A 121,896-nucleotide genomic window follows, 5' to 3' on the forward strand; every position below is an offset into this window, starting at 1 on the left:
AATTCCTAAGTGTTTTATACTTTTTTCAGGGGTGAACTTGTTAATCAGAGTACCTTTCCTTGCCGGCTTTAGAGAATATAGGAAGAGCTTTCAGAGCTGTAGAGGAAGTCTGTCCCTCTTATTTCCTGCACCAGTGGGACAATGTCTTTCTACTATTTTCTGAGTTTGGCTTTTGATTCTGTCTTTAGAGAATCAAGCCGAACATTTTGTGAGACGTGGATTCCAGTAAATGCATGCTTGTCACATGCTGTACATATGCCCATGATCAGCACCTTGATGAGGACACTGGTTAATATCAAGCAGTATTCTGAGTGGAAACTTAATTTTCTAAATTTTAATAACAATTATTAATATTAAGTAAAACTTCAAAACAGACACAATTCTTAAAAGTGGTTGCAGATTTTTTTAAAAGTGTTTGTTAATAAATGACTTTAATTAAAACAGAAAATGTGAGTTTCCTGGTGGCTCAATGGGTCACTGTCAGTGCTATGGCTTGGGTCATTGCTGTGACATGGGTTTGATCCCTGGCCTAGGACGTTCCACATGCCATGGGTGAAGCTGAAAAAAAAAACAAAAAACAAGGCCCAATTTCCCATGAGAGGTCCCTCTCCATCCTTACCTTCCAAGATGTCTCAAAATAATTGAAGTAAATGATTACTATGGAAATTTTCTTAGAATTTCTCACTAGATGTAAGCTGTGTGAGAACAGGAATATTATTGTCTGTCTTGTTCAAGACTGTGCTCTGGCATGTAGAGCCATAAGAAGCACATAGTAAGTGCTCAGTAATAAATATTTCTTGAATGAATGACTGCAAAAGAAATTGATAAGAAAAAACAAGTCCCCAAGGAAAGGGGCCTTTTGCAAAATATTTTTGTAAATTATAAGATGGGGGAGTTCCCACTGTGGCGCAGCAGAAACTAATCTGCCTAGGAACCATGAAGTTGCAGGTTTGATCCCTGGCCTCACTCAGTGGGTTAAGGATCCGGCGTTGCCATGATCTGTGGTGTAGGTGGAAGACGTGACTTGGATCCTGCATTGCTGTGGCTCTAGTGTAGGCCAGCAGCTGTAGCTCCAATTGGACCCGTAGCCTGGGAACCTCCATGTGCCACAGGTGCGGCCTTACAAAGTAAAAAAATTTAAAAAATGAAAAAAACAAACAAACAAACAAACAATGCACACTCTCACAAACATTTAGAAAATTAAGTAGAAAAATCAACTTTGTTTGCTCCAATTTAAACCTATCATGATTTCGTTGCATTGCTTTCGGTTTTTTTTTCCATGTGCATAATGTTTAATGTAAGGTAACCATGTATACATACAATTGTATTCCTTTTAAAATTAAACTTACACTAAGAATTTTCCACGTAATTTCAAGATCTTTGTAAGTATTTGTTTTAATGATTGTATAGTAAATTGACTGGAATTGCATCTTTTAGTTAATAATTCCCAGTTTCATTTCTTTTGCAATTATAAATAATGCTGCAATATATAACAAAAAAAACTTTGTGCTTTTAGCCATTTTTTGAAGAAAGTACTTGACAGGTGGTATACTAGTCCAGAGAGTCTAGGTTATGCTGAAGTAACAAAAATCCCCCAGACCTCTGTACTTACAACAATAGGGGTTTCTCATTTGTGCTGTTTGGCCACTAACAAAATGGGAATTTAAAAAAAATTCTATAAATATGGTTCTCTTCAATTCAATTCACCAAATATTTGTTGAGTGCCTGTTATTAAAAGGCCCACTGCTTGCCCTGAATGTAGTTGAAAAGATTTTCTGATGAGTCACAGGTAAATGAAAGCTGAGAACTCTATTTTCATAACATGCTGCACAACAGCAGAAAGCAAAAATCGATGAAGGCAAAAGATCATTTTTCTGGTCTAGTCATTTGTATGCCATGTCTGTATTGTTTTAGATGTAAGTCTCTTTTTCTGTCTGCCTCTTAAAAATCCTCCAAAATGTGTAAAGGTCAGCCTGGTATGTCCCTATGCCACAAGAGTGGATGCAATGCCAAACACTAGGATTATCAGCCTTGGTTTTGCAACACCCTCATGCTCCCATGACCTCAAAAGCTGTTGTGAAATTTTCTGAACAAAGCAAATTTAGATTTACCAAAAATAATAAGATAAAATAAAAATGCCCTTTAGACTAATAATCCTAATCCTAGAAATTTTCCTAAGGAAATACTCCACCCAAAGACAAAGTGATATACACATGAAGATCTTTCTTATACATTGTAACAGCAAATAATGGTAGGTAAATTATGGTATATTTACCAGATCGAACATCATGAAACAGTAAACACTTATAAGTATAAAACTTATATAGATGTTTATGATTTAAGCTAAAAATGGGAAATTTGTGATTTATGCTTATGATTTAAGCTAAAAATGGGGAAACAATAAAATTTCAGCTATGTTGTGCAATTATGTATAAAATATGAATACATTAAAAAAGACTACTAGGAAATACGGCAAATGAAATTGTTGGTTAGGGAAAATTGGGGGAATTTTGTATTATTTTTAAAGATTTAATATTTTTGTTATTTTTATTTGAATAAAACATTTAAAAATACATGAAATCCATTCCTGGGAGGAACTTTGTATTAAATTAATATTTTAGAAATTGGAATAGATAACTAACATTGCGCTGGGATGCTGGTTTCCTAGCTCCTCTGGGAGCATCTTGTCAATTCCTCCTTTGTCTGATATGCCTTTATTGCTCATTACTCAGGAATTGAAACATTCAGATAAATTTTTTTTCTTTTTTTTGGCTGCATCTGTGGCATGCAGAAGTCCCCAGGTCAGGGATCCAACCTGTGCCACAGCAGCACCCCAAGCTGCTGCAGTGACAATGCCAGATCCTTAACCCACTGTGCCACAAAGGAACTCCTGGATAAAGTCTTTTTGAAACAGAGTAGTTTGGATAAAGAACACCTCTTGCTATCTGAATACCTCTTGCTATCTGATTTCTTTTTTATAACTTTCAAAAACTCAGAAAGGGTATGATTTGCATACTAAGGGATGCTTCTAGACAAAATGCATGGGCCAACATAACATTAGACATTTTCCAGAACTGAGTATGCCCAAGTCTTTTATTCTGCTTTGGACTGGACACACAGTAGACACTCAACAAATTGCTGACAGAATACAAAGGAGAAGAAAGTCTTTCTGCACCCAAAACCTGAATGAAGTGGGGAGAGGCTGTGTCCTCCAGAGCAGCAGGCATCCCAAAGTGGGAGGCAGGAAGGACAATGATGAGGCACATGAGCCCCTTGGAGAGAACAGCTGGTCACATGCCATCTCCACAGAAATCTTCAGGAGGCGCCAGTGAGCAAGAGCGGCCCCAGCATTAACGGAGGTGAAACATCATGCTCTGGGGCCTACCTGTCAATTTTCACACCCTCTTGACTGCAAGGGGAAGGAGTTGGCCAATGAAAGACACCAAAGTGCTCTGGATACATGTAATTAATGTTAGCATGTTACACTCTTTATTGGAAACTCTCTTGAACCCAGATGCTGAAAGGACAGACTTTGGAACCACTGTTTATCCTTGAGTTAAAAACCCTTTGGAAACATTCCTGTGCTTTGCCATTTGAATCCGTCATATACCAACAAGGCCAGAGACTTTTTCTTTCAGTGGATTTCACAGCTCCCTTTATTGTTTGTGTGTTAGTTTTGGGTGTTCTAGGTTTACTTGGAGCAGATCCAATTTCCTCACTTGGTGTGCTGGTGACTCACACTTCATAACAGGAGGGGCCTTCCAAATAATACCAGTGGCATCAATCTTGGCAGCCAGTGGCCGCTTGCCAAAATGTCACCCTGGCTGTGCTACTGCAGAAAATGTGGTGGCTGTTGACATTGGCATGTGTTGGGCTGTTTCTCTGCGCTGAGCCTTAGCAGTGCAAAGACTGGCATGGGTTTGTCAGGGGCTGGGACGACCCTTAAAGAGACAATTAGCATATTCTTGGGGTGTTGATACTTGATATACTTGCATTGAGTAACTACGGAGTGATGGCTCAGGCCGAGCTGGCGTGGGAAGGCCCTGGATCCAGAGTCCAGCCAATCTGGATGGTCCAACTGGCTGCACTGGCCCTGTGTCCATATGTTTTTTGCCCTACTTCATTGCAAATAGAACTGAAATATGTCTATCACTTGGGTCATTGTGAAGTTTCAATTCCCTCTGCAAAATATTTTGAGGTCCTCAGAAGAGAGGAGAGACAGTTTGTTAAATGTGGGTAATAAATTAGACTTGGGCCTTCTCTTCCAGGGAGCCAGTAATTTACTCTCTTTTCACACTGCAATGAGATCCCCGTTGCAAGTATGAAAAGAGGGTAAATTATACTTTGCAGAGTGACCACCTCACCTGCATTATTTTCAGTTTGTTTCTTAGGATCTTTGATGAGGAAGCATTAAAACAAAAAAAAAAAAAAAAAAAAAACAGACCAAAGAAACAAAAAAACTTTGTTATTTAAATTATCCGATGTTTCCTTTGCCAAAGATTTAAAAGATGCAAAGATTTCAGAAAACTGTGGGAAACGAACCTTCTGCTTGCCAAGTTTCAGGAAGAAGAGAACATTCTTTCTGAGTGGTTTTCAATTGTCTGCTGTAATAAATGATTAATTTCCACATTACATTACATTAAAGGGATTAAAAATGATACCACCCTCCTTTTATATCCCGTTTTTATAAGTCACTTGTGTGATGGTGTGTCATGACTAATAAAAATGGACCAGATAGTTAAATGAACTATGCCCCAGCAAAAGGCTGAGAGTACAGTGTGTTTCTGTTAACCCTTCTTGTCCACTGGGGGTGGGGGGGGTGGAGGGGTGTGGGTTCCCTTCTGAACTGGTGGCCACCAGCACTATGATGGAATCAGAGGTCAGTGCCCATGGGTATTCAGGCAGCCAGGGATCCTGTTCTGTACCTTTCCTTGGGCGTGGGGCTTGATGACCAAGACAGATCTCCTACAGGCTCACTGCATTGGTTTCCTTGAGCTGCCCAAAATTACTGCCAAGCAGGTGGCTGAAAACAACAGAACTGTATTCTCTCACAGTTCGAGAGCCAGAAGTCTGAAAAAAAGAGGCTGGCAGGGCTGCGTTCTCTCTGAAGCGTCCAGAGAAGCATCTGCTCTCACTCTTCTAGATTCTGATAGTTCCACGGCTTGGGGTGACATAACTTTAATCTCCTCATGGCATGCTTCCTCTGTGTCTGTCTCCAAATGTCCTCTGTTTATAAAGACACTAATTATATTAGGTTAGGGGCCCACCCTAATGCAGAACCCCATCTTAACTCATTACATCCTTAATGACCCTATTTCCAAATTGGGTCACATTCTGAGGTTCCAGGGGGTTAGGACTTCAACATATGGAATTTGGGGAGACAAAATTCAATCCATAATGCTCATCCAGGTGGGCCTTTCCCTAACACTTGTCTTGTAGCTTCAGACTGTCCTTCCTGAAGCTTCAGGTAAGTTGCCATGTCTGTTGGGTTTTCTTTTTTGTTTTTTTCTTTTAAGGGCTGCACCTGTGGCATATGGAAGTTCTCAGGGTAGGGGTTGAATTAGAGCCTATACCACAGCCACAGCAACGCCAGATCTGAGCCACATCTGCAACCTATACCACTGTCGGGCTTTTCAGTTCAGATCATGAGACTGAACCTCCTCACCTGTCCTCATACCCCTTGGAGAGAAAAGTCAGCTTGTGGGGAAGCCTGGGCAGTGGTGAGGAACCCCATATATGGTTTATGTCCTCCTTCTTTTCATTCCTCCTTCCTCAGATGTAATACAAGTGCCTCCTTTTCTCAAAAATTTCCAAGAACTGATCTGTAATGTATTCACACGAAGGGAACGAAGCATAGGCTCCCAGAATCTTTGTGTTGGATCTCACAGCTCCCCTAGTCTAAAAACCCTCCACAAACAACCTTGACATGTCAGACACCAAAGCTTCAGGCCCAGTGAATAAATGTCCATTGTAGAGTTCTGGGCCCTGGTGATCAAGAAGGACAGTTTTCTGGTTTTGTTTGTTTTGGCGGGACAGAGGAGGAGGGCTGATTCTGAGAATTCTGAAATCACATCCATGAGACCAACTCATCCTGCCTTGGTTAGTATATGTGGGTTTTTCATGCCTTGGATTCAAATAGCATCATCCTTGGAGGCTGAGATTCTGAAGGAGGGTGGGTAGGTGGGGATGCTCCCCTTGAATGGGAGAACCCTAGAATCATCTGGAAGGCTGACCTGCCTGTGCCCTCACCACCACACACAGTAATGTTAATACTCCCTGTTTTGAGGTGAATGAGTGTATGGGATTCTCAGCTGTGCTGGAAGGGGACATGCACTGAAATCCCACTCAGGGAGTGCAGAATGCTGGGGACATTTAGCTCCTCCTCCACCTTGATCAGGAAGGAAAATCCAAAGTGACCCCTGATGTGGAGGGATTCACGTATACCCTATTTGTTACTGTTTTCCATTTATTTTTGTCATCTACTCTTTTCCTTTTGTGTGGTTTTAATTGATCATTTTATATGATTTCATTCTCTCTGCTTTCTTAGCATATCAATTATATTTCTCTTTTAACTTTATTTAGTGATTGCCCTAGAATTTGAAATAAACTTTTACAACACATCCACGTTCACTTTCAAATAGCAATATACCACCTCACAGGTATCGTAACTTACAATAACAAAATAATCCAAATTCCTTCCCTGTCTCTTGTATTTTCTGTGTTATTCATTTCACTTATATATGACAATATATGTTTAGAAATGTACACAGATGCATATGTAATTAAATACATTATGGTTATTATTATTATTATTTTGCTTTTTAGGGCCACACATGCAGCATATGGAAGTTCCCAGGCTAGGAGTCGAATCAGAACTACAGCTGCCAGCCTACACCACAGCCACAGCAACTCAGAATCTGAGCCACATCTGTGACCTACACCACAGCTCATGGCAACACCAGATCCTTAACCAACTGAGCGAAGCCAGGGATGGAACCCGCTCCCTCATGGATACTAATCTGGCTCATTACCACTGAGCCACAATGGGAACTTCCTGTGGCTTATTATTTAACAAAATGTTAACTGTTAGAGCAATTAAATCAAGAAAAATAAAAGTTCGTTATCTTCACTTATTCTTCTTTCAGTGTTCTTCCTTTCTTTATGTAGATTCGAGTTTCTGACCTGGATTATTTTCCTTCTCTCTGAAGAACTTCTTTTAACACTTCTTGCATGGTAGGTTCACTAGAAACAAATCTCAATTTTTGTTTGTCTGAGAAAGTCTTTGTTTCTCCTTCACTTTTGGTAGATAATTTGGCAGGTTACAGAATTCTAGGTTGGTGGTTTTCTTCTCTCAATCCTTGAAATATTTCACTTCACTTTCTTCTTGCTTGAGGGATTCCCAAAAAGTTAAATGGTTGTTTTGTTTGTTTGTTTGTTTTGTCTTTTTAGGGCCATACCAGTGGCATATGAAAGTTCCCAGGCTAGGGGTTAAATCGGAGCTGTAGCTGCTGACCACAGCCATAGCCACAGCAACATGGTATACAAGCCACATCTGCAACCTACACCACAGCTCATGGCAATACTGGATCCTTAACCCACTGAGCAAGTCCAGGGATCAAACCTGCATCCTCATGAATACTAGTCGGGTTTGTTAACAACTGAGCCATGACAGGAACTCCTGTAATCCTTATTTTTGTTCCTCTATAGGTAAGGTTTTTTTTCCCTCTGCTTTCTATAAGGATTTTTTTTTGGGGGGGTCTTTCTCTATTTTGAAAATGATATGCCTAGGTGTAGTTTTAGGGTAGCATTTATCCTGTTTGGTGTTTTCTGATTTGAGCTTCCTGAATCTGTGGTTTATATCTGACATTAATTTGAGGAACTTTCCCATCATTTTTGTTATGGTATAATGATGTCGATAAATCCACAGTAACAGCTCACCACCCCTCACCCTTTTATTCAAATGCTTTATTTTTTCCACTGCTGCTGGAGAAGGCTAGTGAGCATAAGACCAAGTACTCAGAAGAAAGCATTGCCAAAAATCAGTCACCTTTCCCTCCTGGGGAAAAAAAAAAAAAAAACCCAAGTCCAATTCATAACAGGAAGGAGATGGGAAAGGAGGAGATTTAAATGAACCAAAGCGATTGTTAGCTTCTCACATTTCCTCTCAACAAATCATGTAATATAAGCTGCCGGAGGCAGATTTAGTAACAACAGAATCATTAGTTCATGAACCAGGAAATGGGGTGATGTTGGTGGAAATGTTGGCCAAATCAGTGCCAGATTGGTCCCAAGGCCACTTCTAGAAAAATCTCTCTTTGCAGAATCTCTATCTGCTCCCAAGTGACCTGGGAAACGCTTTCTGGCTGACCCCTCCTTCCTAGTCCCTTTGTTTCACTAAGTTTTTACTGTGAAATATTTTAGATACGTGAAGAGTTGTACCCACAACCCAGCTTGTTAAACACAGTAGAGCCTTTTGTTCACATACCCTCCTCTTCATACCTTCATACCCCTGTGCCCAGAAATAATTATTCATAATTTAGTGTCCATCAATTCCCATGCATTTCTTTATACTTTGCTAGTATGTTTGTATCCCTAAACAAAAACATAACACTTCTTCCCATGGTTTCTAAACTTTTATAAGGATCCTGAATGCTTCTTTCTGCAACTTGTATGTTCCACGTGATGTCCATGAAACTTATTCATGCTGAACAAGTACCTGGACATTCATTTTCACTGATGTTTAATACTCCTTGGTATGTACATACCATTTCTCCATTCTCTAGGGGTGAGTGTTTAGGTGGTTTCTAGTTTTTCATCATTAAAAACAATGACACTACGTATATTCTTGTTCATAATCTTGTGCAAGCTCCTTTGGGTTTCTATATAGCTATGGTCAAAACATCTGCATGGCAATAACTTTTCTAGAAATTGCCCATTTGCGCTTCAAGAGAGCTCTGTCTTCTAGTTCCCACTGCCCCACAGCCTCACCAGCTCAGCAGTACCAGACTTAGTTTTGCTAATCTGATGGGTTTTAACATGCATGTCCCTAGTTACTAATTTTAGTATCTTCATATGTGTTTATTGGCTATTGGTGCTGGCTTCTATGAACACCTTCCTGTGTGTTTTAATTTTTTAATTTTTAGGTGGTTTGCCTCATTTTTTGAGTGGCCAAATCTAACAGAATGGGCATCATGGTCAACCCTGAAATGGGGAAGAGAGGCCAACTTGTCTGGATGGTGGTAAAAGGCCATTCTCCAGCTATCAGAAGCTGTAATCACAAAATATTCCACCCCTCCCAGTGGTGTGGAACCCAAGTTAATCTCCCAAATCATTATATTCTAGGAACAACTCCACAGAAACAAGTAAGTCCACTAGCTCCCCCAATTAATCAGTTCAGGGCTCTTTACTACAAGGATCAGAAACCAGCTCTCGATAATTTAACATAAAATGGAATTAATTAATTAATAATTAATTTTCCCTTTTATGGCTGTACCTGCAATATATGGAAGTTCCCTGGTTAGGGGTCAAATTGGAGCTGCAGCTGCCACCTATGCCACAGCCACAGCAACACGGGTTTCTAGCCACATCTGTGACCTACACCACAGCTCGTGGCAATGCCAGATCCTCAATCCAGGGAGCAAGGCCAGGGATCAAACCCAAGTCCTCACGGATACTAGCTGGATTTGTTTCTGCTGCACCACAATGGGAACTCACTCAGGAGGGTGTTTTTAAACAGGAAATATGACAGCATGTTTGTCTGTTCATGGGAAGGATCCAGTGCTGAAAAGAAAGCAGAGTCAGAGAAGCTAAGTTTTTGAGTGGGTAGGAGAGGGTGGGATATCTTGTATGGGGAGGAAGTACAGGTCACTAGAGTAATGGAAAGAAACTGAAATAAAAGGAACAGATGCAGACAAACTGACTGACTAGGGGAGGCGGACACAGGAGGAATCAGAAAAGAACTTCTATTTCCTAGGTGAGGTACGAATAAGATCAGCCAGTAATTAAGAGGGGAAGCAGAGTGTTGCAGGTTTGAGAACAGGAGAAAAATAGATATAATGTTAATCCCATTTTAAAGTTTTTGGGGTTTTAGTCCTGATTTTTTCATATTCTATGATTAAAACAATCCCTTCAAATGGTTCACCAATGGGCAGAAATGATGTATCTTGTTTTATCTTAGGAATGAACTGAACTGCTGGTCCACAAGAACAGTTTTTCTATCAAAGGATACCATCAAATTCTGGCGAAGTTCTACAAATCATAATCTATTTCCCTTTTTCCAGAAAGGTAAGTGAAAATCTGCTTGTTCTAAGGTTAAAGTCCAGTTTGTACTATTTATTCTGACTAACCTTCTGAGAATGAGAAGGGCATGTTTTTAGAGCAAAGGGAAAATTTTGACCAATGGCCATGCACTGTGACAAGTGCTGCATTGAAAAGAAAACAAGGAGCCAGATCGGCTCTTCTAGAACTGGAATTGGTCTTCTCAAACTGGGAGAAACAAAGCAACCTTCCATGGATGTGTAAACAGCACCCATGATCCTGCCTGCCACGGAACCTGTGATGCTAGGCACTGTGGGTGTTGCAAACCCGATGTTTTGAAACTTGCCACCCACACTTGCCACCTCCCTGTACCCACTGCATTTCAACACTGGTCTAGTGAAGCAATGTTGATATTCCCCTGGCAGAAACTCCTTCCCAGAGGCTAGAGCATGAAGGCCGCCCTCCTTGTAGCAGCTCCCCTGCATAGTGATTTGCTGGTGTGGGGCGGACTTGCAAATTAATTTGATTTGAAAATTTATTTTCAGTACAGGATTTTGCCAGGCCATACAGGCTCTCTATATTGGCCCTTTCTCCCAATGTCATGCCTCTGATGCTGCTGGCTGAGAGCACCAATAGGAATATGGATTTGACTGTCAATGGTCTGTTCAGCCCGACTTCTTTCAGAGCTGATCTAATTTCTTTAGCGATCTGTGCCTGCAGAGGAATTGTGTTAATTTGTTAATTGAGTTAGAGCACTGCCAGAGCAGCAGTAGACCTTCCTTGGCTCTACCCTGGGTCTAATGGGGAAACGCTAACTGTAATGAAGCTGTACTGGTTGGGGAACAAATGAGAGCTGATGAATTACAGCCAGAACGTGACACTGATGAGAGGTGATCATTCCCAGCAGAGATGTACGTGGATCTCAGATCCGCAGTGCTCACAGAGTGGATCTGGGAGGGGGGAGATGGGTGGTCTCCCAGTGGTGCCTCCTGGAAGCTTTGACACACAGCAGGTAAGGTCCGGCTGAGAGGTGTGACTCAGCGCTCTGGCTCCAACCCTGGGACACACTTTCTTTTGCCCAGGAGAGCGGCTTAAATGCTATTCTCCATGACTCAGCGGTCAAGACCTCCTTGGGCAAGTTCCACTGTGGACCAGTGCTCTTAATCTAAATGCACAGGCCCCATTGGCCAGGCAGATGGAGAGGGCAGCTGTCACTTCCCAGGGAAGCCAGGCGATCCCCCTGGGTCAGCGGGGCAGGGTTTCCTGTGAGGAGACCACGTGTGAAATCCTTGGGAAGGCAAGGCATTCTGAGGATGTGAGTTATCACGGCAGAGCTCACCGAGGCTTCCCTGATTTGATATAAATAACTCTGCACTGGCAGCGAATGGGAAGACAGCCAAGTAGTAATGAATACTAGGACAAACAAACAGGCCTCCGGGATGCTGGCCCAACCACTCCAAACCACGCTTGGCAACAGGCTCAGAGGTGGTGGTGGGCGAAATCGCACCAACCACATGGCATTAATCCTCCTCAGTGGAGAGAGGCAGCTCTCTGGAGTAAGTCAAGCTCAGATAATTAGGAAAGGCTGTACCACATGGAACTGGAGCATTGACGTCAAGGAGCCCATCTGAAGCCTGCTAGTTCCCCTGATACGATATTCAAATATTAACCGACACATCGGGAGTTGTAAATTGGACACTTTCTATTTAGGAAGCCCTGGATTGAGAGGTAACAATGTGACAAGAGACAATTTCAGTGCCACCTCCTGACAACTAGAGCTTATAATTAAATGGAAATGCATGGAAAAAGGAGAAATAGGATGTAGTCTAGCAGCATTATATACTACCCAACAACTAACTCCTTTATACAATAGACTTTTAATTTTTGGCTGTGCCCATGGCATGTGGAAGTTTCTAGGCCAGACATAGAAACCTGCACCACAGCAGTGACAATGCTGGATCCTTAACCTGCTAGGCCACCAGGGAACTCTAACAAGACTTTCTATTGCATTGATGGGCTCACGTTAAGTAAGAAAAAAGGTTAGATGAACCCAGAGTGGGAACACTGGGGAACAAACCAATAAGGAAGGCAGAGCTGCCTGGAGCTTGGCTGCCAGGGTCAGTACTATAATGGTCAATCTAAGCTAAAGCCACAGTAAGAGGGGAAGGGGAGGGGAAATGGAGATTCTCAGGTTAGTCTGGATAGTGCCTTTGGCCCTCGGCAGAAACAAACCTGACTTCTCTTTTCATAAAAGCTTCCCCATCACAGGCTCTCAGGAGTTCCTCAAATTAAGATCAACCAAGGAGTTCAGAATCAAACAACATGAAAAATACAAGCAAAGAGGCCACCATGAGTGAAAATCAGCAGAAACTATGGATCACAGAATTAAATTGCCTATTCCTTTAGGTAATGAAATTAATCAGACACAAAATATATAAAATGATAATGTATCAAGTGCTTAAAGACTGAAAAAAGGAATCACAAAATAAGCAATAAGAGACTATAAAATGACCAGGAAGATTTTAGAAAAAAGAATTTGAAAAATTATGAATTATAAAAGTTAATAAAACACACCTTGATGAATAGGTAAAACAGAAAATTAGCATAGCTTAAGGGATCACTTTTATTTAATCCTTGAATATTTATTGAATATTTACCACAAGTCAATTACTGTTCTAGGCCAGGGAGGTATGTATAGCAGTGAACAAAATAGACAAAAGTCCTTGCACACCCACAGGTTACAAAATAGATAAAAGGAGTTCTCATTGTGGTACAGTGGAAATGAATCCAACTAGTATCATGAGGATGCGGGTTCAATCCCTGGCCTTGCTCAGTGGGTCAGGGTTCCAGCATTGCCATGAGCTATGATGTAGTAGCAGACGTGGCTCAGATCCCGCGTTGCTGTGGCTGTGATATAGGCCAGCAACTGCAGCTCCAATTCGAACCCTAGCCTCTGAAATTCCATATGCTGGGGGTGGGGGGGTTGCCCTAAAAAGGAAAAAAAAAAAAAGATAACATAGCATAATCTTTTGAAAACCATAAATCAGGGGAAAAGGATAGAGAATGCCAGTTGTAGAGGAGTTTTTATTTTATGCCTTTTTTCTTTTTTTTTAAGGGCCACACCCATGGCATATGGAGATTCCCAGGCTAGGGGTCAAATCGGAGCTGCAGCTGTTGGCCTACACCACAGCTCACAGCAACACTGGATCCTTAACCCACTGAGTGAGGCCAGGGATCAAACCTGAGTCTTCATGGATACTAGTCAGATTCGTTTCCACTGAGCCACGCGGCGAACTCCTAGAACTGTATTTTAAATAGGAAGGACAGAAAAGTAAGGATTTGGGTAAAGATTTGAAAGAGATGAAGGAACAACCTATGAAAATACTGGGGGAATAGCATTTCAGGCAAAGGGAACAGTATGATGGCCCAGAGGTAGTCTGTACTTATAGAACTGCCATTGTATCACAGTTACTGTTTCATGCCTTCAACCAGGCATAAAGGACAAGGATGAGCCACAATCATCAAATGCAAAGCTGAATATATTGGTATATTTGACCTCCTGGAAAAGAGGTCAGTGTGGGTGGAAAGTGAGGTGGGGGTCTAAGAAGGGCAGGGCCTGGGGCTTTGCAGGACAGTAAAGCATCATGCTAGGTGGCAATGATACCTTAAAGGCCCGCATGAAGTCCATGGTTATGAATTTAAATTTGAATTTAACTGTAAAATGCAGCTCACAAGTAACCCTGAAGCTCCTTCCACCCCAGTTTGTCTGGCATTCTCTCTCTTGTGTCTGGAATCCTCTCCTCCCCCTAGTTCTTTGTCTTTGATGTTTTCCCTGACCTTTTCTGTCTGATTTATTTGCACACCTATCCTTCTTCCTATCTCAGTCTGTGCTTACAGAACTGCCATTGTATCACAGTTACTGTTTCATGCCTTCAACCAGGACATGGCTTAAGGACAAGGATGAGCCACAATCATCAAATGCAAAGTGCAATATATTGAAGTGCCCTCTATAAAATCCAAGATTATTGCAGGAAAGGGCTAAATGGTGACTGTTTGCAATAAGATTCTTTTGGCCCTGTTACCAGATTTGGCTTGCCTTTAATTTAAGTGCACTGCTGAATGTGCAATCAATATTTTAGTAATTACGTACAAATAGTTCTTGTTATAAATCAAAGTTGTTATTACTGCCTTAAGCTCTGGCTTTGGTAGCAAGTCTGTTCTCCTGGTGTCAGCTGCCTTGGTTGGCTCCCAGGACCCTTCTACGAAGCTGCATGTTGGGGTGGCTGGTTACGCAAGGCAGATACTGCTTCCCCAGCACAGCTAGAGAAAATCTTTAAGCAGCTCTGTCACCAGTGGGAGAATTAGGCTTCCACTCCTGAATGTAAGATTCTTGCCAGAAGGCTGGGGTGTTTTGTTCAGGCCACCATGACCTGCTACACAAAGCTCTCTAGGGAATTATGGGGACCTAAGGTCATTCGACTCACGAAAGCTCTGGCACACAAACTGCGGGGCAGAGCAGTCCCATCTTGACCTAAGAGGACTGGCCTTTTGTACCTATCATTGTACCCTGGTAGTTAGTCACACTGCTGCCAGTTCGGGAGATGGGGGGTAACCCCTGAGGCTGGGCAGCTCCCTGGTGCTCTAAGCACTTGGGGGACAGGTGTGTTGGCTGGTGAGGGGGGTCACCCACAGTCACCAATTCACACATCCAGGAGATTCAAACTGGAAGATGGCTTAGCCAATAAAGGTAAGAAAGCATAAAAGTCTATCTGCCCCCCCCCCCGCCTTTTCCTATGGGAACTAGGCTTAGTACAAACCAAGACAAAGGATTCTTTAAGGAGTGATGTCCTACCTATGCCAAGGAAATCTACATGGAGTCCGGGATTTCCATGAAAGTTCTTCCCAGTCAGATGGCTCAGCTTTATCTGAACTCATCCAAAGCATGACAATGCATACTTTTCCATCTTCATCAGGGGACCCTGATTCTGCCTTCCCAAGCATCTCTCTGAAGAGTATCCACAGCCCCCCATGGGGTTAGGAAAAGGGTCTAGGGTTTAGCCCCAAGTCCCCATAATCACCCCCATTTCCAGCCATGGTGATTTAAATTCCCTAACCTGTACCAGGTGAGCAAGAGGACACAGATAGAGCCGTGACCAAGAGTGACACCAGAGTAGGAAAGCTTATATCACCCCAGCACCCCCAGAACATGACCCAGTACTTCGTTGTTTAAGCAGGAAGCGCTGTTCTTCGACTCAACAGCTGAATCCATATCAGAAACACACACATACACAGAGGCTTTGATTTGACTTACAATCAAAAGGGAAAAATATTGCTCACCCCACCACTTACTCTGCATATTGCATCTGCCCTTACTGTCCACGAAGCCTTCGTTTTCAGCCCAGCACAGACATTCTAAGAGGGCTTATAACTACTCTTTCAAAGACCCATCAGTGTGTCCACAGCTCTACCATCTGCCTTCCTTCTTGTTCCAAAGCACATTCATGTACCTCCCCGGTTCCTTGTGACCTGGATCCGGGAAACCCCACTGGGCTTGCATCTCTTCTACACCTCATCACCTAGGTCACAGTGAGAAACTCTATTCCTGACTTAGGTTCAAAATAAATGAAAAACCCCAAACAGAAATTCTAATAAGAGATGAAAAGAGTTTATCAAAAGAACTAGTCATTTACCCCCTGGAGGTGTGAAAAGCTCAGTCTTGCTCTGAATCAGGGCACTGAATTTAAAAAAAAAAAAAAAAGGATGTGTTAAATACATATTTAAGTCTTACCTCAGACAGATGACTAATGAGTGTTAGACTGGGTTGTGTTTTTTTTTAAACCCACAGAGATAATTATTTACTCAATAAAATTTAAGCAGTTATCACTGCATTGGAGGCCGAGGGGAGTATTTTTCTCTCCCCACCCCTTCCCAGCTGTAGCTGACAAGAGTCAAGCCCTAGACAACATGATTATGAGTTTGCTCCCATAGTTTTGTGACAATTTATGCAGAGGAAATCCACGGGCCTCATCTCCTTTAACAGCTCTCTGAAGTTGTCCTTTACAAATGCTTTCCCCACTAGAACTATCATCCCTTATTTCTAACCGATTTGTTTTTTCCACTCCTCGGGAAGGGGGCTGTTCTTCAAGCTCACTATTTGGGAAGGGGCAACCAGCCAGCTATAAAATCCTTTTTCTTTTTCACTTGTGAGCTTTTCGGGGCTAGGAAGGTTCTGAACCATCCAAGAGAACCACTGGGCATCTGTCCAGTGGTCTGGGGGTGATCTGGATGCATCATGGGTTTTGAGGTCAGGAAATAGTAGGCGGACCCTGGCTTCTGCGGAATTGCAGCACACAGCTTGCCCATCCAGCAGGTAAGCTAACTAGAGCCCAAGGGAGGGGTGTTTCTGAAGCTGAGAGCTAGTTAGCAGTTCATAGCCAGTTAGTGGAAGAGCTGTCTAGATCCAGACCAGGTCATGGTCACTCCCTCGTGGGGCTCCCTACCGCTCTCCCCACCCCTGCACAATTGCAGTTTCCTGGGGAAGCTCCTGCTTTTCATGTGTTTCTATTGATGTTGCGCTTTCCAATGCCTTCAGACACCAGCCCCGACAGGTGGGAGCACAAGGAGGCCAGGTGATTGTCTCCTCTAGAATCGACCATCCACCAGAGGGATAGAAACAGTGCCATGGATATTGAAAGCATCATCAATGGGGACACTGCTTTATTGGAAAAGGTGTTTTTCTTTTCCAAAGGGGATAAAGGAGTATTGGCCGGCTGGTTATTTAAGTTTAGGGAAACATACAGCATAGGTTGCTGATGCTTTTCTGTTATTCTCCGTGATAATTGTAAATTAAGGATAAGGCATGGAGATTTGAGGATTTTTCTCCCTAAAGACAAAATATGGGTTGCAGCCAGGAGCTTGCGAGAAAAAAAAAAAAAAAAAAAAAAAAAAGCTCCAGAGCTAGGGACTGAATCTGAGCTGAAGCTGCTGCTACTGCAGCAATACTGGATCTTTTAACCCACTACACCACAGTGGGAATTCCCCATTTTTATGTTTCGATGATTCTATTTCCAGCACCCTGTACCTACCATCTTTTTCAAGTCATTTGCTGAGCTCCTAAAGCTGCTGTGGGCTTTCAGCTTATATCCCACATCCCCGAGTCTCTGGAGCAGGCTGCTTAGGGCTGGGCTATACCTAGGGCAGCCTGCAACACGGATAGGTGCTGGCATCCACAGCTGCTTCATGAGCAAAACTGTGCCCCAGTCTGTAATCTCAGGATATTTATACCACTGTCTTGGTTTGGATTTCCTCTCTCCCAAGAGCAGAGCCTGAGTAAAGAACTGGGAACGGATATATCATTTGGCAAGTGGAATCATTCCTAAGGTTGCTGCAACAAATTACTACAAACTGAGTGGCTTAAAATAACTGAAATGTACTTTCTCACAGTTTTAGAGGCCACATGTCCAAACTCAAGGTGTTAGCAGAGCCATGCTCCCTCCGAAGGTTCTAGGGGAAAACCCTTCCTTGCCTCTTCCTGGCTCCTGGCAGCTGCGCACAATCCTTGGCGTCCCTGACTTGTGACTGCATCATGTGATCACCTTCTGCGCAGTTCTCTTAACAGGATACGCTCATTGGCTTTGGGGCCCACCTGAATTTAATCCTCTCCAGCTTACCTTAATTGCATCTGAGGTTCTGGGGGCACATGAAATTTCAACCTAGCACAGGGCTCAGGGATCCTTAATTCTGGAATTTCCTCATGTTGACAGGGACGCTAAGTTGAAGGGGTAGGGAGAATGGACCATGTGGACGAGGATAAAGAGCATAGCTGGTGCTCAGAGCACCTCGCTACTTACACCTACGGCTGAGAATTTCCCATGAACAATTTCTAATCAATCTGACTCAATCTTCAAGACTCAGTCCTCTGAGAAATGACAAATACTCTGAGAATTAATTTCTCAAGCTGTTATTCTCTAGCGGATTGAGTAGCACATTGGAATCATCTAACAGGGAATCTTACAAAGAACACCTGGCCCAAGAATCCTGCCCAGGGTGTGCAGTTGAGGGAAGGAGTACCCTGAAGATGAATCATTTCTTAGTACCACACTAGAGCTCCCGCAAATGTTTTCTCCATCTCAAGTGTGTAACTTCTGTTTCAAGCTGTGACTACCCACTTCCTGGCAATTCGTTGACCTTGGCACTTGTTTGGGGCCTGGGAGGAGGGGTGGGTGCAGAAGAGAGAGGAGGGAGGTAGACAGGGAGCAGCTGCCTGAAAGGGCAACCACCCACATTTCACTCACTTCGTATTGTCTAGAATAATGAGCCTAAAATCTGAAGCCAGGGATGGCAGATACAGTTGCAATTTTGTGAGAAAAGGTGTGACTGAGCAGAGTGCTGTGTTAGGAAAGATTCTGAGGTTGCATCTGCGTGCTCAGTGGGAAGAGAGCCGTGATAAAGTCATCGCCTGCCACAAACATCCCCAGGGACTCTCAGGCCACGTGCAGAGAATCTGTCATCCCTGGTATATAGCTTCATTCGGAGCATTTCCTAAATATGCTGTTGCCAGACATAGGTAACAGATTTTTATGTCCTGATATAAAAATATACAAAGTTATGGAAACAAGCTATTTCTGTGCTAGCACTACTTTTTCATATTTCTAAAGACATCTTGATAATCAACACATAAGTCTTGTGATTTTTGAACCTAAATTCTCAGAGGCCAGGAGTTCCTGTCATGGCGCAGTGGTTAACGAATCCGACTGGGAACCATGGGGTTGCGGGTTCGATCCCTGGCCTTGCTCAGTGGGTTAACGATCCAGTGTTGCCGTGAGCTGTGGTGTAGGTTGCAGATGCGGCTTGGATCCCGCGTTGCTGTGGCTCTGGCGTAGGCTGGCAGCTACAGCTCCAATTCAACCCCTAGCCTGGGAACCTCCATATGCTGCGGGAGCAGCCCAAGAAATGGCAAAAAAGACAAAAAAAAAAAAAAATTCTCAGAGGCCAGGTCCTGCATCTGTTTATACTCCAGCCTTGAGTGCAGGCCAGGTATCCATTGTGTAAAGTGGATTACTGGCCTTAGGCCAGGCCTGGGCTAAGGTTGTTTGAGGGGTGGGTAGAGGAGTGAATAGGAAATTGAGGGTGGGAGTGTTGTCATCCCAGTTCTGCCCCTGAGGGCAGTTGCATGCACCATCAAAGGTAATTTCAACCCTTGGCATCTCAGTTTGCCCATCTCTAAAATGGGAATAAAGACTCCACCTCAATCTCGTGGCATGGGTTGGTGTGAGGCATACATGGAGCAGATGTGTAGGCTGGGAACAGAGCCGGAGCTATTGTTTAGAGATCATTCCTGCACAATGTGAGGGCAGTGCCATGACAAATAAAAACGTTTGCAGGAGAAGGGCACTGCCAAGGAAATCTGTCTTGGATTGTTAAAGAAAGACACCTGGAAGTCTCCAGGGCCCAACCGCTCTGAAGATGCCAAAGAAAGAAAGATGATAGTTTTAAAAGTCAGCAGTGCCTCCAAGACAGGGTACAAGGAACACTCTGATCGAGGTGGGACCAGGAGCTGACCTTTCCCCACATCAGAATCGTCTGCAGTGCCCAGGATGGGTGGCCATCTGACCTCATGGCCCACCCGGAGGACACTAAAAGGGACCTTAGAAATTACTCAGTCACTACTTGCAGAAACATGGATGGACCTAGAGATTATCATACTAAGTAAAGCAGAGTGAGAAAGACAAATCTCACTTATATGTGAAATCTAAAAAAATTACACAAATGAGGGGGGGCAGATAAATTAGGAGTTTGGGATTAATGGATATATACTACTATATTTAAAACAGATAAACAGCAAGGACCTACTGTATAGCACAGGGGCTTATATTTAATATCATTTTTTAGATTTGTTTTTTTCCATTTTTTAAAGTTTTATTGATAGTTTATTAAAGTTTTGATAGTTTATTGACAGTTGATTTACAATGTTGTGATAATTTCTGCCATACAACAAAGTGACATTTAAACACATACACAGGGAGTTCCCATTGTGGCACAGGGGAAATGAATCCTACTAGTATCCTTGAGGATGTGTGTTCAATCCCTGGCCTTCCTCAGTGGGTTAAAGGATCTGGCATTGCCGTGATCTGTGGTGTAGGTTGCAGATGTGGCTCAGATCCTGCATTGCTGTGGCTATGGCATAGGCCTGCAGTTGTAGCTCTGATTCAACCCCTAGCCTGAGAATGTCCATATGCTGGGGTGTGGCCCTAAAAAGCAAAAAAAAATAATAAATAAACAAATAAATAAATGTACACATATTTAATATCTTATAATAACCTATAACAGAAAAGAATCTAAAAATATATGATATGTAAAAATATACATGTGTGTGTATATATATAGGTATAACTGAATCACTTTGCTGTGATTATAAACTAACCTGAAACTAAAGTATCGTAAACTAATTATACTTCCATTTAAAAAATATATAATAAAAACAGAAAATGAATTAATTAAATGTTTGCTTGTGAGGAAGCATGAGGAAAAGCTGTTTTTGTCAGGATCCCAAATTAGTGGCTAAAAGGGGACAAGAACCCCACTTTCCAGATGCCAGGAAAAAGAGAATGTCCAGCAGACTGGAGGGAAGGCCATGTTCCCTGTGAAGTGCTGGCTTCGGGAGCCAGACCTTGAGGCTGAAGGAAGCAGCTGGACTCTGGCACCTGTGGGTCCTTTGCCAGGTAAAGGGGCAGTAACTTGAGCAGGAGAAAACCCACCTGTGGGACTTCCTTTTTAAATCTCTTTAATCCTGTGTAATGAGGCTAGCTTGGCAGTAAGAAGTCACGGGGTCGTGGGAGCAAAAGGGGCTGTTCCTGAGATCTACACCCCAGGGTTGAGCCCAGTGAATTTTCTGGTTCAAGGTTGTGAGTTAAAAGGAAGGCAGGTAGGAGCAGTCTGCCTGGTACCAGGAGGAGAGGAGGAAGCACTGCTTTCGGAGAACCGTAAAACGCCAGTAAAACCAGCTCAAAGTTGGTCTGTCTTTCATTATCACCACACACTGACAAGTCTAAATGTTAATAAGACATTCATATTCTTTTGCTGGTCTGAGTTCTAAACAATCGTGGTTACTGTGAAGTTTAATATTATATACTTGGGCCAAAATTAGCACATTCATGTTGTTTATACTTTAATAAATATTGCATGTGGAAGTTAATTTGGCTGTCAGGTGGAAAGGACTCACCACAGGCGTTTGTTTCCAAATAGGGCATGAGAAGTTACCAATGGGGGAGACTGTAGACAGGCACGAACCTGAGGGACTTCTATTTTCTGCTATTCTATGAACCACACAAAAATATTTGCAAACCGTTAGACTCTACTTTGAATAAGGCACGCAATGTTTTAAAATTGTTTCTTGAAAATCAGTGGCAAGAAAATGAGAGGAGCACTACTACCCACCCTCCCCACACCCCCCAAAAAAGTGAGGAAGTGGACAATTGCATAGAAAAGAGAATCAAATTCAAAGGAGAAATGTTCGGAGAAATGACCGAAGAGATCAATCTTACATTTGCCAGAGGAAATGAAAAGGGCAGTGTTTGACTCAAGAGGCACTTTGACCCCCTGCTGGACAAGTACTACTCAGTCACTTGAGACATCATTCCACCACTTTCTCTGACTTTTGCAGAAGAATATCTTAAAAGCCAAATACAGTAGAAATTTGTGATAAATTTCCTGGTGACAGGTTTCAGGGAACAATTTTCAACTGTGGAAACGTTTGAAAGCTGCTGCGACAAAAAAAAAAAAAAAAAAAAAAAACAACAAAAAAAAAACAACAAAAAAAAAACCCCTGCAATGTTTTATTTGTTGCCAGCATGGAGAAAAAGGTTTTCGCCTTTTCTTTTTTTTTTTTTTTTGCTTTTTAGGGACACACCCCGTGACATATGGAAGTTCCAGGCTACGGGTCAAATCAGAGCTGCCACTGCTAGCCTATGCCACAGCCACAGCAATGCAGGATCCAAGCCACGTCCAGGAACTACACCACAGCTCACAGCAACACTGGATCCTGAGCGAGGTTAGGGATCGAACCTACATCCTCATGGATTCTAATCAGGTTTGTTACTGCTGAGCCACGACGGGAACTCCCACTTTTTCTTTAAAAAAAACACCAACAAAAAACTACTAATTTAAAGCATTTTCTTTTTTCCTTTTTTTTTGGATAATGTACTATTTATTTACTTATTTATTTAACTGTCATGTCTATATATGTTAAGTTTAACAAAAGAAAAATGGCATTGTCTTCATTTCTTTCTCTGCCATTATAGATCTTTTTTTTTTTTTTTTTTTGGGTCTTTTTGCCTTTTCTAGGGCTGCTCCCGCGGCATATGGAGATTCCCAGGCTAGGGGATGAGTTGGAGCTGCAGCCGCCGGCCTACACCAGAGCCACAGCAAAGCTGGGATCTGAGCCGCGTCTGCGACCTACACCACAGCTCATGGCAATGCGGGATCCTTAACCCACTGAGCAAGGCCAGGGATCAAATCCACAACCTCATGGTTCCTAGTCAGATTCGTTAACCACTGTGCCACGAGGGGAACTCCTATAGATACTTCTTTAATTTCATGATTATTACTAAAACTAACTATTTTGTATGGCAGGGGAATTTTTTTTCTTTTTTTTTTTTTTAACCCCAAGCTCCTGATCCCTCCAACTCCCTCCCTCTCCTCCCAGGTGGCCACAAGTCTATTCTCCAAGTCCATGGTTTTCTTTTCTGTGGAAAGGTTCATTTGTGCTGTATGTTGGATTCCAGTTACAAGTGATATCATATGGTATTTGTCTTTGTCTTTCTGGCTTATTTCACTCAGTATGAGAGTCTCTAGTTCCATCCATGTTGCTGCAAATGGCATTATGTTGTTCTTTTTATGGCTGAGTAGTATTCCATTGTGTATATATACTACATCTTCCTAATCCATCTGTCATGGACATTTAGGTTGTTTCCATGTCTTGGCTATTGTGAATAGTGCTGCAGTGAACATGCAGGTGCATGTGTCTTTGTCAAGGAAAGTTTTGTCTGGATATATGCCCAAGAGTGGAATTGCAGGGTCATATGGAAGTTCTATATATAGATTTCTAAGGTATCTCGAAACTGTTCTCCATAGTGGCTGTACCAGCTTACATTCCCATCAACAGTGGAGGAGGGTTCCCTTTTCTCCACAGCCCCTCCAGCACTTGTTATTTGTGGACTTATGAATGATGGCCATTCTGACTGGTGTGAGGTGGTATCTCATGGTAGTTTTGATTTGCATTTCTCTTATAACCAGGGATGTTGAGCATTTTTTCATGTGTTTGCTGGCCATCTGTATATCTTCCTTGGAGAACAGTCTATTTAGGTCTTTTGCCCATTTTTCTCTTGGGTGGTTGGCTTTTTTGCTGTTGAGTTGTATAAGTTGCTTGTATATCCTAGAGATTAAGCCCTTGTCCATTGCATCATTTGAAACTATTTTCTCCCATTCTGTAAGTTGTCTGTTTTCTTTTTGGTTTCCTTTGCTGTGCAAAAGCTTTTCAGTTTGATGAGGTCCCATTGGTTTATTTTTGGTCTTATTTCTGTTGCCTTGGGAGCCTGACCTGAGGAAATGTTCATGAAGTTGATGTCAGAGAGTGTTTTGCCTATGTTCTCTTTGAGGAGTTTGATGGTGTCTTGTGTTATATTTAAGTCTTTCAGCCATTTTGAGTTTATTTTTGTGCATGGCGTGAGGGTGTGTTCTAATTTCATTGCTTTGCATGCAGCTGTCCAGGTTTCCCAGCAATGCTTGCTGAACAGACTTTCTTTTTCCCATTTTATGCTCTTGCCTCCTTTGTCAAAGTTTAATTGACCGTAGGTGTCAGGGTTTATTTCTGGGTTCTCTGTTCTGTTCCATTGGTCTTTCTGTCTGTTTTGATACCAGTACCACACTGTTTTGATGACTGTGGCTTTGTAGTATTGCTTGAAGTCTGGGAGAGTTATGCCCCCTGCCTGGTTTTTGTTTCTCAGGATTGCTTTGGCAATTCTGGGTCTTTTGTGGTTCCATATAAATGTTTGGATTGTTTGTTCTAGTTCTGTGGAAACTGTCCTGGGTAATTGGATAGGGATTGCATTGACTCTGTAGATTGCTTTGGGTAGCATGGCCATTTTTACAATGTTGATTTTTCCAATCCATGAACATGGAATATCTTTCCATTTCTTCACATCTTCTTTAACTTCTTTGATTAATGTTTTCTAGTTCTCTGCATATAAGTCCTTTACCTCCTTGGTCAGGCGTATTCCGAGGTATTTGATTTTGTGAGGTGCAATTTTAAAAGGTATTGTATTTCTGTATTCCTTTCCTAATATTTCATTGTTGGTATACAGAAATGTGACTGATTTCTGAATGTTAATCCTATATCCTGCTACTTTGCTGAATTTATTAATTAGTTCAAGTAGTTTTGGGTTGAATCCTTAGGGTTTTCTATGTATAGTATCATGTCGTCTGCATACAGTGACAGTTTCATCTCTTCTCTTCCTATTTGGATGCCTGTATTTCTTTTGTTTGTCTAATTGCTCTGGCTAAGGACTTCCAAAACTATGTCGAATAGCAGTGGTGAGAGTGGGCATCCCTGTCTTGTTCCAGATTTGAGTGAGAAGGCTCTCAGTTTTTCTCCACTGAGTATTATATTTGCTGTGGGTTTATCATAAATGGCTTTGGTTATGTTCAGGAATGTTCCCTCTATACCCTCTTTGGCGAGAGTCTTGATCATGAATGGATGTTGGACTTTGTCAAATGCTTTTTCTGCATCTATTGAGATGGTCATATGGTTTTTGACTTTTCTTTTGTTAACGTGGTGTGTGACATTGATTGATTTGCATATGTTGAACCATCCTTGTGAACCTGGGACGAACCCTATCTGGTCATGTTGTATGATCTTTTTGATATGTTGTTGGATTTGGTTGGCTAAAATTTTGTTGGGAATTTTTGCGTCTATATTCATCAAAGATATTGGCCGATAGTTTTCTTTTTTGATTTTTTCTTTTTTGGCTGCATCTGTGGCATATGAAAGATCCCAGGCTAGGGGGTCAAATTGGAGCTGCAGTCATGGCAACACCAGATTTGAGCTGCATCTGTGACCTACACCAGATCCTTAATCCACTGATTGAGGCCAGAGATTGAACCCACATCCTCACAGAGACAATGTTGGGTCCTTAACATGTTGAGCCACAGTTGGAACTCCATAGTAGGGGAGTTTTAAAAAGAATCCATTCCAGGTAAGCAATACATGAGGTCCACTCCCTGGAGCAGGTATAATATTTCCGGAGTTTCTGCCCAAAAAATGTGACCCTCATTCATATCAGGAGAATAATGACAGTATATAATTTTATAATAACAACAGCACCGACCCTGATTTTTACATTTCGATGGTTAACCTTTATCACACAATGGATATTTGTCATTTGCTTCTCCTCTTGGCTGCCCAATCTGCTGAATCCTGTTGGATGAAGGCAACTTGATTCGGGGGGATATGGCAGCTTCCACTCTGAGGTGCCCTTACTTCAAATCAGGCCCAGCCCAAGGTAGGACTGAGATCGGGAGATTTATCTCTGGCCCTGCAGCCTACCTCCTGTTCTCTTTTCTCTCCGCAATTTAATTTCTCTGCCTCCCTTGCCCTCTTCACCTGTCTCCTCAAATCCTCACCCACTGAAGGCTGTGTGACGTAACAGTGGAGGAAATAAGGGTCTTGAGGAATAAAATAGACCTAGTTTTGATAACTCTGCCTGCCCCTTTCTGGCTGTAGGATCTCGGGTAATTCATTCTCTGAGCCTCGATCTTTTTCATCTGTAAAATAGTAATAATAGTGGATTGTGAAAATCAAATGAGTAAGCATATGCAGAAGACTTAGTATTCTGTCTGTCTTGTAGGCTCCAAAGCTATGGACTCCAGGGAGGGATGTTCTAATGATAGGATTTTAGGTATCAGACAACATGGAGTTGGCAGTAATTTTAGGGGCAACCAGTAGTTTCTTTTGAAAGACCTGCTCTGCACTGTCTTAGAGAACTGAACTATTGAAATTTGGCCTTGGCCCTCCCACTGGGGACCCACTTGAAGCTCTAAGGGAGTATGTCCCAACACCCACTCTCAAACAGTTGCACTGAGGATTGCGTCCTTGCTCCATGAGAGCAAAGGATTAGCAATCCCTGCTTTGGAAGAGGGAGCAGAAAATGCTGACAAGCAGAGCTTCATACCTGCTGTTCCTGTCCTGGCTTCTCAACTGTCAAAGCCAAGCACGTGCCCTTCATCCTAAGGCTACCTTTTCCTTCCGGGCTTAACGTGGGGATGGAATAAAATCTAGAGATTTGAGCAGGCACAAATTTACATTTGGCTTGTTTGCATTCAGATCGTGTTTTCCCTAAGCTGGGCTCATCATCAGAGAGGTGGGGGCCGGGCCAAATCTTAAAGAGCCACTTGGCGACTCTAACGACTGGCAAAGAGGAAAGAAATTGGTAAACAATATTTTAAAAATATGTTAAATGCCAAACAGTCTGTATTTCATCTCTAATGTTTATTTATGGATCTTTGCTGCTATTTTTCAGGAATTCTAGTAGCATGTATCCAACTGTTTCAAACCTCCACCTGCTACATGGGCGTGGCTTCTGAGATCGACATGCTTCCAACAGCTTATACAGAGTGAACGGCAGATGCGTCCTTTGGGGGTGATCTCAGGGACGTCAGAAAGTCCCTGCCTTCCAAAACACCTCCACCACCTTCTTGGTGGTGAATAAATGAGGGAAATCCCATCTAGAGAAGAGCAGTGTACAAATGTCCATTGATGTAAAGCTACTGATAATCAGTTTTTTTTTCCCTGTGATCAAGTGTTACTAAAGGAGAAAAGGGAAGAAAGATGGGGGCCTGCAACTTCACTGACAGAGGAGGGAAGAAAGAAAGGGAGACAGAAGAAGAAATTGAAGGCATTCTTATCAGATTTGTCTATCTCACAGTATCCCTGGGATAATGCAGAATGTGCATCTGTCAGGAGGCTCTAGTGCCCAGATTATTCTAGGGAAGTCAGCACACCTGGCTCTGTTTTTGGTTCCTTTCCTAGAGTCATTCGGCCAGCAAATTGGAAGGCAGCAGGGAGCCTCATGTGTCCTTCCCCACTGTTCATAAGGCAATAACCAACCTCCAAACTGAAGGTGGGGATGAGGGGATTTGCTCTAGCTATACGTACAGGAAAAAAAATCTGTACCAGGAGTGCCCCTCATGGCTCAGCGGAAATGAATCTGACCAGTATCCATGAGGATGCAGTTTCAATCCCTGGCCTCAGGTTAAGGATCTAGTGTTGCCATGAAGTGAGCTGTGGTGTAGGTCACAGATGAGGCTCAGATCTATTCGACCCCTAGCCTGGGAACCTCCATATGCCACAGGTATGGCCCTACAAAAAAAGACCAAAAAAAAAAAAAAAATCTGTACCAAAGTTTCAGCAGCTTAGCTTTGGTGATTGGTCTGTAATAATTCTGTCAACCTCTTGTGTTTATAAAGCCCTCCTCCAAACTTCTTAGAAGAGCTGTAGGATAAGAAGGAACGAGTTATTTCTTGAGGACCTGCTAGGGCCGTTCATATTTTACTTGTAAGCCTCATCGCAGCACCACCAGGAAAGAACTACTTTTTCCACCTTACAGCAGAGGAAATTGAGGATCAGGAGGATGTCAAAAGGCTGGTGTCCAACAGAACCTTTGTCATTTAGGAAAAGCAAACTCTTCCACAGCCACTACAAAGGGCATGCCTCTTTCAAAGTGTAGAGTAGTGGCAGCCAGACAGCTATTCTTAGAGGGTTTTTTCTTCACTCTTTAGCCCTCCCCCCCCCCTTTTTAGCCTGACTACCTCTGATGCCCATGGTTAAATATATTTATAAGTGATCTTGATGCAAGAAGTTGGCTCAGTTCCAATTGGAAATGCACTTAATCCTGTCATCTCAAACCATCCCATCCTTCTTAGCAGGTCACTCTCGGAGTGATCCAGAGGGTGTTAGTGGGAGCAAAGTGTCCTCTCCATTTTGCCGGTACCATGATGAGACGCTGACAATGCCTTTTCTGCCAGCCAAGCACCTCTATGCCAGGCAGGATGCTAACGGTAATGGAGAGCGGCCCTCTACGTCGAGCCCTGAAGGACTGCTTTCACTTGTGTCCGTTTGATTTTGTGGTTTGGTTGTGGGTTGATCCCAACCGAGCCCAAGGGACGGAGGTAGGAGAACCTTGATCACAGAGGAGGCTGTTAATGAGGGAAGCAGTCGGAGGTTCGGTCTAATCTGAAAATCAAGGATATATCATCTCCTAAATCTGTCAGAGCAATTTAGGACTGCCTTCTAGACAACCTCATTCATTCCGGGATTGCTCCCATTACCTGCTGTGACTGAGGGAAGCGCCTGGACCCTGGCCCCAACCTTCAATGGAGCGCCACCTAGCGGAATTGTTTTCAAATACAAACATTATGCTGCCAAGGAAGTCCTTTTGCGTAAGGCTCTTGGCATTTGATTTTTTCTTTCAGGCGCTGTGTCAACAGGATGATGGAGCATTTCCTAAGTCCAAATAAGCCGAGTTAACATATTACGGATTTAAATAGTGTGGCAGTTAATTGACCGAGGATATTTCGCCGCTTAATAGCCTGAGTTCCCTTTACCCTTGACTAGAGAAGCAGAATGGACCTGTTACACTGGGGTGGAGTCCCTGACAGCAGGGCAAGTAGCAAGGAAGGAAAAAACAAGCCAATGTCCTGAAAAATCTCCATAAAAGGTCAGGCATGGGCAGATTAAATGAACATCATCCTCATGAAAACAGAGGCAGCTAGGTGGCCTGGCATCCCAAGCTTCTGAAGATGGCTCTCAGCCGCCAGGGGAGGAAAATCCCCATCTCTTCCTCACCCAGGCAGGAAGAGATCTGTGCAAAGACCCTAAATGTTTAGATTCTTTCCACATCACCTCTTGCTCAATGTGGTCAGAACACAAATGATTTCAATCCCCTCATCCCTCTTGTTTAGAGGTAGCTCGCTATGATTTTAAAAGGTTAGAATTTCAGGTGATTAAAAACTGCTCAGATAAACACCTACCACCCAGCCACTCTGGGGCTTCTCTTTGATAGAAGTAGTGTGTTTGAGTCCTAGGACTGCCTTAATTAAGTACCACAAACATGGTTTGAAACAACAGAAATTTATTCTCTCCCAATTCTGGAGGCTCCAAGTCCAAGATCAAGGTGTCAGCAGAGCCATGCTCTCTCTGAAGGCGCTAAGGGAAGATATGTGCCTTTCTCCCAGCTTCTGGTGTTGCTGACCATCCCTGGCATTCCTTAGCTTGTAGACACATCACCCCAGTCTCTCTCTCAGCATCACATGGTGCTCACTCTGTGTCCTCACACCATCTTCCCTGTGTGCATGCCATTGTCTTCACATGACATTTGGCTCTGCGTCTCTTCCACTCTCCTAATGAGAACACCAGTCCTATTAGCTTGGGTGCTCACCCTCCCCCAGTGTGACCTCATCTTCACCTCCATCTTGATCACATTTGCAAAAATCCTACTTCCAGATAAGGTCACATTCACAGCTTCCAAGGGTTAGGACCTCAACATATCTTTTTAAGGACATATTCAACCCATAAGAAATAGGAAGGGTCAACAGCAGGCAGAAAACCACAAGACCAACACCAGTTATAAGGGTGAGGGAGAGAAGGGCATGGAGATGCCCCAGTGCTGCTGGTTGTTTTTTTCCCCTGAATTCCCACATTCTCATCCATCCAAACCTCTGTAATATGAGGCTAAGACAAGATCATGATATTAAATACTATTATATCAGTAGGATGAGAAATATATTTTAAAGACATGCCATTTCCTTAGAAAGAAAATAATTGTCCATTATCTATTTGGAACATCCTTCCAAATAGCTGTCTCTAATTTACCGCCCTTTATTTTTAGTGGGTGTAAAGGAAATAAATATGACTCATTTAACACCATCTGTGCATTTCCACTGAAATGGAGAGTCAACCTGAAATATGTAGAAACTTTCAGTCTTTTAATGTAGGATTCTTTTTATTTAATGCATTAGCTATTTGATAGATAATTCAATAGATCCTACTGCACTAAACTATACAGCATTCTTATTCTTCATATTTTTTATAGTCCATATTGTCTTATTATTGATAACGCATGCATGTATGCTACATGTAGGTGCTGTCTTTGTAGGAAATACTTTCTCCTTTCAAACAGATGTAACAATGTTATCTGTCTTTACTGACTCTCTTCTGTGTTCCAGACACAGTGCTAATTGGTTTATATGCATTATTTTATTTAATTATTAAAGTAAACATGCTGTACGTGTTGTCATTCCCATTTTACAGATGGAGAAGCTGAGACTTGATCTTGCCCCAAATTACATAGTTCTTTAGCGGTGGAGCTGGAATTTAGATTCGAATTTACGATTCCAAAGCTCATAATGGACTACCTTCATATTTTTTACAGTAATCCTGGTGGATTTTCCTTAACGCATTTGGTTTTTTCCCCTCTCCCCAGCCTTTGATTCACAAGAAAAGCAGCCCAGGTTTAGGCGCACAGACCGACACCTAATGGATAAACCCATCTCAAGGTTCCCACATTTTGCTTTTGACCACTAGGTGGAGATGTGCCTATTTTCTCTCCTCCAAAAGATCTTGCACTTCCTTATGAGCACCCCCGCCCCCTTTAGGGCCCAGAAACCCAAATGGCTGTAGTACCAGAACCAGATTACTAAGGGGTTAAGACACATGACACTGGGCCTCTGGACAACCTTGTTCACTACAAGGTTTCTCTGGATTTTTTTTCCTCTTTCTTTCTTTCTTTCTTTATGGAGGTTCCCAGGCTAGGGGTCTAATTGGAGCTGTAGCTGCTGGCCTTCGCCAGAGCCACAGCAACACAGGATCCAAGCCATGTCTGCAACCTACACCACAGCTCACGGCAACACTGGATCCTTAACCCACTGACTGAGGCCAGGGATCGAACCTGGAACCTCATGGTTACTAGTCAGATTCGTTAACCACTGCACCATGACGGGAACTCCTCTCTGGACTTTAAAAGTGAAAAAAAACCCACAGCATTGCCACAAGATGGTTGAATAGACAATCCATTTACATATAAATAGACACCATAGGCTTGGAAACTACATGAATGTGTTTTCTTGATCCAAGAAGAGCTACATCAGTGTAAAAACTATAACAGTAAAAATTATGTATCAGATGAAGCTGAGGATGTGATGAGTAACTTTAAAATCACATTGGTAGCTTTTACAAAATTACGTCTAACCTTTATGGACCTCAAGTAGATGGTAGATGGAGGGTAGTCTCTGTATGGGTGTGTGATTGACCTTACTGGACAACGTGCCAGGCCCCAAGCAAGGTATGGTGTATATACTGGTGACCTGATGTTAGAACTCCTGGCTCAGATCATGACTCATGCAACACAGACAGATGGTATCTGCCCTCAGAGTTATAGTTGTATGTGTATGAGTGTATATACGTGTGTGTGTATATGAATGTGTAGGAGTGTGTACATATGTGTACGTGCATGTGTGTGTAGAATTGAACCTCATTATTAATGGATTCTGTACAGTCATCCCTCAGTATTTGCCAGGGGATTGGTTCCAGGACCCTGGGGATTTATCAAAATCCATGGATGCTCAAGTCCTTTACATAAAATGTCTTAGGACATCTGGCTCTTCGTGTCTACAGGTTCTGCATCTGTGGATGAAACTGTATATCTGCTTTTTGTTGACTTCATGGTTTAAAATGCCCCCAAATGTAGTGCTGGAATGCTGTCTGGGGTCCTAAGTGCAAGGAATCTGTGACTTGCCTCATGGAGAAAATACGTGGGCTGGATAAACTTCCTTTAGGCATGAGTGTCAGTGTTGCTGTCATAGTTCAAGGGGATTTATTAGCAATGTATATTATGGAAGGTGTCTTCAAACAGAAATGCACATAAAGCAAGGTTATGTATTGACCCATTGCTGGAAAAAAAATGTTGGGGCCAAAAGCTTGAAGGAAACTCACCTTGTATTTTCTCTAGAGAGGTTTTACCAAGTTAGCATATGTAGTGACTTAGCTACCATAAGTACTGTAAGAAGAATTATATATAGATATACATCACACACACACACACACACACACACACACACACACACACACACAATTTTATATGGAGTATTGATAGAATTCCACATGATGAGGGGCGGCATCTACAAAAATCTATACAGTTGCTCAACCAGCACTCAGGTGCATCATGTGCACACAGATGGGAGGGGAATGTGTTAAGATAACTATACCAGGTGGGAAAAAAGCTAAAAAGCTATTTGATTTGGAGAGGACTTCTGATTTGTAGACCAAAGAGCCTAACATCTGCATCTTTCATTTAAGGCAGGAAGGTATAGAGAAGAGGAAGGAGAGGGAAAACAGGAAAACTCACAGGGATCCCTACCAGTGACACAGGGATAGAGGGCTGGGAAGACCTGACTTGCTGATCCTGTGGGGGGCTGAGAAAGAGCAGATCTAGATTTAATCACAACACAGTGGGTTCCAAGGATGACTATTAGAGATGTTAAAGCTTTCCTATAATTTTCCTGTTATTTTTAATCCCCATCCTCTGGCTGTTTTCCTGCTCTCACCAGCACTAAATTGCCTTGGATGGCTTCAAAAATGTTTCCTAAGCTTATTTAGAGTTGGAGGGGAGCCAGAGAGACGTATAGCTGGGCTCCTTTTTTTTTTTCAGCTGTACCCGAAGTGTGCAAAAGTTCCCGGACCAGAGATTGACCCTGAGCCACAGCAGTGACAATGCCGGATCTTTAACCACTAGGTCCCCAGAGAACTCCCAGGCCCCTTCTTACAGTGCTCAAGTGGGAGAAGGAAGCCTGGGAAAAGCAGATGGTGACAGCTAAGGAGAGTAGTGTTAGGACCCACTGAGAAGAGAAACAAGGGGGTATTCCCACCACGCAGACATTGTTCTAAGACAGTACCCACAGGGAGATAGTCCCTGGTGACTTTCTAACGGCCAGCCATCCAATAGGAGTCTGGACCTTTAAGAACCAATTCAGGAAGTTCTAAGGACTCCAGGGATCAGGACTTGAAACAGCTTGTGACCAGTCCCAAGGGCTTTGTTGACCAGGGAACAAGGAAGGTCACTCCCTGGCCTGAGGGGCAGTGTCATTTCCCACCTGAAGGAATACCAAATTACTCTGAAATTTAACTCAACTACTCAACAATGCTTTTGTTTCTGTATCCAGGGGAAAAGGATCTTTCTACTGGGAAGTAGAAAATAAAAATAACCTTCAAGATTGAAACCCAGAGAGGGAGGGTCCCTCTGGCTTGAACATCCTGAGTCAAGAGACAGTGAGAGCAGACTGGCCTTCAAGCTCAGATGGACCACATTAAGGGAGGGGGCTGGGAGCTAATTCGGGGATGGGTGTCTGAAGAACCAGCTCAATGAGAGGGAAATGACAAATCTCCATGACAAGTGTGACATCATCATTTAAGAAAAAGAGGAAAGGTGGAATCTGGCTTGGATAGACAAGGAAGTGCTAATTCCTGGCTAGAGTCTATCATTAAGCAGTTTTTGGCCCCAGTCATGGGTTCTAAGAACAGGTGGTACCAAACTAATCACAGTTCCCATTTTATAGGATGACTAGCAGATTAACAAATCAAGGGCAGGCTTAGAGCTCAGAGATGTGGATTTTGCCAAAGGCTCTCATGGTACCATGTTAATAAGATGGAGACACGTGAACTGGATGATATCACGTCATACCCGGGTGATCATGGATTATGACCATGGATGATCACCTGACCCAGAGCATGGTCCCTCCAAACTCCAAAACACAGGAAAATCAATGGGATTTTGAGCAAGGAGTTGAAAATTTACTACCTTTCTACCATGGCGCCTGAAGATGCATTCCTTCCCTAAATGAGCTTGTTTCATTTTTTAGATGAAATAATTTTATTGCCTGGGATTTTCTTTAAAGTAATGCATTGAGGATGGGGAGAAAGTGGATTGAAGTATGAACAGGACTGGCCATGTGTTGATCATTATTGAATTTGTTGAATAGCTACACAGACCTTCATTATGTTATTTTTACTCCTCTATGTTTGAAAAGTTTCTAAATAAATTAATACTTGTCATGACCCCTAGTTTTCCTCTTTCTTGATTTCTAGCAATTTTCCTAGAACATTATTTAATACTTCTGGACCGATGCATGTCCCTTGAACTAAATTAAATGAGCCAATGATCAAACCAGCTTTCTGTGCTGTTTCCTCTAAACTGTTTTACACACTTGAAAGGAAATCATGTCTTTGTTAAAATGATTACCAACTCAGAGGCAGAATAGTTTGTGGCTTGCCATGGGCTTCCATCAGTTAGTTTCTTTGCGGTTGAAAACTGTGCTCACAACTTAATGGAAAAATTCCATCTGGGAACTTCTCCCTGTGGGTCCATTTCTGACTCCCATATCCAGGTGAGGATAAGCACCACCACCCTTTTTTGGCTTTTTAGGGCCACACCCACCTCAGCATGTGGAAGTTCCTGGGCTAGGGGTCAAATCAGAGCTGCAGCTGCTGACCTACACCACAGCTCATAGCAACGCCAGATCCTTAACCCACTGATCGGGGCCAGGGATTGAACGGGCATCCTCATGTATACTAGTCGGGTTCATTACTGCTGAGCCACCACAGGAACTCCAAGGATAAGCCCTTTTGCTGCCTACCGTGATGCCCAGAGATGTCTGAGGCTGACATTTGTTCAAGTCCTCAGCATTGAGTTTAGAAATATCTCTGGAAAAGTCTGTGAATCTGAGAATGCTGAGTGAAAATTCTGTTCACATCTGAGAGAACTATTTCTGTATCCTGTATAACTGAGATGGAGCAGGTAAACCAGGCACAGGTAAGACAGTCTCTGGTATATATGCAAATTAGGCTACATGCAAGCCCATGTATCAATGATTAGGTTTTCAGAAGATCTCATCTGATCCTCATTCACTCAGAGCAGATGTCCCCGTGAGGACTTAATGATCTAGATTTGTGCTGTGGCTATTTAAATCTAAATGATTAAAACTTAAATAAAATTTAAAATTCATTTGCTTCATAGCACTAGCCACACATGAAGTGCTCCATAGTGTGGCTGGTGGCTACCTATTTGACAGCACAGATTCACATTTCCATCATCTCAGAAAGTTTTGCAGGACAGCTCTGATTTAGATGGTTTCACCTCTGTCTTTGATAGCATTTCTGATTTTCCACAGGTATCCTAGCTAAGCTGACCTCCTTGATCCTTTGGAGATGAATCCTGGTGACATCATACAAACCATCTCTGTATCTGCTCTTGTCAGAAGTCTAAGAGACAATGTTAACATTTGTCATCACAATGTAGAATGTCATGCTTCAATTCTTACATGCTAGCTTTTCTGACTTTTTGCTGATTCTAGGTTTTATGCATATTTTCCTTTCTCAGTCACAGTGATGAATGAAAACTGTCAACATTTGGAAGAAAATGTACAAAAACTAAGGAGAGTTCCAAGAGAGGCGCATTAGCTCGAGGCATGGGTGCTGACTGGGTGTCTTCTGGCCATTAGGCAGATGTGGATATGAGTTTGGTTATTAATGAGGCTATCATTTATAATAAGGGGGTTGTGATAGCAAGTATTACAAGTAGTCATTATATGCCAGCTTTTGACTTGACACACTTTAAATGCTACAGCCAACATAATTGACTTCAGTGTCTTCCTAGCTTGATAGTCAAATTAATTGGTAGTTGATGAAGATTTCAATCTGCAGTGAAAAATCCATAGTCCTAGTAAAATGTGATCACAGTGATGATTTTCTCCCCATTACTATGTATGCTGGAGGACTCCAATCAAAGCATCTCAGACTATAAAAATTGCCTTCTCCAAGTGATCTTCAGGGGAGTGAACCCTGTTCTCCTAAAATACTGCCTTTGAGGAGTTCCCTTGGGGCACAGTGGGTTAAGGATCTGGCACTGTTGCTGCTGTGGTTCATGTCACTGGTGTGGCACGGGTTTGATCCCTGGCCCAGGAACTTCCACATGCCATGGATGTGGCTGAAAAAACCCAAAAAGCAAAAAACTACTTTTGACTATTCAATTAAATCCTCCTTGAGGAGTTCCCGTCGTGGCGCAGTGGTTAACAAATCCGACTAGGAATCATGAGGTTGCGGGTTCGGTCCCTGCCCTTGCTCAGTGGGTTAACGATCCGGCGTTGCCGTGAGCTGTGGTGTAGGTTGCAGACGTGGCTCGGATCCCGCGTTGCTGTGGCTCTGGCGTAGGCCGGTGGCTACAGCTCCGATTCGACCCCTAGCCTGGGAACCTCCATATGCCGCGGGAGCAGCCCAAGAAATAGCAACAACAACAACAACAAAATTAAAAATAAATAAATAAATAAATCCTCCTTGAAATATAGTTTGCCTCATCAAACAGAGGCATCCTAACTGCCTAGGCAACTCCCAGAGGATCCCCACTGAAGATATTTCTGGGGCTTTTTTTTCCTTGAAGAGGTAACTCTTTAAATGTTTTGCTCAGATACCTAGAATTTCCCTGAAAGATCACAGTAGAATATTCCTGGCAGGGGTCTGATCTTACAGCATGTGCTAACCTGGCTAACTAATAGCTATTACCCATCATCTTATGCAGGAAGGTGCTAGCATGCTGTATGAACCTAAATTGAAATTCAGAAATATGGCCGGTGTGGTAATGAAAAGATTTTGGCAGAAGCGATGTGAGCCCTTGACAATTACAGTTGAGAAAATATACTGACATGGCTGGAACATCAATTATGAAATAACCTTCCAACTTGACTTTTTTGGAATTTCATTTTTCCAGCATTCCAAAAAGGAAGACAGACTGCTCTAGCAGTCAAACGTACCTCTCAGCATATTCAGTATATTGAGAAGCCAAAGTTAAGGCAAAAAGGTGGTACATACTGGATAGGGGAGAAAGAAGTGAGCAGATGTGGGTGCTGGTTGATCTCTACAGTAAAGGCAAATTCTTTGGTCCAAAGTTTCCAGTCTTTTATGAGGTCTGAGATCATAGGAGGTTAAAGACATTGGATTGATCATTTCTTTGTGCATTCATTCAATTATTTTATTTACTTAATTGATTTTCTGTTTGGAGGGAGAATGGAATCCCCCCCCCCCCACCCCTTACAGCCTGTCTTTCTTTTGTTCCAATCCCAGTGAAGAGAGTGTTTTGGAAAGATAGTCAAGGTAGGCAGACATGTCAAATATGATAATATATATGCAGTGGTCAGTTTTTGTGAGAAAGGCTTGTCTTGTTTATGTGTTGCTCTGAGGAACCAGAAAGTCTTAGAATAAGGAACCAGTTTATGCTAAGCTGGGCAGCAGGAAGGGGTGGCCTCTTCCTTTCAGGAGAGTGGAGGATGAATGGTTCCCATGCCCCTGTGGGCTGCTATAGGATCGAGCCAGGATCCTGGGGAAGAGGTGGGGAAGGAAAGAGAAAAGGAAGAAGAGAGAGCAGGGACCCTCTGGGGAGCCCAGTGAGGAATATACTATAGTGGATGCCAGTGGAAAAGCCAAGAAGTGTCTGGCCCTGTCTTCTGGAATTGGTGCATATTTCTGACCAGCTAGAGAGAAGAAAGTCTTCTTTCTGGTATTGTCAAATTGGCTGGCCCCCAGGCCCTGGGGGAGATAGGGTGGAGGCTGGCCCATCACTGGCCCATCCTTAGGCTCTTAGAGGCCATTCATGAGGAGCCTTAGAAACTGAACAGTGGGATCAGCTGCAGCAGAAGCAGCTACTTTTAAAAGTTATTTTAAAAAAATGATAGTTGATTCACAACCCTTAGATGGTCAACAGATCTCTTCAGGAAGAACAGGAGCCCAAGTGACTGAGGCTCCCCCAGCCACAGAGGATTATGCAAGTGTTGGTACAGACCCATGTGGCCCCAAGCTTTATGGGGCCAGTGATGCATCCTTCCAGTTTCAGCAGCTTCTTGGAGGTTCCCCACCCCATGATGAAGACTCCAAACAATCCTGAGTGATGGGGTAACATGAATGAGAAATCAACTGTGTCTTACTTTCTCTGTGACCTCATCATGAAGGAAAGATACTTCCTCTTCTCCTAAGAAAGCAGCCCAGTCTTTCCATCCTCAAGAGTGGGTTTGTCTTACCTTATTCAAACTTTGATTTTCAAAAGTCTAGGCCAATGAGCTCAATTGTCCATGGGAGACAGGAGCTGTATTAGTTTCTGGCTGCCACTGTAACAAATCACCATGAACTTGAAGGCTTAACACAACATAAATGTGTTATTTTACAGTTCTGCAGGTCCCAGGTCTAAAGTGGATCTCAGTGGGCTGAGATCAAGGTGTCGGCAGAGCTGCATTCCTTCTGGAGCCTCCTGGAGAATGTGTCCTCGCCTCTTCCTGCTTTAGGGGGCTGCCAGGCTCCCTGGCTGTGGCTTCTTTCTAAGCACATCACTGCAGGGGCGGCTTTCATCAGCAGGTAGGCTTCTCCTCTTCTGTAGTCACATCTCCCTCTGCCTCATCATACAAAGACCCCTGTGATTACACTCAGACTGTGCCTGGACGTCCTCCCCATTTCACAATCCTTGACTTAATCTGTGTGGTCATGTCCCAGGCTCTGGGAATAGAATGTGGGCATCTGAAGTTCCCATTGTGGTGCAGTGGAAATGAATCTGACCAGGAACTATGAGATTTCAGGTTTGCTCTCTGGCCTTGCTCAGTGGGTTAAGGATCTGGCGTTGCTATGGCTATGGCATAGACTGGCGGCTGTAGCTCCAATTAGACCCCCAGCCTGGGAACCTCCATGTGTCATGGGTGCAGCCCTAAAAATAAAAAAAAAAAAGAATGTGGGCATCTTAGGGACCACTACTCACCTCCCAAGGGGCTGAGGGGGCTGAGGAGGTGAGGAGTGGTGTGACCCCCGAAAGAGGGGTTGGATTTCCCAAGCCTGAGTGGGGTGGATTTCTCCCCTACCCACTTCCCATGGTTGTACCCAGTTGGATATCCCAAGGGGACCAGTGGAAGGCCAGTTCTTCAGCCAAGAGGCTGAAGACTGCCGTGGCAAGATCTGCCTGGGAAGAACATGGCGGTCCTCCTTCAAAGGCCACAGGAGCTGGGACAGTAAGCGTGTGAGGATCCAGAGCATCAAGGAGAGACTGAAAACCAAAGGCCTTTCCCCACATTTTCTGGACAGACTCATAGCCCCACTCCCAAGGAAGCAGAGCCGCCCCCCCCCCGCCCCCCGCCCCACAACCTGGCTGGCAGTGAATTTCTCATGACCAGTGGTGGTGGCTCAGGGACATGTTTAATTTGATTTAGGGAAAAATGTAGTAACAGGACATGTTTTGCTCCTGAATGTGGAACAAATTCAGACCTGCTTGGAGATGAGGCAGGGCCACTTCTAAAGCAAATCTGATATGTCAACTTTCCTATCACGTCATGATTATCTGCACCAAGAGCCTGCTTTTTACAAAATGAGTTTTCTTATCTCCAAGGCTTGAGGTCCCTTTCTTTTCTGGTTTACAGGGTGGGAAAAAAATACAAAAAACAACCGGCAGAGACATGCCTTGTGGTTTGGCCATTTTCATCTCCGTATCAAGTGGGCCAGATCGGAGCTCCCAGGCTCCTGTAATAAGAACCCTTTGCTCTTCCCCTAATTTTAATTTCCCTTCTGAGAAGAGGGATGTGGGTTCAGGGCAGCTCGCTTTCCAGCCTGAACAGTTTTGGGCCTCACAGACTGGAGTCTGCTCACCTCTGTGGGGAGTTGTTTAGCTGAGCAAAGAGTGGATGCAAATCAAACAGAGACCTGAACTGGTTTATTTATAAGCAAGTGTGAAAATTTTGTTATTTAAAACCTGAAGTGACTGCAGCGACTTCTCCATTTGAAGGGCAGTGGCATCATTCATTTCCGTGGGAAAATAAATTCCCTGCTCCTCGGTCCCCTTAGAGGGATGGGAAGTGGGGGATGGAGAGCCAGGGAGACTGAACTGTCTCAGCCTTAGCTGTTTGTTGTTGCTCAGAGTGGATGGATGGCCTTGTGTGTATAGGTACCGCTGGCTGTGCAGAGGCAGGCTGGGAGCTGAGTAGGGGGCTACGCTGCTCTGAGAAATGACAACTGAGGCAGAGGCTAGTGGCAAAGCAAGTCCAGAAATAGAAAAGCACAGCCTCAGCCAAGAATCAGCTGTGGGTAGGAGCGGCCACCCATGTGACACAAAAGGTATTATTAGAGGCTGTGGAGAAGTTCACTCCGTCAGAAATCCCCAGCATGGGAGGCCTGGATAACATTCATGTATGGTCTTTGTACTCCTGCAGGTGCTGATAATATTGTATATTTATTAGGCTCACAGGCTGTGCCAGGCACCCTAGGTGCTTTACCTTATTTCTTTTTCACAATGGCCAGTATGAAGTGGGTTCTGTTAATATGCTTGTTTTGGGGGTGACAATGGAAGTGCAAAGGGTTAAGTGACTGGCTCAAAATCACAAAGCCTTTAGTTGATGGTGCCAGGACCCCAAGTTGGAGCCCAGGGCCCTGCCCGCTCAGCAACATGGCTCAGGCCTGCTGTACCTGTGTGCATGTACCCATACGTGCTTTTGGAGAGGTTTTTATTTGGGGGGTTGGGCAGCAAAAGCCCCCCTGTTCTCCCACCTCAGGTGGTGTAGCTGAGAAATGAAAAGAGCTCTGAGAGGCAGCTGGGAGGCAGAGGGCCAGGGCATCTCTTGAGATCAAGGATTCACAGAGACCCTGGGACAGGTCGGTCCATGGGACATAACTTGCAGCTTAGGCTCCAGATATTTCCTTGAAGGACTTCTGGATTGTGTGTTTTGCTCAGCTAAATAAAATAATCAGAATACTTTTCAACTCTTACAGGATGTTTTAACGGATTCTATAAATGGCATCATATTGTACTTTTGTGTGTCTTGGTTCCTTTGTTCAACTTTTTCTGCTGTTCATCCATATTACTGTATGAAGCATATATTAATTTCCACTGTCACAAAATACCCTGCTGAAGGACTATGCCAGAACATGTCTTTTCTATTGTTAATGGGCTTTGGAGTTGTTCACACTTCAGGGCTTTTCTCAGGAATGATGATCAGAGCCTCTCTGTGGCTGTATCCCAGTGCATGTCTGCAAAGTCTTCTCTAGGGTGTACGCCTGGTTGTAAATTCTGAGTCACAGGGGATGCATACCTTGAGCTTTGTCATAACATCAAACTATCCTCCTTGGTGGCTGTCCCTGACTCTCACTCTCACCAGCAGTGTAAGAAGTGCCTGTGCCTTCATTTCCTCAACGACAATGAGTACTCTTAGAACTTGAAAATTTGCCAAAGTGTTAGGTGTGTGATGATCTCAAGTCTTTATGATGCATTTTCTTGATGAAAAATAACATTAGGTAGCTTTTCACGTGTTTATCAGCTGTTTGGATTTTCTCTTTTGTGAAGCATAGTTTATTCTTTATTGTTGTCTTTTTAGGGACGCACGTATGACACACGGAAGTTCCCACGCTAGGGGTCAAATTGGAGCTGCAGCTGCCAGCCTACACCACAGCCACAGCAATGTGGGATCCAAGCCACAAGTGGGACCTACACCACAGCTCGTGGCAACACCGGATCTTTAACCCACTGAGTGAGGCCAGGGATTGAACCTGTGTCCTCATGATACTAGTTAGATTCATTACCACTGAGCCACAGCAGGAACTCCCAGGAGCACTTATTTAAATGTTTTAAAAATGGCTGAAGCACGTGGAAGTTCCCTGGCCAGGGATGGAACCTGTGCCAGAGCAGTAACCACAGTAACCACAACAGTGACAATGCCAGCTCTTTAACCCACTGAGCCACCAGGGACTTCTTGTCTTATTTAAAAAAAATTTTTTTTTCCTCTCACCAGGAATCCTTTATGTATTTTGAATAATTGTCCTTTTGTTAGTTATATGTATTTCAATTTTTTTGCCACTTTGGTTTTCATTTGTACTCTATGATTTTTTTGATAAGTTCTTTCAGCATGGTTGAATTTACCAGTTTTTTTTTAATGGTTAGTGCCTTTTGTGTCTACTTTATAAAATCCTTCCTTATTCTAAAATTATGACAATATAGTCTTCCCTCAAATCCTTAGGGTTTCAGAGCCCCAAGAGATACCAAAATCCTTGTATGCTCAAGTCCCTTATATAAAAAAACCCATAATATTTGCATACCACTGACACATATCTTCCTGTATACTTTAAATCATCTCTATATTACTTACAAAACCTAATACAATGTCAAATGCTATGTAAATAGTTGCTGGTGCACAGCGAATTCAAGTTTTGCTTTTGGGAACTTTCTGGAATATTTCCCCCCTGATTATTTGAATCCACAGGTACAGAACCCACAGATACAGAGTGCTGACTATATTCTGCTTTATTATAATTTAACAGTTTTATTGCCTCAGATATTTTAAACCCAGCCTCACCTGCATCCTTTCTTTCAGAGGCTCCAGGTACCTGAGTTTTTCTGAGACTCTGAAATACCAAAAGACCTGCTTCTTGGTTTCATCTGCTATCAACGGAGGTTTCAACTTTTTCTAATCTGCTACCAGGCACCAGCCACCTTCACTCCATCATCTGCTTTTCAGATTCCAAGTGGTGGTGTTTTCATCTACTTTTCCTGTTTCCTCTGTCTGTGGTGTGCACACTTGTGTGCATACATGCACATACACTTTTATTGTCACAGTGGTGGGTTTCAGGGGGAGAGGCAGTGCATTCAAGTTCAAATCTCCATGTTTACATGGAAATCACAGCAGCATTGCTTATAATAGCAAGACTGGAAAGAAAGTAAACATCCACCCATAGAATTAAAGCACAGTAGGTCCTCACAACAGAATACCACACAGCTGTACAGCATTGTGTTACACAGAGGCAGGCTAGTGTGGTGGCTGAGAACACAGACTCTGACACCAATTGTGTAACTTCAGGTGAGTTACTTTACCTCTCTATCCCCTAGTTTACCCATCTGTAAAATGGGATAATAGTACCTACCTTGAAGAGCTGTTGTGAGGATTAAAAGAATTACTATATGTAAAGAAAGATGAACAATTGCAGGTTCATAGTCAGGAGTACGTAAGAGTGATGACTATTAAAAGAATGAAGTGGGTTTACACATGAAGATATGTCACTCTCTCTAAGGTATATTACTCATTTAAAAAAGGTAAAAAAACCAATATGTATAAAAGAAAAATGCATATAAAACAGTATGAGCACCTTTAAAAGTAGAAATATGCATACATATATGCTCTGAACATTTCTGAAAGGATACTCAAGGAATTGGAAAAGTATTATCAGGGTAAAAGGTAGAGGTGACAAGTTTAATGTCTTTGTATATTCTTTGATTTTTTTCTTTTTTTTTCTTTTTTTTGGGGGGGGGCCCACCTGTGGCATATGGAAATTCCAGGCTAGGGGTCAAGTCAGAGCTGCAACTGCCACCCTACAGCACAGCCACAGCAATGTGGGATCAAAGCCACGTCTGCGATCTGCGTCACAGCTCATGGCAATGCCAGGTCTTTAACCCACTGAGCAAGGCCAGGGATTGAACCCACATCCCCAAGGATACTAGTTGGATTCATTTCCACTGAGCCACAATGGGAATTCCCCTTTGTTTGTTTGTTTTTTATTATATGTGCTTAGTACTGCTATAATTTAAAACAAGAAAATTAAAATGTAAATAACTGTTGAAGCTGGGGGGCTGTTACATTATCTCTACTTTTGTGTATTTTGAAATATTTTCGAATAAAAATTTTTTAAATAAAGTAAATCATTGTTTTTGTCAGATACTGTCTAAAATCCAGTGGTGAAAGCTGGATGACATAAAATAAGTCCTTAAAGAAAGCCTCCTCATCCAGCCACATGGGGACATTCCCACGGAGGCAGGTAAGAGCCAGATTGCAGAGAACCAGTCTTTCTAGAAGAGTACTACTGAGGTCTTAGTATTCTTGCAGGAATTTTTTTTTTTTAATTTCTGAAAATTTTCTAGCCCCTAAAATGCTTTTTTCCTAGAGATCCTTGTGTTCGATATTAGGAATCAATCAAGAACTGCCTTTGTAGTGAACTTTTTGTTTTCTGGACAGCTACCTACAGGCAGAATGACCCACCATTTGAAACAGAATTAACTTCTCAACTCCCATAGCAGGTTATCAACCCTACCATCTACTTACTTGCTTTCCAAATTATACGCACCTACCCTCCTGTAGGAGACAAGCATTCCAAACTCTCACCAATAGGTTCAATTTAAACTAGCATTCACTCAGCTCTTATCACTGGATGGGAGAGGTGGTAATCAGAGCTGATTGCCTACATAGCTTGTGCATTACACATATTTCTTTAAGTATTCTGAGTTCTAACCTTTGATCAGATTAGAACATCAGAAACCTCGATATTTGAGCTATATTAGATTAGCCCATCATAGGAGGATCTTAAATTGCCTTAGCCTTTATCTAATGTTGCCTTAAAGAAGTGGCCATATGAAATTTGCTTCCACAGCTGCTATAAAATGTTCATTACACCACCCATACAAAGCCACCTGAAAAGTCTGTTTCAGAAATTAGGGCCAAGAAAACTTTAACACCATAGAATTGAAGCGATTTCTTCCAATAATGAAAATCACATAATTTAATCATTTTCTTTTTCTCAAGCTATTGGGAAGCTCAGAAATAGATTCACAGCCCAGTCACGTCATTCTCTTCACCAGAATAGTATGGTATGCTTGTATCTTCTTTATTTCTTCATCTTTAGTCACGTCATTCTCTTCACCAGAATAGTATGGTATGCTTGTATCTTCTTTATTTCTTCATCTTTAGTTTCTATCTCATTAAGTTTTATGTATGTCTGTTATTGCCTCTTTGAATCTTTTTTTTAAACTTAGTTGATCCTCTTCAAAAGCTTAATAGACTCTATCCCAAAGAGGTACATACTTCTTGGGGCACTTGGGTCAGGATCTTTTTCTGCTGGCAGGATCACCAGGAATAGTTACATGAACACATGGCATTTGAACCGAGCCTTTGGGGACAGGTAGGGTTGACAAACACTAGGGAGAATGTTACTGGTGGAAGAAGGTTTAAATAAAAGAGTGATGCAAAGAATGCACAGGCCATTTGGGGGGACTAATAGGGTTATTTCTGGCCAAGGTTTGAGGTATAAGATGACACAAAGGGAAGCCAAGCTGGAGGGACAGGTAGGCCCAGGTCAGAAGGAACCCACGTGCCAGGCTGCCGTATTTAGCACTACAGCATAAGGGAAGGATTTGTTTTCTCTGTTTAGGCAAAGGCTTTCTAAAAACTATCAAGACAGAGAATTTAAAGATAAAATCAAATGATGCAATTGCTACATCAAGGACCGAGGTGATGTGGCATGAAATGCAATTAAAAGGACTAACCGAGGGCTTAACCTTGGAAAGAACAATGAAGAAGAGAATAACATCAACATACAGGCACAGAGGCCAGGCTATTCCCCAAACTCTGCTACTATGGCTGCTTAAATCATGCTTTTCTTTAGGGGTACCTGGGTAAACATTAATCAAATAATGTCACACACTGAACCACAGCACTAAAATAGATTCCTGCCCAGGAGTTGATGAAGGGAGCTGTTTTGTTTCAACAGAAGACTTCAAGCCAGTAACTTCAGAGGGTATAGTAGAATTTAATGCTTTCCATTTTGTCTTTTTGACATAATAGAACAAAACAGCACTCAGTGGTAGATGCTGCAACCATCAGGTGAGCCCTTGAGGGCAGGAAGGGATGACAGTCCTTCCAAAGAACATCATAAAGGCTTTCTAAAAGAAACAAAAACACTAATTCAAAAAAATACATGCATCCCAATGCTCAGAGAAGCATTATTTACAATTGCCAAGGTATGGAAGCAACCCAAGTGCCCGTCAATAAATGAGTGGGTAAAGAAGATATGGTATATGTCTACACAATGGAATACTACTCAGCCATAAAAGAGAGCAAGATTTTGCTATTTACAGCAACATGGATGGACCTGGAGGGCAGTATGCCAAGGGAAATAAGTCAGACAAAGAAAGACAAGTACTGTATGATATCGCTTATTTGTGGAATCCAAAAAATGAAACAAACTAGTGAATATAACAAAAAAGTAGACTCAGACATAGAGAAGAAACTAGCAGTTACCAGTGGGGAGAAGAGAGGTGGAAGGGGAAATACAGAGGCAGGGATTTAAGAGATACAAACTCTTAGGTATAAAACAAGCAACAAGGGAGTTCCCATAGTGACGCAGTAGTTACAAATCCGACTAGGAACCATGAGGATGCAGGTTCGATCCCTGGCCTTGCTCAGTGGGTTAAGGATCTCGCATTGCTGTGAGCTGTGGTGTGGGTTGCAGACACAGCTCGGCTCCTGCGTTGCTGTGGCCGAGGTGTAGGCCGGTGGCCACAGCTCTGATTGGACCCCTAGCCTGGGAACCTCGATATGCCACAGGAGCAGCCCTAGAAAAGGCAAAAAAGACAAAAAGCAAACAAACAAACAAAAAAACCCAAAAAACAAAAAACAAAAACCAAGCAATAAGGATATATTGTACAACATGGGAATTATAGCCAACATTTTATAATAACAGCAAATGTCCTATAACCTTTAAAAATGGTGAATCACTATACTGTCCACCTGGAACTTATATTGTACAGTAACTATACTTCAGTAGAAAAATAGTAAATACAAGGAAAAAATTCACAGAATACTTAGAGTTGCCTCATGCAGATTTCTTTCTTTGAGGTATTTATCTCCTTTGGAATATTTGTTACTGACAAGAATGAAGAGATAATAAAACAATTCCCATAAAAAATAAAATAAAGCCTTTCTAATGGATCAGAGCAGCTGAATCTTCTGATCTATCTAGGACACAGGCATTGGAAAAAGTGAGATTGTGAGACACAATATACCTCATGATGAGACTGATAAATAGGACATGCCACCACCTTGGAAGTCTTCTTGTCTAAAATAATTAAACCTGAGTCTAATCATGACTTTATATGTAATTTTTTTTTTTGGCTGTGCCCGCAACATACAAAAGTTCCAACACCAGGGATCAAACCTACGCCACAGCAGCAACAACAGTGGACCCCAAACCTGCTGAACCACCAGGGAACTCATAGATGTAAATATTATTTTATGAGAGAAACAGCAGGAAGAACTAGTGACATGACACCCTGAAGAAGGAGTTAGATAAACCCAGAATGTGCAACATTCTACATGATGTGGCCCATTTTCAAACAAATCAGTGGCATTATTTTTATTTTTTAAGTCTATAAGAGAGTAAAATAAAAAGGAGTTCAAACATAATAATCAAATGTAATATGTGGATCATATTTGGGTCCTGATTTGAATAAATTAACCTTAAGAAAAGTCATTTTATTTTATTATTATTTTTTTATTTCTAGGGCCATACCTGTGGCATATGGAAGTTCCCAGGCTAGGGGTTGAATCAGAGCTGCTTAATCTCCAAAAATTTATAAACAACTTCTGCAGTTCCATACCAAAAAAACAAACAACCCCATCAAAAAATGGGCAGAAGATCTAAACAGACAATTCTCCAAAGAAGACATACAGATGGCCAAGAAACACAAGAAAAGATGTTCAACATCACTCATTATTAGAGAGATGCAAATCAAACCACGATGAGGTACCACCTTCTACCAGCCAGAATGGCCATCATCCAAAAGTCTACAAACAATAAGTGCTGGAGAGGGTGTGGAGAAAAAGGAATACTAGTACACTGTTGGTGGGATTGTAAATTGGTGCAACCACTGTGGAAAGCAGTATGGAGATGCCTCAGAAAACTAAACATAGAACTACCATTTGATCCGGCAATCCCACTCCTGGGCATCTATCCAGAGAAAACCATGACTCACAAAGACACATGTACTCCTATGTTCATTGCAGCACTATTTACAATAGCCAAGACATGGAAACAACCTAAATGTCCATCGACAGAGGAGTGAATCCAGAAGATGTGGTACGTATACACAATGGAATATTACTCAGCCATTAAAAAGAAAGAAATACCAGCATTTTTTGCAACATGGATGGACCTAGAAATGATCATGCTAAGTGAAGTCAGCCATACAATGAGACACCAACATCAAATGCTTTCACTGACATGTGGAATCTGAAAAAAGGACAGACTGAACTTCTTTGCAGAACAGATGCTGACTCACAGACATTGAAAAACTTATGGTCTCCAGAGGAGACACTTTGGGGGGTGGGGAGATGTGCCTGGGCTGTGGGATGGAAATCCTGTGAAATCAGATTGTTATGATCATTATACAACTACAGATGTGATAAATTCATTTGAGTAATCAAAAAAAAAAAAAAAAAAAAAGAGCTGCAGCTGTGGCCTACGCCACAGCCACAGCAACAGCCATGCCAGATCCAATCCACATCTGCAATCTTTGCTGAAGCTCACAGCAACGCCGGATCCCTAACCCACTGAGTGAGGCCAGGGATCAAACCCACATCCTCAAGGATGCTAGTCAGATTCTTAACCTGCTGAGCCATGATGGGAACTCCAAAAAAGACATTTTAAAGACAAAGAAATTTGAATATGGGCTGGTTACTAGCAGATATCAAGGAATCACTGCAATTGTTCAAATAGGATAATGTCATGTTGGTTATGTAAAAAAAAAAAGTGTCCTCATCAGGTAGAGAGGCATACTGAAATTTTTACTAGAGAAATAACATGGTGTTGAGAATTTGCTTTAAAAAACCTCCAGAAAAAAAATTAAGGGAATAGGTGAAGACTTGCAAAATAATTATAACTACTGAAGATAGATAGATGATGGGTACAAGCTGGGTTTCACTGTATTATTTCTTCTGATTTTGCACATGTTTGAAAATTTGTCATAAAGAGATATTTATGTATTTATTTATTATTTTGTCTTTTGTCTTTTTAGGGCTGCACCCACAGCATATGGAGATTCCCAGGCTAGGGTCTAGTTGGAGGTGCAGCTGCCAGCCTATACCACAGCCATAGCAATGCCAGATCTAAGCATGCATCTGCAATCTATACCATTGCTCACGGCAACACTGGATTCTTAACCCACTGAGCAAGGACAGGATCGTCATAGATACTAGTCTGGTTTGTTAAACACTGAGTCACGACTGGAACTCTGAGATATTTATTTTAATGGATTCTTTACCATGACTAGTTTGAAAAGTTTCTATTTGTTTTTGTATTTGATGAGATAAAGGGGTTGTTTAGTGCACAGTGTGTGAATTTGACATAGACTAGGCCCAGTAGATTCTTGAGAAACTAAATGTGTTATTTTACCAAGTTTGAAATGACACTGCTCTGTAGTTGTGGTTTATGGAGACCAGAGATAGGAAAAATCTTTCCTGACTCTCACAAAGAAAATTTCCTTGCACTAAATCATATTCTGGCTTTTCTTGCATAGATCCCTGGAAGTAACAGTCCCTTCCATGGGCCACCAGAGACTGGCTTCTTATTCCCGGGTTATCCAGGCCACAGCTAAGCCACAAGGCCAGGACCTGGCATGGTAACCAGCCTCAGGTTGCCAGTGTGGGTACCCTGAGCTGAAATTGGGTCTGCTACAGTACACCTGCTTATGTACTGATCATATTGAAAAAAACTGTGTTCACCTGTTCTGATGCTTGGCCAGCAAGTATACTTGAGCATTGATCATGTGCAGATTAAGAATGTAGGTCTTGGTGTTCTTGCTGTGCCTCAGCAAGTTAAGAACCCAGCTAGCATCCATGAGGATTTGGGTTGTATCCCTGGCCTCGTGGGTTAAGGATCCGGCATTGCTGCAAGCTGTGGTGTAGGTCGCATCAGATCTGTGTGGCTGTGGCTGCAGCTGGCAGCTGCAGCTCTGATTTGACCCCCAGCCTGGAAACCTCCATATGCTACAGATATGGCCTGAAAAAAAACAAAATGAAAACAGACAAATAAAAAAAAAAGCAAAAAATAAAAAAGGTAGGTCTTTTGAAATGTATGGCTGAACTTTATCTCTTAAGTCAGATCTCCTCTACCTTCATCATCACCTCCACCATCACTGTCACCACCATGTCTAACCTGAGAGGGTCAAATGGAAGAGTGCTCCAAGACATAAAGCCAGTGACTAATTATACTTGGGCGAATTGGACACCCACCCCTCCCCAAAAGGAATGGTAGGCAGTTTAGCAACAACACATGATGTTCCTGTTTTCTTGAGGTCACATCCTGTTCATTCTTGGTGGCGGATGTTGGGAGGCACCACCCAGCTCCCCTCTGGGAATAAAAGATCTAGTTATTCAGCTGCAGGCAGTGTTGCCAGCAGGTGGCTCTCAACTGTCATCTCTCTTCAGGAATCACTTTGGCTGGAGGCAGCCACTGTGCCCCAGGTCACCCCACTTCATGGGCAGCTGATGCATGGTTGACCCCGGGGGTACAGAGGCTCTCCTATCAGTGAGACTTGAGACGGCTCTGAAGGTCCACGCTGGCTCCTGAGCTCCCTGCAGGATTAGTTGAAGCCTTTGGCGAGGCTGCATCATAGCCCAACTTCTCCCTCTGCCTAGTCCTGCTTCTTTCCTTTCTCTTCTACACATGTTGATCCTGTGGACACTCCCCAACAGCCTTCCTACAGCTCATCTCCATCTTAGTGTGTGCTTCCCACAGAGCCCAGCCTGGATTCCTCCCCAGAGAGTAAGCTAGATGCCCTCAAATGAGCTGTCCTGCCGTCTGCAGCTGAAAGAGATGACGGGTAGAGCCGAGCCTAACTCCCGCATCAACCTGCCTCCTCAGGGGATTGAGAGGATGAAGGTGCATGTCAGGTGCCCACAGACAACCCACCCATCCCACAGAAAGGTCCACAGGTGCCACTGTTGCCAATACCTCCACTTCCAACTTCTCTGCTTAAACTACTTGGATACAAAGAATACTAAAAATTGCCTTGCTTAAAAGCAATTCTTGTTGAGTTATTAATGTTATTATAATATTATATCATTATCACGTGTTGGGGCAATTCAGGCAGGGACTAAGACAAGCGTAGGAACAGATGTGTCTACTCTGAATGCCAGTAGTTCCATGAATCTGTCTGTGGAGTTGACTGCTGTGCCTGACACAGAACCTAGCTTTCGGGAGAAGCATGCTAAGTATTCGCTTAACGTAAGAAAGAGAGAAGAGAGGGAGGGAGGAGAAAGAAAGGAAATTCCACCTTCATCATGAACCTCTTGTTGGTGTCCCAACCAGGATAACATATATTCTGTCCCGGAACCTTGAGCTACTTGAGGGATGGGTCCATCTATGTTCATCTGTTTATCCCTAGTGTCTGTTGCTGATTGTGGCACACAGTAGGTGCTCAGGAAGCTAGGTCTTGAATGAAAGAAAGGAAAGAGGCTCTATAAATAAAGGGCAGTGTTTAATCATCTCTTGCTGAGTAACAAAACATAGGAAATCTTAAAAAAAATTAAAAAATTAAAAATTAAAAAAAATTTTAAAAGATAAAAAAAATCCACTGGGAACTATATCTAGTCACTTATGATGGAGCATGATAATGTGAGAAAAAAGAAGGTATACATGTATGTGTAACTGGGTCACCATGCTTTACAGTAGGAAAAAAAATAATGTATTGGGAAATTAAAAAAAAAAAAAAGATCAACAAAACATCTGAAATCTTACCAGTTTAAAATGACCACCATGGGAGTTCCCGTCATGGCTCAGCAGAAATGAATCTGACTAGTATCCATGAGGACAAAGGTTTGATCCCTGGCCTTGCTCAGTGGGTTGAGGATCTGGCATTGCCCTGAGCTGTGGTGTAGGCTCCAGACGAATCTTAGATCTGGCATTCCTGTGGCTAGGGCACAGGCCAGCAGCTACAGCTCCGATTGGACCCCTAGCCTGGGAACCTCCATGTGTCATGGGTGTGGTCCTAAAATTTTAAAAAAATAAAAAAATAAAATGGCCACCATGATCTGCCTACCACTCTGGGCTCAGCTGGTCAGTGTCCTGTGGGGTCACTCATAGGTCGAAGGAGGCCTCACTTGCACATCCAGGCTACCAGCCAGAGAGTCTCAGGTCTTTTCCACGTGAGCTCTCCAGCAGGAGAGTCCTAGTTTTCCCTTGGTGATGGCAGCTTCCCCTAGGGCAGGCCCCCATATAACTATGTTGTCAAACCTCTGGTTGGGTCACATGAGTTGGTGCACATTGGCCAAGACAAGTCACGTAGTCCAGCCCAGCATCAGTGGTCCAGCCCTACATGCTATGCGGAGGGTTCATTAGAGGCCGTGTATCATGTAACCACCTACTACGGGCACAATGACCCAGATTTAGCCACTTAGGACCAGAATTCTGGAAGAATTCTTCTATTAGTGGTTTCTAGGTAACTAGAGCTTGGGTTTAGGAATTTGGGAGGCAGTAAAAAAGAACTGGCCAGGCAAATCCCTACAAAGGAGCTGAGTGTGGCAAACACCTGGGCCACCATCCACACTGTGACAGGTACGGGTGGCCAAGGGTGGGAATTGTCACGTGGCTTCTGGCAACTATCTCCTCTGAGCTTAGGTCAGCTTAGGAGTCCCATCTTCTCCTAGAATTCTAGGGTAGTGGGCTTGGCCACCTGGCTTGGGGGTAGGGGGGCGACTGTGTAAACAAGGAAGCTGAGGATGAAGGGATCAGAAGCAGAGATGCAGGGACGGGCCTGGGAGCTAGGGCCAGGAAGGTCTCAGCCATGCCACTGCTTCTGAATTTGTCATTGAAGAATCCTGGCTGGTCCCCCACATCATGCACCCCATGCTTGGTCCCCTATGCACCCTGGATCCTTCACGTTCAGTGCTCAGGGCCTCTCTCCACTCTTTTGAAACCACTGGTTATTCCACACTCTGAGTAATTAGTAAAATTAGTCTGCAGCAATTATGTCATTTCTCTTCTCATTTCCTTTAACATGGTATAAACATTTATGCAAATTGAGAATATCTTCAATAATCAAATATTTATATAACATCGGCTGTGAGACAAAAATCAACAGAGTTAAAAAATTTCCAGGGTAAACTGTTTCAAATCCTGAGACTTCTGGACCTCTGAGGCTCTGTCTGGGAAGTGATTTATTTGGGAGGCATGGGAGGAGGGGAAGAGGGCAGTCTGTAGCTAGTGATAAGCCTTTGCGGTAGAGGTGAATTCACAAATGACTGTGCTCAGATGGACCTCTCCTTTAGAGCCCTTCTTCTTCACACCACTACCCAAAATAGACAAAGGGAAAACATCTTTTTGCAATGATTTAATACAGAAGAGTGACCTGCAGAATACTGGCATCTCCATTATGGCCAACACATTAATGAGGGCCACAGTTGCTACATTTAGCAAATAGAAATGTAGGCTGCCTAGATAAATTTGCATTTCAGACAAACAAGGAATAATTTTTAGGATCTTAATATTGCATGGGAACCATGCAATATTTGGGACATACAAATACTGAAAACGTGTTTGTTGTTTATCTGAAAATTTAACTGGGAATCCTGCATATTCCTGGGACCCCAAGTGAGGGCAGGATTTTTAAGGGATACTCTTAGGTCTTTCAAGGAGGCAGCTGTGGGGTGGTGGGAAAAGAACAAGCTTTGGAGTCAGATCTGGTGGGACTGGGTTTGATCACTTGATTAGGAACATGAGCAAGTTAATTCACCTGAGCCTCCATTTCCCAGCTGTAAGTACTTATGAGGCGATAATACTTCCCTCATGAGGTGGTTGATAGAATTAGAATTGAAAATTCATGAAACACTGTAGCACAAATTATCAGCACACGGTCATTGCTTCATCATTGTTCGTTCCCCTCTCTCCTCACACTGCCCTCTCTTATTTGGGGTCGGTCACTGAAGAAGAATTGTGCTGGGACTCTGAGAGATACAGTGAGCCCTCCAGCCACTTGTGAAACTTTCACCTTCCAGCTTTTATGGGGCTTCAGTAGTTCCGAGTCAGAGCCTGATTGACAATTTGTGGGACAGCCCTTCATCCCTGAGACAAGGGGCCCATCTGGGGCCATTCCAGCGACACTAAACCAGGAGCCCCTCGTCTACCTAGTAACTCAAACATTCAACAATTCTACCAGAGACCATTAGTGCAGCTCTTCACAGAAGGGGCTGATTTTACAAATCAAGTTCCCTTGGCTTGTGAACTGCTGCCAGGGAGGGCAGGAGAGTCCTGCCAGGTAGCTCCCCACGTGTTTCCCTGACACCCCATGGCTGATCCATCTTCACGTTACTCTCAATTTCCCTGCTTAATGAAGACCTGCCCAATCCGTGCACCAAAGATGATGATTCGTTCAAGCTGTGTCTTTGTCTTGATACTAGGTTAATTTAATTATTTTGATTAGAGTGTTGATTCTCTAATTATGTTCCCTTTGGACTAATGCTAATTATTTAAAATCTGTTTGTAGCATGCCTGGGTTGAGGGAAGGAATTAGAGGCAAATTGGGAACACAGTATATACTCTAACCCAGTTGTGCCGAATTCTAGAAGTAAATAATTCATATGTACCATGTAGACAGCTAACAACAACAACAACAAAAAAAGCCATTTCCTGCAAGAGAAATGAGAACAGTCCAAGGTTACCATTGTTCTAATTATGGTTTCGGTTTTCCCCAGAGCACAGGAATCTTCACATTCTTTTCAAAACAGCATTAAGGAAGTTGAAAGCGTCCCTTTAATGAAAATATAACCTCATTTGAATGGGTTTAAAAATACCCCTTGAGCACAGGATCAATTGCTACACGTGTACTGCCTGTGTATCAAGGATGTTGGTTTTAAAAGTTTTAATTACATAATAAGAGGGAAAAAGCCATAATTTAAGAGTGCAGTTACCCAGAAGAATACTTTATCTCATTATTAACTTCTTCAGATAGATCGAAAGCCCACAGAAGCCTTGCTTTTAGGAAATAAAAGAAAGTGCTCATCATTAGAAACTATTTTAAACTGGTTTCAAGTCAGTTTGTGGACAATACCAAGTGCTGATGAGGAGGCAACTGGATCTCATCCACTGCCACATTGCAAACCTACACTTAGACTGTCCAGCAATCCCATCCCTAGGTATTTACTCAAGAAAAATGAAAATGATGTTCACATAAAAACCTGTATGTGAAGATTTACAGCAGCTTTATTCATAATTACCTCAAACTGGAAATAACCCAAATGTCCCTCAACTGGTGAATGAATAAACAAACTATATCCAGGCTCAAGAATACTACTCAGCAATAAAAAGGAACAGACTATTGACACATGCAAAAACGAGCATTGTGCTCAGTGAAGGAGGCCAGACTCAAATAACTGCACGCCGTGTGACTCTATTTGCTGTGGAAAAGGCAGAGCCCTAGGGACAGAGAACAGATTTGTGGGTGCCAGGGGCTGGGGGTGGGATGGGGTGGTGGGGTGGTTTGCCACAAAGGAGCAGGAGGAAATTTTTGCAAAGATGGAAGTGTTCTGCCTTGATTATGGTGGTGGTTACACGACTACCCGCGCTTGTAGAATTCATAGAACTGCAGTCCTTGAATAGGTGAATTTTACTGCATGTACTAAATTATATTGACTCAATAAAAGTGATTTAAAAACAAGTCATTTGGTGACTTGCTAAGTATCATGCTGATGTTCAACAAGATTTCATTAACACCTGACTCAAATGACTATGGGGAAGGTAGGCGGGTCCTTTGCTCTTCAAATAACTAGGTCAGATGTTCTGCTAGAGTTTCGTTGTTCCACCTAAGCAGACACACAGGTTGACATGGCCCATGACTGACTGTAGTGCTCTTAGAGAACAGTGGCCACCATCTGTCCCTCCTGGAAGATGTCCTCCATCCCATGGACATCTGCTCAGCATCCACACCACCCATGGATAACCAGACATGAAGTGTCAAGTAACTGTATCTATTTGCATGGTTTTAAAGATCTCTCAACCATGCAGAGGAGTGGGGGGCATGGGGGAAGAGGGGGCAGTTTCATTATTTATCATAAATTTGTAGTGAACACATAGTCATTAACACAGATCTATAGGGCCCTGCAGCATGTACCCAATGCATGTAATAAGAGACAAGTGGCCATGAGCTATGGAGAGTGGAGCTGCTTATCCTTCTGATGTTGTCTGCGAATATATATTTGCTCTAGGTGCTAAAATAGGATAGCTAGTATCATCTTATTCACAGAGCTAGAATCTCTTTGTGGGCATAGAGCCAAGAGACTGTATGCTTAGCATATAAAGTGTCTAATGCAAAGTTTTAGGCCTCACTATTGAATTTGGGAAACTAAGTCTGATTATAATAAGAGGGTTGGGGATTTTTATTTTTTTAATTTTTAAATTAAAAAAATCTTTTTCTTTTTAGGGCCACACCCAGAGCATACAGAAATTCCCAGGCTAGAGGTCAAATTAGAGTTGCAGCTGCCAGCCTACACCACAGCCACTGCCACTTGGGATCCAAGCTGCATCTGTGATCTACACCACAGCTCCGGACCCTTTACCCACTGAGCAAGGCCAGGGATCGAACCCACATCCTCATGAATACTAGTTGGGTTCTTAACCTACTGAGCCACAATGGGAACTCTGGGTTTAGATTTTTTAAAAAAATAGTCCCATCACTGACTTCTTCCACTCACATCCGTTCAACTGTAGTGTACATCATTTGCCATAGCTGAAAACACAACACTTTAGAGGAAGCAAAACAGAGTGTATATAAACATGACCACAATCCACAAAGTCATGTAACAGTGGGCAGGAATGTAAGCCCTGGGGCTTGGGTGCCAAACCCACACACCAGCTTTGTGACCTTGTGGAAGTCCATTAACCTCACTGACTCTATTCCCTCTTCTGTACAGATGACAATGGTCATTTCGTGGATTTGCTGTGGTGATTAAAGGGGATAATATATATCTGAAGAACTCTTCAGGCTGCATCAACAAACAGCTGTCATTTGCCCCAGTATTACCTGCAACCCATGTGAGTGAAGCTCCCTCTTTATCTTGAGTCAAACTCACATTCTTGTCTCCTATGACAGGACTGGCAGTGATCACTGCTGTTACTCCTGCCCCAGAGGCAGCCACAAGAGGATTTATTTACAGCAGGAATTGAAGGTCAAGAGCAGAGGCTGCTGTCAGTGGGAGAGGCCTGGGCCCAGGGACAAATGACAACTCAGCATTGGGCAAGGACCCTGGTCAGAGTTTCGGGCCCCTGGCTCTGCTGCCGCATCACACCTCAGTCCTGACAAGTGAACTCTTGTTGGGCCTAAGGTTTGTTTCTTTTATCTTCAGGTATTATTTTTTTCCCAGATTTATTGATGTAGAAGTGATACACAACATTGTGTGAATTTAAGGTATATAAAGCGCTAATGTGATTCATGTATCAAACATGATACATGAACTGATCACTACAATAAGCTTAGATAAACCTCCATCACCTCACATTACTTTTTTTTTTTTTGTGGTGAGACCATTTCAGATTTACTTTCCTAGCAACTTTCAAGTATTTAATATGGTATTGTTAACTATTGACACCACGCTGTTCATTAGGTCTAAAGAATTTATTTCTCTTGTAACTAAGAGTTTGTACCTTTGACCAGCATCTCCCCATCTTCCCATCTCCAGACCCTGGCAATCGCCATTATGCTCTCTGTATTGATAAATTGGGCTTTTTTAGATTCTGCATGCCAGTAAGATCACACAGTATTTGTCTTCCTGTGTCTGACTTATTTCACTTAGCCCAGTGCCCTCAAGGTCCATCCATGTTGTTGCAAATGGCAGAATTTCCCTCTTTTTTATGGCTGTCAGGAATTGCTGCTCTATCCTTCCTTTACCTTCTGAACCATAGCCAGCTCTGACTTAATAAAAATGCCTATTTTAAAAAGGAAGGCACACAAGAACTCTTATCTAAAAAGTTCCACTTTTCCATCACCTTAAAGAGCAAAACCTTAAATTGCGTCTTCCATCTAGAAAGATGTATCTTTTCTTGAGTCATTACCCATAGAACAGAAATTGGAAGTGGAAACAAAAGTCCTGTAATGATCTTGTCCTCACTGTGTTCTCACTTGGTATCAGAGTTCAGCAGTCTGGGGCCACTCATGGCTCAGAGGTCTGGCCTCCTCCATCCTCCTCTGGACACATTTCTGCCCACAGGTCTCACTGTCCCAAGTGGCCTTGTTTTATGTCTTATGTCAGCGGCCCTATGAATGGTATTCTAGTTGGAAAGTTATGTTGAGATAACCAGTCTATCTCTTGGGATTTGGAATTGTCTTATACATAAACTGGGTAGGGTTCATATCCATAAAGTTTATCTATAGCTGTATACCTATACATATATGCGCCAGGGCATATGGCCAGTAGGTAGTGGAAATGAAAGGATTTGACAGATGAAGATTTGGGAAGAGAGCAGCCCTCATATGTAACATGCACAGCAAAGGTCGAGGGGAGATGGAGAAACTGAGCCTGAGGAGGGTCACGAGGGAGCAAGATCAGAGGGCAGCCTCCGGAGCTGCCACGTTCTACCCGTCCTACATCTGAGGTTCACTTTCCTCTGTTTTTCTGAGATTTCTCCCTGAACTAACCTAGTTTCACCAGGGTGGGTTCCTTGGTGCAGGCTTGACTTCGAGGCAGCAGTCAGAAAGAGCTGATGGTTTTAATGACCTAGCAACTTTCAAGTATTTAATACAATATTGTTAACTGTGGAGAGCACGCTGTACATTAGATATCTAGAATTTATTCCTCTTATAACTGAGCAGGGTTGAGGGGGTTAAAAAGCCTTCTGAATCACAATGCTACAGATGCGTTCACACGCCAGAGGCTGAAATGGTGAGATTTGAGTCCAAACCCCAGCTTTGTATCTGAGGGGTCCTTCCTAAGATGGGCTCTAAACTTTGCTGTGACAGGAAAGCAATAGGCCTACTGGAGCAGGAGAAATTAATGGTAATTTCCAAGAAAAAGCCAAGCTCCAGCAAGAAGACCTCACCATAGCACCCTCTGCAGCCCGGGCCCTTGGGAGGGGTAGGGAAATGGATGACCTGGCAGAGGGGACCAGAGCTGGGACTGGACACAGGACATGAGGAGACTGGGCAGGGAGGCTCTGAGGGCCTGGGAGGCTGGGAGGGACAGAGGAGGTGCTGAGGGAACAATAAAGAATGTAGGACCCACATGGAAGCGTGGGAAGGGGAAGTAGACCAAGTGCCTGACAGAAGAGGCAGGGCTGCGGAGGACGGCTTGAGCAACAGGAAAAGAGAGAGAAAGGGACCCAGAATTAGGGAACAGAGAAGAGGTCAAGGAAGCCAGAGAGGAAGAGTGGAGGAGGATGGGGGGTGGGGGGCAGACATACAGAGAGACAAGACTTCTTGGTTCTGACATGTCCTCCTCATCAGTGACTCCTGCTACGTGTCATGGCCTCTCCTCATCTAGACTGTCCTTGTTTTCTGCTTGGTTAAAAGAAGAGCTACCAGGAGTTCCTGTCATGGCGCAGTGGTTAACGAATCCGACTAGGAACCATGAGGTTGTGGATTTGATCCCTGGCCTTGCTCAGTGGGTTAAGGATCCCACATTGCTGTGAGCTGTGGTGTAGGTTGCAGATGTGGCTTGGATCTGGAGTTGCTGTGGCTCTGGCATAGGCTGGCGGGTACAGCTCTGATTAGACCCCTAGCCTGGGAACCTCCATATGCTGTGGGAGTGGCCCAAGAAATGGCAAAAAGACAAAAAAAAAAAAAGAAGAAAAGCTACCAATACCACCCCAATCTATCTCAGAGGGAAAAAAAAAGCCAGGACCAGGGGAAACACACATCCAACCTCAGGGCCTTTGCATATGCTGCTTCTTCTGACTGCAGCAAACTGCAGTGCATGCATTGGGGAGACAAGTGCAGCTGGAATGGAGGGTAGGTGGTGTGAGATGAGCCTAGAGGGCTGGGGGCACTGGAATCTATGTGAGAGACTTTAGTCTTTTGGGGAGGATAGTTGTGGTCAAATTCATAATGCCCTGATTCCTCCTTTCCATCTTCTGTCCATCTCTGGCCAGGTCTGTTTCACCAACTACAAGTATAAATACAGCTGTACCTCTTTTCTTATATGCTGGAGCTCTTATATGTCAAATAGCTCACCTGAAAAGCCTCCCCCTCAGGCATCCTGGAACCCCAAGGGCTTATTAGGTCCAAAGAGGAAATGTTTTCCTTCCAAATACCCCAGAGAGGATGAGAAAGGCTAGCGAGCTCAGTCATGGCCTGTCACAGCCTCTTGGTCACTGTGAAGCACTGTCCCACACATACAGATGTTTGTGTGCAATGACTTGGAATTGGCTGAGGGGCAGGAGCCTCCACCTGTCCAGCCCCAACTCTTCACCACCAGCCCAGTGCCTGTTGGAACCCTTGGTGTCTGTTCCCCCAGAGGACCTCACTTGGATGCCCCTGATTCTTTTCGAGGCTGCTGAGTGTGGACTATTTCAGGAGGCTGCCAGGCCTTGTCCCCTAGCACTAGCTCTGCAGACCAAGAGCAACTGTGCAGCACTTGCGTCAGGGCATGACAGACATCCCCTGGTCTCATATCCATGAGACCAAACAACCTTGCCCAGGGTAACAAACTCTATCCCAAGGCCACCAATTCCCTCATTTCCACACAGAGAAGATGCTGGCATTTGGAGTCTGTTTTTATATTTTTCCCTCTCCCGGCATCTCCTCATTACATTATTAGTAATATATAAAATAATGGAGTTACCGTTGTGGTTCAGTGGAAATGAATCTGACCAGTATACATGCAGATGCAGGTTCAATCGCTGGCCTCGCTCAGTGGGTTAAGAATCTGGCATTGCCATGCCATGAGCTGTGATATAGGTCACAGACTCAGTTCAGATCTGACATTTCTGTGGCTGTGGTGTTGGCCAGCGGCTACAGCTCCAATTCGACCCCTAGCCTGGGAAACTCCATATGTGTGGGTATGGCCCTAAAAAGAGAAATAATAATAATGACACCAGAAAATATCAACAGAAAAGCATTCCATGTCTCTAACCAAATAAAGACATTCATACCAGCATGTAAAACACAAAACTCACAGTTTCCATGGATGAGCGTGCTCCCTACAAGCATGACTGCTGTGTTCCATGAAGACTTATAGACAGAGCATCCCCCTGGGCAAGCGGCCCTGACATTGGGAGTCCCACTGTGAAAAGAGGTTTTATTGTGGAAACATTTACTCTGAATACATATTACTGGTATACAGATCCTGAAACTTAATTTTTTTAAAAAATGAAAATTTTGACAGCTTTATTTTTTTACTAGTAGAATTAAATAAGAATGCTCTAAAACTTTACATATGTATTTTTCCATGGTTTCTTCATTGTTGAAATAAAAGGCCCTAAAAATCTATATTCTCACATCCAGGAAACACAAAGAACTTTGAAAACACAATAAGTAAATAAATAACTCAGTTAAAAAATAGGCAAAAGATTTTAATACACATTTCACCAAATAAGAGACAAATGTGGTCAAATAAGCATATGAAAAGATGCTCAGTCAGGGACTGCAAATGTAAATGAAATGAAAGCCAAAGTGATATCTAGTAGAATGGCTGAAATTAAAACAAACAAACAAACAACTGACACTGTCAAATGCTGGTAAGTATGTGGAGCAACTGGAACTCTCCTCCATGCTGATGAAAATGCAAAATTGTACGGGTACTTTGGAAAACAATTTCAGTTTCTTATAGAGTTAAATATACATTTACCATATGATCCCACAATCCTACACCTGGTATTTACACAAGAGAAATGAAAACACATGTACACACAGATTATTATAGTAGCTTTATTTGTAATTGCCCCTAGTTGGAAAGAATCCAAGTGTGGGTGAATAAACGGTGCTACATCCCTATGATAGAATACTACTCAGCAATAAAAAAGGAACTAACTGCTGATGTACCCAATAACTTAGATGGATCTCAAGGGTATGATGCTGAAAGAAGACTCAAATGGCTCCCTATTGTATGATTCCATTTATATGACATTCTGGAAAAGACAAAACTCTAGAAACATAGAACAGATATGTTTACCATTTCCCTTTGTAGCCAGTTTCCTCCAGGGTATGGGGGTAGTGAGGAAGGAACTGGCTACAAAGGGAAATGGGAAACTGGGGGGTACTAAATATAGTATAGATCTTGATTGCGGTGGTGGTTACGCAACTATATATTTTTGTCAAAACTCATACAACTGTATATCTAAAGAATGAATTGTAGTGTATACAAATCACAAACTCAATAAAACTGATGTCAAAAGACTTTTTCATTTTTTCACTAATACAGTAAGTATTTTTAAAAAATTTTCCTAAGAGCTTTAAATATGTGTCTCTTTTCATGGTTCCTTTGCCATTGAAATAGAGAGGCCATAAAAGCCAATAAAAAATGAATTTGCTTTTCTCTTTTAGTGTAGGATGTTTTACTGCCTCTGCTAAATTAAGGCAACTCATAAGAGTCTTATAAGAATGTCATTTTTTCTCATGATGTTACAGTCTATGTGGTCTTGTTTCCAGGGCTACAGCTGTTCATGAGAAATCAAGAACCTGGGTCACAGTGAAAGATTTTCCTGGGCTCCAGCCCCTTCCCAAAGGGGTTTAGGCCAATACCACCACCTCTTCTGAGTTGGTGGCCAATTTATTATCCTCTCCAAACTAGGAGAGACATCCAGGACACTAGGAGAAAAGGAAACACAGCATTTCAACCTACACATCCCAAATGTCAGGGGCTATGGGTGAAAGTCTTACACATTCTACTTATACTGTCCCATTGTGGCAGTCAGTGTATTTTGAAGGCATAAGCCTACTTCCCCCAGTGTGTGATGTCAGATGGCGACAACTTTGGATCAACCATGGGCTTGTCAACGGACTGAAAAAGTCACACCCTTCAGACCTAGTTTCAAAGAGTGGGAAGGTTTCCAGGGTGGGTGGCAGTTAGCTTATAGCTATGTGATCTGACTCAGGGAGAGAACATGAGATCTGAGACTGCTTCCGTGTCCAGGAAGGGATGGATGTCAGAGACAGAGGAGGAGAGTGACAAACAACAGTGGGGTCTCTGCTACTGGGACCTTCCGGGAACTCTGCCAGTGCTTGGCTGCACCTCATCCCTCTTCATCTTTACACCAGTCCTACAAACTAACATCATCTTCAGGTTACCCACGTGGAACCTGAAGATAAAGCCGGGCAATGAAGCAGCTGCACGAGGTAGGTCAGTATTTGGTAGGGCGGAGTTTTGACTCCAGGTCTGACTGCAAACCTTGTTTGTTCCATCACGTTGGGGTGGGGTTGAGGGTGGGGGGAGGGTAACTTCACCAGCCCCTTGTGGTAAAATGAAGTTTCTGGAACAGACCTGGAATGTGGCATTTTAACATTTATTCTATTGGTCAGTTTCATTTTAAATGAAGATTCTTTGCAAAGTATTCATGCATGCCTGTTTTATTAGAAGGAATGGAGGAGAGAGATGCTGTCTAAGCACGAGGTTAGGAAACCCTCCTCTCCTGCTCCCAGACACAATCTGCCCTGCACCATTTATTATCAACAGTGTCCCTGTGCTAAAGGGATGGCAAAGGGCCCCATTCTCCCCTCCTCATATATCTCACTCTCTCCAGTGTCACCCTGCCACTCTGTGTCCCCACCCTGAATCTGGGCTGTCCCGTGTCTTGCCTTGGCCAATAGAGTGTGGCAGAGTGACAGCACGCCAGACTAAGCCTGGACTCAAAAAGCATGGTACGGTTTTGCTTGCTTTCTGGGAATCCAGCCACTACCATGAGAAGGATATCAGGCCAGTCTGCTGGGGGGATGAGGGACCGCGTGGAGACTGCTCAGCCTAGACAGCCAAGCTCCAGCCTGCAGGCTGCAGGCGGGTCAGCATGCCCAGCTGGGCTCGTCCAGCCTAAAGAACCAACCAAGCTGAGCCAACCCTCAAGGCTGGGAGCTAAATAAATGGTGGTCATTTTAAACCACAAAGTTTTGGGGTAGCTTGTTACACAGATGAAGCTTCCAATACCTCACAAACTGCTCTTTGTGCTTATGGGTAGGAAATTACTCTTCCTTCTCCTGATAGTTGAATTAAATGAGTAGAAAACATACCCTTTCAACTTTCATTGCCTAGCCAACCTGTATTTCAAAGAATTTTCTTATGAGATCAACAGGAGATATATCATTCAAACAAAGCACTTGCTGTCCCAACTCTTGTTGGGGTTTCACCAATGTCACAATATAATTGACATTTGATACCACAGCACACCCCAGAGATCAAAAAGAAGTCAGATTATTACTTCACAAAAAGCTTAGTTTAAGCAGGCCATGAAAACATTTTTTATCATCAAATATGTTTAATAACCTCTTCATCACATACCCCAGTTTTCCACTATTGTCTTCATTTCATTCTGTTTACATTTGTCATATACATCTTAATAATACACACACGGACCTGTATTTGCTATATATTTCCTATCATTTGATTGTCTGTGGATCAATATGGAATTAGTAGGGATCAGTGTGGGAAAGAAACACTACCTTTTTCAAAAAGGAGATTCTTATGTATTCAATTTAGCACCTTTTATTTAAGGAGCTGAAGGTATTTTAACAATCACTGTAGTATCTTTTTTTATCTCTAGGTAGGGAAAGTGTCAAAAATGGTCATTAGTGCTTTTTTATAGAAAAAAGAAAGCATAGAAAGGTACAGTAATATCAGTGAGATGATGACAGTCAAAGTAGAAATGTGGGTCTTTAGCTCAGCCTTCCCCTTTATGAACTATACTTTAATATATTCCATATTAAAAGGTATAATGGTTTCTTCCATTTTTATAACATCTCTCTTTGGATGGATGTGAACTAAAAGGGCAGCACAGACAGTAAATTCCTACCAATGAATAGTCCTCACAATGCGGTTATTTCCTGCAGTTTTTCATGTCAACTAAGGCTCTATAAATTATACAGGCACTTCTGCTTCTCCATTAAAACTCATAATTGACTGCTACTATTTTAGCATTTCTAAGAGACCGGCAACCAAAAGAGAGAAACCAGTGATCAACAATCATTCCCTTCAGCTGATTTGTGGCCATTAAAGTCTGGAGAGTGACCACTTTCAGCACTCTAAAAACCCACCGGGTCGGCAACATTAATTTTAATATGCTTAGGCATGGTAACTTTTCTCTAGTATTTGAGAACAAATGCTCACTGACCACAATAGATAGAACATCCCAGGTAATTCCTTTCAACCTGACTCACATTGTATGTTTCCTCATAAGAACACTGATGCTAAGAGAAAAGCACCTCTAGGACAAATGCTAAGTTCACAAAATAAGGATTTGGTTTTTAATTTAAATACATGGAAAACAGGAATGCGTTCCACTTCTGCAAGGTTAAATTACAGATGCACAATTATTTAGAAAGAAAATGGGGCCTACTGCTTAAACACATTAATGCTATTCCTACCCAGAAAGATACACACGTATCTTAACATTTCAGCTTTGTTCTTTCTTTTTTGAACTTCCCTGGCATCTTCTTTTCACTGCATGTGCAGGCTATCCCCATGTCCTATTCATTTTCCACATCTTTTCCAGGAAGACATCAAGAATAAAGAATGTCGGGTGCAGCAACGTGGATTTTTAGAGATTTAGTGACTCAGGTACCTGACTGCCTCTACATACATTCACCTGGGCGGGGGGTGGGGTGGGGGGTGAGCTATTCTGAGCGGCATTGAGGAGGACGACATAAATCTCCACTTAGTGCTGCCTAGAGATTGACACAAACTTAAAAACATTTGGGGGAGAGGGGGAAGGGGTTTTCCCTTTTTCTCCCTTTAGAAAAATGAGAACTCAGAAAATGTTTGAAAGCTAAAAGTCCCTCCTCTTGTTCCCAGAGCCTCCCTCCAGACGTGCATTTCTAGCCTTTTTCCAAAAGTGCTTAGTAAGACTCCTTGCTTCCCCCACTCCAAGCCATCACCAAAACATAGGATTCTCACTACTTGTGAGAAGGGGTGCAAAAGAAAATATGAGAAGACCGTCACCCTTAAAAGAATTTTCAAGAAAGGCATTAAATGGTAAAAAGAAAAGGGGGGCAGTATCAATAAAACATTGAGAGACAGTGAAAAACAAATATCAAATATGGGGGCGGGAAATACAAACAGAACCGGACAGGCATAAAACAGATGTCATAGAAACACACTGCTGATGAAACAGTAATAGGTGAAAGGCGAAGGAGAAAAACTATAAAAAGAGGTTAGAAAGTGGAGCAACCAAAGAGAGAAACGTGTACCTGTGCAATTAGTTGATACGTGACTGTGGATGTAAGTAGTAGTAACACATGTACGCTTTTTAAAAGTCCTCGATTCTATTTAGAGCAAAGTGGATTGAGACTGCAGGTCATTTGACTCAGGTGTACCGAATGGAGGGGCCTAAAGGTGCAGATCGGCCGCCGCCCCACCCCCAGCCAGGCTCCGCCCCCAGCCACACCCAGGAGCAGGTGCGCGGACAGTGCAGCCAGGTAGGGATGCGGCTTCCAACGTGTGCGGCGCAGAAGGCCCCCAGGTCGGCGCCCGCCCCGCAGCATCGCCGCTGCGAGGGGCGCAGTGAATCGCAGCGGGTCCCTGACCGCTCAGCGCCGCGTCTCGGAAGCGCGGGCCTTGGCCTCCCCCTGCTCCTGCACCGGCCGAGAGGCCTTGTGTCCTGGGGTGCCGCGCTTCTGCAGCGCCGGCCCCACTTCGAGGCCGGCGCACGTGTCCGGGAAGCGCGGCCCGAGGCCGGCGAACGAGTCGCAGCACGGCGGGCTCTCTTCCTGTACCGGGCGGCCCACTGGCTCCCCGGCGCCACCGCCTGTCCCCGCCGGGCCCTCCTGCGAGTTCTGACTGACGTAGACCACGATGATGTCACCCTTGAAATTCATCACCTGCCCGCTGGAAATAAACGTGGAGTTACTGTTTCCAGTCACATTTCCTACAAGGGAGAGGAAGAGAGAACACGCAGGGGGTGAGTCATCAATTCTGGGCGAGAACTTGGTCTTGTGAGAGGAAAGTTTCCCAGTGAATGGAGGGGCGCTGGCGCCCCAGTCCTCTCAACAGGCTCCCCTTCCTCACCCACAGTGTCCTAAAGGTCTCAGTAGTTCCTTCCCTTGTCATCTCCCCGAGAAAGAACACCAAGGAAGAGAAGCAAGACAGTGCGCTATTCTCAAGTTTTGTTGTTGGCTACATGGACCAGAAGAGCACATCGGATTGCAGAATCACAGATGAGATGCAGATGTGCAAAAGGCTGTGCCGGCAGTGATGAATACACAGTAAACAGCTAATGGCGCAGCAATGATCAAACGTGTCAGGAAGGGAAGTGAAGGCTGGAGGGAAAGCTGTTGCTTGATAAGACTCTGGAGCCCACCTCAGTCCAGCCTCCTCTCTGACCTGACTCTTGTATATCTTTTCACCCTCCCTGGAGAGGTCCCTAAGCTCTGCCCTGGGGGGCCATGACGCCCCCTGGGCTCAGTATTTAGCAAAACTCAATCAATTAACTTAATATTTAAAAACAAACAAAAAACTCCCAGAAAAAGATTAAGAAGACTAAAATAGGTTAAGCAAGCAAACAAACAAACAAAAAAAACCCAACCAAACAAAAGCAATCTTACAGTTCACTCTTTCCTGCTGAACCCTGAAGGGTATTTTGCATCTAGGGAGTTCTGTCATTACATTTTGTGGATGACTAGGTTTAGTGTATTTAATTAGTGGTCCTTTTGAAAAACAAAGTTGAACAAACATTAGGAAACCTATTCCCTCTTATTCTTCTGTTTTAAAGACATGCTCTAGAAATGACCCAGGCAAAAATGAGTGCCACAAACCAAGCAGATGCAGAAAAGCCCAACACTCAGCATCCCAAACAGAATCTTTCAATCTGACAAGGGAAGGTGAATATCAAAAGAGTTCCTCACTATTAACTTTCTCATCTTTCTTGTTCTCTCTTGTGACAAAGCTTAGTAATATTTACACAAAATTGTTTCTGTCACTACTCTCCATGAAGAGATTTCTCCCAAATGTAGAAGGCATATTTTGGGTCTTCTAAAATACCAACAGCATCCAGGAAATTCCAGATGACTTGCCTCCATCCTCAACATACCTGTGGAGATGCTAAGACAGGCACAATGGCCCACGAAAATACAAGGATATCAAAGAAAATAGATTTCAAATACAAGCAACAAACTGGAAGTCACAAAGGAAGATTTGTGAATCGCACTGTTTCTCCCGCAGACAGTAGTATTGAGTATATTCCTAGATTGGTATTGGTGGGGATTAATCTATTAACTCCCCAAGCAACTTGGGCAAGACCAGGTAGTATTCCATTCACCAACTAGCCAGACTGACCCATGTTCTCCATTCCCTCTAAAATATACAGGTGCTTGGAGCTCCTGTCGTGGCGCAGTGGAAACAAATCCGACTAGGAACCGTGAGGTTTCGCATTCGAGCCCTGGCCTTGCTCAGTGGGTTAAGGATCTGGTGTTGCCGTGAGCTGTGGTGTAGGTTGCAGACGAGGCTTGGATCTGATGTGACTGTGGTGTGGGCTGGCAGCTGTAGCTCTGATTTGACCCCTAACCTGGGAACCTCCACATGCCCCAGGTGCGGCCCTAAAAAGCAAAAAATAAAATAGACAGGTGCTCATAACATCCACTGTATTTTAAGCTAGGGGTCTATTCTTTCATATGCCTATGTCTTTCTGTTCCCACCAGTTACCCGCTTAGTTCTCGAGTCTGGTTTGTTTGTTTGTTTGTTTTTTAGCCATGCACACATGGCATGCAGAAGTTCCCTGGTCAGGGATCCTTAACATGCTAGGCCAACTCCTCCAGTCTGCTTTTAACTAACCGTACTCATTAGGAACTCTAGATACAGGCATACTTGTGCTTGGGTTTATTGCACTTTGAAAATACTGCTTTTTTTTTTTTTTTACAAGTTGCAGGTTTGTGGCAATCCTGCATTGTCCCATGATAGTTAGCATTTTTTAGCAATAAAGTATTTTAAAATGAAAGTATGTACATTTAGACATGATTTGCACACCTAATAGACTACAGTATAGTGTAAATATAACTTTATAAGCACTGGAAAAACAAAAAATTCATGTGACTCACTTTATTGTGATGTTCAATTTATTGCAGTGGTCTGCAACCGAACTTGCAGTATCTCCAAGATCTTTCAGTATCTTTATGTACAGTTGTGAAATGTAAGTGGGGGAAAAAGGAAACTATTTCCAAGAAAACTAAAGTGAATGCTTTCAAGGACACCCAAATATATGTGAGCCAAATATATGTGAAGGCAAGACAAAAGATATCAACAAGCTGCTGAAATGGTTTGTGGTGGTATGGGCAAAGCCACTGTTGAAAGAAAAAAGAAAAGAAAAAGAGACTTTAAAACTGTAGGAGTTTGCACTCACATTTGTTCTGCAAAGGTCTATAACTTCTCATTCCACACTAAAGAAACAGAAACTGGAAATTAAGATAGTGTGGTTAATGTGAAAAAGGCTCAGGAACCTATAATTGGCCATCACATATGTCCCTATGCTAAAAAAATAATCAATGTGTGAAGTTATGTTTTAAGCTTAAAAATATGTTTAAGCTATGAACTTGTAAATGACTTTTTCAAGTAACTCAACAACTACTAACCAAGAACTGATACAAGGGCTTCTATCATAGCAGCAGCAGAAAGAGTGAGCCTAGTAATACAGCAGGAGTCCTCCTAGTTGAGGGATCACTAGTTAACAAAATAAATCAGTGTGAAATCAAAATAATACATGTATATTGCAATTCTATTCCAATTTAAAATATGCCATGTTTAATAAAAGCAGAAATTGTAATTTGCTTTAAAGTATGATTTTCTTCTTGGTATAATTCCTCTTCCTTTTTAACATTATAACATCAACTGCTAGTTCTTTTTGTTTTTCAGTGTCATGTGAGTGATTGACTTATGGTATTGAATTTAATATCTTCTTCCTCCTCTTCACATTCATTTTTTTTTTTGGCCATACACACAGTATGTGGAAGCTCCTGGGCCAGGGATCAAACCCAAGCCACAGCAGTGACAACACTGGATCCCTTTAACCTGCTGCACAACTAGGGAACTCCCATCCTCTTCATACTAATTTACCTGTTTATGTCATAGTGCATATAATTTCTCCATCATTTAAAATTTTATTTTACATCAAATTATCATCATGTATCCATTGTTTAGCTTCTTCCTTGTCAGAATCTTCAATTTGTTTGAACTTGGGTAAAAACCCATAGTTTTTTTTTTAACCACTGTCTCACACATCAAGATTCTGTGTTAAATTTGTCTTAAGAATTTTATTCCATGCCTTTGCCTCATAGCCAACAATATATCTTTGAAATATCCTATAGGATCTATATACTTATTCCCTATTTTGTGTGTGTGTGTGTGAAATGGAACTCAAACACTTTTGCCTAAAGAGATATATTTAAACATTTCAGAATTCTTTGATCAATAGACTGAATCAAGAATATTATTTGGGGGGGAGAGGAGAAAAAGAAGGGCTTTAATTTTCTGATGATTAGGATGTAAAGAAAAGTTACCTATAAAGGGTATGAGATTTTCAGTTTTATTCATCACGTTTCTTCATCAAAAGTGCAATTAATGACAAGAACCATCTTCGATCAATCCAAGTCTCTTTCATTCACACTGACTTTTATGAGTAGAAAACTGGTACAGACCAGTTCTTCTTCTTTAGGAAGCTCTACCTAACTTGCCAATAACAGTAAGCAGCAGCAGAGCTGTCTTCATGTTCATGTGACCTATGTTCAGAAGGCCCCAAGCTTTTTTAATGTTCCATGTCATCATCTTGAAATTTTTATTAATTTTTACACAGGGGGTCTTCATAATTTCACTTTGCACTGGGCTCTGGAAGCTCTGTAGCCAGTAGCAGGCAGCTCTGTGTTTCCTTCCTCACTGATGCTATAATTTAGTGTCACTCTTTTAGAAGGGAAGGTAAAAGTTCTGTGTTTCCTTCCTCACTGATGCTATAATTTAGTGTCACTCTTTTAGAAGGGAAGGTAAAAGTTAGACATGTTTCAATATTGCAGATGAGTTTACCGATCTAATTTTCTCTATTGATTAAAAAAAAAAAAACCTCAATGTTGGGGAAAACCCTAAGTTGCAGAGGTTACCCACTGGTGCTCCTTAAATATGGATGGACTCTATGCTTCCCTGGTATTCAAGCCAATTGTCACTTACTGAAAAACTTTGAATACCCACTTTCTGATAGAAAATGGAGGCTTATCCCTTTGAGAAAAGGTCTGCTGATCAATTACACCTGTAAAGCTTTGCCTCCAATCTCGTTTTGGTTTCTTTAAAGTGAAATGAGAATTAAGTCAGCTGCCAGGCAATCTAGGTGCAGAATCCTTCTAGAGTTTTATTCCCTCAATCTTTCATAGTCTCGCCCATCCCAACTTCAATGGCAAAATAAATTTTTAGCAGATCATTCTCTGAATTGCCCTGAAGCACTTAATAATTTTTATACAAATAATTCTCACGCTCATCAACTTCTTCCCCCCTCCCCCAGTTAATGTAACAGTTAAAGTTTTAAGTTACAGTGGGATCAGCTCATACTCAGGGGACCAGAAACCCCTGCGGATTTTAGTAAGTGTGGCCATTCACAGGGCGGGAGCAGAAGGTCCTAGGTGTTCTTGGGTGACCCCTTAGTTGTGAGTAATCAGTGTGCCATAGACTTCCGTCAGCTCCCTCTACAGAGCCCAGAGCAGGCTAATCTGTAGTTCAGTAAAGGGAGATTAAGAGAGCATCCATTACAATAGTAATAGTGTTAGCCCCATTCCAGAACTCACACTGAACTCAGCACTGGAAGCTCTGCTCCTGGCCTGGCTTGGGCCCTACTAGCTCTGGAAGTTGGACAAACCATCTAACAACTCAGGCTGCTCATTTATGAAATGAGCATCCATTTTCCAGTCCTGCCAGCCTGGCAGGGTGCAGTTGCCCTGAACATTTGCAGCTGTGACAAATGTTAAATGAATGAAAAAAGGGATTCGTGAATACCTAGCAGGATGGCCCCATATAGAGGTCAAATGAGATGATGGATTTGAAAACACTTGGAAAACAGCAAAGAATTTCTCACAGGTGCAATGATGGCATTACTACTCCCAGAATGTAGTATCTGCGCTCTCAGAATTCCCAAGGAAACCAGAGATTTGGGAAAGACTGGGAGCAGTAAAGTTCTCTTTCCATCCCTGTCTGGTTGAAGAATTTCAAAGTATCTCGAAGACTGAAGGGGCACTTATCTCTAGAAATCTAACCAACTTTTGTTGTCTTTGCTGGAATAACCCATCACTCTGCCTGTCTCTGGTTGGAACTCTCACCTATGTAATTCTACACAAAACAGCCACTGTCTCATTTCTCATCATGCAAGTCTCCTGTGAGTTGAAGGCAGCACTAGGGTAGGTCCAGGTTTTGAATGAGCTGGTACTATCCTTATCCTATTATACACCTCAGCCTTGCATCGTCCTGGCTTACAAACAACCATTCCTTACAATTTGCTTCCTATCCTTGAGAGGGTTTGACATGGTTGTGTGAACAGACCTGAGGGGGCAAGGCCCTGGGCTGGCGAGTCAGTAAGACCCCATGTCAGTAAGCTTGGTGCTTCAGGGCCCCCTTATCTGCATCGTTGCTGTGATTTCTACCCCTGAAAGAGTAGCTCTTTCCTCTGAGAGCCAAGGGAGCCTCAGGATGCTCTGATGTCAGGGAGACCTCTCCCTTGCTGGTGGCTGGTAAAAGGGGAATGTGAAACAGGGAGGGATGGGGGTGCAGGAGAATTGTCCAAGATGCCTTAAGAAGACTCGAGGCTTTTACAGGTCTCATTAGTCCACAGACTTCTGGCCCATCACTCTCTTCCTTTCCCTCCCAACCTGTCTTTCTACCAGCTTTCTCCAGCAAAGCTGCTCCTGGCTTTTTTTTTTTTTTCTTTTTATGGCCACACCTGCAAATCAGAGCTACAGCTGCCAGCCCACACCACAGCACAGCAACATGGGATCTGAACCATGTCTATGACCTCTGCCACAGCTCACGGCAACACTGGATCCTGAACCCACTGAACGAGGCCAGGGATTGAACCTGTATTCTCATGGATACTAGTTGGATTCGTTTCCACTGAGCCACAACGAGAACTCCCCCCGCCCCAGCATTTATTTTAACTTTATTTTACTTAGAAAAAAAGAGATGGAGTTGGAAGTATGCAGAAGAAAGAGCTTTCCTCACAAAAGAATAAGGGATGATGAAAACAGTACTGTCCTGAGATAACTGGTAGCAGAGAGGAAACTCAGAGGCCAAGGTAACCATCACCTCCTGCACAGATGCTAGCATCCCTTCCCATGGAACCTTCTGGGCCTGGCCTGGCCACTGCCCTGCACTCAGCCAGAGTAGCCAATGTTTACAGCCTGAGTTTGCCCTTATTTTATGCTGTACTGAGGAGTCTCCAGTGTATGGTAAACGAATGAAATCAGTATCATTGGTACCTACTGGTGAGGAGACAGTGCCATGCTTTAAGGCCCAGCCTTCATAATCAGATATTTGAGTCAGATATTTGATATTTGCATCAGATATTGAGTAGCTGACAAGCTCTGTGGTCTTGGGCAAGGAACCTGCCCACAGGATTTCCGTGCAGAAGCAGGAAGATAATTCATACATGAAGCACTTGGCCAGCACCTGATAACTAATACCTATGATGTTGCTGATAGAAATGCACCCTTTAGGATAGCAGAACAGTTTTTCTTTTGTTTTTATCTTTTGTCCTTTTAGGGCTGCACCAGCGGCATATGGAGGTTCCCAGGCTAGGGGTCTAATCGGAGCTGTAGCTGCTGGCCTAGCCACAGCCACAGCAATGTGGGATCCGAGCCGTGTCTGTGACCTACACCACAGTTCACAACAACGCCAGATCCTTAACCCACTGAGTGAGGCCAGGGATCAAACCCTCAACCTCATGGTTCCTAGTCGGATGCATTTCTGTTGAGCCACGACAGGAACTCCCAGAACAGTTTTAATGCATCTCTCAACACAAGGCTATTGACAGACTTCTCTTTGAAAGCTTACTCCAAAGTATGATTTGAGAACCAGCATGACATGAGTATTTTTATTAAATGAGAAAATCTGCAGAGTTTCTCACATTTAAAATGGGTTTGTTGGCTTAACATTAATATTTAATGTGGCTTAGCTAGAAAAATTTTCAGGTCACTTGAGAGAGTTAAAAATAGCATTTTAGGTCAACAGAAACAATGAACAAATGAAATGTCCCTTCATGACAGGAAAGATGTTTATACTTTGCTAAGTCCCTGCTTTGCATAGCAGGCTCTGTGGAATTGCAATTTCTCAGTCAGAGAGAACAAGCTTCCTTTTAAGAACTCAATCCCTGACAGAATTTACATTTTTAAGCAAGGTAATGCACACTTCTCTTCTCAAAGGCTTATTATGTTGTTTAAAATGCATAATGTATGAATATTAAATCACAAGAGCTATAGCAAATAATATCATCCAATTGTCATGTAGATTTTCTTCCAAGGAAAAGAACTAAAAATATACACAAATACACTCAAATTATCCAGGCTATATTGGGTTCTTTTGGAATTTTTTAAAAATTTATTTTATATTTAACCCATATGCTCCTCATGTGATTTTCCTTTTTATGGAAATGCAAGCTCTGTTTTAGGCATTTGGAAGAAATTGGGTCTATGATGATACGGGAAGGGAAGCAGTATTTAATAGTTCCATTCTGATTCATGCTTGAAAAGTACTTAGAATGGCTTACGAATGAAACCCTTCAAAAATGAGCCCCGTGAGAACAGCAAGAAGGCAAGTAGGGTTAAATTAAAGCATATAGTGAACACATTTTTCATACATTCTGAAATAATGCATTGACTTTTAGTAGCAACAAATGCTGAATGTTTTTACCAAAGAACTGAATTATAAAATAATTTTTAACCTAGAGAATCAGTGAGCTAATTAATGCCTGCCCTTACAAGACTTAACTGAAAGTCAAACACAAGTGAATGGATGGTATTTCAACAGGAGAGAGAAGAAAGTTAGAACAGAGGAGTGTCCATGGCTTGAGGGCAGGGGAAGAAGACTGGGGTAAGAAAACCTTTATCTGTCTTTCAGGATGGAAATGGATTGTCAAGAAGAGTCAGCTCAGGATGGGTGGCACCCAGGGCTGGGAGTCTGAGGATGGGACAATGAGGGAGTCAAGCCCATGACCTCCTCTTCAGGTACCCTCGGCTCCCAGTCACTGGCCAGGGTGTGTCTGTGCCACTTGGATGTGACAGCTCATCCTGACTTCTGCCATCTCTGCCTCCTCTACTCTGGACCCCTGTGTCTGTTGGACAGCTAGGGGAGTGCTTCCTTCTGCTGCTTGGCCTCCTGCTCCCAGGAGAGACAGGAGAGATGGGAGGACGAGAGTGAGTTGGGGGACAAACAGGAAGCTGTGGTTCTTATGCCTCTAGTTATTTACAACTGGATGAATGAATGAGCTTATAATAACGCTGCCTTGGTTTCAGAAACATCAGATGTGGCGAAGTTCATAGGAATTCCTACCAGCTGGCCATGGCTGCCTAGAGACGGTTGTTGCTAAAGGTGTGAGTGTGCTGGGCTTGATGAGAAAGAGACCAAGACAAATCCCCAGGGGCTGCTAAGGGTGTGGAAGGGGACAGTGGCCACATAGGCAGCCGACCTGCATCCCTGGTTTGGGAAGTAGCATTTGACTGGGACTGGAAGGTCAGGAGGGACTGGGCACTCTGGAAAAGAGGACAGTGTGGGGACAAGGTGGCCCACACTAAGGGAAGCCCATTACAGTGCAGAAGCAGGAAAGTGAGAGCTGGGGCTGGTGTTGGCCAAACTTAAGTGGGTGAGCAGGTGAAGGGGACCAACAGGGTGCAGTTTAGAGGGGGCAGGTGGGGCCATGGAAGGCCTTCCTTTCTCAAATTATTGATTCTTTTTGTGTTGTCCATTCCTTGGCACCAATCCCTGCTTGTTTCCCAGGCTCTTCCAAGTCTCCATGTCTCAGCGGACTCTCAAAGATTTGATAGAAACATATGTAGCTGATGCTTGTTAAGAACTGTCATGGGGAGTTCCCGTCATGGCGCAGTGGTTAACGAATCCGACTAGGAACCATGAGGTTGCGAGTTCGATCTCCGACCTCGCTCAGTGGGTTAAGGATCCGGCGTTGCCGTGGTCTGTGGTGTAGGTCGCAGTCACGGCTAGGATCCCGAGTTGCTTCGGCTCTGGCATAGGCCGGTGGCTACAGCTCTGATTAGACCCCTAGCCTGGGAACCTCCATATGCTGCGGGAGCAGCCCAAGAAATGGCAAAAAGCCAAAAAAAAAAAAAAAAAAAAAAACCAAAAAACTGTCATGGGCCCTGTAAATAAACGACTCTCTCCAGCTCAGACGTGTCTGAATCAATTAAGTGATCTCAGGAGCAGAAGCAAGATAGTGGCCAGCCAGTGACATATTCATCATCATAAGTTGTTCTTTCTTTCCCATGAAATAACTTTCTAGACATAGAATTCTCCAAACTCCAGGTGAAAGCGCTTGTAACCGCAGTAAGCAGCAGCATGTCACCAGGATAACTTAAAACTTAAATTAAGAAGACATGGTTACGCAAGACAAAACCACAAGTATGTCTTCCCCTGCTGTTGGTTTTTGCTAAGAATCCTCCCTGTTCTTTGAGAGCTGTAACACTGCTAAAATAGACTTACCATCAGCTTTTATTTTTGAAAGATACACTTGTGGTGCTGTTTGAAGAACTAGCATTCTCTTCAAAAGGAAGTCAAGGGCAAAGGAGATACTTTTCCCCACCGAGGAAGTGCCCAACCCTGTCATTTCTGCAGAAACCGCTGATTTGCTTGGAAGCATTTTCCTTTTTAAATACTCCCACGTAAAAATCCCAAAGCCGATGAAAAGGCCACCTCCCTCAAGTCCTGAGAGCGCAGTGGCTTTTAGGAGATCACAGAGGATTAGCCTCACCCTTAACTTTCACCCAGGCTCCGTCCTCTTTCACACATTTTGTAGAACATAAATTATGGCAATTTAAAAAAGAAAGCAATAATGAGAAAGTGCTATTTTGATCAGGAACCAGAAGGCCTGTTCGTGTAGCAGTAATTATGGAGAGAACAGCATAGCCTCACAAATCAATCCGGTTGCTGCTTCTCCCCAGGCAAAAAGGAATTTGGCCCACTTGCTGGCATCCGTCCACAGGCCCGACTCTCGACGGATGTTTTCTGTGGCTGAGCTCCAGATGAAGACAGAAAAAGCAGTGTAAACTTTTTGCAAATTAACACCATTTAGTTGATGATATGCTTTTTTTTTTTTTTTCTTTTCTCCATGCCTACATGTTTAATGCTGGAGAAATGAAAGATAAAGAAAAGCAGAGATGGGCACTGTTTTAACTCCTCTGAGGAGAGCTCAGATCAGCCTCTTTGGCTTCATGACACTAAGAACAAAAATTATCTCTTTCAATTTGGCCAAAGCTGTTCTTCCAAGAACTACTGCTGATTTTTACACAGTGGTAAGTGTCACCTTCCTGATGTCAGCAACTGAACCAGTCTGTCCCCTGGCAGTATCACAAAGTGTGGCAACTGCCACACTGAGCTTCCTCATCTCCACTCCCCACAGCCCCAAACACTAGTGTTCTTTGCGTGTCTGTGATCGATGGGAAGAAAAGGACCTCTAGAAAAGAAATAGAGCAATACAAACAAACAACAGAGCCAAACTTTCAGATATAGAAATTCCTTAAAATCGAAAAAAAAAAAAATGAGGTCTTCTGAATGAAAAACACAAATGTTTCATCAAAAAATATCCCCAAGCCTCTCTCCTCCTTTCAATTGATAGAGAATTTACACATCAGTGAATCTGTGGAGTTGCAGCAAAACCACAAAGCTTGGAAAACAAATTCAAATTCATTGTTCTACCAAATAAGCCAGAAGCCATCAGCAACAGAGGACAAAACGGTCTCCATTTAGGGCTCGATCCAGCTACCTCAGATTACAAACTAGTTCAAAGCCAGCTGCTAGACCCACCTGCAGTCTAAGTAAAGAGGAGGGAGAGAAAAAGAAGCAGCATCACAGGATAAAGGTGGTCCATAAATAGGCTTTGTGTTTTTGGAGAGCAGGCAGGATTCTTTGAAGCCCCTTAAATACTATATATGCATATATTCATTTTTCTGGAGAGAATGTTTATACCTTTCAGAAAATTCTCGAAAAGATCCCCGACCCTCAGGCTTCTCACAATATAGCAAACAAATAATCCCCAGAGCCAGAAGAAGCCCTCAGTCAGCAGCAAAGCTCCTTGTAACTACATAATAAAACAGAGTGTGTTTTACCTTCACAGAAAAAAGTTATAATATTACAACCAGGGGGTTATTCATGCTCAAGCAGTGGTACAGCGATAAATCTCTATAATGATTTTAAATTGTAAAATTATCCTCCTGGTTCCATAAATACATCATATGCAGTGGTTATAAAAGGGGCTTCTCAGATAAAGCATCAAAGGATAGCTACTGTATCATTAATTTAGATTCAAAAAGCTCCTCTCAATAACTAGTCATTAATCAAGGATTAACTGAACAACTCTGTTCTTCTGAAATTTATAAGAGATTCTGGGGTGGGGGGAGATTTGAGGCCTAGATTGCTTCCAAACAAAAAACAAAACCCAGAAATCTGAGGGAACACCTTGACACCAGCCAGTCCAGTGGTCAGTGTTGATGCTGTCAATATTAGGGGTCAGTGCTGGTAAGGTCTAACCCTATTGTGAGAAGCCCAAATGCAAAAGGGCCTGGGACATGTATCAATGAGGAGAGAGCCCCAGGGGTACAATCCATAAACCCAACATGTGGACTGAATCAAAAACCATCCATAGGAGTTCCTACTGTGGCTCAGTGGGTTAAGAACCCAACTAGTATCCATGAGGATGTGGGTTGGATCCCTGGCCTCACTCAGTGGGTTAAGGATCCGGCATTGCCATAAGCTGTGGTGTAGGTCATAGATGCAACTGATTCAACCCCTAACCTGGGAACTTACATGCCGCACAGATGCAACCCTAAAAAGAAACAAACAAACAAACAAAAACTCCATCCCATAAAGAGGGTTATGAGGAGAAAATGCTCAAGCTGAATTTTTCCCATGTCAGCTTCCCTTTCCCTGAATGGCATGTGACACCTGCCCCAGACATTGCACAAAGACCAGGCCTCTTTGTTCAGAAGGGAGAGACCACTTACCTGACGCAGGTGGCTGGTCATTGGAGGGGCCTCCGGACCCAGGGCCTCCCCTCATGGAGCTGGGCAGCTTTACCTCAGCCCCATCCAAGGGCTGGCCTCCTGCCTCGGCCCTGTCAGCTGCTTCAGGTGGAAGGCCCATGCCATAGGCGCACTGGGGCAAGGGTCCGCTTTGAGGGGAATCCACTGGGGGTTCCCAGTCCTCCCCAGCAGGGCTTCTGCAGCCTGCACAGCCATCTGTGGAGCTAGGGCTGGCTGCCAAGTGGGGGCCGTTGCCACCCTCCATTTCTTCTAGCAAGTACTTTTCAGAGGACGTGGGAACCCAATCAGTCCTGAACGCGGGCTCCGCGAAGTGGCAGCTTTCGGAGTCCACCAAGCTCTCTGTCCCAGTGAAGCACTGGCTTAAACTGTCATTCTCCCCCACCTCCAGGGGTTCAGGGAAAGGGGGTGTAGATGTGCTGCCAGGCTGAGTGAGGAATAGTATAGAGTCTGGGGTCTGGGGGGCCCTGTCCACATATTCGTCTTCTGTGGGGATCTGCCTGAAGGGATCCCCCGTGATCTCGCTGACCAAGGTGAGCACCCTGGCGTCTTGTCCCTGGGCGCTGAGACCACCACCTGCACATGCACCCCCACAGGCACCACCACCGTCTGGACAGCACATATCTTCAGAAAACACCTTCTCTTCCAGAGTCAGCAGTAAGACACCCTCACCAACTTCACGCTGACTAGACGCTTCCATCCGAGTGCAGCTAAAATTATTGCCTGAGGACTCCTGCTGATTTAAATCCAGAAGGCACAGCATTAGCACCAGCGTTGCTAGAACATGGTTCTGCTAGACATGCCTGAAAATGGTATGTAAAGTAATTATTTCCACCATATCAAGTACAGATGGAATATCCACTCTGGCACTTTATTTGGGTTATTTAAGATTGAGGGGGTAGAACCCTCAAATAGAGTACAACCAGAAACAGATGACTCTAACTGCATTTCAAATGAATAGTGTGTTGATGCCAAAGCAAAGGGGAGTGCCAACCCAAATAACTTCAGGACACAGGATTCTGACTCCATACTCAACCCAAATTAATAATAATGATGAAAAAACCAACAATCCATGAACAAATGTTGAACTCTAGTTAGTAGCTTTGTTTTCTGCTATGGGATGGCTTAGTGATTCTGAAACCACTTTCTGCATATTCTGGAATTGAGTAAATGAGTAAATGTATTGAGAATAACAGGAGCCAGCTTTCTTGCTGTGGGAGTAGGGAAGATTCATATACAGATAAGGAAAAACTAGAAGGAATCCTGTAGTTTTGGGACTGCATCTGGAGAAATCATTACGAGTTCAGGGTTTAAAATGTATATATCTTTATGCCTGAGAAAATAGATCTAAAGGATATAACAGGATAATTAATGAAATTTTATTATCAAATACAGACATGCATATTATACACATACACAGAGAGCAAATAATAAAGCAATGTGAAAATATAAACAATTGGTGGATCTGGGTATAGGGCATGTGGGAGTTTCTGGTACTATTCCCACTGCTTTCCTACAATTTTGAGATTATACCAAAATTAAAAGCTAGCAACATAACTACAGAGAACTGTGGCAACTCTTTCCTCCTAGGAATCTGTCCTAGGCAATTGAGATTGGCACTAAAACAATAATATAAATAATACATGGACACAAGGATCACAGAGATGGAATGAAATACAAAGAAAACAGCACTGACTTGGGCTTTGAGGTACTCTGGAGAGATTGACCCTGGAATTTGAGGTTCCACCCCGCCAAGGAAGGACCCATTCACAATGGAGCTCAATATTTGACTAATACTAGCTACATCAGCCGAACTGTTAACAACACTTAAAGGAGGCACATAAGACTTTAAAATTTACCTTATTTCCACTTAGGCGGCCGCAAGCTTCATTGACCCAGTGCCACAAGTTAGCTAGAAAAACAAAGGATAAGGGCTTCACATTATTATGTCCTATTTTGGATTCAGTATTATTGACCACTATGTCAGTTTGAGATTATCTTTAACCACAATCATCTGCAAACCCCTAAGTGAAAGTTCCTGAGGGGAAAACATTTAAAAGAAAATCAACTAGGAGTTCCCACTGTGGCTCAGCACGTTAAGAACCCGACTAGTACCCATGAGGACTTAGGTTCCATCCCTCACCTTTCTCAGTGGTTTAAGGATCTGGCATTGCCAGGAGGTGAGGCATAGGTTGTAGATGCAGCTCGGATCTGGTGTTGCTGTGGCTGTGGCATAAGCCAGCAGTTGCAGCTCCAATTCAACCCCTAGCCTGGGAACTTCCATAAAGCAATGTGAAAATATAAACAATTGCAGCTGGTTAAAAAAAAGAAAAGAAAAAAGAAAATCAACCAATTTAAAGAGGATGAAAGCATCTTCCTCCTCCAATCAAAACCAGAACTTTCAGATCTATGTAAAGCCATGTAAGATCCCCTAGTGTTCCATCGAATATCTTGGGACCCATTGGAAGCTGTCAGCGCTGCTGTTTTGACCACAGACATTCTCATTCCCTTAGCAATTTTTCTCTGATCATGAGGGACTTGGCTGGGTGTTGTGGGGGAACAAAAGTGACATAGGTCTAGGAGACCACCTTTCTGGAAGTAAACTAGGACATATACATGTGCAATAAAAGGAAAAGCTATGTTAGACTCCACTGAGTTCCAGCAGGCTCCAAATCCTTTTCCATTCTACCTGGTGCTTCTCAGAAGAATATGTTTGGTGGCATATGCAAAGGGTATCTTCATTAACTTTTTAAAACAGAAGTGGTGAAACTTAAAAGGTCAAATGCATGAATTTTAAAAAATCTATGAAAGTCTATAATACAAAGAGACAAAACTATATCCCACCTCTGTTGAATATTTGATGTTGAATTTACTATAAAAACTAAAGCCAAGAGGTTGTCCATTCTCCATTGGAAGATAATCAGGTCATAATAAAAGTAATGATACCTATTACATGACTTGGTTTGGTCTGTTTAACTTCTCTGAGCCTCAGTTTCTGCATCATAAAGTGGGGTAATTAATACTGCCTCAGTCATAGTGCTGTTGTGGAGACTTAGTACGTGTAAAAGGCATATTATAGCAGTGTTGGCACATTATAAATATTTAATATATGTCGGTTACTATCATCATTATTAGTCATGCTTATATTCTATAATTTTAAAATTATATAAAAATAAAGATACTTCAAATTAGAGGGAAAGTTGCAGCTCTTTCCTTATAGGGATCAGGACTAAACAATTGCACATGGTACTAAAAATGACATTTGTATACAGAGGTCATACCTACTATGATAATGTCTCTCCTGTTTGATGGCAAAAACCTTCCTTACCAGTGGGTTTGTGTCCACTCTTACTGCCCAAATTTATTTTAATTACTAAAATACCCAAATACTAAAACCAGAGGGCCATTTGTGCTTCCTTCTGCTAAGGCTGGGAGCACCTTCCTTAGCAAAGCCAGCAGGACTGCACTGCCTGGCCGTGCCCCCCTTTCCAGTTCCGTCCTACACTGGTTCTGACTTTCTGCTCCAGCTGCACTTGACCTTTCAATCCCCCTGCTTGCCCTGCTCCCACCAATCACTCAGTTTTCCCCACAAGGAGTGCTTTTGGTTCTCCTTGGCTCCGCTTGGGCTAGTTGACTCCAACTTGTCCTTCAGATCTCATCCCTCCTGCCTCTACCCAGGGAGGCCCTCGCTGACCCCAGGCTGGGCGGACAACTTGGTCACCTGGAGCTCTGCTCCTCCCTTTCCACACTCAGCTTCACTCTGCGGGCCCAGCACCTGCCCTGCTCACAGAGACACTTCCTCCAGGGGGGCAATGGCTCTGTTTGTGCGTAGTGTCCTAGGGCCTGTCCGGTCCCTGGTGGCCAAGAAACACACGTTGAAGGAAGGGATAAAGCCAATAGTCTCACATCCCAACTCAGTGACTGGCAGGCCCATTGCCTTTGACATTGGTAAAATGTGGCCTAAGAGATAATTACACAGACAAAAGCTGAAGAACAAAACATCTGAAGTCTGTTTTCTCATGTAAACATGACTATGCAAGCAATCCATCCACATCTCTGAACACACCTTACTCCAATCCCCAGGTATGATGTCGGGAAAGAGAAGCTGCATTAAATAATAATATTCAATAATGAATAGACTTTTAAATAAAGTTAATTCCAACTTTTCCTCTTCAAATACTCTCTGCTTAACAATCTTCCTTCTTTTGACTGTCCAGTGCTACATTAGATCATGGAATGTTTTTTGTTTGTTTGTTTGTTTTTGTCTTTTTGTCTTTTCTAGGGCCACACCCACAGCATATGGAGGTTCATTAGAGGCCAGGGGGTCTCATTAGAGCTGTAGCTGCGGCCTACACCACAGACAGAGCAACGCCAGATCCGAGCCACGTCTGCGATCTACACCACAGCTCAAGGCAACACCGGGTCCTTAACCCACTGAGCAAGGCCAGGGATCGAACCTGCAACCTCATGGCTCCTAGTCAGATTTGTTAGCCATTGAGCCACTACGGGAACTCCTAGGTAATAGAATGTTAGTGGAAATAGAAAGTCTGCAGGGATTTGTGAAGTCCATGGATGCCATGGCTGGAGAACTGATGGAATCACAGCAAAGCAGAGGTGGACAAGATAAACAAGTGAGCAACTGAAAGTGGGAAAGGATGGGGAAGACCACACATGCTTCAAAAGAGAATGATGTGTACTAAGAAACAACTTTAGGGAACCTCATGAAGTCTTGAACTCTTTCTTTAAAATTACACCTTTTTAGCTTTGTAGTATAAAAGTCAAACAGGATATGATGTTAAAAGACACTATCAAACAATTTTTGTGTGTGTGGAAAAACTATTCCCAACAAACAAGAGGACACTTGACTATTCATGCTAAGAAGGATCACCTAAATGTTACTGAATATAAGACAACTTATTTTCAGAATTTAGAAGTCACATATTAAGGCAACACCCCAGTAAAAACTTTCCATCTGCCATTTCCCTGAGCATTTTGTCTAAGCAATTAATTTAAGTAATAAGTAATTAATGAATGTTTGTATTCTAGGATAAATGCGACTCCGTATATCTGACACCACATAATCTATACAACAGCCACTGGATGCCTGCACCTAAAATATTTCCAATCATACATAAACAGGCACAACGGATTTTCTTTTTTGTCTTTTTAGGGCTGCACCTGCAGCATAGGGAGGTTCCCAGACTAGATGTCAAATCAGAACTATAGCTGCCAGCCTACGCCATAGCCACAGCAACGTGGGATCAGGATTGGAGCTGCATCTGCAACCTACACCACAGCTCACGGCAATGCTGGATCCTTAACCCACTGAGCAAGGCCAGTGATAGAACCTGTGTCCTCATGGATGCAAGTCAGATTCGTTTCTGCTGAGCCACAACCGGAACTCCCACAATGGATTTTTGTTTGTTTTGCCAGAGAACAATGAATTAGGCATAAAGCGGGCATAAAACTTCATCTTAGTTTAAACAGATCACCGGGGGCAGTCAGAGGGCAATATAGGCATCTTCAAAGCATACACTTTCTTTGAGATTCATTTTCAAAAACAACCATAGACACAATACCTGTTAGTGCTTTCCCTTTTTTCCTATAGTAAACACCAAAGATGACAGCAGCAACCAACGCCACAGATATGAAGAGAAACAGAATAATTAAACTGGGCAAGTAAGTCTGGGGTTCTGTGTTGGAAGAAAGTGAGAAAAACAGCATTAAAGATTGTTCACTTTTTTGTCTATAAATTTAAAATCAAAACCCTTTCAATCAAACTCCAGAATCAAGGATGTTGGTGTGGAGAGAGAGAAGTATGAAGGTCCCCGACCCTGGCTGCAGGTTTGTCAGAGAGCACTTCCGTTCGGATGGGTGAAGTCAGCAACCCAGCCCAGTCCTGCCAGCTGGCATCACTCTGAGGGGGGCAAGTCCAGGACCATCTTTAAACACTTCTATTTTAAAACAGCTCTAATGGAGTTGACCGCCATCCAGGTCCATCTTTGCTTACCTATGGAACACTTCAACTTCTCAAGGTGGATGGGCTCTGAGGCAAAAAGAGGGCCTTATCATACCTCTTTCCAAATAACATGGCACCAGGGTTTTGCTGGTTAGGAGAACAGAACCACAGCCATGCTGCAAAGTATTTCAGGTATTTCATCCACAACACAATGTGGGCTCAACCATGTTTTTCATCCTTCTTGATCACTTAAATGCTAGTACCTTTATATTGGAAACTCTTGGTTTATGTGAATTGGTTTCCAGACTTTCCTTTCCTCTCCTTCTATCTTTTTTTAAACAATTTTTTAATCCCTCAGTCATTTTTAATGTCTCTACAGAATGGTCTTTTAAAAATGATGCTCTGACTGTGTGATTCATTATCCAGAACTCTTGGATGTTCCCCCACTTTGCTAAAATGTCAAAGCTAAACCCTTGATTTTTCAAGCCCAAGTTCATGAACCCCATTATTCCATGGCCCAGGTTCTCATGCCTCATTAGAAAGGTCTTACGGCCACTGATTCCTCCTCCTGCACTGTGATATCTGGACCTACCTCCAGTGCATCTCACTCACCTAGAGAACCGGTATCCAGTGTTAACTGTCAACTTTCTGTCAGTCTTGCAACTGTACTTAAATTAATCTGATCTACAAAATGTTCCATAAATAATGATAACTATATTCTAACAAGCTGCTGACTCCAGCTGGTGACCAAAATCTCCCATAGATACCCTGTTGTGACTACCGCCATCCTACCACATTTGGGCATTTTAATTTATGTTTGCACCCCAATTTTCTTTTTTTGGTATATATTAATAAATTATTAGTTATCCATTCCAGAGTAGAAAATTATCATGTAAACAACACATCTGGAATTGAAATACTGCTAAAAATGAAACACTGAGCTGACCAGGGAGAGGATGAAATGAAAGGGAGAGATGGACCCCTCCAGATACAGCAATGTGATTTGGGAGAAATCTAGAAGAGCTGACTAGACTGGGGTACATCTACCCAACCAACCTGCTCCATTAAACATACCATTTGGTGGTTTTGTAGATGGCAGAGAAGAGCTACAAACCACATCTGATTTATCAGTCCCATGACGTGCTTCCGTCTCTCCAAGAATGGTGCAGCTGTGAGGGGAAAGGGAGGTGAATGCTTTGGTTTTATATTCTTATATTTTTTTAAAAAGCAATGAAAGGCTCTACCCCATTAGACTGGTAGCTTCTTCAGGAGAAGAACCCAGGTCTTCCTGGATGTTTGAATCCCCAGTGCCTATCCACACGCCATGAAGATGAACAAACAAAGAGAGATAACTACTGTCCATGTTCTCCAAGAATGACTGTGAGAACATGGTCCAGAAGAGAGTAGATTGGTGAAGAAGATTTGGTGAAGAAGATTTAGTGAAGATTCCAAATTCAATCATCATGGCTAAGTGATAAACTCTGGATGAACACTTGTTTGAAGCTGAAAACACAGAAAATCTTTTCAAAATAAAACTTAAATAAATGGATCAGAAAATAAACATTGAGTGAGAATTAGTTTATTGAGAACTGAAGGAATCATGACATTGATTATGAGTATTCAACACTGAACATGCTATAAAAGGACCCAGGAAATTCACTATGGATATACTCACATATGTGTGAGAGAGTAAATAGATGAGATGATTCATTGCAAAATGATTTATTACTGCAAGACTGGAAAAAACTTAAATGACTATCAATTGGGTACTTATTAAATAAATTACGGTACATCTTTTGATGGCATACCAGGTTGCTATACAATGCCATAAAGATCTAAGTGGAATAATGTGAAATGTGCTTCCTTCCTTTCATATATTATATGAAAAAAGCCAAGTATGTAAATATTTATTTAAACAGAGGGTGTCTATATGCACATACACAACACATATCTTTGGACAAATCAACCAGTGATGCTGGGAGGAGTGGGAACAGTGAGTGACATCATAAATAACATCATATTTATAAACATCATAAATAACCTGCAACTAAATAAGTTGAGAAAAAGGGAAAAAGCAGTTGCAACTATAAGTCAAAGCTTCGGTCAAACTGAATCTAACAAGTAATATAGAGCTCCTGTCACACATCAGGTTGAAGACCAGTTGGACTGGTTTATTTTCCTCAGGCTCAATTGACAGGCTTTTTCTGTCATGAACGTGGCTCCCAGAGGAAGCCTCACCAAGCTGAATCAGTCTGTTTTGAACGCAGAGGAGACAGCAGGGGTTGAATTGTTTAAACTCAACAAATTATCTCGTTCTTTTAATGTCACTTACTTGGTCCAGGGTTTGCATTTTTCTGTGGAGGAAGAGGTATTGGAGAAGTAGCCTGCCAGACAGGGCTTGCACACCGTGTCCTTATTGAGCTGCACTGTCAAAAAGACCAATGGACAAAAGAACACAAAACAAACAACACTTAGAGATCAGCCAGGATGATGGCCCAGAGGACTAGAGATCAGGAGCTGTCCCCCAGTCCTGACCTCCCCATTCTCAACCTTGCCATCTGTGGCTGATGATCTCAGAGGGTCCAAGATCCCACAGCAGGTGACAGCACTGTGTCCAGAAGGGTAACTAGCCCAATTTCAGGGCATAATCAACAGATCTGAGCTAGGTCCAGCTCTCTAGTCTGGACCCTCTGCTGGTCAGAGCCACCATCCTAGCTGCTGATACTGTTTCCTGGCCAGGGAGCCTGCGGTCTGATTTGCTTTAGCCAAGCACCTGTCTCTTCTCCCCTGTTTCCCCTTTGGGGCTTGCACCAGCCTTCAGGTAAGAGAATGGAAGCCTATTTACTGCTTTTAAAGGAAATGGCTTGTCCTGACCTCTCTGATCAATAATCTCACCAGCTGAAGTATTAGAGTTCAACAAAGTTTCCTTTAAAAAAAAATATCATCTTACACTATAGGTCTCTTTCTCTCAAACCAAAGGCTGGTATTAAAAGTTTTCTATTAAGGGCCATACAGTAAATATCTTAGGTTTTGCAGGCCTTCTGATCTCTGCAAATTGTCTGAAGCATGAAAGCAGTCTCACACAATGTGTAAAAAAAAATGTGGGTGTGTTCCAATAAAACTGTATTTATATGAACATAAGTAGTAGGATGGATTTTGCACTCCTGCCTTAAGCCATAGCACTGAAAGCAGCAATTGATCCTAGTTTAGTAAGACATCAACTATCTCATATTCTGCATAAGCTACATTATCAAAATAGGAAATGTCTTAGATTTCCTATGTCTATTACCTTTACTGCAACTGACACATGATGACCCTTGGGTAATTCCAATAAAGAAGGACATTGGCTACCATGTGATATCATAATCAGGCAACTGGCTTGTGCCAAAACCACAAATTACTCTTGAAATTAATAGCACTTCTGTAGTTTATTTTCATAAATAAAACACCAAAACAAGGAATTACATTTCTTTGTCCAAAATCAAGTGGGAAGTACATTCTTGATTTCTGCAATTGGCTTAGTACATAGGTTGCCCTCCCCCCCAATTCTAGTAATTTGATTTGCCTTGCAATGATATTACCAAAGGTGCAGTTAACACCTAGCCACTTATGTTAATTCAAATAGCTTTTAGAAAGATAAACACACTCTGGAAGAGTAGCCCTTAAAAACAGAGATTTACTAAGGGGCTTTCAAGGTGCCATGAGCTTAAAGGGCATCAATTTCCATACACACATGCCTGACTTTCACATCTGCTCTTTGTAACACTGGCCTTCTGGGGACATCCAGCATGGTGTCCTTTCTCTTTTCCCCTTTCACAATCACACTACTCCCACTTTAGAAAAGAAGGCACACTTCTGACCGCTCCAAACCCTACCATGGTGCCAAATTTCTGAGATGCCAAACAGAGCAACAAGTGAAAATATTGGTGATGGAAAGCTCTGTGTTCAGAGCACCTCAGTATAGCTTCTGTCTTTCCCTATCTATCTATGAAGGACAAGGGTGTGACATCACAGATGGGGTATTTGGAATCAGGTAGAGTTGTTCTGAGTTCAAATGCACTGCAAGGTCAGGCAGGGGTGAAATTTTCATTCATCCACACATCACCTCCTCTACCCTCCACCTATTGCTGAAGGACATACCAACCCCAAAGGGGCAAAGCAGAGAGAACCTGACCAGGAAAAAAAAAAAAAAAAGCAGGAAGGGGCCAGCACCTTTTTTCATGCAGTTAACAAACTTTCCAAAAGGTCTTGCCTGTAGATAGGTCTTTCCTATATCTTTCTGGATCGTGCCTGTATCTTAGAACCAGAATCCAGAAGAGAGTAGGCTGTCACAGGGAGATTTATTTTAGTAATTAAATCAAGTCAGACTTTTTCCAAGAGAAAGCACATCTATTTAGTTGATAAGTTGATGATAAGGGCTGACTGTGTCAGTTAGACTCTGCGATGGACATTTTTCTCAATATGAAATGAAATGAACAATATTTTAATTTTCCCAACCCTGTGTTTGGCTTTTATAATATAGCAAAATATAACATATTCATTTTCAACTGTGTAATAATAACTGTAGTTAACAAATTTTATTCAGAATAAATGGTTTTAACCTTTAGAATCTTGAGTCATAGGAAATTTTTAAAAGAGTTAAAGTCTCAAAAAGGTACTTTTTTTGTGTTAAAGTATGAAAATGTGATTAGTAAAAACTCTTCAAGCCTAAAGAAATGCATTAGGGTAAAACTCTGTAGGGAAGTTGAAATGGATACAAATCAAGGGAGAGAAAAGAACTCTATGAAAATTTCCAGTAGTAAAAGAAGGTAAGTGCATTTTTAAATGGATGATGATGGGTATCAAATTGCCATGGTATAGATTCCACTGAATATTTTAGCAAGTGTTCAGATTCCCTGGAAACTAAGTCCTTAGCAACTCTTTCAATTTGCAATAAAAAAAGCTTTAGATGTCAACTTAAAAATATGACAGGAGGTGCACCGTTTTCCGAAATTCATCTAAGGGAGTACATAAGTTCAAAAAAAAAACGGGGGACCCCGGAATGACTGGGTTCCCCCTCCCTTCCCCGTGGGGATTGTGAAGGCTTCACAGAAGGAGGAGCCTGGAGAAGGGCACGCGGACCGAGCAAGCGCTCACATTCCTCTGGGGGCACCTTCCCCGGGGACCCTGAGGCCCCTCCAGCACCCAGCCCAGGGAGGCGGGGCGGCGGTGGGCGAGACACGCAAGGAGGCTTCAGAGAGGCCGCTTGGGCCTGGGGGTACACGCAAGGCTTCGGAGAGCCACCAGATGCGGGAATGCGCCCATACCCGGATGCTGGGCGCCAAAGCCCGGCGCGCACTCGGCATTGCGGCGGCAGCAGTGACAGTCCTCGCTCCAGTGGTACCCGGCTGTGCAGGCGCAGCGCCGCGGGGCCGTCCGGTTGCCCGGCTCCACGGCTACCAGGGCCTTGCCTGCGGGAGAGAAAGAAGGGCAGCTAGGCAGTGGGTAAGCTGGATGCACATCTTCCACCTTGTGCCGCGAATGCTCCAACATCACCAGCCCCAAACCACCCGACACAGCGCCCGCCCCGCTGGCTCCACGCAGACAGATGAATCACTCAGGACACGGGGATTCAGGAACATCCAAGTTCCCCCTCACACTTCCTGTGCTGGCACTGAAACATCCCAGAGTTTTATCTGGGGTCTTAGTTATTTCTCAATAATTAGGAGTTCTGTGGTTTTTTAAAGTCAATTTTCATGTTAGTAGGAAGACTACGGACTAGGGATCCTTATCATCATTGACTCTTTTGACGAATGCGAAATAGTTGACCTCACAGTTTGATTTTTAAATCCAAAGGTGATAAACATTCTTAAGACCAATGCTAAATTGGACCTGAGAGAATAGCGTTTCTGGAGATTGGGGAGTCACTTTGGGATCCTGCAGGGCCGCAGGATTATTCAGTTCTGAAAACAGGAGGTGCTGTGAAATGAGGTAAGTGGGCAACCTCGTGTGAAATGAGCTGGGCCTGGCAACACACTTAGAAATTCATCTCTCCCCCAAACTTAGGATAACATGTTTGTTGTCTCTTATCTCACAAAGCAAAGCGCTCTCTCCTCATACCAAAGCTTCTGGCCCTTTCCGGCTTTTGTGGAATAGAGGTAAATGCTCACACACACAGTTGATACTCAGTATTCTCTGGTTCATATTTGCAGTTTCACCTACTCATTAAAATTTAATCATAACCCCCACATAGAGACTCCTGGCACTTTTGCTCTCATTCTCAGACACACTTGGAACAGCAAAATTTTTGAGCCACTGGCTGGATATGCATGTTCCCAGCCAAGGGCAAATGAGGTGACACTCTGCCTTCTAGTTTCAGCTCTCATATTGAAAACCAGTATCCTTTTGGGGGTATTTTTAGTGTCTGACTTTGGGCATTTTTGTTGTTTAAATTTCCCTATTTAAAATGGTCCCCAGACACAGGGCTGAAGTGCTGTCAAGTGTTTCTAAGCCCAAGAAGGCTGTGTGATGATGTGTCTTCTGGAGAAAATCCATGGTTTAGATCCACTCTGTTCAGATGAGTTACAATGCTTTTTATTGTGAGTTCATTGTTAATAAGTCAAAATATTTCTTAAACAACGTGTCTTAAAACAGAAACACATACAAAACAAGGTTATGTGTTAACTGGTTGATGAAAACATTATGACCAGAGAATCCCAGGAACCTAAGCCTGTATTTCCTCTAGGGGCAGTGGGTCAGGATTTACTGGCTTAGAGTTTGTGACGACTTTATAGAACATAGCTACCATCAATAATAAGAATCAACTGCACATACACACATATTCACACACATGGGAAACAACACATTTATGTAAAACAGACTTCCTTCCCCATACCACCCCATCTCATCTGAATGGTCTAAATGGCCTTTGTACTTTATATTCCTGAATATTTATCAGCATTTGTTATGGACTGATGTTTGTGTCCCCTCAAAATTCATATGTTGAAATCTTAACCCCCAAAGTGATGATGGTGGGGCTTTGGTACTGGGAGGTGATTAGGCCATGAGAGTGGAGCCCTCATGAATGGGATTAGTGCCCTTATAATAAGAAATGGCAGAAAGCTTGCTTCCTCTCTCTCTGTTTTCCACCATGTGAGGATACAACAAGAAATCGGCTGTCTTGAAACCAGGAAACCAAGACTAGAGCCCTCACCAAGAACCCATGCTGGCGCCCCAATCATGCTGGCGCCCCAATCTCAGACTTCTAGCCTCCAGAACTGTGAGGAATATATATTTATTGTTTAAGCTACTCAGTTTGTGGTATTCTGTTAGAACAGCCTGAACTGTCTAGGACAGGATTCCAAGAGAGAACAAACCAGAAACCATTCCCTCCTTCACCATCTCAAGTTATAACCAGCAGGGAGGGGATGTTTCTCACTCCCATTCTTTTCACACCATAGCTTGGTGAGCCTGAGAAATCTCCACTCCCTTCTGTGTCCACTCTGCGAGGCCCAGGTCAGCACTGAAACACCAAGGCCAATATGCATGAGCCTGGACATAATGTCTGGAACACACATGGACAAGTGTCATGTCCTTGGAAACTTCTAATTCCAGTTGCCCACTCAAATGTAAGTGCATGTAAGCCTGTGTGGTGATGAATGATTTTGACATGTTTTTAAATATCTTATTGCACCAGTTTTGGGGCTTTAATCAATTTTGGCAGTAGACAGAGTGAATCTTTCTTTCCAAGAGACAGCGATGAGTCAAGCTCATTACTAAGCAGTGGGAAAGAAAGAAGACTTGATCAGATGCTTCTGCTCAGTGGAGTTTCCATGTTACCGTCTCCGGCCAAAATCTGCCAGCTGTCTCTAACACTTTAGAAAAATTATGATGTTTTTAAAAATGCCTATTTCCTAGTTCTGTCTACTAAAGAAAGAAAAAAAACCCCTATATACAAAGATCAATCCAGCAGCAATGAGCCTCCCTAGCACCCAGACTGAAGTCACTAAATAAGATGTGCTGCTGAAAGCAGTAGGCAATACTTGAAGAAATATCCCATTCCAGTCTCAGGGCAGGAAATGTCCAAGATAAGCCTGGAAGGAAGACAGCTCTTAAAAACACCCAGGGCCACATGAAAAGGCTTGGGGGGGCGGGGTGGAGTTCCCGTCATGGCACAGCAGAAACGAATCCTGACTAGGAACAATGAGGTTGCGGTTCGATTCCTGGCCTCACTCAGTGGGTTAAGGATCTGGCATTGTCGTGAGCTGTGGTGTAGGTCACAGACGCAGCTCAGATCCCGTGTTGCTGTGGCTGTGGTGGAGGCCAGCAGCTGTAGCTCTGACTGGACCCCAGCCTGGGAACCTCTATATGCTACGGATATGGCCCTAAAAACACAAAAAAAGAAAAAAAAGACGTGGGGGCCACCTGGAAAAGAGGAGATAATCCAAACACCAGTAAAACTAGTAACTGCAATAGGTTAAAACACCTCTCATGTGAACGCATGAGTTCATATTCATACAGATCCCTCAGAGAAAACTTGATGATGGAGTTTCATTATTTTGAAAAGTGATAAATAAAGCTACAGGCAGTCATTCTGTTGTTCCTGTGTATACTGTACTTCAGGATAACAACCAGTTGATGAGGGAAGTTTCTCTTTATAAAGCATTCCAGCCAATAACTGAAGAAAGGGTGATGGCATTAGAACATCACCTTTCCTTCACCCCACGTGAAACGGGATCTAGGCCATCATCACCAACAGCTGCTGATGTCACCGGACAAGAGAAAGCAGCTACTTTGTGGGCCCTGACATAACCACTCTCATGAAGGAGCTTTGCCAAATGCAAAGTAGAAAAACCCAAACAAGATTCTGATCAGCCTTCTAGATCTCATAACCTCTTTACAGGAAATAAAGGAGACAGAAGAGTATGTTCAATGAGACCAAGGGAGTGGAACCAGAAAAGCTCAGACTGTGGGAACCCCACAGGATTAATGACATGGCCTCCTCGACAGATAAACTGAATGAAAAGAGGAAAAAAGGGAGGAAAAGGAGCATCCCTGATGAGACTTTAGACACATATGTTGATCCTTTTCTTTTTCTTTTTCCTTTTTTTTTTTTTTTTTTTTTGGTCTTTTTGCCATTTCTTGGGCCACTCTTGCGGCATATGGAGGTTCCCAGGCCAGGGGTCCAATTGGAGTCATAGCCGCCGGCCTAGGCCAGAGCCACAGCAATGTGGGATCCGAGCCACGTCTGCGACCTATACCACAGCTCACTGAAACGCCGGATCCTTAACCCACTGAGCAAGACCAGGGATGGACCCTGCAACCTCATGGTTCCTAGTCAGATTTGTTAACCACTGAGCCACGACGGGAACTCCATGTTGATCCTTTTCTTACAAACAAGCTATAATTAAAAAAACATTCGAGGCCAAAAGCCCTATAGCAGACTGTGAAGGGTCATGGATGATTGAGGAAAAAGACCTGAGCATGAAGGTCTGGTTTTGAGTCCTGCTTCTCCCTTGCAACCTTGGACAAGTCATTCACTCTCTCCTAGTCTCAGTTTCTCCATCTTTCCAATGAGATAATCATGGCTCCCTTGCAGGTTTTGGTGAGGATTAAGTTAACACAACATAACATGGAAACATTGTGGAAACCTTTTGTCCACTGTAAGTTATGTTCCAGGACTAAACGCAGAAATATTCCAGAACAGAAGTTCTACATGGAGAATTTTGACCCAATGCTTCTGGGATCTAAAGCACATCCTTCTGGGGATCTGTAGTCAAAACTTCTTCCCATGCCCTCCAAAAGAGACAGCATTGCTATATCTAAAAATATCATTTATCCACACTCCCCCACCCTGACATGACCAACTCACCTGTATCACAAACTTTATGTAGCAAACATTTCTCTTCTTCATTCCAGGTGTCCAGGTATTCGTCTGGGCCGCAGGGCAGACAGATGCTTTCCGAGGTAGCGGTGCATTTAGAAAACATGTATTTTCCTTAAATTAGAAAGGGAAAAAAATGCACCAATCAAAAATATTCCCTCTTCCCCCAAACCAAGAAATCAATAAAAATGCACCAATTTACTGGATCCCTTACATGACCATGATCCCATGATATCCCCCAAAATAAAATGATGCACGAGATGAGGCATGTATCACAGCTTCTCAGGCTTCCCATCTGGGTTTGCTGTGCCTGTGGTCACATCAGTTTTTCAGTTCTTCTAAGTAAAATATCAGCCTTTCCACCACAAACCTCTAAAGCAAAGAACTATAATTTTTCAAACTGGTGCCTGCAGAACTTGAGGGGTTCCCTGGGGGCTAAGCAAGAGGAACTTCATTTCATACCCCTCCCCCTATCTTCAACTCCCCTCAACTGTCAATCTGATTAGTTCACTTCTCTTGCCCTTCGCACACTGTGGGCTAACAGTTAACTTAGTTTGATCAGCGTGTACACACACACACACACACACACACACACACACACACACACACACACGCAGGCATGAAAATCACTAGATCTTCGTTCTTCACATCCAAGGAATATTTGTAGCTGAAATATCTAAAGGATCTTTGTAAGCACCTACTCCTCAAAGTCCCCTTCCCCAGAACAGTGGGTGAGGGAGGACCCGCTGGATTTGGGGTTTCATTCACTGAGGCCACAGAAATACTTGGCCACCTTCTGGCAGAACTTTGGGAAAGCGGTGACCCGTCCACCTTCAACACTTCAACAGGTATTGTGGGGAGAAGTTATAATGGGCTCAGGCAATTTTTAGCAGCAGCAATTCCTGATTAGTCATCCCCCTCTAAATTTCTATGAAAATAATACTTTTATTTAATTTTTTAAACTTTTTTTTTCTTTTTTGGCTGCTCAGTGGCATATGGAGTTCCTGGGCCAAGGATCACATCTGAGCCAAGTAGTGCCAGATGCTTTAACCCTCTGTGCCAGTCAGGGATTGACCTGGCATCCTGGTGCTGCAGAGATAACACTGATCCTATTGTGCCACAGATGGAACTCCTGAGAATAATACTCTTAAGTAGGAGTTACATTTTGTATCTTGAGAGACTGAATCATAAACTTCTAAAACAGAGTTTTAAAAACCATCTTGCCATAGTTCCCTGGTGGCTCAGCAAGTTAAGGGTCTGGCATTGTCACTATGGTGGCACAGGTTCAATTCCTAGCCTGGGAACTTCCACAAGCCATGGGTGCAGCCAAAAAAAAAAATCTTGCTTTCTCAAGAAACAGTGTTTTGGAAAACTGGTACTTAATTCATGTCCCAGCATGTACTTAATTCAAGTACTAGTTTCTGAAATTACTTTTGATTTTTAAGTGATTTATCTATTAGAGAAAGATTTTTGTCTTCAGAGTGACAGACATTACTACCTGTCATTGCCACAAAAAGCGGATCCAGGAGTTCCCACTATGGCGCAAGGGGACTGGCAGCATCTCTGCAGTTCCAGGACACAGGTTCGATCCCTGCCCCAGCTCAGTGAGTTAATGGATCCGGCCTTGTTGTAACTGTGGCATGGATTTGATCCCTGACCCAGGAACTCCATGTGCCATGGGGTGACCAAAAAAGAAAAAAAAAAAAAAAAAGCCTATCAAAGTTCTTTATTCATCTGGCAGGATGGAAATCATTCTCAGATTAAAAAAAAATAAAAAAGCCCCACCCACTTTTGAAAGACAATGAAAGGAGGTTTAGAAGTACAAACCCGGTTCACATTTGTTACAGCACCGTCCAAGATGCTTGTAATGCCTCTCACTGGCACACAGAGGGGTGATCTGAAGAGTGTCCTAAAGAGAAAATGCATGTCAGGCAGAGATTGGGCATAAGCGCTTTCTGGAGAAAAGAAAAAGTGAATTACTGACTCACTGAAAAGTACAAGAAACCACCATAAACAGTCCCCAAACTGCTCTGCATAATATCACCCCCCCAAAAAAGTCACTTTCCTATTCTATCCCATTTTCCCCCAACAATGTGTAAAACCAATGACACTAGCATCGAAGTTCACTTAAGCATTTAAAAATATTTCAGTTATGCTCACAGGGATAGAATGGATTAAAGGGAAATTTACACATGGTACACAGAAGATTAAGGACCGCTTTACCCAAGCCACATACAAAATCAGTCCCACAGCAGACAGTATGTTCAGTACCTTTGGTCATAAAACTGTAGAAGGACTGAGTAAGGCCCCTTAATATGTGTATTATACTAGGGGAGGCCAAATGTGGTCTTATAAGCTATCTCTAATTTTAAAAAATGCTTAATACTGCTTACCTTTAAATTTTTTAAACATGCAGAGAGTTTTAAAAAGTGGGACAGCAAGGGGTTATAGAAAGCGTGTGGGCTTGGAGTCAGGAGTCCTGACCACCCACCTGCTGAGGGATCCCCGATAAGCTGCTGCAGCTTTTGAACCTCTGTCTCCTTTCTGTATGATTCTAATACCAATATTAATTTCCAAATCTGCTCATCTAAGCAAAACAGAACAAAAAGCGAAGTCCTCTATAATCACTCAGATTCTTATCAGTTTGCCGCAGAAAAGCTCTTTTCCTTTTCAGCTTTCTCAGTGTCAGAAAACAACACCACACACTCCTCTTGACAGACAGTGGTGTTAGAAACTGAAAAGCGAAAAGGAAGAGCTGGGTGCAGCTGAACTGACTTCACATTATGCACATACCAAGCGTCAAGGTCCTGTTGGGTCCCAGGACCCAGAGTTACGAACCCTGCCCTCAAGGGGCTACCACACGCCAGGGTGTGTACTATGAAGGAGGTGGTGAGCCCCTCCCTCAGCTGAGGGCCAGGGGAGGTGTCCAAAGATAGGTGACAAGTAGCACAATCATACAGGACAAAAAGAAATTGGCTGGATGAGGCCAGATCGGGTTGCTGGCAGGTGGAAGAAGTCTGAGGAGACTTCTTCAGTGGAGTGAAATGTTCGGTGACACTAAGGTCTGAAATGACACATGGGGTAAGATGGGGTGGCGGTGGCAATAGAGACCATCAGGAGGTCCTGGGAGACGAGACCAAGGGTAGTCAGAGCAATCAGTGGGCTTCACCTGCATATTAAAGAGCCTGGCAGCTCCCGTGGTGGCTCAGTGGGTTAAGAACCTAACTAGTATGCATAAGGATGTGGGTTCGATTCCTGGCCTCGCTCAGTGGGTTAAGGAAACTGTGTTGCCAAAGACAGTGGCTCGGATCCGGCATTGCTGTGGCTGTGGCATAGGCTGGCAGCTGCAGCTCTGATTCAGCCCCTAGCCTGGGAACTTCCATATGCCATAGATGAGGCCCAAAAAAGAAAAAAGAAAAATAAAGAGCTTGGATGGAAGGTATAGAAAGAACATGGTTTGGCAGAAGCCATGCATCATCTGAATACCCCTATGTTATAGAAGTTTTATAGAGAGAGCACCACACCCAGAAAATCCCGGGCTAGCTAATAGGGTGTGGGGGATGCAGCCAGTGTGGATCTCCTGACCTCACCCTAGCCAGGCAAAGGGCTTCCAGGATGGAAGCAAGGACAGTGACTCTGAGGCCAATGAAAATGTCAGATGTGTTTATGGAGCCAGGGGTGCTGGGTCAGTTGTATTTGAACTTGCTTTCCAGACCCGTTTAACCCTCTCTGTGGACCTTGGATAAAATGGATTGATGTTCCCTGTGCACTGAGCTCAAGACAGGGTCTTAAGGGCAGGGCAGTGAGCCCGTGGGCAGGAGGAAGAATGATGTAACAGAAATTACTCCACTTCTCCTTCCTGGTCTCTTTTTCTTTTTGCTCTTATGGGAATCTGTTCCTCTGTGTCTGGCAGAGTAACGTGTGCACTCGAAGAAAGCTGCACAGAGGAAAGACAGTGAACCTGAATGTGGTCGAAGCACATTTTGACTCACAAAGAGGATCTGTCTGAGCCTGATGACATGTGAGCACTGACATGCCGATGACAAAGGCAAACCAGAGAAATGTGTGGTTGGGCCGTATTTCAGATAATAAAGGTTATTGATCACTTCTTACCCATAAGAAAGCCACAAGTCTCTGTAAGATAAGCCCAGACTTTGCATTACATACACAGGTTCTTTTTAGGGGAATTTGGTAAAAGGGCTCCTTTTGAAGCAGCGATTTAGGAGCTTTGTCAGGGCTACTGGCTGTGCCCTGGGCTCCATCCCTGGCACCTGGCCAGCATCATCTACCAGAAAACTGGACAATGTGTTTATGCACTTAGGAGTGTGGCTATGACCATTCAAACCCTCCAGCTCTAACCCAGAAGCTTAACATCTCCTGGCAAAAACAAGGAAGTCATGAATTTCAGGGGTGACTGAATGTCCTGGCTCTTAAATAGATTTTCACAGATTATTCCTTTTTTTTTTTTTTTTGTCTTTTTGCCATTTTTGGGGCCACTCTCACAGCATATGGAGGTTCCCAGGCTAGGGGTCGAATCGGAGCTGTAGCCACTGGCCTACGCCAGAGCCACAGCAACACGGGATCCGAGCTGCGTCTGTGACCTACACCACAGTTCACGGCAACACCGGATCCTTAACCCACTGAGCTAGGCCAGGAATCGAACCCGAAACCTCATGGTTTCTAGTCGGATTCGTTAACCACTGAGCCACGACAGGAACTCCAGATTATTCCTTTTTTAGGGCCACACCTGTGGCATATGGAAGTTCCCAGGCTAGGGGTTGAATCATACAGCTGCCAGTCCACGCCATAGCCACAGCAACCAGGATCCAAGCCGCCTGCGACCTATACCACAGCTCACTGTAATGCCAGATCCTTAACCCACTGAGCAAGGCCAGGGATCAAACCCACATCCTCATGGATACTAGTTGGTTTTCCTAACCCACTGAGCCACAATGGGAAGTCCCAGATTATTCCTTAGAATCTGTTTCCTAAACTGTGACTTTACACCTGGACGTGCCTTCTTTTTTAAAAAATTGAGATCTAATTCAGCTACCATTAAATTCACCCTTTCAAAGGGCACAATTCAGTGGTTTTTTTGTATTGCAACTACCATTGCTGTCTACTCTCAGACATTTTTATCACCTCCAAACTGACATGTCTGCTTGACAGACCTGTAGGATTCTAGATCTTTTAAGCTGCGTCAGCAATTCTGCTACTGGGAATATTTGCTGTGGCAAGGCAGAAAATTATGGTATTAATCTAAGGTACAGCTGAAGCTAAACCCTACTTTGTGCTTGAGTTCATACACTTTGCAGGACAACTTCAAACCCTCAAAAGGGCAATAAATATACAACTTAAAAGGCAATATACACACATAGATATGGTTAAGGAAATGTGGTTTGGGGGTAAATAAAAAGAATCTGGAAAACTCTCTTTAGGATGCCTGCACCTTTAGGAGAAGGCAAGATGTGCCTTGCTTTTGTTTTTGTTTTTTTTTCTCTTCTCCTGGCTCTCTGCTTCCAAGAAGCTCTCTGCTTCATTTCCTCCACATGCAGAGTTGCAGCTCCAGGATGAATCCTCTTATTCAAGGATTGACGGCTCCCTGGACTTCACACAATTATAAAGCTCATTCTGTGCTGCTCTCACTCTGATCCTGAGCACCACGTCCAGGAACCCCACAGTTTTCTCTCTGCACTGCAGTCCCCAAGTTTATAACTATTAGGAAATCCAGATCTTGGACACCCTGGCATGCCACCTTTTGCTCATCCCCTGGGGACTTGTCCCTCGAGCGTGCAGGCCAGACTGGCTCTGCCTGCCTGCCTCCCAGATCCCACATCCTTCAGTCCCACTGTTCTGGGCTTGGTTTCCAGTTAGTCTGTGCCAGACCTCCTTGACACTTGGATGGTGTGCCAAGTTCAACCTCAGAATGGCGTTTTTGGGTGTGGATGAACGGATGCCTTTCAGCCCCTCCCAGCCTGACCCCTCCTTTTTCCTACAGATTCTAGTTCTGAGGTCTCCCATCTCACCAGTAGCTGGGAGAGCCCCCAGGTCCCCAATCCCCTCCTGGTCCTCTGGCCCTTTCTGCCTGACTGCTCCAAATCTGGGTCTGATGCCATGTCCCCAGACCAAGCTCCCAATGGCTGTGAGGTGGTAGCTCTTATTATTGGTAGTAGCCCTAATAAGACAGTGTTCTGATTAAAAAAAAAAAAAAAAGTGTTCCTGCTTAGGGGTTTTGAGAGTAACCTCCCAGAGAATGAGGGAATTTAGCATAAAGCTGCAGATTTTCAGTAAATGGGGTGATTTTGTCTGTCTTTGCCCCAGATGTAGCAACAGGAGGCCTTTGGTAACTGAGTAGAGATGTACAAACTTTAGGTATCTACACTTTTTTTCTAGTTTGCCTTCAAGATTGACTTGTTTCCCTTTAAAACAATAGAGCTTTTGAGCCATCATTGTTTTCATTAAGCAAATAAGCAGAACCGCTTCTAAAATGTCTACTGAATAAGGAATACATAATTCAAAGGGTGCAGCAGGCTATGGGGGGAAGCTTCTTCCCACCCTCTCCCAGCCACCACTCCACAGGTGACCAAAGTGACTATTTTCTTGTGCATCCTCTCGGAGGTGTAAAGAACTGATCTGTGATCCTTTCCAGAGACTATTCTACAGAACCGCTGCCTTGGAGGCCAGCAGGGATCAGGTCTGTTACAGCACTTGTGTTTTAGGAAATACAATTTAACTTATGGTACTTAGAAGACTTGTAGAAAAAACAGCCATGTACTGACAGCATCCTACTACAATTCCTAATCAACAAACTACAAAAAAAAAAAAAAAAAAGTTGACTCACATAGTTGATATCGACTAACTTCTGTTTTCTTAACAGACTTCCCCTGAAATTATAAGAAATACTAGGTTCTGTTTAAAGCAAATATCCTTTATATCTCCCTGCTCCTGCCCCCATATAAATTTCTTAGAAAGTCTAAAAAAGCAGTTAAAGTGGCAAGACAACACATCTAGTTTATTGGCCATCCATTGCCTACTTTCTTGTGTGTTTTGTGTCATGTGTATATTTGTTTCAGGGCACAGAGGTTGGTAATTAATTTTAACAGCTGACAAACTCTTCTGGAAGAAGCAGGCCCACAGTCTCTGCAAGGCTTTGAGAGGCAGGAAGGAGATAATAAATTGTAAGTCAAAATTGTCTTTATAAAACTCCGTGGATTTATTTTCTGATACAATGCTATGATGAGTCTAATCCTGCAAAACCCCAAGCTGAAGAAACAAAATGTTTCTGCTGGAGGAGCCACAGAGACTAAAGAATCTGTATGTGGAATCCTGGAGGGAAGGCTGACTTAAATATTTATTTTTTGTGCTGCTAATCAACCCAATTGTAGTGAAAGTCATTATAAATACTAAAATTAGCTTCCTGCTCTGCTGAAAATTCATGCTTACATATAACAAAACAGAAAGAAGCTTAGTTGCCTCTGTCAAATCAAGGGGAAAAGAACCCAACCCAGAACAAATGAGGGATTTTCCATAGATTTTATTTTATAAAATATCATCCGTGACTCTGGTAGAGAAATTATCCATAAATTAAGTAAAGATGGTATCAAATTTCTGAATTCTATAGTCAAACTGAAAGATGTGGTTTTTCTTAAGAGAGAAACTATTGAATGTGAAAACATCACCTAATGGTCCTGCTGCCCTTGAAAAAAACATCCTTAAAGAAAGTCATAGATGAAAGTGCTCTAACTCAGAATAGAACAGAAATCAGTGACTAGTGACCTGTGTTCCCCAGAGCACCAAGAAAGTGACATTACTATGACAGTCTCACACCATGAAATTATTTCTTTCTGAAGCCTTTTGTTTTTAGAATAAACAACAGGGAGTTCCCATCATGGCTCAGTGGAAATGAATCTGACTAGCATCAATGAGGATGCAGGTTCGATCTCTGGCTTTGCTCAGTGGGTTAAGGATCCGGTGTTGTTGTGAGCTGTGGTGTAGGTCCAAGACGAGGCTTGGATCCCGAGTTGCTGGGGCTGTGGAGTAGGCAGGCAGCTACGGCTCCAATTCAGCCCCTAGCCTGGGAACCTCCATATGCTGCAGGTGTGGCCCTAAAAAGACAAAAGAAAAAAAAAAGAATAAACAACAAACAAAAGTTTGCAGTCCTAGATCAGAGGAACCGCTAAACAAATGCTGCCCATTCTTGCCCATTTCTTTGAATGTCTTTTTTCTCCACTGGCCTAAGTTTTTCCCTTCAAAACATTTTAATTAGTCCAAACACAGACCCTTTAAACTGAGATGTTCCAAGTGAACCTGTTCAGCTGGGCCCCTTTTCTCATCTCCATCTCTCCAGAAGCTTCCAGAGGCCAGTCCCTAACGTGGCACCGTCCTATGTCTGTTACCGGAAAGAGGGCAGTCCACTGTCACGCTTCTCAGTTAAAAGTTTCGAACTGGAAGTGAACGTCAGAGAGGAGTCATTTGTAGTTTGCCAATCAGATAAGACAGGTTTCTACAGGACACAGAAAAATAGGCACTACCCGACATAGAGTCTGACAAGCCAGAATTCAGGGATGGAGCAGAGCAGAGGCCAGGCCAGGGCCAGGAGAACACTGGAAGAAGGGAGCCCAGTGGCACCAGTGCTGGTGAAGAGGGAGGAGGCTACCTGGACAGGTGGCTCCACTGGTTAGTTTGGGTAGGAGTCTTCTACTCAGGGCAGCTCTCAGAATTGAGCTTCCAGACTGGCCTGGATAGAAGAATGCCTGACATTTCTTTCTTTCTTTCTTTCTTTTTCCATTTCTTGGGACACTCTCGCAGCATATGGAGGTTCCCAGGCTAGGGGTCCAATTGGAGCTGTAGCTGCCAGCCTACACCACAGCTCACGGCAAAGCTGGATCCTTAACCCACTGAGCAAGGCCAGGGATCGAACCCATAACCTCATGGTTCCTAGTCGGATTCATTAACCACTGCGCCACGACAGGAACTCCTGCCTGACATTTCTTTAATAAAGCTGTCTGCATTTCTACAACTTGAGGGCAAGGGGCAGAGAAGTCAATTCTAAGCCTTAGTCTCCTCACCTATGAAATTGGAGTTAACAATTATGCCCATCCCACGGCACTGAGGATGAGATGGGGTAATTTGTGGAAATTATGCAGCAATGACGAATGGCAGTGCTTGGAGAAAATGAAGGCTCTGCTTCCTTCGAAGTGAAGCACCCTCCTAGCAGGCTGCTGGAAATGATGTAGGGTGGTAACAGTGTCACTCACTCAGCACCAGGCGCACACCTGGCTGGCAGTCATTTGTGGGGATAGCTACTGTGCACACCTGAGCAGGATTGGTGAGCGTGACTTACCTTTTTTATCAGCTCATTCCCTGAGGGGTGGAGGGCAAAGAGTGTCGCCAGAAAGAGGAAAGAGGGTAGAAAAGAGCCTGGCAATTTTCCTGAGCCCATCATCCCTGTTTAGTTTTAACCTGGCTATGGTGACAAAAGCTGAGGACAGAGTTTCAGCTGGGTGGTTGGAAAAATATGCTTTTAATCCAAGAGGCTTATTGTTTTAAAATCATGTTTGACTTCACATAAAAAAGTGCTTTCTCATGGAACTGAAATCGTGGTAGGTGGCCTGAGTCATGGCAGTGGTTTTCTGGTTGGGGCTTCAGTCAGTGATGGAAGCTGGGCTTGGGGAGGGGAGAGAACTTACTCAAAGCTTCTGCTGATAAAATGATAGATTCTGTGAGTGATTTCAGCAGAATCCAGTTATGATCAACTGCCCTTCTAGAGATTTTTGTTTAAAAAAAAAAAACTTGATGGATATAATTTCAGGCTTATAGATTTACAGAGAAAACATGAAACCAAAGCTTCACATCTCACACTTCAGAACAACATTACACAGGCAGATAGTATGTTATCAATTAGAGACAGAGCATTAAGAAGCGCCTCTGGAGGACTCCCGTGCACCCCTACAGATCACCCTGCACACTTCTTGGGAGACCACTGAACAGTGACATGTTAAAAATGTGAAGACCCCAAGTTATACCAGCCAGGCATGGATTCTAAGTCATAACAGAAGTGGACACTAAGAATCAGAGGGTTTAAACAGAAAACTCCCTGAACGCATAAAATACAATTCATTTTACAGAAATATATTTTACACAGAGTTCTTGAAAAAGAAGTCCTGCTGTTAAAGTGAGGCTCAACTATTCTTGGATTGGTATAATATGAAAAGATGTGTCTAGTCTGTTTGAGAAGAAAGGGAAGAAAATGCTGACTGTCACAGATACTAGTACTAAGGGACCTGGTCATTCTAAAATGCATTTTATCAACACGTTTCCAGCGATGAGTATTCAAAACTTCAATTGAAAGGCATTCATCACAGCTGGTCAGTGTCGACTGGTCTTGTTGAAAACCACTAATATGAATTGACCCCCTCCTCACACACAGACCACCCCCCATAAAGGGGTTGTGAGCTGATTTTCTTACTGTGCAGACAGCAGAGTACCTAATCCAGTCATTTCTTTGCCTGAGTCATTTGCCTTATCTTGTAAAATGACTTTTCACATGATTACAACCAGAGAACACATTTTAGCCTAGTCTACGGCTTAATAATAGAAAGCATCAACCTCTCAAAATGCTCTGTCATCATCATACCTTCAAAATCATTTTTACTGAGCTCTCAGACACTGCAAGGGATTGGCAGGGACTCTCAAAGAGTCTAGCACCTGACAGCACAGGCAGACAGAGAGGAAGGAAAACTAACAGATAGAGACCCGCGCAGCAATGCAAGATGTGGAGCACTTGAAAGCTCAAGTTCCACTAAGTCCCTGGATTGAACTCTCATTGGTCGCATATAGGGAAGGAGAAGAACTCCGCCTAGGATGCATAGGAAGAAATCACAGAGGGAGATGCACAAAGCCGGGAGGGCAGAGGAGGGAAGGATGGGGCTTGGGCAGGTGGAGAGAAGTAGGAAGAGCAGTGGAAGACCTGGGGAGGTGCTGCCTTGGGGTGGGTGGAGAGGCCTGGGGGTGGGACCCTGAGGAAGAGGAGCGAGGCAGCGGTAGAACGGGGGGGTTCTTTTAGCAGTGTCATGGAACATACGGCAAAGGGGTAGAAGAAGGGCCATTAAGAGGTACAAACTCCTTTTGACAATGAATAGTGTCTTCTGGAGAGAATGACTAGTGTCTTAGGGAAGGGACAGCCATGTAAAGAGCTGGAGTGAACAAAGCAGCGAGTCTGGATCTTGCAGGAGGAGCCAAGGAAGTGGCTTGTTTCAAGGAAACGAGAAAGCACTGCCTCCATTGTGAATGTTGACTTTGGCTCTTTTTATGTCAGTCCTTTGAATGCCCATTTTTGAAACCTTGGGGTACTTTAATTAAAAATGTTTTTATTGGGGTAAAAATAATATATATATGTAACAAAATTCGCCATTTAAGCCATTTTTCAGTATACAATTTAGTGGCGTTAATTAGATTCACAGTGTGTGTAACCATCACCACCATCTGTTTTCAGAACATTTCCATCACCCCAAACAGAAACTCTTAACTATGACACAGTAAGTCCCCGTTTTCCCCTCCACCTGGGAATCCTGGAGTTAAAGAATAACTCCCATTTTCTCCAGCCTCTGGTAACCTCTATGCCACTGTCTCTGTGAATCTGACTATTCTAGGTACCCTATATAAATGGATTCATATAGTATTTGTCTTTTTGTGTCTGGCTTATCTCATTTGGCATGGTCTTTAAGATCCATCCCTACTGTAGCATGTATCAAAATTTCATTCCTTTTTATGGCAGAATAATGTTCTACTGTACAAATATATCACACTGTTTATCCATTCATCTGTTGTCGATGGTTGTTTCCACATTTCCCTCTTATGAATAGTGCTGCAATGAACACTGGCACACAAATATTTGCTTGACTCCTTGTTTTTGATTCTACTTTGAGCTTTTTGAGGACCCACCAAACTGTTTTCCATAGTTGCTGTACTGTTTTAATACATTGCCGACAGCAATGCGTGAGGGTTCCAGTTTTTTCCACATCCTCGCCAACACTTGTTATTTTCCTTTTTTTTTTTTTTTTTTTTTTTTTTTGTGGGAGAGGTGTGAAGTGATCTCTCAGGGCAGTTTTGACTTGCATTTCTGTAGTGACTAATGACACCAAACATCTTTTTATGTTCCTATTGGCCACCTGTATATCTTCTTTGAAGAAATGTCTGTTCAAATCCTTTGCCCATCTTTATGGAGTAAGTTAATTTTGCCTGGACCTGTTCACAGGACTTGATTTAGCTGTCAACAGCACTGCATCATTACACAGGACTTGATTTAGCTGTCAACAGCACTGCCTCATTACACAGGACAGGAATGGTATCAGAGGGCTGTAGGACCCCTGGGTTCACTTTCACCATCTTGAAATAAATCTTTTTTTTTTTTTCCTTTTATTTTCTAGGGCTGCACCCACGGCATATGGAAGTTCCCAGGCTAGGGGTCAAATCAGAGCTACAGCTGCCAGCCTACACCACAGCCACAGCAACACGGGATCTGAGTCTGTAACCTATACTACAGCTTGTGGCAACGTCACATCCCTAACCCACCAAGCCAGACCAGGGATTGAACCTACATCCTCATGGATCCTAGTCAGGTTCGTTAACTGCTGAGCCACGAAGGGAACTCCCATTGAAAGAAATCTTTGATTGTCCTTTTAAGAAAAAACTCTCCCAATCTAAACAGCATCACTTCGTGGTTCTCTAGAAAATAATCTAGGAGGTTTAGTATTGAAGTAAGTCATGCCCAGTGAGTTTGCAGCCTGAAAGTGGGGCAAATTAACTATGCATTGATTTACTTCTCAGATGTTAACTGAACACATCCTATGTGCCAGAGACAATTTTAGGTTCTGTGGTAGAGGATGCTAGACAGAGAGTCCTTGCTTCTAATCCAAGGGAGAAGAATGACAATAAGCAAACATACAATGGAATCTGATGGTAATGACTGTAATGAAATAAAATAAAACAGGATAAGTAAGGTGGTGGGATTATCGGGGCGCCTCCTGATCAGACAGCTTTTGAGTGGAGACCTGCCTTAAGTGAGGGAACAAGCAAAATTAACAGTGCGTGTTAGGAGGCGGAGTCTTCCAGGTGGACAAAATAGTGTTTGCAAATTCCAGAGGGAATGTGCCTGGCTTGGCCAGGAATAGCAGTAAGGGCTGTGTGAGTAGCAAGTGAGGAGAGACTGGTTTATAAACTCACACAACTGATGACATAATTTATCCAGATTGTGACTTAATATGCACCTGGAGTTCCAGGACTCCAGCTACTGAGTTTAGGTTCATGTTGGATATTACCATTACCCCATAACATTTTACATAATTAACATTTCATGCTATCTTTATCACCAGGCAGGAAATACATTTGCCATTTAGATTTTTTAATTTTTAATTTGTGATAAAATACTCAACAGAAAATGTACTATCTTAACCATTTTGCCACGGGATTTAAAAAAAATAGATATTATACACAGGGAAAAAATCTGACTCAGGTCAGGTTTGATTAAAAAAAAAACAACAACAAACCTTAGAAATGTAGAGTAATTGTGTCTTATTGGAAGTCTTGGCATATTCATCATTTTGATTTAGCAAATGTTACAATTGACTTCATAAGCTGTCATCAACATTTTTTCCCTGACCACCTAGATTCTAGATAAGCGCCTTTAAGAAAAAAAGAGTCTGCACTTATTCAGACAGGAGCATATCAAAGGTCTATTGATTTTTGCTCAACTCTCTTCCTTTCCTCACAATGCATTTATTATCTCTGCTCCTGGAAAAGAAAACATATGGCGCAAGGGAAAATGAAGAAATAGCCTTGCATTTCAAAACTTTAATTGCAAGTTTCTTTGTCTTCTTTAGAGATAAAGGGTAAAAAAATGTCTGCAGCTGTGGGTTACCTGAAATGGGGTGCAAGGAAGGTTTGTTTCCTAAACATAGTAGTTAGGATGGGTTTGACTTGTCCTCACATAGTCACCCCCACAGGCTCCAGTGAATGCCCCTTTATTCTCCCAGCATGAAGAGATTTTTTTTTTTTTTTTTTTGCCATTCTTGATTCTTTTTTGAACTTTTCTATTCATCTGAGGTGTGAACAGCTTTCTCTTCTTTCCTGCAGTAAATGTTAACTTCCTCCTATGCTTCCATGGCGGGGGGCACCAAGCTAATAAGGCCATTAGCCTCCAAAACAGCCAGGGAAGGAACTAGACTGCCCCAGCCCTCAGAGTGAACAAAGTCCAGTGTTTCTTAAATGTGCACAGAACCACCTGGAAATCTAATTAAAAGACAGAGTCTCACTGAGTAGGTAGGGAAGGATGCTGAGAGTCTGCATTTCTAACAAGCTCTCAGGTGGTGCTGATACTGCTGGTCACTGGTCAAAGATTCATTTGAGACCAAGGTGTCAAGGTGTCAAGGTCAAGGTCAAAGATTCATTTGAGACCAAGATGAAGTCTGGCTCCTCAACAAGGCTCCCCCAGGCTGCACATCTGCTCAGCCTCATCCCACCCACTCCACCTGTGCCCCGCCTCCATTCCTTCCAGCCAACTCTGGTATGGCCCTACCGGACCCTTGAGCCAGGTCAACTAAGCTGACACATGAACTTGCTGATACTGGCCATTCTGGTTTAACCTAAGACCTCAGGCCTAACATGTCAGACCCTAGTGCTAGACAGTCTGCAGTGCACCCAGACCTTCTTCTGTCTCCATCCCTTTGATGTTCTACGGTTGCTTTTCTCTGTGTTTGGTCTTCCTGGTAGACTGTAAGCTTGCAACTAGGCCCTCAGCACACCACTCACCTTCCCCTGCTCACCCATCCCCAACATTTGTTGACAGATGTCCCTACATTGCTTTTTAGGGCCATCCTCCTGCCCAGTATCCTCAGTTAACTCTATAGCCACTGCCATTCCAAGCCCCCAACCTGGTTCTGTGTCACCTGTGCCTGCTGATCACCCTTTGCTCACACATCAGTCTATTAGCCACACCTGCTTAACCCTGACCTTGTGCTTTGCTCAGTCCTCCTGCCTTTATCACCAATCCAAGTGCCAGCCCACCCTCCCGGCTTGGTGCATGGCTAGCCTTTCCTGAGGAGCCCTGTCTGGGGACTATGGCCCAAGACACCCTCCACACTTCCTGTCACCTGCAAGCATTTCATGTATTCCACATCTCACATCCTTCAATGCCCTCATGTGACCACACCCAAGGACTTCACCTAGATTTGAAGTTCCCCAAAGGACTGAGCCAGTGCTGGCTACTGAACAAGAGCACACAGGATACTGGACCTGGGTGGAAAATGCAGTGGGGAGACCTCCCCTTGGGGTGGCTAGGGTGGGGGCACCAGATAGCACTGCTCTGGCCTCTGGAATAATTACCATGCTCAGCACCCTTTCCCATCTTGCTTTTCAAGACCTTAGGCCCCACATCCAGTACTAGCCCTGGAGTTGTTTAAACTTGTCCCTCTTCTTTCATTTTAATTTTATGAACACAGTTAAGCTTCAACTTCTCTAGTCTCAGCCATAACTGACCTACACTTTTTTTTTTTTTTTTTTTTTTTTAATGGCTACCCTGTGGCACATACAGCTCCTGGGCCAGGGATCAGATCTGAGCTGCACCTAAGCCACAGCTGCAGCAACACCGGATCCTTAACCCACTGTGCGGGGCAGGGGATCAAACCTGTGACCCAGTGCTCCCAAGATGCTGCCAATCCCATTGTGCCACAGCAGGAACTCCCTGACCTACACTTTTTAAAAAAATAGACTCAACCACCCGATATCATTCAGTGCCTTTGAGTGCTGCCTTGTGTTATGTAAGAGAATGTGACTCTCCTCCACTGCTATGTTCACAGACCAGTGCTTCTCAATCCTTCCTGTGCAAAAGCATCACCTGGAAATCTTATTAAAATGCAGATTTTCTAACAAGTTCCCAGGTGATGCTGATGCTCCTGGTCTTTGAGTAGTAAGGTCAGAGATTCCATTAAAGACCGAAAGCCAGAACTCTCTCATGCCCCCAAACTCTGTAGAGTTATCTCCATCTCTGTCACGGGCATTGAGAACCATCTCTCCCATCACTGGATACAGACACCATTTATCCTGAGCGGGAGACAAGGAAGAATGGGCTCTTACAGAACACCAGCTGCGAGCCAGGCAATATGCCTGAGGTTTGCCTTCCTTATCTTCCTGCTCAGTTAGTGGTAAACTGACTGGCACTGTACCAGACACTCAAATTCTCAGTAAATTAATGGATAATTTTTCCTGAAGGACCACGGTGATCTTATAACTTCCCTTTACGGAAGACTATAATAGTTTCCTACTAGTTCTGAATCAAATTCACACTTCCAAGCTTGGAAAGGCTTCCACCCACTAGGGGTAAAATTAGAGACACCCTGGGGCAAAGGGGTTGCAAAATCAAGGTCAGAAATCTCTTCCTGGGCTCAAATTCTCTTTTCTACTAAGGAGAGAACACAGGCCTGCCTGACTAACACACAATGCAGCTGCTCCAGGCTCTTATGCTGTCACTCACGTGAGGAAAGGAGCACCTCTCCCCCGAATAAGACCCCTTTCATGGGGCCACCCTGGACTTGCCGTCTAGGCACAGAGTTGCCAGGTGCCCGTCACTCCTGCAGCCCCTTGCCTGTGAAGACTGCTCGGCACAGTTCTGATGACTGGTTGCACATTCTAGTGCCTTGGTCACCTGTAATTTTACACATAAGCAGGACCTCAATGGCCTGGTCACAGGGACCCCAACTGCGGCAAGGAAAACCTAAGCCTATCAGAAGGAGGCACTTTTTCATGGTTTCATTTGTTCATTTTTTCCTTTGTTGCCATTAAAAATTAGTGAGTTATTTAAAGTTTTAAGACCCTGACTCCAGTTGTGTTCCCACTGAATTTAACTGTCCTTGTACCATACATTCCAGTGTCATAGGTCTGGGGGCCTGTTTCTAGATTTCATGCTGCCGTGTGCTAGTGACCCATGTACTGTCCACCCAAACCCTGCTGATGGCTCTAAAATTCACTCAAGAAAATCCCCAGACCTGACAGTGATCCAGAAGCTGGATACATTCTGACTCTTTTTCTTAGCCCAGCTTTTCTCCTATTATATGGGGGAGTGAGTGCCTTTCAGGGAACTGAAAAAAAATGTCAGTAATAGAAATGATTTAAATTTGTGCCATGATAGAGACAGCACAGGTCACTTAGACCAAGAGAGGTGTCCCAAATTCACTGTAGTTATAGTAATACTAAGACAGAACCTTTAAAAATATAATAGAACTACATTTAACCTCTCACTGCCCTAGGGGTGGAGGCCTTGCTCCACCCCCTCCCCGCACCCCCAATTCTAGTACAGAGATGGGATAAACACAGCCCTGAACTGTCTTGACAGGAGCAGCAGCAGGGCCAGAGCAAGTGGCCGGGGTTGTACAGTTTATTTCTGAGGGGGAGGGGGATGCACAGAGGAGTCAGAGATGCCTTTCCTTCAGGAAGTGGCAGAGATGATTCAATATGTCACATTTCTTTTCCTCCTGAGTCAGGGATCAACTGGCACATGGACCCTGTGCTGAGAATGCTCAGGGTGCTTGTTTAAACTCAGTTACAGCAGTTTTTTCTGCTGATAGTTGATAATAGAAAGCCCTCAATGAAGTGTACATCCTTGAGCAGATTCCTGCAAAATGCAGACTGGTTATGCTATTTCCCCAAATGTCCCCCTAGCCCTAGAGGTCTCTTTCTCTGCTCCCTACCCCATCATATAGACATTGGTACAAGCAGTCTCCCTGAGGGACTAAGGCCAGGCCACTGGGGGTTCCACCTCTGCCACTTAGGAGCTTGGCAAACTGGACCTCTCTGTGCCTTGGTTTTCTCATCTTCCTGGCAAGGTGAAGATTACAGAAAATCTACGTAAAGCCCTTAGCACATGCCTGGCACACCGGAGGGATTTGACAAGTGGCAGATGATTTTAATACATTAATCATGTACTATTAGAGCTGAGCTCAAAAATCTTTTTATGGAATCCTATGTCTACAGCAGCAGTTCTCAAACTTGAACATGCATGAGAATTCCCAGCGGAGGTGGTTAAATCAGATTGCTGGGCCTCATCCCCAGAGAGTGAGGGGCCCGCGAACATGCATTTCTAACAAGTTCCCAGGTACTGCAGACACTGGGCCCGGTCCAGGGGCCACTCTCTCCACAGTGCAGAATCACAGGGCCCTTCATGACTAACCAGCACCCTCTCCTGTCCCCACTTGGCCGTGGCCTTTCCTGGTTTCTGACCAGCTCAGGGCTAGCTCTGCTTGTCCCCACCTCTGCCCCTTCCCCTGCTCTCTCTGCCTTCAGAATCGTGTCCATTCGTCCAGGCCCAGCCTAGCACCACCAGCCCAGCTCTCCATTGCAATCCTGTCCCACTCTGCACCCCCACGGAACCTTGCTTGTTCCTCTTGGCAGGTTTAGACCCACTTAACTGCAAGGAACGAGGACTGTGCAGTCTTGTCTGTGCTACTAGCTGGGGAGCTTTTCAGGGCTCAGGGTAAGTCTGCTGTATTCCAGGGTGTCTTAAGGAAGTGCAAAAGCAGGGTGCAGAGAACTGAAAGGAAAAAGGCTGACAGGGAGGTTTAAGGAAGTAGAATGAATAACCTGAGCAAGGGGAAGTAGTGGCCTGCCAATCTCCAACAGAAGAAATGTGAAATAAAAGAGACATTGACCAACTGATCTCTACCCCCGTGAAAGAACAAGTTTGAGGAAATGGGGTCGAATTGTGACACAGTATTAGATTTAGGTCTGCTCTAGGGAAGTTGCCTCTGGGAACTTGTTAAACAGTGCACTGGATTAGCAAGGGTGGGTGTGAATAATTTTATCAGCCTTGAAAAATGGAACGGATTCCCCATTACCATGAGCGTTTTGGACATTATCCTGCTTTTCTACCTTGGGTACAAAATTGAGAGCCCTTGACAGGTTTTCTTCAACTGGGTATACAGTGGACAGCCGTTTGTGCTACTTAAGGATATGCTTTTAAGTGAGTTGCTAACTACATTCCAAAGAGTAACAAATATTTTTCAAAAATCAGAACTTTCGAAAAGTGGCTCACTTCCCATTGGGGGGGTGATGCAAACCCAGGCCAGCAAATGCTGCTGTGGTGTTCATGTGACATCACACAAAACTCGCTTGCCAGGTTTAACCATCACATTCCCCCAAAGTTAAGAGTTTTTCTTCCTCGTTTTTAAAGGAAAGTCTTCAAATTTCTGGTGGCTGGAGGAAATGACTCTTGTACTCTCAACACTGAACAGGAAATGTCATGAGTTATTATTATTCTGATGAACCCAAAGGGTAGCTTTTGCAGTCGGTTTTTCCTGCCACTTGGAAACCTGGCAGCTCTCTGACTTTGCTTGTGTCATGTCACCTGCTAGGCCAGGATTTTTTCGGATGGGGGAGGCACAGGGGTTGGGTAGAGAGGAAGAGAAACACTCATCTGAGGCGCTAAAATCCACCAGGAAAAGGTGTTTCGTGCAAGTGAAAAGCTTTTGCTGAGCTATGGGTCCAAGGTAAACATCGCTTCTGCTGGGGGCAGGCGACCAATCTGAGGCCAGTGTGGGAAGACTGAGGGTCAGGGCCAACGCTGGACCCCCTGGGAATCATTGGCTGCTTATCTCTTCAGTCCTGAGTTTTAAAACTCTGCCTACATCCTGAACTTCTGATTCAAAGACACCTTTAGGTCAGGAAATGGCTCTGAATTCCAGAGCATAGAAATTTCCTGCAGATCCCAAAGCCTTGGGACTCTTAGCTTGTTTTTGCTTCGGGGTGGGGTGGGGTGGGGTGGGGGGTGGTCTAAGGAACTTTTACCTCCAATAAGATAATCCAAAGCAAATGGGATTCCATATCCTAAACTGCATCCTTCTTTACTGTTTGTGTTTTTTTGGAGGTGGGGAAATCCTTCTTTATTTGAACCTGAACCTGAATCAATTGATTTTGATTTGGACTAAGACAGAAATTTCCTTAATAAACTATGAAAAAACCAATCCAAATGATCGGCTGTTTTGTTCTGACATCAACTACAGTTTTTTAAAAAATCATAGGTCCAACCACAGCCTTTGCCCCGTGTCTTTGGCATCTAGCACAGCTGTTTCTGAAATCACTCCTGCACTTGGCTTCTTTTTCTCACCACTGCCCTGACCCAATTCAGGACTTTACCAGCTCTTCCCCAAAGCAGAGACTGTGGCCTCCTTACTGCCCCATGGACCCACCCCTGGGCACTCTTTCCCATAACACACGCGAACACACACACACACACCAGATCATGTCCCTCCCCAGCCCACAATACATGGAGATAAAATCTAAACTACTTTGCTTGCCCACAAGGCCCTGAGTGCTGGCTCTGCCTCCCTCTCTCTACCTGCCCTTGGAGTCCAGAATGCTGTCTTTAGAGGGGCCAGCAAACACTGCACTGTCAGGCCTCCTGCCATGCCTACCACCAGCCAGCACGAGCCAGCCTTGAACCCTGAGCCCAAATGCTGCCCCTCACCCCTTTTCTGTGCTTTGGACAATTGCTGGGTAAGGAAGAAGGGGATGTTCTCCCCAACACTTTCAGGCTGGTTAAGACACTCTTGTCCTGGGTGCCCACTACACCTGGAAAGCTCACCAGTGACACAAGTGCCCTACTGCCTGCATGTGTCTAGACTGGGCGCTTCCTGAAGACCACTGCGCTGCCCCTGCTGTCTCCTTAGTCTACTGCAGGGTGTCCGACCTGGAGGAGGCGCTCTCGCTTTGTTGAAACTAAATGAACACGGTCAACTCAAATGCTGGCAAGAGCTCTGCCCTGAATGTGGCAGCCCACAGAATCTGAGGCTGGAAGTCACAGGTGGTCCACAAAACAAAGACAGCAAGTTAGCACAGGTCTATGCAGATGGAGAAGAGAGCTGACCGCTCCCCGCCCCCCCACCACCTCCCAGACAAGGCGAGGGTGGGGGGGTGCCTGCAGGAAACAGACTGACAGACAGCCTGACAGCGCCTCCGGAATGAGGACAGAGATACCAGGCTTCGCGGATCTGCCCGCCGCCCACTCAGTGTCAAACCTCAAAGCTCACCGAGAACTTCAGACCGACTCGGTCTTGTATTTTGCAGAAGTGCCCTGTCTCACTCTTGGCTTCTTCAGGCTCAGGGCTTTCATTTGGCGAAGAAACGGCGAGTTGAGCTTAAACTCACTGTTTCTAGCAGTGGGTCCTACAGAAAGCCCACAGGTGGAAGCCGGTGGGAAACACACACGGAGAAGGGGCCTGCCTGTCTCCAAACCAGGTGGAGACCATCCAGGTCCTTGGTGGGAAAATCACCTGCTGGGTAGAATCCCAGCTACTCGGGGAAGGTGCCTGGAGGTGGGGTCAGTGTGTTTCCCTCCAGGGCTGGAGTCAGATGCAGCAGGGAGACAGCCGGCAGGCCAGGGGTTGTCCTGGCAGCGAGATGGCAGATGTGCTGGGGAGGGACTTGCAGACCCACATCCACTGCACAACCAGCCTGGACAGCATCTCTCATCCTCTGGACACACCACAGGGCAGGGAGAAACGCTAAGATCTTTTTCCATGAGCTTCCAAAATGGGAAAACAGCATGGGGGGAATTTTACTACTGATCTGGCAGAGAAAGTTCACACAGCACCTTCTTCAAACAACACTCTCTGCAAAGGACGCCCTGGTTTGGAACTCCCCTTTTCATGGCCTCATAAAATACTGATTTACTGACCTTAAGAGATACACCTTTATTGTTTCAGTTTTCCTGGTGTAAGAATTTCTGGTAGATAACTGAAAAAGCAAGCTCATATTTCCTTATCAACACAGAGAACATGTTCATGGTACAGATGGGCTATTTTCGGGGGAAGTGGTGGGAAGGAAATAACAGGAGAGGCCTTTGAAATATTGGTTATCAACAAAATGAACGAAAAGGACACGGATCCCCGACTCTGTAGATTGTCCATAGTAGTAACGTTCGGCCAAGCCTTCCCGCTAGGATGGGCTGGTGGGGAGGAAGACAGCCTGGGCAGGTGCAGGCACCCGCCTATCTGACACCCTGAGCCCCACCCAGGGGATTTCCTCTTCGGGTCTCCCCACCGGCCTTTCCAGGGCTGGGCAGCCTGTTTCTGATTAGTCTACCTTACCACCTCCACACGAGCCATAAAAGTGTTATCTCAAAAACTATAAATGTTTAATACCCTGTCTATAGTGGGGTTTCTTGAATTAAGCTAGTTTTACAGATCTAGCTAGGTTTGTGCTATCTGTGAAGTGATAAAAAAAAAAAATGTGTTTTTTTTTCTTCTTTTTTGGGAGGCAAAATTCCTTTAGGCTTAAACCACTCACGGCACCCTCTCCAATAGAACACTTTCTTCCCCAGCCGTCTCTTGGAATCATTCTTTCTGACTCTTGATTCCCTGCCTATCCTCCAAAGATCACTTCTGAAGCCCCTAATGAGAAAGTCCTCCGTGATTGCCCTGGCTACACCCACGCGCTCTCTCTCTGTGCTTCTCATTATTATTATTATTATCACAGCTTCACTTGTCTCATCCTTTTCATGAGACTGTGACCTGTGAAGACCCAGCTGTGTCTTTGCCTCATTTCTCACCCGCACAAGGTTTTACATCCCCAATATGTTTGCTGGGAGTTCCCTTCACGGCTCAGCGGGTTAATAACCTGACACAGTCTCTGTGAGGATGCAGGTTCACTCCTTGGCTGTGTTCAGTAGGTTAAGGATCCGTAGGTGCGGTCGTAAAAGAAGAAAAAAAAAAAACACAAACAAACCACAAACAAATATGTTTGCTGGCTTAGGTATGAGTGAATCTGCCCTTAGGTCTTGGATAACTGGAAATAAACGTGACTGTGTGATCAAATACCTTAATGAAAACAGCCTACTCCTATAAATTGTTTCTTACTTGGAATAAACAACAGGACTACAAACATAAAATTTTATTTTTTTTTTTGGTAAGCACTCTATGTATGTCTCAATGCAGATTCCCTCACTTATACAGGTACAGAGATATAATTAGAGATGTTTTAAAACGCAAAACTTACAGCCCTCCAGGTAAATTTAAGGCCATGTAATATAATGTAAATGAAACTAAATACAGATAAAGCACTTTCTAGAATCAATACTGCAAAACCAGTACCTCCCCTACCCCCACATTTAACAGCCTTAAGCCTTGCCCAGTGTGTAATGGATGGCTAATGCAATTCCAGTGTGTAATGCATGGCTAATGCAGCCACAGCCATGGATGGCTAATGCAATTCCTTTTTTTGAACTAATAGAACAGGTTGGCCAAAAGAGCAGTAACTGTACATGAGTGCTTGTAACCACAGTACCTTGTAACCACAATACTGCAACATCTACCTCCACCTTTCAGAATTAATGGAATTCCACTGGGGGGGACTGGGCACAAACTTCAATCATTTGATTAGAGCTATCCTAATTTCATTTGATTGTTTCCTGTTTAAAAATCCACATAATTCGGAGATCCTGTTGTGGCTCAGCCTGACTAGTATCCATGAGGATTTGGGTTCGATCCCTGTCCTTGCTCATGGGTTGAGGTTCCAGGATTGCTGTGAGCTGTGGTGTGGGTCTCAGACATGGCTTGGATCCGAGTTGCTGTGGCTGTGGCATAGGCCAGTAGCTGTGGCTCTGATTAGACCCCCTAGCCTGGGAACTTCCATATGCCATGTGTTCAGCCCTTAAAAGCAAACAAACAAACAAACAAAACCCCATAATTCAAATAGCCAAAAAGGAAAGGGAGGGGAGATGACACTTGCTGAAAGGTAGCTCTGAAAAATAAATGTTTTGAAAGCATTTGCTGTTAGTATTAGAACCTACTGCCTTATATATGTATATGTACACATGTAGTTTTTGCAATAACAATGTGAGATGCCTTTTTTTAACCTGTGGAGTGAGCAGGTTTTTTTCAGGTAGCTAGCAGTTCACTGGGACTCTGTCCTTTAGTTCAATTAAGGTAGCACCCTGTCCAACCTGTTGAACACTTAATTAAGCAACACCTGAAGTGCTTAAAATGAAAAATTCCATCAGGCCTTTCCGCCTTCTTTACCCTCAACCATTCCTAGAGACTCCTACAAATAAAAACAAAATAGATGGACTCTTCCTGAGAATTTTCTGCCCCAACCGACAGCACATTCCTGTTATTTTTGTCAAGGCTGCAGTCCCAGGCTGTCTTCCCTCTCTCTCCTCACCCCAAACACGGTTCTACAAGTGCTCCTGCCCAGTTTCCTCGGGGGGCTGTGCTGTTCTGCCCAAGGATGTGAACAACAGCCTAAGCCAATTTTGAGAGAAGGGAAATCTGAAACTGCTGAAACCCCAAAAAACCACCACCATTTACCCTTCCCTCGGAGGTACTTCCAAGTCAACTTTTACAGTGTTTGCAATGCTGGGTTTCCCACACTAGAGCGCTTCTCCAGGACAGAAAACCTGTAACTGGCTTCATTTACTTGGTAACTGTATTGTCCATCTAGTAAAGCAATTTCTTCCAGAGGACTTGTGGATGCGGTAAGGGCAACAAGGATCTGGGAAGATGCTCACTTTCAGACCCCCCTTCAAGCTGAAGCTGTTTATCAGCCCTGTGGGGGGAGGGAAAGCCGCAGGGGGGGGCCCCCGGGTGCATCCCAGGCTGGGGAGCCCCAGAAGGGCCTGGCCATGCCAGACTCACCGAGCCTGGCCCAGCCCGGGATGAACTCTTGAAGAACAAGCCTGTTTCTGCTCCCCTACAGGCTTGAAGCATCCCAGGTACCTTGGTTTCTCCAGTAGCAAACACCATTTTGTTCGAACATCATCACAGGGTTTCTGAAGACAAGTGATTCTATGTTACTCAAAGGGCCAGAGCCTATGCCGGTGGACCTTAAACTGTAGGGGGGAGTGGGAAGGGAAGGGAGTCTTAACGAGGGGAGCATAAAAAAGAAATCTGAGGTCAGTTTTTTCTGAAGAAACTGCAGTATTCTGTTTCACTAGGAGCTCTAGAGGACCGCTCGAATCTTAGGTGGGGAGAGGGTGCGAAGCCCAGTTAGAGGGACGGAGCTTCCGGGGGGGGGGGGCTCAAAATGGCAAGAAAGTTGAAATCATATTTAGGATGGTTACTTATGTGGGAACTGTCTGCGGCTCTGAATTTTTCCCTCGCTTATTTTGTTTGCGGGGTTAGTGTCTGTGTCAACGCCGCGGTCTCCACAGCACCTACTCTGCGCGGGCACCTAGAAGGCGCTCTAGAAATGCCTGGGGAATAAACGACATCACCATCGCCTACCACTAAGTGGGACTTTTGGAAGCGCCACTGTCTGGGTGCCTGGGTCCCATAACTCCCCATTCTGCACTTCAATACCCTTCCACTCGCCCGTTGCCTCCTTCCACCGTTCAATCCGCAGTAGCGCAGCTTTCCACCCTCTCCGCCCCCAAATCCTCAGTTCTTGCTGCTCGGTCCAGGTCTCAGGACCTCTTGGCAGCCGCCGCGCTGCGTCCTTCCTCAGCTCCTGCGAAAGCATCGGGCACAGGACAGGGTGCGCGGGAAGCAGGAGCCCAGACGGCCCTCCGCGGAGCTCTGCAACCGGCGGGGAAGGCGCCCGCGGGGCGGCAAGGGGAGTGGGTGGCCTCCTTACCTGCAGCCGGCAGAGCAGCGCGCAGAGCGCAAGCAGCGCGGGCAGCTGGCGGCGCCGCCAGGCGCGCAAGGCCATGGCGCGGAGGGGCGGGCTGGGCAGCCCGCTCTGCGGCCTCTGCGGCCGGGGCGGTGCAGCAGCCCTGGGCCTCGGGGTCTGCCCGCCCAGCCGCCGTCCGGCCCCGCCCCGTCCGGGCACCTGACCCCGCCCACCTGCCCTCCTGCCCTGCGCCCCCCTCCGGCCGCGCGTAGGCATCCAGGTGGGACCTTAGCAAGGGGCGCGGTGTTGTGCTTCCTCTGCTGGCGGAGGGACCCAGATTGTGGAAGGTGCGGACTCGCGGGCTACCTTGGGTTCTCTCCGTGCCCGCCGCCCGCGTTCTCTGTAGCCCTGTGCACCCTAAGGCGGAGTGTCTTAGGGCATCTTTCATGGTCTCAGTCTCGGCAGGTCTGCACCCCGGGACTTTGGAGCTGGATTCCCGGAGAAGGAAGGCAGCCCAGCAGCTGGTCCCCTGGTTCCGCGCCTGCCTCGAGTCCGCACTCAGGCTTCCAGGCCGGGCCTCCCAAAGTGGGCGCACCGCAGCCAAGAGTTAACGAGGCGAGGATCTCCATTGGAGATTCCAATGGAGACAATGAAAGAACAGTCCAGTAAAGCGTCCAGCACGTTTCACAACATCCTAGTTCAGTTTTCCGGCCAGCAGCTCTTCTTCTTACCTTTTCCAGGCTGCCCGCCGCCGTCCTGTCTCCGCCCCTCGCCCCTTGTGCTTAGAAGTAAATCTGCTCTTACCTGCTCTCACCTGCTGGGTGCACAGGTACACTAAAGCCTTTGCAGAGGTAACTTTTTTTGTGAAAACACTGGTCGTGTGTCAATAGAGTTTTGAATTCCTCGAGTTCCAGAACGATCAGCTTGCCTTACTTTTGGCCTAGCATGTCGTGTATCTTCGT

At 43.7% G+C, this 121,896-nt stretch overlaps 1 protein-coding gene across 2 annotated transcripts; it reads right to left on the reverse strand.

Annotated features, from left to right (window-relative positions):
• TNFRSF11A (TNF receptor superfamily member 11a) lies at window positions 61,664–121,101 on the reverse strand. 2 transcript variants are annotated; one of them, XM_005654480.3, is made up of 10 exons: window positions 120,959–121,101; window positions 97,172–97,253; window positions 95,333–95,458; window positions 90,789–90,932; window positions 87,815–87,908; window positions 86,557–86,651; window positions 85,103–85,216; window positions 81,383–81,435; window positions 79,488–80,256; window positions 61,664–67,177 (listed from the first exon to the last, which is right to left on the reverse strand). In XM_005654480.3, the coding sequence occupies exons 1-10, from the start codon at window positions 121,031–121,033 to the stop codon at window positions 66,840–66,842; spliced, it is 1,890 nt and encodes a 629-aa protein (XP_005654537.2). In that variant the 5' UTR covers window positions 121,034–121,101; the 3' UTR covers window positions 61,664–66,839. The 2 variants fall into 2 exon arrangements, with proteins under 2 accessions (XP_005654537.2, XP_020955350.1); XM_021099691.1 differs by having other exon boundaries at window positions 79,488–80,259; window positions 120,959–121,098.

This window comes from Sus scrofa, chromosome 1 (assembly GCF_000003025.6).
Source record: "Sus scrofa isolate TJ Tabasco breed Duroc chromosome 1, Sscrofa11.1, whole genome shotgun sequence".
NCBI classification, from domain to species: Eukaryota; Metazoa; Chordata; class Mammalia; order Artiodactyla; family Suidae; genus Sus; species Sus scrofa.

Bases quoted from the DNA above. Each gene is read 5' to 3' on its own strand.
- TNFRSF11A (XM_021099691.1), bottom strand. From the start codon at position 121,033: ATGGCCTTGCGCGCCTGGCGGCGCCGCCAGCTGCCCGCGCTGCTTGCG. The intron at 95,459-97,171 runs GTTTGTACTTCT...TTCTAATTTAAG, and splicing joins CTGTAACAAATGTGAACCGG to GAAAATACATGTTTTCTAAA. The intron at 87,909-90,788 runs GTATGGGCGCAT...TCTTTTTGACAG, and splicing joins CTTTGGCGCCCAGCATCCGG to TGCAGCTCAATAAGGACACG.